At 45.3% G+C, this 143721-nt stretch overlaps 2 protein-coding genes and 2 long non-coding RNA genes across 7 annotated transcripts in view; 2 read left to right on the top strand and 2 right to left on the bottom strand.

Annotated features, from left to right (window-relative positions):
• Positions 1 to 23779, top strand: part of Sec63 (SEC63 protein translocation regulator) — a 67061-nt gene extending 43282 nt beyond the window's left edge. The window contains exons 14-21 of the mRNA XM_034524019.2: positions 3073 to 3155; positions 5621 to 5680; positions 5850 to 6023; positions 8064 to 8222; positions 9620 to 9721; positions 15934 to 16032; positions 19100 to 19204; positions 20198 to 23779. Coding sequence (XP_034379910.1) covers positions 3073 to 3155; positions 5621 to 5680; positions 5850 to 6023; positions 8064 to 8222; positions 9620 to 9721; positions 15934 to 16032; positions 19100 to 19204; positions 20198 to 20341 — 926 coding nt within the window. The 3' untranslated portion in view covers positions 20342 to 23779. The remainder of the gene's footprint in view (positions 1 to 3072; positions 3156 to 5620; positions 5681 to 5849; positions 6024 to 8063; positions 8223 to 9619; positions 9722 to 15933; positions 16033 to 19099; positions 19205 to 20197) is intronic.
• Positions 23780 to 35299: 11520 nt separating this feature from the next.
• Positions 35300 to 45376, bottom strand: LOC143435308 (uncharacterized). Of its 2 annotated transcripts, none has more exons than XR_013105493.1 (6): positions 45233 to 45376; positions 43445 to 43581; positions 42970 to 43146; positions 40227 to 40304; positions 39668 to 39905; positions 35300 to 38996 (listed from the first exon to the last, which is right to left on the bottom strand). It is a non-coding gene; the product is annotated as an uncharacterized LOC143435308 (long non-coding RNA). The 2 variants fall into 2 exon arrangements; XR_013105494.1 differs by having other exon boundaries at positions 43445 to 43578.
• On the top strand, positions 45318 to 139586 carry Scml4 (Scm polycomb group protein like 4). Of its 3 annotated transcripts, XM_076917200.1 has the most exons (8): positions 45322 to 45696; positions 88972 to 89193; positions 100859 to 100988; positions 104194 to 104394; positions 108722 to 108916; positions 123789 to 124079; positions 133519 to 133664; positions 135168 to 139586. In XM_076917200.1, exons 2-8 carry the CDS (start codon positions 89038 to 89040, stop codon positions 135291 to 135293), a joined length of 1245 nt encoding a protein of 414 aa, XP_076773315.1. In that variant the 5' UTR covers positions 45322 to 45696; positions 88972 to 89037; the 3' UTR covers positions 135294 to 139586. The 3 variants fall into 3 exon arrangements, with proteins under 3 accessions (XP_076773316.1, XP_076773315.1, XP_076773317.1); XM_076917201.1 differs by lacking the exon at positions 133519 to 133664 and having other exon boundaries at positions 45318 to 45696; positions 135168 to 135288; XM_076917202.1 differs by lacking the exons at positions 45322 to 45696; positions 88972 to 89193; positions 100859 to 100988; positions 104194 to 104394; positions 108722 to 108916 and adding an exon at positions 117330 to 117593.
• Positions 97336 to 99049, bottom strand: LOC143435216 (uncharacterized). Its single transcript, XR_013105329.1, has 2 exons — positions 98865 to 99049; positions 97336 to 97754 (listed from the first exon to the last, which is right to left on the bottom strand). It is a non-coding gene; the product is annotated as an uncharacterized LOC143435216 (long non-coding RNA).
• Positions 139587 to 143721: the final 4135 nt, after the last annotated feature.

The following is a 143721-nucleotide window of genomic DNA, read 5'->3' as shown; positions in this document are numbered from 1 at the left end:
AGAATACCAGGTACAACCTCTGAAGTGCTTAGGAATAATCTCTGAAGTGTTAAGAATAATTTCTGTCTTTAAAGAGTTCATCATCTAGTTGATTATAGAATTAAAAACAGCATAGTGGATGCTTGGTGTCATGTGATGACAAACATTGTAGGTTATATTCATGTAGAGAACACTGAATGCTGTGCACTTTTGCTAGCATCTGGGGAGCTGTGCCTACAGCACTTTGCCTTACTGAACTTGTATCCTAACATAAATGAGGAGTAAATGATTTCCTAAAATGACAGGGAAGCAAATAGTGTCATCTGGTTTTGGTTTACGTAGTGTATAGGACATTTGCAACATATTTACATATAGTAAATACTTTAGATAAATTTTTCTGGGATTTGGGAGTTTCCTTTTAGGTTAGTGAGTTTTTAGACTTTAAAGTCACTAATGCTGCATTTAGGGACAGGAGAGATACCTTAGATGTTAAATGTGTCAGGTGGTGGTGGCTTACACCTTTAATCGCAGGTCTTGGGAAGCAGGTCTTGGTAGGTGGATCCCTGTAAGTTTCAAGCCAACCTGGTTTACAAAGCAAATTCTAAGACAACCAGGACTACACAGGGAGACCCTGTCTTGAAAAACCAAAAAAAAACCAAAAACAACAACAAAACAAAAACAAAAAAACACCCCCCAAAAACGTACCTATTTCTTTAGCAAAGGTCCTGGGTTCAGCTCACAGCTCTCAGCTAGACACTCATCTATCACTCATGTTGTGTTCATGCATACCCGTGGGTACTCACACACACATAAAACTGCATTTACAGTTTCACTTTTTAAACCAAATCTAGTTGTGGGCTTAAGACATAATCTTTGTTATGATCAATTATTGTAAAACATGACTAGAAAAAATGTTAGAAGAGGTTGTCTTCAAGGAAGTAAGAGTTTATTTTGCCGTGTTATTTGTGTGTGTCATAGGAGTCACAGAGTTTGAAGGATGAATAGAGAATATAGGACCAAATCTTAATATGGTGGTGGAGATAATTGCTTTCCCTTTATCACTAGAGGCCACATAGCATCTCATGGCAGGCTTTCCCCCCACCAGATATATGTACACATTGATACAGCAGATGTCATAAGTACTGCCAAGTGAAAATATAAATGATATGTGGTCCAGGTTTGAGTTCTGATAACAGAGGCTTGTAGGGTGAGCTACACAGTCAGACTTCACAACCAGCGGTGGAGGTAGCATTTACAAGTTGTAGGAGACTGCTGTTTTCCATATGTTGGTGTGTCAGAAAGGCCAGAACAGTGTGCTGAACTAAATTTGTAAGGTAGCACAAAATTAATAAAAACAAAAATTCTTAGTGTAGAAATTTCTTAAAGATAAAATCTTGTAGAAAAATGAATTAATGTAATTTAAGTAGAAGGTAGAAGGTATAAAGAGTAATTGTCTTTCTTATTCCTTTGACAAAAAATAATGCCTTACAAGCCATTTTAAGGTGAAAAATGGGAGAAAGGTGTATATTGGCTCATAGTTTGAGAGGTATAGTTCATCGTGTCAAAGTCTTGGTGTACAGGAGGGGTGTGTATGTGTTTCTGTGTTGCATGCATGTGAATATATATATGGATGTATAAGCATGCAGAGACTAGAGCAAGATGTTTGGTGGCTTTTCCTAGTGTCCTTTTCCTGGTGCAGTTCAGTGAAGGGTCTCTCGGTAAGCCAGAAGCTAGCTCTTTGGCTAGTCTGGATGGCCAGCTAGCTCTCAGATTCCCTCAGTTTCCACCCCAATGCTGGTATTGCACATACGTTCCATGCCTGGCTTTCATGTACGCGTTGACAAGTAACACTGGACCTGATGCTTGTGGAACAAGCTCTTTTACCCCCGAGCCATCTTTCCTGCTCTTTTAGTTGCTTTTCTTTTGCTTTGAAGACACCATGACCAAGGCAACTTAGAACAGAATGCATTTAATCGGGACTTAGCTACAGTTTCAGAGGGTGGGTTTATGACCATCAGGATGGGGACCTGACATCAGGCAGGCAAGTGTGGCATTGGAGGAGTAATTGAGAGCTGATCTGGGAATTGGAAGCAGAGAGAGAGCATGCGGGACTGGGCCTTTGAAACTTCAAAGCTCATTGTCTAAGTTGGGGTTTTACTGCTGTGAAGAGACACCATGACCAAGGCAACTCTTATGAAGGACAATATTTAACTGGGGCTGGTGTACAGGTTAAGAGGTTCAGTTATTATCAAAGCAGGAAGCATGAGTGTTTAGGCAGACATAGTGTTGGAGAAGGAGCTGAGAGTTCTACGTCTTAATCCACCTGCAGCCAGGAGAGGACTGACTCACTCGGGCAGCTAGGAGAAGGGTCACATTGCCTACCCCCACAATGACAGACCTACTCCAATAAGGCCACACCTAATAGTGCCACTCCCTAAGCTAAGCACCGTCAAGCCACCACACTTATCCTCAGTGACACACCTCTTCCAACAAGACCAAACTTCCTAATTCTTCCCAAAATAGTGCTAGTAGCTGGGGACCAAACATTCAAACATGAGCCTATGGGGGCCATCCTCATTCAAACAAGCATGTTTGCTGGACAGTATTCTTTTATAAAAATACGGAATTCTACACAAATTTGCATGTCATTCTTGCACACAAGCAGCGCTATTCTTCCTGCCTCTTCTAGTGGTAGTATGTTTTTCCAAAGCTAGCCCTTCAAACCCTTTTTACTGTAAAAAAAAATATGTTGAAGTTAGATTTTATTATTTTATTCTTTTACTCAGGCACTGGTCAGAGAAGTAAAATACTGTATTCTACAAAGTTGGTATTAAACTTGGCAGTGCCAGTGCAGCTATGAACCTTGCTTTCTTAAAGTGGAATGATAATAAATTGTAATAGTCCTTTAAGGATTAAATGAAGTAGTTGTTGAAGACACCTGGAGGACCTTACAGTTATCAAATTATTTTAATAAGCTTTTAAAAATATGTTCAAAGTACTGAAGTACCAAATTGTTTCAGGCAAGGTGAGTATTGCTGTTTGCATTGACAGAGAACTTGTTTTTCATTTTGTTCCATTCCTTCTGTCTTACAGTATTGGATGATGAAGATAGCAATAACATCACAGTAGGATCCCTAGTTACAGTGTTGGTTAAATTGACGAGGCAGACGATGGCTGTGAGTAGTTACTTGTATTACTCATTTATCTATGCTTATTTATGTATATTTATTATTATGGAGGCTTATTTATGCATCTGTTGGTTTGTGTGAGAGTGCACATATATTTGCACATAGGTGCACATGTATGTGTGTGGAGGCTGCGAGTCAGGATCTGATGTTGCAGTGTTGTTTTGAGATGGTCTCTCACTGGCCTTGTGTTTGTCAGTTTAGTGAGGCTGCCTGGCCAGCGCATTCCAGAGATCTACCTCCCTAGTACTGGAAGCATGTGCTGCATCTATCATGTCTGGCTTTCATTTCTTTTTTAAAGATGTAGTCAATTTTTTTGTGTATGATTGTTCTGCCTGTCTGTATGCATACACACCACATGAGTGCCTGGTGACCACAGAGGTCAGAAGATGGCATAGGATGCCTGGAACTATACTTTAAGGAGGTTATGACCCACCGTATGGGTTCTTAGAATTGAACCCAGGACCTCTGCAAAGAGCAACAAGAGTTCTAACTACTGTAGTACCTGTCTGGGTCTCCAACCCCATACCTTTTAAACATCAATTCTAGAGATGATACGCAGGCCTCCTGTCTGTGTGACCAGCGCTTCACTAACTGAGCTGTCTTCCCGCTCAGTGTTTGGTTTGTGTTTGAGTCAGGGTCTTGCTCTGTAGCCCACATGGCTCTGTTCCTTCTGGCTTAGCCTCCTAGAGGCTGTGACTGTAGACATGCATGTCCCAGTTTATTTGTAATTACATTTTTATACTTTATGAGTTAAAATTTTTATGTATGTTTTCCTTAGTTTAAGTATGTTCTTAAAGCTTGTAACATATCTAAGTTAACAAGTTTTGTTAAATATTTTATAATATTAATTTTTATGATAGAGCTTTCATATGCACTAAAAACCTAGAAATAGATTAATTCTTTATATGTTTATTGTTATTGTCTATGCTGTGTTTGTGTGAGTATAGTTTTTATGCTGTAATGTGCTGCCTATGTAGATTTTATTGCCTTTGTTTTAGTAAATTTTTTACTGTTTGTTTTAGCTTCCTTTATAATATTTAAAAATGACACTCAAATTAATTTATAATAATTTATGATCTCTAGAAAAAAATTTAAACAGCTTAGAAAGTATAGGGAAACATCATGATCACTCTGAAATCTCACTGCTCATTTTTTAAAACATCCTAATAGATATGTGCTGTAGAGTTAAGTATTTTTTTAGATAGCAAAATCTACTTCTTTCATTGTCTATATCTCTTTTCAGTTCTTTTATATCTTCATATTCAGTGAATATCCAAATATACGTATACCATGTACATTGGTACTTCCTCTTTTAAATACAGTTATCTGTATTTCTTCCATTTTGTTTTCCTATTTCTGTTACATATTCTGTTACCTTTCAGGTTCATAAAGTTACCACTCAGGTTTTTTATTTTGTTTGTGTGTGTTTGTGGAAAATCCCTTGGGCTTTCAGGCCAACCAGTCCATCCAGGTCTTTAAGTCAGTGAGAGAACTTGCCTCCAAAAATAATGTGAACGAAAATAAGCCTTTTGACACCAGCCTCTGTCTCCACACGAGCGCCCATGCACACACAGTTGGTAGTGTTAGTTTAGTGGTATATTACTTACCCAGCATGTGTGAGGTGCTAGGCTCTTCATTATTTCAGACAAACAGGAAAAAACAAAGCTTTATAGTGCTAGTGTGGTGGAACATGCCTATAATTCCAGCAATTTGGGCTCAGGAGGCTGAGACAGGGGGATTGTGAATTCAGGGCAGCTGGGTTACATGAGACCCTGTCAAAACCATAACAACAAAATGGTGATGCCATCTTATTGATTTCTTAGTTAGACTAGGCTGTCTCTTGTAGAGCTTAATAATTATGTTTGCTTTAATTTATTGGCTTTACTAATTCTAAGATATTTATTATACACAACTTCTACCACTTGAAATTTTCCAGTATGCATTCTTACTAGGTTCTAATTGAGTTTTAAATTGTAAATGTATACTTTTTGTATTGATTCTAATTAGATTGTATGATTAGTGGATATACTTTTAGGATATGTGGATTTTTCTTGACAATCTAATGATAATAAATTTACAGTAGTCCCTTGAAGGTGAAAATTAGAATAGTGTCATATATTCAAATTTTCATAACAATATTCTTGCTTGATTAGTATTAGAATAAAATGAAATTTTAAATTGAAATATTTTTGACTTTAAAATGAATAAGCATATATTAAGTCTTCAAGTTTGTTAATTTAAGTAGACTCTGCTTTTTGAAGTCTATTTATGATAGTATGAGATACTTGGGAAGGTTACTACCTAGGTATGCACAGACTTAATGACTGCCAAGCTTACTCACCCTCCCAATTGCAACCAGTTAACAAAAACTTTATGGATAAACATTTTGAAAGATTTTATTTTCCATCTGAAAGACAAACATGGGCTGATAGTATTGTTCTTGTCGCCTCTAGGAAGTATTTGAAAAGGAGCAGTCCATCTGCGCTGCTGAGGAACAGCCTGCAGAAGAAGGGGTAACTAACAACCTGAGTTTTCTTAGCTTCTTGATGAAGAAATGTTGTGTTTCCTTCTTTGGTTGACTTATATTACTGTGGGGTATAATACAGTTTATGGAAACACTTATTTTCATCCATCTCCTCTAAGGTTGATTGCTAAGCCTTAATAGTCATATGTGATTTGCAGCAGAGTGATGCCAACAAGATCAAGGCAAAAGGAGGATGGCAGCAGAAGAACAAAGGACCCAAGAAAATGCCCAAATCCAAAAAAAAGAAGCCTTTAAAAAAGAAATCCACAACTGTGCCCTTACCTCAGGCAAAGCAGCAGAAGCAGAAGCAGGCGAATGGAGTTGTTGGGAGTGTAAGTCTGTTCAAATGTGTGTCCTGTTTCTACAACTCACACCCGAATATCTACATTAAACCCAAGTCAAGATTTACCATGCTTTATTTTCTCCCTTTCAAATGCTGGAACTTGGATCCAGTACCTCATGCACATTAGGATTGCTCTTCTGCGGAGTTATACCCAAGTCAACGTTTCAAAGCTCTGGGCTTGAGAGTAGTTAGAGGATCTGTTCTTGCATAGACCTGAATTCTGTTCCTAGCGTCTATATCAGGTGGCTCACAGCTCCCTGTAACTCCATCTCCAGGGCATCTGTCATCTCTAGTGTCTGCTGGCAGCTACACTTATGTGTACATACCACACATAGATACAGGCGTGTACACCCAATGAAAACCTTGTTAGTATTCAGGAGAGCTCCTGATTGTTCCTTCCTAGTCAGTGGCTCTTCATTCAGTATTCGTCTCTCCCACTACTACGACATAGTCACTGTAGTTTTACTTACTAATAAATTCATAGAAGTGAAACCATTTAAGGTTTAGTTTTATTTTATGTGTAAGATTGTTTTTAATCTGTTTGTATAAATGGCGGTGTACTATATGTGTACAGTGCCCTAGATAGCCAGATGCAGCCAGAACAGGGCATTGGGTTCTCTAGAACTGGAATTACAGGTAGATGTTACTGGCACACGGGTACTAGGAGTGAAATCTGGGTTCTCTAGGAAAAAAAAAAAGCCAGTGCCCCTAGCCTGTATGCCATCTCTCCAGTCCTGATACTCTCTCCATCTCCCCATTTCCCTTTTTTCATTTTTTTGAGACAGGATCTTAATATGCAGGCCTAGCTGGCCTGGAACTACTATGTAGACCAAGATACCTCTGCCTCCTCAGGGCTGACATTAAAGATGTGTGGTACAATGCCCACCGTTTTTTATCTTCTTTCTTTTTTTTTTTTTTTGGGTGCTAGCCATGTTGGTGCACATCTTTAAGGAGGCAGGGCAGTTGGATGCTACCTCGGTCTACAGAGCAAGTTCTAGAACTGCCAGAGTTACACAGAGAAAAACTTTCTCAAAAAGCAACCAAAAAACAACAACAAAAAAAAAACACCTTATTTTTATTTATGTGCCTGTATGTTGTGTGTATGTGTGCATGCGTATGTATGTGTATTTATTTGTTCATGAGTGCAAGCTGTGAATTCATTTAAATATTACCTTCAGCTCTGTGATCTACCTTGAATGAATTTTCACTGATAATGTAAATTCTGAGATATTTATCCCAGTATCGATTGAAAATAAAATCCTTTCCTTGCTGAATTACAGTGGCATTTTGTTTAGAACAAGTGGCCATATTGTTTGTAATGTGTCAACTCTGTCACCGTAACCCACTGCATGTGCTTATTCTTATTCTAGCTTAATTCATTAATTGCAGCTCTAAGTCTTTACACAAGATAGTGTAAATTCCATAGCTTGTAATTTTACTTATTTTCTTAACTATTTTACCTCCAACTAAACATTTAGAGTGAGTAATATTCTCTAAAAAATAATTGCTAAATTTAGACTGACAGTAATTGAGTCTCTGGTTTGATACAGGGATTTAACGTAGCCTGTTACTGAGTCTTTGTTCACACTCATTGACTGTCTTCATTAACTTAGAGCTTCCTTACATTTTTCTCAGCAGTAAATGACAGGTGTGGACATTTATACTGTTGTGTACTTAACTTTTATTGGTTATTTTAAATGACATTTACAATTTCCTTCAATGGTTACTACTGCTTTGCAGGCACCTAATAGCTTTCTCTTAAAACATTGACCTTGTATCAAGACGTCTTAATGACTTGACATTGATTTAACCATTTGTAGATGTTCTAATTACTCCGCATGCGCAGTTGCAACTATTGTGAATGAAGACAGTCTTTCTTTTCATCTTTGTGCCCTCCATTTCTGCCTTTGCCTTTTTAATCTTGAGCCAGTTTAGTTATGTTGACAGTGAATTAGTTAGCTTCAGAGACTCAGAGCAATATATACTGACTGAGACATTCAGAACCTTTGTCTTTGCTTTTGCCTTGTAGGAAGCTGCAATAAAGGAGGAAGACGACGACATTTCTGACAAAGGCAGCGATTCTGAAGAGGAAGAAACCAATAGAGACTCTCAGAGTGAGAAAGACGATGGTAGTGACCGAGAGTCTGATAGAGAGCAAGATGAGAAACAGAGCAAAGATGACGAAGCAGTAAGGCCTGGTGTCCCTGTCCCTGTCCCTCCTTACCCCCTTTGCGGAGGGCAGAGCCCAGTGCACACCCCAGACTCCAAATGTGTTAGTTTAAATCCTTTGACACCTGTTTCTGATGATCACTGGAGCTGGGACTTCACTTGTTTGATTGTTTACTTGCCTTAGCGCATTCATTTTAGAATTTTTTTTAAGAATGTATTTGGCCGGGCGGTGGTGGCGCATGCCTTTAATCCCAGCACTTGGGGGCAGAGGCAGGCGGATTTCTGAGTTCAAGGCCAGCCTGGTCTACAGAGTGAGTTACAGGACAGCCAGGACTACCCAGAGAAATCCTGTCTCGAAAAAACCAAAAAAAAAAAAAAAAAAAGAAAGAATGTATTTATTTTGAGGTATTCTAAAGGAAAATTGTTTCAGACAAGGATTGGAAATCACAGTTTTCTTAAATTTGTTGAAATTACAAAGCAGAGCAGGTCCCATGTCTGAGTGACACTAGTTTAGACTCTTAAGGAAAATTGCAGTGATGGAAAGTGTCTCTGGGAATAGGAATCAGGGAAGGCAGTACAGGGCAGGGTGGTCCTCAGAATAGGAATAAGGGAAGGCAGTTACAGGGCAGGGGCGGTCCTCAGAAGGTTCTTCCATGGCTTCCAGGTCATACTTAGAAGTAAACCTGGTGCTAGAGAGTCAGGAAAAGGGAAAGCTTGTATTAGTTGCTGGATCTTGAGAGCTCTTAGACTCTGAGAACTACAGAGATTATTTTTCAGCTCCACTCTAAGAAAGGTTTGTCGTGCTGTTTTCTCTGAGCATCTAGTATTCTCAGATGCAAATCATGGTTTTACAGATGTGTGTCTGTCTTGCTCTCCTTTTCTTTTCACTTTGTATTGTTTCCTTTTCTTTTCTTTGTCTTTGAACATCAGCAGGTTTAAAATAAATGTTGAATTCTGTATAAAAATTAATATGTGTTATGAAGACTGAAGTAATAGCATAAAGGTGTGATCAGCTAAGTTCTGAGGCAGAGGGATATTTTTGGTAGGCTTCTCTCAGGAGTTTATGCATTAGGGTTTTATTATCCTGAAGGAATTAGTAGAAGTTTAAAAGACTGAGGACATGACCAGAAACCCACTTAGGGTTTAGGCTGAGTGAAATAGTTTGGTAACTTCAGAGGAGTGTAGAAAGGGAAGAAAGATGTGTTGCAGGCTCAGGGTCAGTCATGGAGCAGTCAGGTCACATGCTGTAGGGCTTAGCGGCATAGTTACGCTGTAACTACGTAAGGGTGAGATCTGTGGAAATGAACTTCAAATCCCTTGTAGCTGGTTGGCACTGTCAAGAGTAAAAGCTAAAACGTTGTCTAAATGATCTCTGCAAGGTAGCAGTTGTCAGATCTTAATGTTTTCTTTCCCCAGGAGTGGCAAGAGTTACAACAGAGTATACAGAGGAAAGAGAGAGCTCTTCTGGAGACCAAGTCAAAGATCACACACCCCGTGTACAGTCTCTACTTTCCTGAGGTGAGTCTCGCTCCGCCCGGTGCTGCTGCTCTTCTTTCCATAGACTTCTCACTAGATGTGTCCTGCTTCGTGGGACGCGTACTGCTCCAAGGTGTGATAGCTACTTTATCTTTGGTGGATCACCCTCATAGCAAAGGATGTATGGAACATGGATTCCTTTTCCTGAATACGTTGCTTACAGGGGATCAGTTTTTAAGTCTGTATGATTTCCTATGCTTCTGTCGTCTCAGGACCTGTTACTGAGTGCTGTGCTTAATGGCTCTTCCATTTAGTGTTGAGAGGAGGCTTCATAAGATGAATGCAGTATTTTTACTTTGGTTACTTGGCTGTTCTGAGTCTTTAACCCACATGGAGTTTTAAGTAGGATGAAAGAAATTCTTCTTTCTGAGGGTTCTTTAGTAGCTACTTGGTACTGTTGTGCCAGGAAGTGTTCATGAACCCCAAAAGACCACCAAGGAGCTGACTCTGATGTAATCACATTAGAGTCTATTACAAACTTGAGTTTGGGCTTACTCACTGCAGACCCACAGGAAGGCTTGGTGAAATAGCCTCAAACTCTGATCAGGACAAGGTTTTATAGGAAAATGGGAGCAAGTGCGGGGCTGGGGTCCAGCCTGGCAAGCATCTAATTGCCAGGCTATTGTCTATCTAATTGTGTATCGTAAGCTGACAGGTGGGTGCTCTGAAGCAAGACCTTATATGAACGGTCTGAAAGTACATCTGAAACAATCAGACTAATCTCTGATTAACTCTTGCTAAGAAGTAGCTAGAGAGTGACTGGCCAAGGACAAGCTGTGGGGTCCTTCCTGGGGCTTGGGTTTAGCAGCAGGTCACGTTCTCAGGCTTTTTTTCTTTTTCTTTTAAGATGGGAGTCTGGTGCCAAGATGGAGTAGGTTTTGCCTCTCATTTTCCCCTTTCTCTGGTAACTAGAAGGTCCAATCTTGGGACTTCCTGAAGCTCCTAGGCTTTGTTATGGAGGGACTGGTAGTGACTTCTTATTATCATCTCAGCCTATCTTAATGTTTAGTTTTGTGACAACAGGGTGGTTATCTTAGTGCCAGTTTCAGCTATATCTAATCTCATAAACAGCTAGTAACAGGATTGTGTCTTTATTGGACATCTTTGAGGTCATCTAGCAATTGGCAGTCTTCAAACTCAGCAATAACTTCTGGCTGTATGTTAAGATCAATGGGGGTGATATCCCAAACATGGTTAAGGGGGTGAGTCCTAAACTCTGGGATCTCTATATACAAGTTTTTAATCAGTCTCTAGAATATTGTCTAGTCTCTGACTTATCTGGGACATCAACAAGGAAGCAGGTAATTTTTGCTGCTGCTTATTTTAATTTTTTTTTCTTTTTTTTTTTTTTTTTTTTTTTTTTTTTTTCTTTTAAATAGGGTTACCCTGGGCATCTTTTTAAGGCCATGGTTTGAATAGGCTTTTTTTCCTTGGTGTATTTTCTGGACCAGTGGCCCTCTTTTTTATAATAAGTACATTGGTTCTTTCCCAAGTGGGGGATGGGGAGGCTGTTGAACTTTAGGACCCCTCTTATCTCTCTTTTTAGAAGTCATTTGTTTCAGTCATCTCCTATAGTCCTCTGGATTAGCCATGGCTGCCAACAGAATCTTTGTCAGGTCATGAGTCTGTTGTTTTCATTGTTAGACTCTTTTTCTAGTCCCTGAACTCTTTGTCATTTTTTTCTTCATATCTGGTGTTGCCTGATTGATAAAGGCTAGAGCTACCACTGCTTTTGGTTACCTTTGGTTATAAGACCTGACCACAGAGACTGATGACTTAAGAAGCTCTTTTTACCTCTCCATACTGGAGTCCCAGTCTGGGTGGGTTAAGGGAAAGCCAGCACAGTGAGTTCCCCAGCTTGGTGAGTTCCCCTGTGGGACCAGGAACTAGACAGCCTGCAAGAGCTGTCGGTAATTATCTCAAGTGAGCTGAAGAAGACGTCTCTAAGAAATTAATTAAATCTTGAGGTTTGTCTGAAAAGGGGGAGTTCTGAATTCCCCACTAAAAAAGGTCACTGGTTGCAAAGGGCCAATAGTGATGAGGTTGGTTTTCTTGATCACCGACCAGCCCAGCTGCACACAAGGGCAGGACAGACTCAGGCTTAGAACACAGGCAGGGGGAGGGGAAGCACACTCAGCCTTCGGGTAGAGGATGTGGGGGTGGGGGGTGTAATGGGGGTGCAGAGCCTGCAAAAATTTAGTCTGAAGCCCTCTTGGGTTGCCTGCCACCCTAATATAGTGTATTGTCTTGTTTATTCTAGCTCTGGGTAGGTGACTGCTGTAAGGCACATGGAAGGGAGTAGTTTCTAGGTGGGCTGAGTGTTACAGGATGATGTCAGTGGAGACCCTCTCCTTACAACTCAGAGACTATATCTGTTCACACAGGGAGTGGGTACTTCTCCTAGGAGGAAGAGTAGCCACTCACTGAACAAAATGAGTGACCAGGAATCTGTTCTATGTTCCCGTAATGTAGACATCTGCCTACTTAGGGTCTTTCCTGCCCAGTCTGTCCTCTCTTGGAACCCTGCTCTTTCTAGGAACTCATCTCCCATTTGGGGAGATTTTAGTTAGGACCACAGGATGCCCTAGTCTCAGACCTTTCTAGGGGCTGAGTGTGCTTCCCCTCCCCCTGCCTGTGTTCAGCTGAGTTGCCAGCTTACACCTCACCACCACCCCACCAAGCCAAGGGAGAAGCCCTTGACGCCCATGTGTGAACTGTCAGGGGTTAAGCCAGGTTCTATGTGCCCCATGGCTGGTGGGAAGCAGCTGGGAGGGACCTGAAGGCAGCAATGAGAAGGGGCACAGAGCCCTCTCCACATGCCCTGGGATGTACCACAGCTGGGCCTTGTCTCCCTGCAGATTTCTCGGCCTTCCTATTCTGGGATTAAAGGCACATGCCACCACGCCTGCTTTTGTAATTAAGCTATATTGTAAACGAAGTTTATTTGAGCACAGCTTCATTCATTGTTCTCAAGCTGCAACAGCAAATCTGAACACCTGCCAAGGTCTCCATTCATACTGGATATTGAGAATGTTAAGTTTGCATAAACTTTGTATACGGAACAAACACACACATTGCAGGATATCACACTGTAAACAGGGAAAGATTGTGTTATTTACTGATAAAACCTGTTTCTAGTTGAGGTGTGGCTCATCACTTAGCGCACACCTTTAATCCCTCTGGCTGGAATACAGACATGCCCTTAGTACACACTTTTAATTCCAAGAAAGTAGCCATGTTTGAAAGTGATGTCTAATTGAATGGCAAATTAATTGAGTGAAAGATTTGACAGAATAGGTTATATCCAACTCTCAGGAGAAGAGGCTACTTAAGAGAAAGCAGTGCAGGAAAAAAAGTTTTTCTGGGACAGTTGTATAGAGACTGGTTGCAGAGAGAGAACAAGCCAGAGAATGAGGAGCCAGAAGATTTGAACAGCTTGCTAGTTTGAGGCCAAGCAGGGCAATTCTGTCAGAGGCCAAGAAAGAAGGATTTTTAAGGGTGGGGCTGGGAAGAGAGGAGAGAGGGGTTGCTGTGGTAAAGTGAATTAAAAAAAAAACAATTTTTTTTTGGGGGGGGGGGGAATGAAGCCAGATTGAGTCAGCTTGGAGAGGAGTTTTGAACCAGAACAGCTGAGTTGACTAGCTATGGGGCTGTAGCTCATGGGTGGGCGTGGGTGCTGTTGGGCAGAGTTGTGGATCCTGCGTGGTGTCTGCTAGCAGCGCAGGAATTTGAGTCCACTCGTGCAGGGCAGACTCTGGGCTGAGAAGCTGTGGGCCTCCACCCGGGCGTGGGGAGGTGTCAGCCTGAAGTCTCTTATGGGCAGGGCTCCTGAGTGGGCGTCTCTGGGCCAAGGCAGCTGACCAGAAGGCCGGTGGTTTCAGTCCTTGGGCTCCCAGATGCTGCTGGGAGCTGAGGAAAAACTGAGCCATGAGGGCATATGGGCTAGACCAGCCCACAGCCTAGAGAAGCCCCAACAGCACCCTGCGGGTAGAGACTCTTGGTTACCGGGACTCTCTTGGCTGGTTTGGCTAGCTTGCTTGAGTTGGTGGCCTACACAGTGGGAACAGAGAGATGTCAGCGGGAGATTAAGCAGTGGCTCAGTAGTCCAAGGCCCCCTCCATGGTTCTCCAGGCAGGCGCCAAAGACAGGAGGAAGTTCATGGTTTTAAAAGGTTTATAGTCATGGCAGAAAGTGAATGAATCTCCAGGTCGGGCCTTTGGTTAAATACTGTTTGTAAGGAGGAGGGTCTGGGAAGGAATGCTCAATTGACTACACCCTCTGGCCTTCAGGTGTCTCATTAATATGGAAATCTCTTGAGGCTGAGGCCCTCTGCCTGTGCTGGGTGACACAAAACTCTCTTTGGGAGGGGCTGTGGAGGGCTGAAGTTAAGTGAAAGGAACCAGGGGCCCAGGAGCAAAGCCAGACACCTTTCATCCCGATTCGAGGCCTGTGCTCGACCGAACGCCCAGCTGCCTCTCATAGTCCACCGCCCCACAACCAGCAGTGAGAAATCAAACTAGTTAGAGAACTAGAAATGGTGAGCTTATTCAGCAGTAAGTCTCAGAGGCTGAAAACATTCTAGGCCTAGATTAGATTGTGCGGAGGCTAGAAGCTTAAGTCTAGGTTAGCAGAGACAGTAAGCCTCTGAGACGACAATTAATTCTGGCAAATAAAAGATACTTGCATGCACGCACGCACGGAAGCACGCACGCGAGCCATCATTTTGCTGTTCTTATCATTGCATGTGTGTGATTTACTTATTAGCCTTGCCTGTGCTAAGTGCTTTGTGGCATGTTGCACTTAACAGACAGCTCTTTGTTGAGTTAAATAAGCATTGTTAAAAAAGATGCACAAGATAATGGAACAGACGGGCCAGTGCGATGTGTCAGTAGATACAGGAGCCTCCTGCTAGTCTTGCTGACCTGAGTTTCAACATGATAGAAGGAGAGGACTGATTGCACAGGCTGTCCTGACCTCTGCACGTGCGTCATAGTACACTGTCATCAGCATACATAGAAACACACACAAATACATACATACAAACCCCCAAACATTTAAAAATGAAAAAGATAGGTAAAGATGTTTCTAAGCAACCTTTTAAGGGTAAAATAAATGGAAATAAATGGAAAAGGTATTGATATGAGTTTAAATATTTTCCAAAGAAATGATTTCAATAGATTTTTTTCTCTCTTTTTTCTTTTTTAAATCAGGATCTCTTTTAAGTGTTGGAAAATTGAGAGTTTCAGATAGTGCTGTTTTGACTACTGTATATTCAGCACATCCTGGAGTTTATTTTTAGCTTCCAACATTTTTCTTTAAACTACTTAAGCAAGGTATCCTCCCTCCTCAGTCCTTAAAACAGTGATCTAGGCAAATACCTGGTGTTAGCTCACTACTGGAAATGAAGCACGGGGATGGTTGCTGGCACATGGAGGCTTGTGTTTATTAGTAAAGTCACTTTCTGCCCTGTGTTGTATCATTTCTAACTCCCAGCTCTCATTGTGCACTCTAGTGGCAGTTTCCTGATGAGCTGTTTGTTGTTCTGATTTTTCTGAAGTTTAGCTAGAAATGCTGAGCTTTCTGAAGTACTAGTGTACAATTAAAGGCAGATACACACTCTCAGAATCTGAGGTGCTCTCTTTAAAGATGTTGCTGGGCAGTGGTGGTTCATGCTTTTATATCCCAACATTCAGGAGGCAGAGGCAGGGGGATCTCTGAGTTTGAGGCCAGCCTGGTCTACAAGGGAGTTCCAGGACAGCCAGGGCTACACAGAGAAACCCTGTCAAGAAAGAAAAAAAAGAAAAGAGAAAGGAAGTTAGATGTATGTTTAATGTATTGTGCTGCCTAAGTCCCTTCCACTCATCATACATGATGATGTAATCATTTAAGTTGGTTTCCTTTTTTAGAATACCTTTTGTCATTTTAAAGTAAATTGCGGATTTTTAAGATTGAGATCTATTAGTAGTCTTTATGGAGTTGTTGAAACTCCAAAAGTTATTTATACAATTATTTGGGGAGTAATGAATCTATCTTACAGTTGTATACATTTTGTTCAATTGATCCAGGCACTGTATCAATGCTAAGGATGTAACAAGGATATCATCTCCAAAATAAAGACAAATTAAAACTGTTTCTCCAGTTCTTTCTGATAACTCATACTCTTTTTTTTTTTTTTTTTTTTTTTTCCTTTGCAGGAAAAACAAGAATGGTGGTGGCTTTATATTGCAGATAGGAAAGAACAAACATTAATATCCATGCCATATCATGTGTGCACACTGAAGGATACAGAAGAGGTAATTAGCCAACAATATTTGTTTTAATATCTTACCTTTATGATGTTTCATCAAAATTTTTATTATTTGGCTTATTATATTTTGTTCATTGTATTTTCTTTGTTTTCGTTGGGGCCAGCCTGCAACACTAGTTCTAGGGTATGTGATAGCCTCTCCAGATACCTCACTTAATTTGTATATACACACACACACAAACACATACACGCATCTAATTTAGAATGAAAATAGATTTCTTTTTTATTATATTTTAAGGAAGGGAGGATTAATCTCAGAAGGTTCATTCATGTTTGACAATTACTTCTTTACTTTTACTTTGATGGCAAAGTTAAGACACGGAAGTAAACTTGTTCTTAATAGCAGCCAGGAAGCAGAGAGAACAGGGAAAGGGTCAGAGACAAGATAGACCCTTCAGAGGCACACCCCTTCTGTGACCTACTTCCTCTAGCCAGGGTCTGTCCTGTTGCCCATCACTTTTCAATAATGTCATCAAATTATGTTGCCATCAAAGGGTTAATCATAGATTGCATCGTAGCTCCCAAGTGTGTGGTGAAGAGTCGTTTACGCAGTAAGTTGTACGTTTACTCGTGGGAGCTGTATTCTGTTCTACTGTATCTTAGGGTATATGGATGTGGGGGTGTGTGAGTGGTTTGCAGGCTGTGGTCCAGCTAGTACAACAGTGGCTGTCTCTCAATAGTCCACAAAGCTGGATGTCTCAGGTGGTCTTCTGTAAAGGAATCCCTCAGCAGCAAGATAGATGAACTTGCCAATAGAGTGAGGGCTAACAGATAGAGAGCAAAAGCTACTGTCTTCCATGTCCTTTATATAGGCCACCACTAGAAGGTGTGGCCCAGGTTTAGGGTGGATATTCTTTCCTTAATTGGTCTTTAAGGTTGGTCTTTTCTTAATTACTGTTCTTTTGCTGTGAAGAGACATCTTATATAGGAAGGAATTTTGTTAGGGTCAGGAGCTTAGACCATTATAATATCAGGGAGTGTGACAGCAGGCGGGTATGGTGCTGGAGAAGTAGTGGCTGGAAGCTGCATCTTGCTTTGTAGGCTGAGAAAGGGAGACTGGGCCAGGCATGGGCTTTTGAAATTTCAAAGCCCACCCCCAGTAACACACTTCCTCCAAAAGGCCACACCTCCTGATCCTTCTCAAATAGAGCCACTCTCTGATGCCTAAACATTCAATAAATATATGAGGTTATGGCAGCTATTTTTATTCAAACCACCACACTCCACTCCTTGACCCCCGTAGGTTTATAGCCATATCATAATGCAAAACGGATTCAGGACAATTCAAAAGTCCCCATAATCTGACACAGTCTCAACATTGTTTAAAAGTTCACATTTTCTTCTGAGATTCATGGCAGCTTCCTTAACTGTATCCCCCTGTAAAGTCAGAATCAAAAAGCAGATCACATGCTTCCAACATACTGTGGCACAGAATATACACTGTCATTTCAAAAGGAAGGAAGGGAACATAGTGAGAAAATAATGGGCCAGTGCAAGACCCAAAATCAGGAGAGCAAACTTTAACTTCTATATCTCCATCCAAAACCTTCTTTAGATCTGTAACTCCTTTCAGCTTTGTTGACTGCAACACACTTCTCTCTCTCTGGCTGGTTTCACTCCCAGTCCGCAGTTCTCCTTGTCAGACAAGTACTCTGCTCGCTTACACAGTTGTTGTTGGGGCTCACTCACCCCTCCAACAGGGTTTTTCTCTGTTGCCCTGGGTGTTCTGGAACTTGCTCTGTAGACCAGGCTGGTCTTGAACTCACAGACACATCCACCTGCCTCTGCTTCCTGAGAGCTGGGATTAAAAGTGTGTGCCATCGTCGTTACCACCACCCAGTACCTAATTTTTAATGTGGTTTCCTTGTGATATTACATGTAAATAATATACAGGTTATTCGCTCTCCTCAAATTTTACACAAAAGTTGGCAAATACCAAGCTTCACAACTGATCTATTTTTCATCAACCAACCTTGGGCGTGGATCTCCTGAGTCACAGTCTTTTCCCCAGCAGAGTAATGCAGTTGTCAGGAGTGAGCACTGGAGCAGTGCAGTGTCACAGTTCACAGTTAATGTCCCTTCATGCTGCCACAAGCTCTGTTTCCTCTCCCAGGTTCACAAACGAATGGAAGGTAGTGCTTGGTATCTGTTCTCAATCCTTTTTGCTCTGGGTACATACACGCCAGCCAAGCATGGCAACCACTGGAGTCAGAACTTCTAGCTCCTCCTTTTTTGTTTCTTCATACCATCCTTTGCAAGGTTCCACTAAGCTGTTTTGTTAGAATATTACTGTAATTTGTCTCATTGCTTATTCATATTTCTTATTGGTCCTATGTTTCATGTATGACACATTATATTTGTTTGCCCCCCCCCCCCATTTGTAATAAGGTTTTCTTATTTCCAGAGTGTGTGTAAATCTCATTTGTGGTAGTGACTGTTCTCCGTGTTCTCCGAGCATTTTTACCAAGCGTTACATGCAGTGATGGTCTGGGTGTAAACCGCTTTGTACTCTTGTGTGCGTTTGTTGTAAGAATGAAAGTAGACACTGTCGGTGAGGTCACACATATTTAAGTGTATGTTTGTTACCATGTTGATTTTATTTGATCTTTTAAATTGGATGTTTTTTCTGTTAACTGTGAGGAATCAGCCTTTAAAAAATGAGCGTGAGTATTTCTCCCTAGTTTGTTTTGTGCCACAGTTTTCCAAGGTCTGGGATTACAGATTTGCACCACAAATGGCCTGCCTATATTAATTATAATATAATACTTTCCTTCTTCATTGCATTTCTTTTGAGTTTTAAAGTGGCAGCATAGAATTTGGTTACTTTAATCTGCTTTCTTGAACTGTGTACTTAGAAATGAACCCCAGTAGTTCTGCTTAATGTGATTTCCTTTTTGTGCAGTTTATAATACATGAGGTAGAGCTCACACATGTTGTTGTTACGACAGTTGTGTAAATCATCTGCTCAGTCCTCTGAAGTAGGAAATTTAAAGGCGTTCTCTTGTTTCTTTTATGTAATCCAGGTTTTTAAGTATTAATTTTTATCTTCTTAGGTAGAATTGAAGTTTCCTGCACCAGGCAAGCCTGGAAATTATCAGTATACAGTGTTTCTGAGATCAGACTCCTATATGGGCTTGGATCAGATTAAACCACTGAAGGTAAGACTTGTGTAAGACAAGTGAGCACAGTCACTGAAGATGGTGGAGTGGGCTTTGAGCAAGTACCTAAGGAAGTGTGGAGTGACGAAAAGAGCAAGGTCATCTCACCTGCTTTCAGTAGTAGACTTTTAAGGAACTTTGAACTTGGGCTGTAAGTTGCTTTAGTGGTTGTTTAATGCACTGTTACTTGTGGTCCATCTCAGGACTTTAAAAAGGCTGGTTGAGGTCAGGTAGGGACCGGGACTCAAATTTTTCCATGGACTTTATTGGAGTGTTTATTGATTTCTGAAATGAAGTGGTTTTTGTTTTTTTGGGTTTTTTTTGTTGTTTTTTTGGTTTTTGTTTTTGTTTTTTTTTTTTTTTTTTTTTTTTTTGTAGTTTTGGTTTTTAGTCTGCTTTCTCTTTTCTTTTCTTTCTTCTTTGAATTGTCTTAGACCATAAACTTTGTGTGGTTTGAAGCACACTCTTTCAGGATTCATGTCCCTTGAGCTTTTCCTATATTAGTGAGACTGTGCTAAATCATTGTGACACTGTTCAGAATAAAGAAGCCAGTAAAGGTGACTCCGTCTTTCCTCCTGAGAGCTCTGCATTTCTTGTGTTGGCCCTACAGTTTTACTTTTCAGAAATCTTTGAAAGGCATACTTGAATTTTTCTTCCTTCAGCCAAAGACTTCTAATTAGAGACCACTCAGTGTTACTGCATAGGAATCAGGGCTGTTAGTAGTCTGTGCCGTAAAAATGCTTTCTTAACTGGTTGAACTTCTACAGAGTCAAAATGTTGAACTGTATTAGAAATTCAGTTACATTCTGTCTAAGTACACTTAGCATTTTCATTTGCAGAATGAAGAATCTTTGTAATGAATGTGCTGAATTTAGAGTTGCAGCCACAAAATCCATTTCTTTGTGATTGCCATGGTCAAAGAAAACCTTTGGACTAGGTATTTTTTTATTATTCCTCTCCAAATTTCTGACATATATATTTAATTGTTTATAGTTGGAAGTTCACGAGGCCAAGCCTGTGCCAGAAAACCACCCACAGTGGGACACAGCAATAGAAGGGGACGAAGACCAGGAAGACAGTGAGGGATTTGAAGACAGCTTTGAGGAAGAGGAGGAGGAGGAGGAAGGCGGTGACTAACCCTGTGAGCGGACCACAGCGTTTGCACATCCTTGCAAACACCTGCTGCTTTGTGAGTGATAATAAAGCAGAAGCAGTGGAGGACTGATGTGGAGAGAAGTGTTGGCGTCTTCACTAGAAACGGATGCAAAAATAGGCCATCGGTGCCACGGTACAATCTGAAAAGGGTTTTTAAAGCCGTTCAGGTTTGGGGTGGTGCGTTTATCTCATCTGCAAATGATAATAAATCCTTTGATGTTACAACTGTCCAGAAGTGTGGGCTGTGCATTACCTGATCAGATTATGCTCTCAGTAAAAGTCAAGGTACATGAAAAACAATCTATAAATGAGGAACTTTTCTTTGTTCAGCTTTAGTTTTAGTAAACATTAAAATATGATAAACATCACAAATATGTTTTAAGTAACGTCTGCTCAAGTTTTTAATCTGTTAGTAAGCTCTGTTACTCATTTATCAATATTTTACAAATGGTAAGATTGTAACAGTTCCATATGTGAGTTGAAACCATAGTTTTCATCTTTCTTGGCCATAACTTAGCATTCTCACACATTCCACATAATACAGAGGGCTACATTTTAGAATTTTCTGTTCTTAATTGCCCAGAGTTAGCAGACATTATAAAAGTGGCTTTTAATGGCTTACAGCCTCTTAAAGCCTCTGGTGGTGTCAGTGCAGGATCTAATTCATCTGATAAGCTTCAGGGCCAAAGTGATTGTGGGACCACACATTCTCTGATGCTTGGTTTATGTCATTCAGCCTTTTGGAAAAGGTTCACTATAAAAGCTGAACTACATTCGTAGCTTTTACTCTACCTGACTCTGTCAGAAGCCTTTAAAGACAGTAAATACAGCTACAAAGGAGGCAGTTTTGTATTCATTTGGACTCCTGTTAATAAAATAGAAGTTTGGCTCATTTTATGTTTGTAATTGTGTGTCTTTTTACTCCTAGAGAAAGGGCATAAGTAGGGTAATGTTTTATTTTTCAACTCAAAGTTTGATATTGTACCTCACTGTGCAAGTGACTGCTATCTCTGTATACTCTTGGAAAACCCAGGAGGAAGACCTCTTCTCTCATTTAGTACAACCCAAAAGGGCAGTGCTCAACACAGAGTAGAAATGTGTGTGATGAGTCACTGAGTCAGAGGAATATTTTTATTACTAGACATAGAGGACACACATCTACAATACTCTAAGACTGCAATAATCCTATCAAACTCTCCATAGGCCAAAGTACTGTTGCAATACTAACTTAGGACCTTGTTCATTTAAAAGGTTGCTACTCTTCTGCAGAATTATTGCTGGTATTTTGTTACTACAGTAGTTGGAAATAAAATTTGAAAATTACCAAAAATATGAATTTTTTTGTTGTTGTTCTAAATTTAAGATGTAACACTTTACAGTTGTTCTCATTGGAACCTTGCTCCCTGGATGAATGAAACTTCCCTTCCTCTGCAGGCACGGTGTGTGGGTTTGCCTTCGGATCAAGTCTTACTGGGAAGCTCCAGTAGCTGCTAGACATGCAAGTGTGAGGGAGTGAGTCAGCTCATGTCAGATGAGAGCAGAGCGATGAGCAGAAACACAGAGTTGTGGTGTTTGTATTTCCTAGCTTTACTGAAGTAGCCAGACTCAAGAAAGGCAACTCTAGTGGCTCTTTCCCTCTGAAAGGGCATACAGACTGTTGAAACAACTGGCTTCTCTGGTGTGAGATTCTCTGGGGAGGATTTTACACCCTGATAACAACACCATGCCTACAAAACAATATGTCTTCCATGATTGGAAATTCCGACAGTTTGCTTATGTTTGCCTGTTTTGTGATGTGTATCAACATCTCAACCTAAAGAACCAATTAAACAAGGCCGTGGTGAAAGCCTCAGTTAGGGTGCTCATCTCTGCTCAGCCACTAAACTCCACATCCCTTTTTTTCCTCTGGATTAGTAATTTGTCCTACTTTGCATTTAGTTGAAATACAGAGTGAAATTGATTATATATGAAATTAAGTAGTTTACATTGTGTAAAAGTTTTAGTCTCTAAATATGCAGAATGTCTGTCAAAATAATAGCTTTCCACAAGGAGACTTACTGCTAGTCGAAAGTGTGGCAGCTGCGAAAGTGGACATTGGAAGACCTGACTGCGGTCTCAGACCCCAAAGTAGACATTTGCATTCTCTAAAATTTTGTGATTTTTGAAAAGAGTTGAGCACATTGAATTAAGATTTTGTGTGTGGAGCAATCTCGTTCTTTGCTCTGCCTTTCCCAGCATGCCCTGGGGGTGGAGAAGAACAGGCTGTTGTAGTACTGCTTACTGGGAAGCTCAGGCGAGGAGTGGGTATAGGAGTGGAACGCCATTCCCATGTGGAACCAGGGAGTGTACTGAGGCTTTCTTAGTGTGATTTGATTTTTTTGTGTGTGTTTTTGAGACTCACTATATAGCCTAGGCTAGCCTTGAACTCACAATGTAGCCCAGGTTGTGGACCTTGTGATCCTCCTCTAGCCTCAGCCTCTTGGGTAATAGGATTACAGGCAAGAGCCACCACACCTGGTGTTAAACACATTTACTCCATGTATTCAGGTACCTGCTCCAGCTGGCTCCTACTATGCACTGGAGTGTTGTTTAGTAATAATGTGTGTTTCAAATGCACTACATGTTTTTGAGGGATTGTCTATCATGTATTTACTGAGTTTCCATGTCCAGACTCTGTCAGTAGGCACTGCAGCTTTATGGACACTAATGTTAAGGACTTACCTTGGACTTAGTCAACACATGGTGGGAATTTTTTCTTCTTTCTCCCTTGGCACAGTGGCCAGTATTTAGGATGCTTCCCTCTTTCTCTTACTTCCTTGTTCTGTTGTTTGTTTGCTTGATCTTGTCACTAGGCAGAAGAATTGTGTTTTAAGGAGCCAGCTCTTCAGTTAGTTGGCCTTCGCCTGTTCTCTTATCCCCTTTGGATAAAGCAACATGCATCTTTTGTTTTTAAATGCTTCTCTTTTGAAGCATTTTCTCAACTCTATGAATCCCCTGTTTAGTCTGCCTTAAAGTGAAACAACTATCAGTGAACCGTAGCATGACATTTTACCAGCTGTGCAGTGGTTACTTAAGTGTGTCTCGAGATGGTAGCATCATCATACACTTAAACTTGACACTAGGGCTATTTTACAAACCTTAACAAACAAAACAGACACCACCTTGTACATTTTCCTGTAACTGAGCTAAAAATCCAAATTGCAATTATAGGCATGCTTTAGAATTGTGGTTTCAGGCAGGGGTGTACATCCTCGGGGTATGCGGATACTAAGTCCATTGAGAAAATGTTAAAATAATGATTCTTTGTATTTAATCTCATCCTTTTAAATTTCTATTTTTATGTGTTTTATAATGTACATAATATATTGTACAGTTGTACACTTATATAATTTATAAATAAATACATTTATTGGTGCATTATTTTTTTTTTCCTGATTTGGGTGTGTGATGAAAACATTGGGATACTACTATTTTGTGGTATAGCTAGGATGACATTTCAGTGGGTTGGGGCTTTGACACTCTGCTGTTTGAGTTGACAGTGACATACTCTGATACCAGGAGGCAAGGCTACGTTGGTTGTATCCTAGATCTCCTCACAAGAGCAAACATGATGGCCGCCCTTGGAGTGGAGCCTCGAAAGTGGAAGGACTGTTCCTGTCATGAGCTGGGCAGTCATTAGCTGCTGCAAATTAAAGGCTGGTATGGGAAGACCATCCCTCCAGTGCAAAAGGAGCCAAACCCCTGCATAATGATAGCAGTGGCCGCCACTTAGTATAAGCAGATTGTAAACATCACAGTTACCTTGTGTTTTCTAGCCTGGTTCCAGTAGAGGGCGATAGGGCCATAATTGATTTTCTTTATAAAGAATGTTTGGTGAGACTAAACCAATACTCCAAAAATGATTATTTATTTTTGAGATGGGCGATTACGTGTTTCCCAGCCGTGCCTCAAATTCTTGAACTCACTCCTCCTGCATCTCTTGGAGAGCTGGGACTATAGGACAGCACCACTGTGCCCCCACTTCCCAGAATTCCTTCCTTCCCCTTTGAACTGTACCTATCAACCCTTGTCTTCTTACCCATGTAATCCATTACATGTGCATCTGGTTGGAAGGCCATTTGTAGCCAGCTCCAAGAGACAGTGTTGTGTATCCACAGTGTTGTGTGTTCACTGTGCTGGAGCCCCATCACATTGCTTGGGAGAAGTGGCAAGCAGGTAAAATGTTGATGTTCTTAGAACATTTAACTTTTTAATTTGTTGTGTGGTGTCAGCTATCAAGACTCTGACATTGTTCTCTCTGTACAAGCTACTTCGCCACATTTTCTGGGTGCTAGCTCCAGCTCCCAGGTCAGACACACCATGAGTTTTATGTCACCCAAACTTCTGTCCTCGAAGTTACACACTGGCGGTGCCAAGTAGCTCAGGTTGACATTGTACATGTCAACAGAGGATCTTTGAACTTGGGAACCTAGCCCTTTAAAATAGCATGTGGACAAACCTGTTCACTCTTTACTGTTGTAACAGGGGACATGTCCTTTCTTAGGAAGGACATGATGCGTATCTACCATGGCTGTCTGGACACAGATCTGTGAGAAGGGCAGCATGCAACTAAAGTGTGTATGTGTGTATGCGCTGAGGTGTACCTAAAGGTTAGAAGCAAGTGGACAGTGGCCTTTCAGCATGTGGGATACAGTATACATAAATAGCATTAGACCAGGAAAAAAAAAGAAAAAAGTTAAAAATAAATAAATAAATAATAGACATCTCATTTGATAATAATACATTTAAGCCTTTTGCAAATGTTTTGTCTTAATATCAAGGACAGCTTTGCTTCATTTGAAGATGGTTTGCTTACATGCAGCTACTAATCTAGAACTTTCTACATTGAATTCAGTCCATTAACAATGGGAAAGGGGCTGTCTGAAAGTGATCACTGTGTCTGCTGTACGTTGTATCCTTAGAAGTTGTGATTACCGCCATCTACACCTTTCCCTAGTACCCGGCCAATTTACTGTAGGCCTCTGCTTGAAATAACCAGCAGCCTCTGGAAGTCTGTTCTGGGTAAGATCACTAGTCCTCACTGCCCTCTGAGGGCAGATTGCTTATTGCTTTAACTGTCTCTGACATCTCACTTAGAGATACTGCAGAGCATGGAGAGGGTGACCACATCTGCCAGTGAGAATTCTGATTTTCAAAATTCAATGAAGGATTAGGATTGCTGGGCTTTGAAACAGGTTGGAGCATTTCTCAGGAGAATACAGCATCCAGTAAGAGGCCTGGGTAACGGGACCTCCTCATTTACATGCACTGCCACCCTTTATCCCAGTCCTGTTAACTTGTCTGTCTTCACAATCCCATCCAAAGTTTCTCCAGCTTCTTAATTTCTTGATTCTCTGCCACATTCTTGGGACTCTAGTCACTTCCCTTCAAAAGCTTACTGTTCCTCTTGACAACACATTAAACACTTGGGGTGGTGGCAAGGAGAATGGAGGGGGCAAGAGAGATGCCATGTGACAGGCTCCAAGGCACCCCCTTTGGCTCAAAGCTCTGGCTTCAGAACTTGCAGTTAGGTTTTCCCACGATCTCTACAAGCGCCTGCCCCACCTACCCACCCCTACTCACAGGTCTGTGTCTATTATGATGGAAATTATAAGGATTAATGTGATTATCTGAGAAGTGCTTTTGAGAGTGGGCGTGAGACTGGTGTTATGATCTACTGCAGATTTCTTTGCACAAGGCAAGCCCCTGTGTCTTTCAAGTCTGCTGACTTAATGACAGCACCCCACCAAATGTCAGGAGTGACAGGCACCTTGGGAGCAGCGCATTGCACATGAAGTTTAAGTTTGGCGATGCTAAGGTTCGAGTAGAATTCTTATATTTGGTGTATTACACAGAACAGTTTCTCAGAATAGGAAATCTTTAAAAAGCCTTTTACCTCCTGATTTGTGGAATTTTCTATGGTGCTTAGCACCCAATTGATCTAAGTCCCTCCAAAGAAAGGCACATGGAAACACAATCTTTGGGGTTTGGGCCCGAAGCCCCTCCTTGCAGGGATCCCATGGAAGGAGTGTTGAGAGCAACTCTCCAGCTCTGTTCCAGAGACACATGACTCCTGTCCCCTCTGAGAGTCAGACATGATATGAAGAAGGAACATTAAGAACAGAGCCTGAGAAGAGGGGCTTGTTACATCTGGAGAGCTGCGGTAGGGACCCAGGCATCCCTGGGCACATTCCAGACCCCCCAGTCCTTCATCTTCCCAATGCATGCATGGCAATCACATCCTAGTGTGTTCAGCAACTCTACCTCACCAGCCCACCTCTGCCATGAGTGTCCCTTCAGCGGGGCCTGGGGTTACACATGACTAGGCCCCTAGCTCAGAGTTCGCAGGCTGCAATGACACGGGATCCACCTGTGTCCAGTTCTGTGAGATTTCAAGTTGGGTGAACCCATGTTAGCTAAAAGCATGAAGGTATTTTTTTTTAAATCCCTCTCAAGTCAGAGATTCAAGTGTTCATTGTAGATCTGTCTTGAGAGGAGTGGTATGCTCTCCCCTAGTCTTGAATGTGGCCCTAGGAGCCCAAGAGAGGCCCAGAAGCTCAGAACGCCCCTCCCCGCCCATTCGCTGTTTTCTACAGCGTGGGCCCAAGAGCCTTCACTTTTACCACCTTAACCCAAAGCATTAGAAAGATCTGCTCAAGACCCACTTCTTACCAGATCGGATAGTTTGTTGTTTCTTAGAGACTTTTGCCTTCCTGCCCAGAGATAGAATCTAGGGCCCTGGGCATGCTAAGAGGCACTTACACGTACACGTACACATACACTTACACGTACACAGAGCTACATTCCCAGCCCACCTCCCCCATGCACACACACCTTAAACGTTTTTATGGATTTACTCTTTAACCGTTGTACTAAATTGTCTAAGGCTGCATGTTTGATCCTCCTGCTGGAATGACAGGCCTGGCCTGGAGAATTTTTTGATGTTGACATGAAGGCTGAAGACAAGGGTAAAAGCACACGAGCTGGTCCAGGCATGGACACTAGGTTCAAGTTCAAAGGCTCCTAAAAGCTCTTCTCCGTTCTATTTGCTGGTACCCAGTTACTAAAATTCACCCCCGCAATACGCTCACAATAAAATGAGACAGATTTAAGCTTGCCCCGTGTAGGGCACAGTCTGCGGGATTTCCTTACCACTGAGCTGCTGCTTGCCCTGGTATGAGGTTTACAAGTAACGGAGGTCTAGCTCATTACACAGCACTCTCTTGAACTGAGATGTGAGTGGTGTCCTGCTCAGATTTGAGGCTGAGACTATGTTACTTCTCACAACCCTGGGTTAGGGGTAGGGTTATTAGGATTAGGTTGGATGCAGTTAAAAACACACACAGAGAGAGAGAGAGAGAGAGAGAGAGAGAGAGAGAGAGAGAGAGAGAGAGAGAGAGAGAGAGAGATATCCCAGCGCAGGGCTTGTGAGGTTGGGGCAAGGAGCAAGTCAGAAGACAATGGTGTCCACAGTCCTGAGAGCTGTTGAGACTGGAGTTGCTGATGGTCACACTTGCTAGAAGTTGACCATATGCAGACTGGGAATGGATTTTTTCAGCAGAGGAGATGGTGGTGGTGGTCATATGAGCAGCTCCAGCTAACTGCAAGGGAGAGTAAAAGAGGGTAGGATTTAACAAAGCCACATGAATAACCCACAGTGGACTTAGGCTTGATGGGAAAAGACCCTGTGTGCCCCCTGTAAGATCAGAGCAAGGCAAGGATGTCGGGTTTCACCATGTCTATTCAACCTGAAGCTGGGATTTCAGACCTGGGCAATTAGGGAAGGGAGGGAAACAAAAGGCACCAAAATTGGAAAGAAAAAAGTGAGATAACTTCTCTTCACACACGCTATGATTCTGTATGTATGTAGAGAAAGCTGGCAGAACTCACAGATGAATTCCTCCAAAGTTGCAGAATGCAAAAACATGTAAAAGTCAATTGCATTTCTCTCCATTACAGCCTGAGAAGGAAGTGATGGTCCCAGATCAGGTGGGTGACGGCCTGGTAGGGAGGACAGTGGGGACTGGGAGGGAACACAGGGGTGCTGGCTTGTTGCCAGAGTGATGGTTTCTGATCCCACTGGTGGAACTGTTTGAGTATTTTGGAAAAGTCTCATTATGCCATATAGTCCTTTTAACCCCGTTCCCTGTGAATGCTATCACACACGCACACGCACACATATGCATGCACACACGCACACATGCATACACACATGCATTCACACACGCACACGCACACATATGCATGCACACACGCACACATGCATACACACATGCATTCACACACGCACACATATGCATGCACACACGCACACATGCATACACACATGCATTCACACACACACACGCACACATATGCATGCACACACGCACACATGCATACACACATGCATTCACACACGCACACACATGCATTCACACACGCACACATGCATACACACATGCATTCACACACGCACACACATGTGCACACACATGCATACATGCATGCACATGCACACACACATGCACACATATGCACGCACGCACGCACACACATGTGCACACACATGCACACATATGCATGCACACATGCACACATGCATTCACATACACACACATGCATACATGCATGCACATGCACACACACATGCATATACACACGCGCACACATGCATACACACATATGCACACATACACGCACACGCGCGCACGCACGCACACATGCGCACACACGTGTATACACACATGCACACACGCGCACACACATACATACACACATGCACACATACACGAACACATGCGCACACACACACGCACACACACGACAAAATTTACTGACTATATACAGCTGTGTAGATGAGTTTCATTTAAAAATATAAACCAATTAACTCATTAAAAGAAGAGAAATGGGATCGAGGTGTGCTTTCTTCTTTTTTCCTCTCTTTTTTTTTTTCTTTTTAAAGAGAAGCAGTAGTGTGTTCTCCAGAGGAAGAAGTCATCCACTGACAAGACCATAGGAGGTCAGATTGACGGACAGCTTTGGAACTGTTTGAAGAGGTGGATCTGGGCTGAGCCAGACACCTGCAGACCTTAAGTTAGGGTTACTCAGCAGCAGAACCAATTAAATGTGTCTATTCATATCTGCACACATAATAGAATGTGAGTGCATATATAACACACACCTGTATGTATGTGTGGATATACAAGGGTGTTTTACACACATATGAATTCATGTGTCTGTTGTATTACTTTTCATGAGCAGGATGCTTGTTTGTCCCTACAGGGCAACAGCAGACCAAAGAAATTATTCCATCCAAGTTTGGCTTTGTGAACCATTGAGTTTGCGGGGGCAACTTACAAGAACATGGGTGAAGGGTGAGGGAGACTTGGATGGTTGCATTTCCCTAAAAGCCCACCTGGTACAGGTAAGGACGGATGACAGTTGTATCCTTGGAGTGTCCTGCACAACTTACAGGCAGCTGTCCCCCAAGAGCCCCCATTATCTAATGCTTATGTAGGCTCAGGGACACCCTGTGAGCCCCATACATTTCTTGAGTGTCCTGAGCCTCTCCCCCTCTTTCTGGGGGGGGGGGGGTGGTGCTTCAATCCACACAACAATCCCTCCCTCTCTTCCCCCCCATATACATATGTGGGCTAAGGCACTGGCTCACAGCACTGCAGACTCCAGCTAGTCTGGAATATCCTGGATAGCCTGGCAGTCTGGAGGCCCTGGAAAGTGGCTCTTCAGGTTGGAACAAAAGGCATCTAATGGCAGGATTCCTTCCTCAGGAAAGAACAAGTCTCTTCCTTAAGGCAGTCACCTGACTGGATAAGTCTGGGAAGGAGGGTAATCTGCTTTACTTGATCTAGTGGCTTAAATGTCATTCCTTTTTAAAAACAACAACAAAAACCCAGCTTCATGCAACATCCCAGAAGCATTTGGATAAAATCCCGACACCTAATCATAGCGAAATTAACAAAGAAAATCAGTCTTGTGAATCCAGTGCTGGCTGTGTCCGCCCTTTAACAGCCTTGTCAGAGGTGGAAGAGGGCATGGGGCAACTCTGGCTTCGAACTCAGAACACCTCCTACTGGAGGGCTGCTTGCTCTAGAGACTATCTGCAGAATTTATGGAAGGGTCGCAAGGCTGGAGAGCAGAGGGTTTTAAGTCAGCAAGCCGAGCGGGTAAGTACTGTGCACGGAGGCATGAGGAAGACGTTTTCGTTAGACAGTCTTAATTGCATCTGATTTTTTTTTTTCATTTTATGTATATATTTTGCCTGTGAGATATTGAGCCGCATGGTGTAGTGCTCACAGAGGCCAGGAGAGGGTGTTCTGGCCTGGATCTACTTGGAATTGGAGTTACAGACAGTTGTGAGCTGCCTGTGGGTACAGAACCCCGATCCTCTGCAAGAACAATAAATGCTCTTAACTGCTGAGTGGTCTCTGTCTTCCCATCTGCACCTTTCTAGCAAGCTCTGTATCTGAGATGTCAATGATAGGAACCTCACGCGTGCTGAGTATGCTTTACCACTGGCTAGGTCCCCACCACGCCTATTTGAAAAGACGGGAACCTCCTGCTCCGTCTAGGGGGGGTCACGTGGTGGGGTCTGAAGACACTAACTAGGCTGCCTCCAGCTCACTAGAGCAGAGTTCATTTGGCAAAGATGCCCTTAGACAAGGTCGTGACCTCTCCTGGGACATCCAACCAGAGGCTTCATTTTGCAGCTGGAACTGAGGACAGGGCAGATGCTATGGAGCAACTTGCGGTGGTAGTCACTGCAAAGTGACGCTGAAAGTGGGAGACTCTGAAAGTGATGCTTTCAGATCAGTGACCACTGAGGAAGCACTGCTCCCTAGGGGACCCCTCTCCCTTGCTGGATTTTGGGATCCAGGTAGCAGAGCCAGGAACGGGTACGTGCTTGACCAACTGTGGCCACCAGGGGGCGCGAGATAGCTGAGGAGGGTTGCTGGATGCCCTGGGTACCTGGCCCATGCCCTGAGTCCCACAGTGTGAACCTGTTGTCCTGCTGTAGTTCGGGGACTCCTCTCAGCTACGTTCCTGCAGCAGAGCCTCCCGAGTTCAGTGTGTCCTGACTTATCCTCTGTTTTTTATAGGGCTGGTTCTGACTATCTCCCACCCTAGAGCCCAGCTGCTTCTCCAAGGCTCTCTGGGTGCTGATGACAGTCTCTGTTCCTTCTCTTTTTGCCTTAGGCGGATAGCGCCAGCCTCCTAAGGGGAGAGTAGACACCACCTTCATGGATTCCGAAGAGCAGTGCCTCGGGGCCCCGGAGAAGGGCTCAAAGGCCACCTGTCCATGTTGCAAACTCCATCCTTACAGGCATCCTGTCGCACCTATCTACAGCTCTGTCTAGGACTTACTTTGGGGCCAGATTAAGGTTTTATGAAAAGATACTCAATTAAATGTGAGTTTCAGATAAACAACAAATTAGTTTTTGTCATATAAATATGTCCCATGAAGTATCTGAGACATATAATAATATAAAAAGAAATTCCTTATTTTTCTGATAAGAAAATTCAACTTTAAATCCCCTGTTGTTTTTTTTTTTTTTTTTCTTTTCTTTTCTTTTCTGTTTTTCTGAAATCCTAGCTAGGAATGAGTTTAGGTGGAGGCAGGCAGGGGAGGGCTGGGACTGAGGCAAAGTAGGCATGAAGTCCTGTAAGCTTTCTTAGGAGACTTCTCTGCTACAGGAAGCTACGGTACAGCCTTGCCTGTGGTGTTGGCACCTCTCACATCGTCAATTCTTTCACAGATTAAAAGGAAGAAAAAAGAAACTAACCATTTTAATCATTTCATCCAGCAAAAATTGCAGTTCTTGATGCCTGCGGGCTGTTTCCTTCTGAGGACCTTAATAATTTTTATAATAACTTTTTTTGGGGTGCAAATCTGTGTTTTGTTATTTTAGGGCATTTGCTTCTGCACTGGGCTCTGAGCTACACTGGAACTGTCCCGTTGGGCAGAGATGTGTATGTCCTCATTTCACCTCTACCAACCCCTGAGCCAAGAGCCTTCTGGGAACTTCACATCTGGACACCGAGTTCACACCCAGTGAGTGGCATACAAAAATCTGTTTCCATTACATGGACGTTTGGGACCGACTCAGCCCAGTGTAATGGGGCCAGTCAGATCTCTTCAAAGGTTCCCAGTAACACTGGCTGCCCTGTGTGGAGCTCACGTCTCTCACCCGCTGTAGAATCCCATTTGAGATGAGACTGGCTCCATTGTAGATGCTTCCGTGGTCATGACCTCTGTGCAGGCTAGTTTCATGTCAACTTCATATAAGATTAAACTGGAATTTTGGGAGAGAAAACCTCAGCTAAAAAAGTACACCTACCAGACTGGCCTGTGGGGAAGCCTGTGGCTCCCCCCCACCACCCCGTTTTTTTTTTTCTTTTGATAAATGAATGCTGTGAGAGGGCCCAGCCCATTGTGGGTGTTACCACCCTTGGGCTTGGGTCCTGGGTTCTATAAGAAAGCAGGTTGAGCAAGCCACAGGGAGTAAGCCAGTAAGCAGCGCCCTTCCATGCCCTCTGCATCAGCTGTCCCTGCAGGTTCCTGCCCTGAGTTTCCCTCAGTGATGGGCTGTGAGGTGGAAGTACAAGCTGATAGAAACCTCCTCCTCGTGGTGTTGTTTATAGTCATGGTGTTTCATCAGAGCGACAGCAACCCTAACCAAACCCCCTGCCTGGGCCTTGGCCATCCGGAAGCGAGGTATGCTAGTCTGGGAGGCTGCTGTAACAGTCTCTCAATTGGCAGTGCTTAAACAGCGGAGATTTAGAGTCTCTGGAAGCTATGTATCTTAAGGTAAAGCACTTGGAAGCCTGGCTCATTCTAGAGAAGTCCTATGTCAGGTGGCCCTCCTTGGACAGCCACCTTCTGCCTCTTCATGTCATTGGTGTCTGTGTGTCCCTGTGCCCAAATTTCTTCCTTTTATAGGAATGCCTGTCCTATGGGATTAGGGCCCACACCAAAGACATCATTTTAACTCACTTAGGTCTTCATAGAGTACATTCTGAGATTTTAGGGACCAGGATCCTAACACAGCTTGTTTGAGGCTGGTCACAATCCATCTATAACAACCTCACGAGTAATCAGCTATTTGATGGTGCTGAGATCACTCGGGATCCCCTCTGTGCGATAGTAGACAGAGCCTTGGGTATCAGGAGGCTTGGTCAGGAAATGCTCACAACGGTAGCAGCACTGGCATTATAGAGAACTAATGTAGAGAGAATATCTTGTGTGTTGTATGGATGCATCACCTGTCAATTAAAAAAACTTGTGGCCTATAGGAGAGGGTAGAATAGACTCTGGGGCATCTGGTAGGCAGAAAGGATTCTGGGATAGAGTGAGGCATGGGAGGGTTTGGCCCTGGGAACCCTACAGTGGAGCAGATGCATGGGACCTGAGCAGAGTTAACCTGCCACATGGCAGAACTGAGATTAGAATAAATGAGATATTAATTTTTGAGCTAGTCAGAGAATAAGTCAAAACTTATGGTAACAGTGTTTGTAAATATATTTGAGTATCAAGAGTTGTTGTTCCAGGAGCAGGGTCTGGGAGGAAAAGCATGAGCATACAGAAAACACACAACCACAAAGTAGTATTACTGTTGAGTGTTTCTGGTGGTTCATCTCTGTTGACAACTTGACTACTTCTAAAATCAACCAAAACCCAAGCTGACAGACATACCTGTATGTAAGGGTCCATGATTCTCTAAAGAATGATACCCTCGACTCAAATAGCATTCAAAAGCAAAGAGCGTTTTATTCTGCACAAGTCCAATGTGCTGGGTCTACCATCTTCCAAGAAGGAGGCACCCGAGTGAGCTCACAGGCCTGATTTAAAACACATTAGGGGAATTCTGGGGAGGGGGTAGGTGACTGTTTTCTTAATCTGTTGGCTCTACCTCTAGGGATATTGCAGAACCACTGCTGGGACATGGGGACTAGAAACTGTTGCTGTGGGAAGTCTGGAAACTGTTGCTGGAGAAGTCTGGAAACTGTTGCTGTGGGAAGTCTGGAAACTGTTGCTGGAGAAGTCTGGAAACTGTTGCTGTGGGAAGTCTGGAAACTGTTGCTGTGGGAAGTCTGGAAACTGTTGCTGTGGGAAGTCTGGAAACTGTTGCTGTGGGAAGTCTGGAAACTGTTGCTGGAGAAGTCTGGAAACTGTTGCTGTGGGAAGTCTGGAAACTGTTGCTGTGGGAAATCTGGAAACTGTTGTTGTGGGAAGTCTGGAAACTGTTGCTGACCCATTGCACTTGCTTCTGGCCAGACGGCTGGGCAGCTTTTAATGGCAGGGCAGTTTCTGACTGGCTGCCTGAGGCTTGAGGATTTTTCGGTAACTGACTTGCCTGGTTCTTGGAAACAGAGATTTAGGCCTAGTCTTCTGAACTGTCAATTTGAAGCCTCTCATTAACTCAGCCTGTCTCGTGTAGGGAATTTTCTTGATCAAATTGTTTGAGACAGGGGGCCTCACCCTAAGCCTTATCTTGTAAACCATGGGGAAAGGAAGCTTTTGCTTTTCCCTGCTTGCTCTCACTTTACTTATCCTGTGCAGAGACATGCCTTTACTGTATGAAAGCTAACTTCTTTGGGATCCCAGCACAGACTGAAGATCAGCAGCTTCCCAGGAATCCTTTAAGACTTTAGCCCCAGATTAGGACTTTTAAAAGTTGGAATGTTTTATTCTTGGGGACAAGAAGAAAGGGAAGATTATGGCTTAATAGTAATGTGTCCGTGAGTCAGGTTGATAAGGGGCCAATTGTTCTAGTTACGTGGGTCAACTTGACACAAGCTAGAGTTATCTGGGAAGAGAAACTTCAGCTGAGAAGGTGCCTCCATCAGATTGCCTATAGACAAGCCTGTATTGTATTTTCTTGATTAATAGCTGATGTGGGTGGGCCTGGCCAACAGGGGGCGGTGCTACCTCTGGATAGATGGTCCTGAGTTGTGTAAGGAAGCAGATGGAGCTAGCCAGTAAGCAGCACTCCTCTGTGGCCTCTGCTTCAGTTTTGGCCTCCAGGTTTCTGCTGTGGCTTCCTTCAGTAGACTGTGACCCTGGATATGTAAGCCAAACAAACCCTTTCTTCCCCAGGTTGCTTTTGAGATGGGGTTTTATCAAAACAACAAAAGCTAATAGCTACGGCAGTGTCTATCTTAGTTTGTAGAGACTGTTCTGTTATTGCAAGAGATACCATGACCACCACAACTCTTATAAAGGAAAACACACATGACACGGTCATGGCAGGGAGCACACATGACACGGGAGCAGTAGTTGAGAAGGACATCCTGATTGGGGGTGGGGGGGAGGACTGGACCTTTTGAAAGCTCAAAGTCCACCCCTAGTGACACACTTCCCCCAGCAAGGCCACTCCTTCTAATCATTGTAATCCCTTTGAAGAGTTCCACTCCCTGGTGACTAAACACTCAAATCTATGAGCCTATGGGGATCATTCTTATTCAAACCACCAAAGTGCCCGAGCTGGATCTGTATTCTCTAGGAAATTTCTGGGCTGCTGGCAGGAGAGAGGCCTCCTCTTCAACAGGCCTTTGTGTGATGTATTGGCCTCAACCAGAAACCCATTTGCACCTCCCATTGTAAGTGGAGTGCTGTCATTCGTAATTACTTCATCTCAATCAGGGTTCTACTCCACCTTTGATTGTTCAGTTCCTGGATAAAAAACAAAACAAAACAAAACACGCACAACCTTTATATTTATAGTAAGCCTTAATCAGCACTAAAGCTGGGCAGATATCTATCCTCTAAGCTATTAGAATCTATTTTTTTTTTTCATCAAATAACACCAAATTATAATTTGTCATATCTCATCTGAGCTATTCTTAACTTAGGTTGGCCAGCCCACTTGACCATGATTTCATGACTCTTTAACCCACGACATCTTCCTTATTTCCTCCTCTCTCCTCCTCGTGGTTCTCCTCCAACCCCAAGCCCCACCCATGTCTCTTCTGCCCAGGATTGGCTGTTGGCATCTATATTTAGCCTTGGTTTTAAATTAAGGAGCAAGGTCACACTGTGCATGTGGCTTCTCTCTTTCCTGAGAGCAGCTGGGCCTTGGGGACCAGCATTTAGCATTGCAATACATAGCAAAAAGACCAAACCTCAACAGTAGAGACAGAGCTTTGAGCAGAACATTCTCCACAGACCTGCCCAACACACGCCACTTTTGAGTTCAGTGGTGGAGCAAGGAACTGGGTCAGCAAAGAAAATCAAGGGCCGGTCATTTGGAGGCTCCAAGGGGACAGCTTAGCAACTAGTATAGCAAATGATCATAATAATTTGGGTCCATAAGCCACCCCTCCACACACTGTACCCCCTCCTCGCACAATAAACTCTGATGCAGTTGTGCCATGCTCAGAGGAAAGCCCAGGACTTGGAAGGATCCACTTGCTTATTCAAATTCCCCTTGCAGTCTCCGTATGATTTGAATACTGTGAATCAGTACCAGACTTGTGCAAAGAGGTGGGAAAATTCTCCCCTTCCCCCTTGCTTCACGCAGACTGACTGGGGAATCCTATCAGCTATTCCACAGTCCCTGAGAACCCCAACATTTCCAGCAGTTGTGACAGCTGGAGCCAGGGCTGTGGGGGTTCTCAGACTTTTGGACATCTGTCCACTGGTGGGAGTCATGGAAGAGCAGAGAATGGTGTTGGGGGCCCTCAGGCTGGGGACAGTGTCTATCACAGGGCTGGGGCTAAAAAGGGGAGCTCAGGCTTGTCCCAGCAGGTGATTGTCCTTAGCTTGGCTGAGGCAAGTTTGGTGGTAGTTGTGGCTAGGATCTTAGAGAGGCCTTCTACGGGAGCTTAGGCTGTGGCTCTTTTTTTTTTTTTTTTTTTTTTTTTGGTTTTTTGGTTTTTTGAGACAGGGTTTCTCTGTGTAGTCCTTGCTGTCCTGGAACTCACTCTGTAGACCATGCTGGCCTCGAACTCAGAAATCTGCCTGCCTCTGCCTCCCAAGTGCTGGGATTAAAGGCGTGCGCCACCACCGCCCGGTGGCTCTGTAGGTCTTATTCCTGGCTCCCCATGGCAGATCTGGATGAATAGAGGCAGTCCATGGTTCTAAACAGCTTATTGTCATGGAGGAAAATGAATGTGTAAAGCCATATTCCACTTCTTAAGGTGGACTGAGATTAAATACCTTTTGGAGAGGAATGTCTGGGAAGGGAAGCTTATTGGCTGAGCCCTCTGGGCCTCTAGGTACCTCATTAGCATGGAGAACTCTGTTTTGAGCCTATGTGACCATAGGACACGTTTCTTTTATGTGAGAAGCATGGCACTTGATCCAAGTCAGGAGTCTGGAGGTCTGGCAGTCACCTAAGCCTCAGGTGTGTCCTCCTCCTGCCCCCGAGTCTCTGGGTCTCAACCTGCTCTACCTTACCAAACTTCCTGTCATAGTTTTATGTTTCACAATATTACCACATATGCGCGCACACGCGCGTGCGCGCACGCACACACACACACACACACACACACACACACATACACACACCCCACATGTGTGCCACGGCAGTAGGAACCCTGACTAAGCTAGCAGATAGCTAAAATTAGTGACTCCAAGGGATGATGAGGACCCGTGTCTGAAAGCCCGACACTGCTGAGATTGACTTAGGTAGACCTCTTGAACCCCTGGGGTGTTCACTCCTTCGGTAATAATGACTTGTTGATCCCCACCAACACACCAGGAGCTGCACTGCATGCTGGGGAAGGGCTGCATGCTGGGGAAGCACTGCATGCTGGGGAAGGGCTGTGTCTCAGTTAGGTTTGTTGTTTTGTTTTGCTGTGAAGAGACACCATGACCACAGCAACTCTCATAAATGAAGACATTTCATTGGGGCTGGCGTACAGTTCAGAGGTTTAGTCCATTATCATTACAGTGGGAAGCGTGGCAGCATGCAGGCAGGCATGGGGCTGGAGAGGTAGCTGAGAGTGCTATACTAGGATCTGCAGGCACAAGAAGAGAGAGTGACACTAGGCCTGGCTTGAGTTTCTGGACTCTCAAAGCCCTCCCCCACACCAGTGACATACTTCCTCCAACAAAGCCACACCTTCAATAATGCCACTCTTCTGAGTCTATGGGGACCATTTCCATTCAAACTACCATGAGCTTAGAGTAGGACCTGTTCTTTACCACTTTGGAATTTATAGACTCATGACCAAAGTACAGCCCTGAAGTTGGTGTCCCTTACTTTACAACCCTTTGCAGGCCAGATTCTGCCTCAAAAGGAGAGAGTCTGCGCTGGTCAAACCTCAAGGTCAACATTTCTGCTGAGATGATCTCAGCCAAGGTTGGCTCAGAGCCACAGAGAGGAAGCTTATCCGAAGGTTTTGAGGCCAGCAGCGTCTGAGTGAACCAAATCCTTTCCTTAGGTGGGACTTGTTTTCTCTTCATTCAATAAGCAACTTTCTTTGGTACTTAACACCGGGTCTTGCCATTTTAGAATGACCCCCTCTGTATATCGCTTGTGCTCAGGGCCTCGAGCCCTCCCAGCGCTCCAGGGTATGGCTGAAGGGAATCCCAGGGCAGGGGACAACAGAACAATCCTCAGGTTAGCTTAGGCTGTTGTCTGATGTGGTCCACCTTGCAGGAAAAAAAAAATAAAAAGATTTGTTTTTACTTTAAGAGTGATTTATGAGTTCTGGTGGTGCAAATCTTTCATGCAAACACTTGGGAGGAAGAGGCAGACAGATCTCTATGAGTTCCAAGCTATCCTGGTCTAAATCAGTAGTTCCAGGCTGGCCAGGGGTCCACAGTGAGACCCCTGTCTCTAACAAAGCAAAACAAGATTTATGAGAAGTGTAAGTGCATTTCCTAACATGACAAGGAAAGATTCTGTTCCTGAGGATGGATGACTCCACTCAAGTCCCTGTTAGCACAAAACAAGTCGGGCTGCTCTGCAGAAAATATAAAAGAATAAAAGCATGAAAATTACTCACAATTTTACCACCAATAAATCATCGCTACTAACATTTCTTCCACATTTTATAAATCATTCCTTTTCTTCAAAATAGAGTTGTATTCCGTATCTTTCTTTCTCACCTGCAATTTTCTCAGCAAATGTGTATTATGAGTCTCTTTTCCTATTGTTCTATGCTCTATGACATCCATTTTTTTTAAAAAAATAGGATAATATCTTTTATTTATTCTTTGACAATTTCCTATGTGTAAACAATGCATCTTGAGCACTGGGACTCACCCTCCCAACTCTCCCAGAACCCCCCATGCCCCACCATTCCCCAGGAATTTCCTACCGTGTGGCCACACTCTTTCATGTCCTCTTTGTTTCTGTTAATAGCCCACCCGTGCTGCCTGTTGGGATGCTGGCTGAGCTTGTGCAGGTACCCACAGTGGCAGTGCCCGTGACAGGTCCCAATGTCACAGCACTCTTTGCCGGGTCTCTCTCAGCACTCTTTCAGCCCCCTCTTCGGTGGCTGGTCTTCACTGCTTTGTGGGTTCTTCCCTTCCTCACCCCGGTTTCAGCCCCTTACACTAGATAGGAGAAAAACAAGGGTAGAGGGGAGAGAAGAATTAGGAAAATCCTTGAATCTAATTTATTTTGTTTCTTCTTTGATGACAAGGCTACTAACCTCCCTAAAGGAACACTCCCCTCCCTGCCACTCACTCCACTACCTCTCTGGGACCCTAGCATTTATAAATCCTCTGAAAAGTTTCCAGAATTCCAAACATCACACAATCACAGATATCAATCTGCATCTGACCAAAACATCCTTCTGCTAGAGCATGAGGCAAATCATGTCCAGCTGCTGTGGACAGCCCAAAGCAACCCCATATCCCCGTACCCCTCCTCACCCCTCCTTCTTCTTTGTGAGCTGTCTTCTTTAAATCTTCCTCCATGAACATGGTGGTGCACGCCTTTAATCCCAACACCTAGGAGGCAGAAGCAGGTGGCTCTCTGAGTTCAAGGTCAGCTTGGTTGTCGGAATGAGTCTCAGGGCAGCCGGAGTTACGTAGGAAGATCCTGTCTCAAAAGGACAAAACAAAACTTCCTCAAGTTGTCATATGGATATCTCCATTCATTAGGTCTTATGCTACTGGGAAAAAAAAAAAAAAGTGCTTTTCCTTTTGCAGTACTGGGAATCAATCTCCAGACCTGACACATGCCCAGTACACATGCTACCACTGAGCCATACCTCCAGCTGGAAAGAGTGCCTTTTGTCTCTTGTTAATCACAACCACAGCCACTGTAAGCCACAAGCCCTTCAACCTAAAGTGCTGATCTCTCAAGCCTGGTGGAGAGAGAGCGATTCTCAGGGCTGTAGAATGTTAGACTCATATGGGCTCACAAAGACAGCACAGTGCCCGGTCTCGTCTCCAGTCTAAAGCAAGGCAGAGATTTGACCAAGGTCATTGGGTTCCTAGAGGGCTGGAGCGAGAGGCAGCGCCAGGAAGCTGTGTGATAGACCAGTTAACCACTGTGTCTTAGAAGCAAACGCATGGGCAAACTGTCCATCACTTCTGAGCCCTTGGGCCATTTGCCTAACATCCTCAAAGCTCATTTTTTTTCTGGTCTGTGTCGTGGGACCAATACCTATTTTCCAAGATTGCTGGGTGTCTTAGGGCTTTACTGCTGTGAACAGACACCATGACAAAGGCAAGTCTTATAAAGGACAACATTTAACTGGGGTTGGCTTACAGGTTCAGAGGTTTGGTCCATTATCATCAAGGCAGGAACATGGCAGCATCCAGGCAGGTATGGGGCTGAGGAGCTGAGAGTTGTACCTCTTGTTCCAAAGGCAGCTAGGAGAAGACTCTGGCTTCCAGGCAGCTAGGAAGGGCGTCATAAAGCCCACACCCACAGTGACACACTTCCTCCAACAAGGCCACACCTCCAAATAGTGCTACTTCATGGGCCAAGTGTGTTCAAACCACCACACTGGGGTTGGACTATATGGAGCAGTAGTCCTTCAGTAAGTGTCACAAATGTGTGTGTTGATAATGTTGATGCCTTGCCTGCAGCAGAATCCTCTCAGCCTGAAGTTTGTGTCAGGAAACCCCATCTCTCCAGGCAAAGGTTGCTCTCGATATGGGTGATGTCTTCATCAGCAACTAACAGAATGATAGGGGTGACCCCCCAAAATGGAACCTTGCTCTTCGTTACCTCTTACTACCCACCAACCAAGTGATGTTTGTGTGGAATGTGCTGCCTGTGCTCTGAGAGAGAAATGTGACCATAGCTTGGAAAAGAGCAAGAAGGTGATGGTGGAGAGATAGCTCAGTGGTTAAGAGTATATGCACTGTTCTTTCAGAGGTCCTGAGTTCAATTCTCAGCACCCACGTAGCCACTCACAATTATTTGATGCTGTCTTCTGGTATGCAGATATACATGCAGACAAAGTATCCATATATATAAATAAACAAATCTTTTTTAAAAAGAGCAAGGTAGAATACCCTAAGCAGTGTGTGTGTGTGTGTGTGTGTGTGTGTGTGTGTGTGTGTGTGTTTGTTGGCACATATGTGTGAAGGCCAGAGCAGAGGTTGATGCCAGGCATCTTCTTTGATCCCTCTACTTTATTTACAAGGGCAGAGTCTCACAATGAGCCTAGAACTCTCTGACTCCCCTAATCCTGTTATCCAGCTTGTGCCAGGACACCATCTCTGCTTCCTGGTCATGATGGGATTGCAGACAGACCACAGGACACCTGCCTGGTATTTTTGTGAGGGTTTGGGATCTGAACTCTGATACTCGTGCATTGTGCATGCACTTTATCCATGGAGCCATCGTCCCAGCCCAGCCTGAGCATTTTGATGGTCATCCAGAGATGCTCAAGGTTAGAGCTATGATGGAGGAGAAGAGGAGAAGAAGGAAGAAGAAGAGGAGGAGGAAGAAGGGGAGGAAGAGAAACAGGAGGAGGAGGAGGGAGAGGAGGAGGAAGGGGAGGAAGAGGATGAAGAGAAACAGAAGGAGGAGGAAGAGGAAGGGGAGGAAGAAGATGAAGAGAAACAGAAGGAGGAGGAGGAGGAAGAGGAAGAGGAAGGGGAGGAAGAAGATGAAGAGAAACAGAAGGAGGAGGAGGAAGAGGAAGAGGAAGGGGAGGAAGAAGATGAAGAGAAACAGAAGGAGGAGGAGGAGGAAGAGGAGAAGAAGGCAAAGAAGAGGAGGAGGAGGAAAGGGAGGAAGAGGATGAAGAGAAACAGGAGGAGGAGGAAGACAACGACACTGTGCCTTTTTTTGTTGTTGTTTTTTTTTTTGTTTGTTTTTTTCGAGACAGGGTTTCTCTGTGTAGCCCTGGCTGTCCTGTAACTCACTCTGTAGACCAGGCTGGCCTCGAACTCAGAAATCCGCCTGCCTCTGCCTCCCAAGTGCTGGGACTAAAGGCGTGCGCCAACACCGCCCGGCGACACTGTGCCTTTAAGGATCCTCTGGCTGACACTTGCCATTCCACAACATTTTTTTTTCTCTTACATGCTTAACTTAAAATTTTCTTGGAATTTAAAAAAAAAATTCAATATTTTTGTAAAATATTGATAACTTGAGGCCTGTGGTGATGGTTAAGAAGAAAGGAATTTGAGTAACATGCTTGCACGTACATACCGTTAATCTCAGCAATATATATTTAAATATTTCAGGCCAGCTTTAGTTAATTTCAAGGTCATGTGTGACTGCCAAGCTGACCCATCGAGTGGTGAGCCCGGCTGAAGGAGAAGCCACACAGAGCATCTGTATGAAGATGGAGCGTGCAGATCAGAGCCAGGGCCCCTCAGAGTCTTCCTGGGAAAGAAAAACCAAAGGTTTTTGGAGTGAGAGTCTACCAAAGCCTTTTCTCTTATAGGGTTTGATTCCTTAAGAAATGTTTTATTTGTTGAAAGAGTCATATTCAACTTAACACCAGTTACCCAAGTTCATCTAAGGGCCCTTCAGTGGAACACTGTGTGAGTCCGTATGACCACAGCTGTGGCTAGAGCTTGGTGCAGGCCACATTTAACCCATCCATCAGGCCCCAGTGTTCTCCCCCACCCCCTGCCCAAACAGGGCCTTACTCTATAGCTGAGGTTGCCCCGAGACTCACCATGTAGCTCAGGCTGGCCCATGTCCTTCTGTCTCAGGCTTCTGAATGCTGACATCACAGGTGTGCAGCCCACCCCTGGCTGGTTTCTAATTCTCCTTCTTTTCTCCTTCTCATCTTCTCTCTTAGGCCCCTTTCTTCTTTAAATAAAATCAGTTATATGAAATTACAAACACTCCCTCCACCACACAAAACTACCAAGACTGTATTTTTCTGAATAAAACAAAGCATCAAAACTTAACAGGTAAATGAAGTAAGGGTGTGGATTTCTTCTCTTCCTCCTCGTCTTCCTTGTCTTTATTTTTACTTTTCCCCTTCAGTTTTATAATTTTTTTAATAATTTTTATAATTTATTTTCAGTTTTATAATTTATTTTCAAAGGACAAAACCCTTGACAGTTTAAATACAAGTCCAAAAGAGTTGTTGTAGGCCAGCGGTGAACCCATGATGCTTTCCTCAGACGCGCACACCTCCTCTAAGGCCTCTTCCTTCGAGGAGAGAGCACTACAGCTGTTCCTCACCATCCTCCATGACTGCACGAATCTGCACTTTGTGAACTTGTTACTTTTCCATGTCTACATCATGAATTTCAGCCCGAAGTTTGTCTCCCATGATCCTAATAATTTCTACTTGGGCCAAACCGTATCTTTCATAAAATGGAAATTTATTGAGAGCTTTTGAGGGCCAATCTTGTTTCGCTAACTCAGCCTTTGATTCCCTTGGATGGCAAAGGGGACACATAGTACACTGTTGGCACAATTGTGTGACTCTTTATGGCACTTGGTAGAAATGGGGACTGGCACCCAAGCTAGGCCAGGACCAGCTTGGGAGCCATCTTGGGGTACAGGGGACAGGGCCATGGCCAGCAGCTGACATAGGCACAAAGGACACATGCCATCCAGGGAATTCCTTCTTTCTTAGTAAGGATAATGCTTTGACTCCAAACCACCAATTTCCTGTATCTATTTAAACTTCAAATTGTAGGTCCTTTTTAATTTTTCATATTTTCAGTAACTGGCTAAGCTGTGACCCAGACCTTCCAAATTGGCTTAGCTAATGGTCAGTCCTGGCTACAAGCATTCTGCCTGTCCCTACAAGTAAGCCCAGTAGACAGCCTGTGTTTTGTAGTCCAGGCATTTCATCTTGTAGGAGTCGCTCGAGACACACCCCATTTCCCCCAGATGAATGAAGTCAGCACCAGAAAAACCTCGACTCACTTTATAAAGAGAAAGGAGGAGAAAAGCTGCCTTCTCTGGTATAAGCTGGTTTAGTGGACGGGCAGTGGGTGTGAAGGAGAGACAGCAGCCCTTTCCCAGGCAGGTCCCAAGTGTGTTTAGGCATGGAGAAACACTTCCAGATGTGCATACACAGATGTGGAGCCGTGTGGCATTAAATGTAGGATAGGCAGCTTTAGAGCTGACAGGTACAGCCACAGTGTGTCACCAGTAGAGGCACACACCTCTGATTACACACAGGCTTTCTGTTGTTAGTATTCTGGCTATTGTGTCGGAATAGCATTCTTCTTTCTTTTTTCTTTCTTTCTCCCCCCACTCTCCCCCCCCCCGCCCCAAGCCAGACGTTAGTCTTGTCAGATCACAACAGTCTTATAAGCCTGGTGTGGCCCTCACTGCTGCAGGACTGGGACAAAGAGATGATGTTACAGTCTGGTTTCTATGGCAACGGAGGAGGGGTCATGGAAACTGAAATGCAGGGAACACCCATTCTGACTATTGTGACATAATTCAGTCTATTACAAGGAAGTAAGTAACTAAGAAGCAGAAGTGTCATTACCTGGCAGATTCTGTTCACAAAAAGCTGTGCTGTGTATTTCTCTTAGATGGTCTGTATAGAGGGAAAAATCACACACACACACACACACACACACACACACACACACACACGCACACGCAGTCCTCTCCTTCTGCATGTAAAATGTGTGTGTTCTTTAGAAGCCAGTGGTTGGCTGGTTTTCCGGACATGATGTGGTTGCAGCTGTCATCGTAATGGAAATTCACTGCTGTAGCTATGGTAAATCGAGTGAGTGCTCTGCTTGTGCTGAATGCATTAGTCTAATGAGATGCTTGCAGCGGCAAGCAGGGCTGCTGGCGACTAGCTGTGAGCCGTAGCAGCACACGGGTGGAAGATAGCTTGTGCAAGCCACACTCGCAGTGCGTGTGCATGAAGTCACCTGTCTTCTAAGCCAACACTCCCGACCTCAGCAACACTCTCATCAGGGCTCTGTGACCAAGCTGTAGGTAAGGGAGACGCATGCTGGAGGGTGTGCTGTCATACACGGCTCCTTCTCGTTGGGCTGTCAGTACAACAGGTTACCTGCTTTAGTTTATTTGGGAGGGTTTGCATGCCTGCCTCTATGGCAATGCACGAGTGTCTGGTGCTGAAACTACTGAGCCTGGCGGGTAAACTTCAGATCCTAACATGCAAAATGCAATGTTTGATTTCTTAACTGTGTTTCGAAGGAAGATGTAAAACAGAAACATACAGTTTATATACATTTTTGATATGTACCGCTCTTTAAGTCTGCATGTAAATATGGGCAAAGTTTTCATTTTTTTTCAAATATGATCTCAGATAACTGCTTGGGTTTTTTTTTTTTCTAATAATAATTTTGCCTTATTTTGTTCTATTAATTTAAAAATTGTAGTATGTTTTAGGTTACAAATATTTACCTAAAATTTATTATTAAAATTGACGTGATATAAGCACACACCAAAGCATTTGCTTCTAAGTTGGATTTTATTTATTTACGTTGAATGTTGCAGATGGGATATTTCTTGTGTTTTTGTTGGTTGCTAATTTACTAGTCATAGATAAGGATAGTATTGATTGCTTTCGAGTTCCTGCTGTTAGTGTTTTAGGAGGAAAAAAAAAAAATCCCAGGTTAGTATGAAATGTTTGGAGTTTTCCCAAGTTCAAAGACAAGATTACCTCCTTCCCCCACACAGCGCTATGGGACCTGAACTAGCTTCCCCTCATTCTGCCTGCAGCCCCAAGTGTCATCTACAGGTTGCTCTGTTGATGGACAGGACCAGTGGATTCAGGTGTGGAGCGGGCTGCTGAGTAAGCAGATTTCCCTCAGCAGCGATGCGCTTGAGTCTAAGCTCTTGTCATTATTTTCGACAGTCAGCCAGAGGTGGCTTGCTGTGTTGTCTTTCTAGGGTCACGCCATTTCTCAAGATGGCTAAGACCGTCTGCAGCTCTCTGAGAAACGGGGCTTTGTAGCTGGGACACTTGAAGAGTGATCCAGATGTGGTTGTTGTGTGTTTCGTATTTTTAATTCCTTTCTCAATGAAGGAAAGATTTTTGAAGGGCAAGAGACATAGTCGCCTTTTCCCTCCTTAAGACCGTCTTCTCATTAAAAACAAAAACGAAACAGAATGTCTGGAGAACTCGTAGAAGTATAGAGATGACTGTATTTTATGGAATATTTGTGTGTTTGTCGTTTGGTAGAAATGGCTCTGTCTATCTGAGTAACTGGGTGGCAATTACCTAGAAAACTAACAGAGTGGCCGCCAAAATGCAGCTAAAATGTAAACACAGACACCCCATGCAGAGAAGCCGCTTGGTAGCTTTACAATCTACTTTTAAAATTTAGCGGTCAACTAATTTTTAAAACATGAATTTTTTCTCTCACTCTTAACATTGTGTGTGTGTTGGAACCTTCCCCAAGTATCCTCCTGTCTAACTTGTGTCATAAGAGGAAACACAGATCCCACAAAAATCCCAAATTTTAGTTGTTTTACCACATTTCAATTTCTCACCATGTCACCAAGATTACTTTTCTTAAAAGCTGTATCTGAGCAATAATAAGACAGTAAAAAAATGAGCCAGCAAAATACGTGGCTTCCTCCCGCAGTCTCTCTGCCTCTGGTATTCTCTGCAGGTGTTATCAGCAATAGTTTCACTTTCTGGTTCTGGTTGTGGGGCTGAAGGTTGGAGGTCACAGGCTTCCGGGGAAACAAGCCAAACCCAAGTGTCATCACCTCAATTCATCTGCTTTGATCTTGCCAACCCCCCAAAACAAAACAAAACAAAAAAAACCCAAAACAAACAACAAAAACAAAAAACACACAAGGACTTTTAATATATTCAGTACTGCTTGCCTGTGATAAAAATTTGAACAATGCCCTAAAAGACAAAGACAGAAGTTTAATTTTTTTTTTTTTTTTTTTTTTTTTACTAAAATGGTCAGAAAATCATGACTAGATTGCATTCAACCTTTCATAACGTGGTGGTTTTTATTTGTTTCTTCTTAATATTACTGTTGGATCTCAAATGCTTAACTGCAATAAGTTAAGAAAACACAACAAGGATTGCTCACTGAAGAATAGTTTTTCTGTTAGAAAGCTGGGGTGTGGAACACAAGATTCAGGGTGTTTCTTCGGTCTGTCTACTGTTTTGCCAGACCCAAGGGCGTATCACACACACACACACACACACACACACACTCACACACACACACACACACACACACACATACGTGTACACACTCCTTGTGACGTACACTTTCAAACAAGCAGCTACCTCCAACAGCGTCAACATCCCATGACCTCTGGGTATCTGGGCTGTGTGCTCCTTGGAGGTCAGAATTCTAACTTCCTCCTGCTTCATCCTCTTAGATTTCGTTTGAGAACTCATTTGGGATGAAGATGAAGACAGACCCCTTTCCCACAAGGGAAATGTAAAATCATTTTCCTGATTCCGGAGTGATGTCTATGAGAACAGGCTCCTGTCAGGTGTGAGCACATGGACTTCGTTCTATTGATGGGCAAACTGAGTATTTCTGAGAAAACTTTAAAAAAAGTTTCTTTGGATATTTTATGTCTCAATCCCAAAGTCTCCCAAGAGACTTTGAGATTTACACATTTCCCCTCCTTTAATTTTTTTATTATTATTTTTTTATTTTTTATTATGTACACATTTTCTCTCCTTTAAATTTTTTTTTTTTCTTTCAGAGACAGGTGAGGAGAGACAGGGGGATTCAAATGGTCCCTAGGAGGAAGAAAAATCAGATGGTTTGGTACAAATACAAAGTTACAGAAGCCGCCAGGGTGTCTAGTAAATTACTCTAAATTTTAATTAATGAGACACAAAAGCCATACTACAAGCTTTAAAAATTACCCTTTTATCAATAAGGTGATAATTAACTTTCTCTAGAATTAGCGATTCTCCGAGCCCCGGGCAGTATGCCGCCTGCTAAGTTCTTTGGAATGCTGCCAATTTTTAACAATTGGTCTCTTGACAAAGCTAGTGATTTTTAATTCAAATATCTATTGTGGCATTTTCAGTTGTGGCTCAAAGACCTTTAAGATCACTCAAATCCTGGCGAAATCTCTGAGACCCAGAGTTGCTCGGAATATTTGGGTTGCATTAGAATTAATTACTTTCAAAAAAAAAAAAGAATTAGTTATTTTCTCTTTCTTCATTTTCCTGCTTCTACCTTTTTCTCGACAAGCCCCAGTCCTCTGGCTGGAAGCCATGGTGATGAATTATGGTTTGTGGGCGCACGCACAGCCCCCGGTTTCATTCATGTTGGGTTTATCTCGGTTTCAGTTCTGGAGAGCGGGTGTATTTGTGTTTGTGGAAACCAGAGGTTAATATCAGGTGTCTTCCTCAATAGCTGTCTTGCTGTGTGAGACAGTGTCTCTCATGAACCTGGATCTTGCTGATTGTCTAGACGGGCTTGCCAGTGGCCCCCAGGAGTCTCTTGTCTCTGCTTCCCTAGTGCTGGGATTCAGAGCTTGCGTCACCATGCCTGGCTTATTATGTGGGTGTGGCTTATTGTGTGGGTGTGGCTTATTATGTGGGTGTGGCTTATTGTGTGGGTGTGGCTTATTGTGTGGGTGTGGCTTGTTGTGTGGGTGTGGCTTATTGTGTGGGTGCGGGGGAATCCAAACTTGGTTCTCACGCTTGCTCAGCCAGTTCATCGACTGGACTGAGGCATCTCCAGCCCCAGGGCTCATCCTTGGCTTTCCTGAGAAGAGGCCGCCTTCTCAGCCCCATTGCTCCTAGGCTCTGCTCTCTTCCTTGTTGGGAACATGTGTGTTGGCTTAGTGAGAGCAAATGAGGATAAATTCTCCTCAGAAAGGACAGTGAGGAATTAAGTGGGCTGCGATGTGCAGAGAGCATGGCTGCTAGTGACAGTGATGGCACACACGGAAGGTCCTTCCTTTTCTTGTCTTCCCTCTTAGGTGGAAGTCATTTGTTTCAAGTCCAGTAAAGGGTCAAACAACTGGACACGCTGTGAGAGGTGAGTCAGGAAAAGGTATATTCAGAAAGGTCTGCTTAGAGTGTGTGTGTGTGTATGTGTGTACCTGTGTTTATGTGTGTGTGTGTGCATGTGAGAGTGTGTGTGTGTGTGCATGTGTGTGCATGTGTATGCATGTGTGTGCTTGCATGCATGTGTGTGTGCACCTGTGTGTATGTGAGTGTGTGTGCATGTGCATGGGAGTGTTTGTAGGTGTATGTGTATAAGTGTGTGTGTGTGGTGTATCTTGTGTTGTATGCCCTGCATGTTATTGTTAGTGTGGGTGTTGCCAAGTGTGTACGAAGGTACACATGCTCTTGTGTGTGTGTGTGTGTGTGTGTGTGTGTGTGCATGTGTGCTTGAAACACTGGACATCTGAAGAAAGTTAAAAGCAAGAACTTATAATCTGAACCCTTGTCCCCAGGCAAACCCTAGACACCCACATGGTGTGTGGCTGAGGGTCTGCCTCCGAGAGCCGGGCTTGGCTTCTGTGCGGCATCTTTGTGGGGTGCAGACAGCTGAGCCTCTGCCTTCCCTCTCTAGTTGTAAGCAAGGGCATCTTTTCCTCCAGTGCTCCCCCAGCCTCCTTTTCCAGCAACTTCTCTATCTTCCCAGGGTTCACGTTTACCCTCAGAACAGCACTGTGGAGCTGCATAGACGACAGTGCATAGACGACAGATCTGTGGAACTGCATAGACTTGACTTACAAAAGCCAGCTGACTGCTTGCCAGTGTGATCTGGGCCTGCAATGGGGCATCCTTGAAAATTCTGGAACTTCTTTTCCTTCCTGGAGATGGTTTTCTTAGTCACCCCTCACTACCAAGGTGGTTTGGATCAAGCAGAGCATTGAACAGGGCTTAGCAAGTGCTAAGTTATCAGTAACGCGTAAATGTCTGCAGTAACAAGTTGGTATTTGTGTTTGTCAAGACAGTGTAGCACCACAAATACCTTGTCCGTCCACTTAGGATGCCAACCCCTGAGGGGCTGTTTGTATCTGTCACTCAGAAGGGGACACTGAGGCTTCTATTGAATAGCTTGTGAGGACTGTGTGGCTGTGCGCAATCTGCCTTCTCCATTTTGAGCAATGGGCTGGCCATTTCACTCACAAAGGATGAGAAGAAAGCTCTCTCATGACCAGTACCAACTGTTCCTGCTCAGCCAGGCTGGGTTGCTCCAGATCCTGCCCACCTCCAAGAGGAAAGCACTTGCTGCCTTTCCCACTTGGAAAGGCAGTGGGCGGCACAGGGACCTTGTTAAAGGTGTGAGCCCTCTCTCCTTCCTTTTTATTACAAATGCTTTTAACACCTTGGTTACAGGCCTGGAGTGAATGTCCTAGATACTCTAACTCACACCCGCAATCTTAGGAAAGACAGCATGTGGATCCCAGCTGAATCGTAGAGAGGGATGACGGCAGAGAGATTTGTAAAGCTTCCCAGGTAACACAGGCACTGACTCCAGCTCCCAGTGCAGACTGTAACTGCTAACGCCAGCTGCCATTGCTGCTGGCCACGTGACTTTCTGAAACGGTAAATACTTGTAACTTTGGACAAAATTAAGAGCAGCCTGCCTTCAGTCTGGGCACCAATTACATTCCTGGAAAGTAAATGCTCTGGTAGGGTCTGGGTATGGCTTGAGTATGTTCCCCCGCCTCGTCCCCCAGAGGTACCTGCGCTGGGAGCTGGGTCCCCAGGGTGGTGCATTAAGAAGTGGGGCCTAGGACTGGAGAAATGGCTCAGGGGTTAAGACCACTTCAAGAGGACCCGAGTTCAACTCCCAGAACCCACATGGCAGCTCACGACTGTCTGTAACTCTAGTTCCAGGGGGTTCCAAACCCCCAGACAGACACATATGCAGGCAATACACTAATACATTATAAATTAAAAAAATTAAAAAGATAATGTCTCATTAAAAAAAAAAAAAGTAAGGCCTAGGTCCAGTGATTAGGCCACTGGAAGGTTGGCCCTTAGAATGGACTACTGTGGTTCTGGTGGGACCACGGTTAGTTCCTGAGAGAGAAAACTGTAAAAAGAAGCAGCTTGACCAAAGCTCTGGCTTCCCATGTTTGTATGTCCTCTCGCACACGGTCCTATCAGGATATCAGCTGCCACAAGGCAGTGCCACCAAGGGAGCCTTCACCAGAGGGTCTGTCGGATCAGCCTAACCAATCTCATGTCTTCAGACTTCTAACCTGGAAGCCAGATAAGTACTTCTTTTCTTTATAAAGTACTAGCTTCAAGTCCTTTATTGAGGAACAGAAAACTAGATGGATATTGTGTTCATATGTAAGTTGAAGTTATTCATAGGTTCAGAAAAATGAGGGTTTTTAAAAATACAACAGGACAGTGAGTTGTCATGTGGTGCTGCTCCCCACCCCCACCCCCAGCACAGGAGAGCTACTTGTCTCTGCTGTCCTAGTGACAGACATGCTTACTATACCTCCACCCTTGAGCCAAGTGAAGCCACGATCAACCCATTGCTCTCTCACCACTGCTGAGTCCCGAGGGGCCGGGCCACTCTCTGATGTTGTTACTTCCTCTCGCCTCCTTAAACGTCTGACTGAGAGCACTTGCCGACTTGGCTTCGGTTCCCAGTGTCCACACGGGAGCTCGCATCTGGGCATCATTCCAATTTCACCGAATCTGATGTCCTCTTCTGGCCTCCTCAGAAACTGGGCATGCATATAGCACTCGCAGACATACGGGCATGCAAAACCCTATACAAATAAAAGGAAAAGTTTTAACTCTTAAAAAAAAAAAATAAAAATCTCAGTTGATTCAAATGGTGATGTCTGCCAGTGCCCAAGGGGACGACAGGGCTGCTCAGAGGAGCCTGAGAGACCCTCAGAGGCTTTGAGGGGAGAGATGCAGAGAAGATGAGCCTGCAGAACATGCAGTATCCCTGGAATAACTTTTTAAAAGGCAGGTCTTATGGGAAGACACTTTTAAAAAGTGGCTTCATAGAATTGGAAAAAAAAAAAAAAAAGAGGTAAGGAGAGTGTGGGAGCACAGTGTTGTCCAAGGACTTCGATGGTCAAGCCCAGGGAGCCAGAAGGGCAGCAACAGAGCATCCAAAACAAGTCTCAGCTCTAGTTAAGTATTTGTGGTGCTTCGGAAACCTTTAAGCAATGCTTCTACCTGTAGACTGTCACGTAGCCTTAGGTTACGAGTTCAACTTTCTCTCTCCTGATAAGAACCTGTATTCAGCTAGTACTTGAGATTCCTGAAATGCTTCCCATGTTAATAAAGCATTTGAATCCCTAAGCCTTCAGTTAGTGACCTTTGCCCATCCTGGGTGTTCCTATCCTTGGTTCTCCAAATTATATAAGTCTGGAATCACCACAATTAAAGTTGATCTGCCTCTTTGCAGTGGGTCCTGGGGTGTGGTCCTGGGGTGTCTTCTTCATCATATGTACTCACAGGGTTTCGGAACCCGCATCTGTGGACCGATGTTGGCCAATGATCCCCGAGGGTAGGAAGAACCACAGCGAGCCCCCTTGTGGGTGTCTAGAACTGAACCTGGGTCTTCTGCAAGCAAAATGTGCTCTAAATCTTTCCAGGCCACTGGAAATAGTGGCTTTTAAAGTTCTATTGGTTTGGGGCCTCACCTTATGACCTCACTAACCATTACTAACCTCTGTAAGTGACCTGCCCCCAAATACAGCCACATTGCCAGTTAGGGCTTCAGCACATGAAAGGAACACAAATTAGCCAATGGCAGTGCTTACCTAAGTCTGACGGTTTCATCCACATCCCTGTAAATACCATGGTAACCATGCCTCCTAGTGGCCTCTCCACTGAGCAGGTGCCTACATTTCCTGGACATTTAAGCCTGTCTTGTTCTTGCTGTACTCGCTCCAGACACGCACGGGGCCACAGAGGCTCCAGCTCTCCCCCAGCAGAAAAGGTGATCTTCACGTCCCCAAATCTCACCCCAGAGTTCACACTTGCAGAGTCAGGTCCAATGTCCTACCTGTTAGTGGACCATGAGACCCTTTCCTAGAGGTCAGCATCCATCCTAAGATGCTTCAAATGTCAGTTGGAGGGGAATCTTGATGGTGAGAGTTCCAGGCAAGCGGAAATTATGAGTCACACTTTCAGACCAGGTTTTCTCTACTCCAGTTCTGTTTGCTGGCTAGCCTCCCATTGCCTGAGTCTGAGAGCCTTTGAATTAAACATCTCGACGTGGTACCAGTGCCAGGGTCAGAACTGCAGTCCTGCGTTCCTGAATCCTACGCCAAAGCAGCTGTCAACGGTGGCCGGTTAATTTGAGGACATCTTAATTTGATGGTGAACAAGGTGATGTCAAGCATGCACAGCTTTGAACAGGCATCACTCGTAACAGCCGACCCCAGCCCACACCGGGTGATTGCTCAGTTACACGTGGATGCTAAGCCCGAGAGGGAGGCTCACTAGTGTGGCTTGCCTGGGTGTTAGACATAGACCTGGAGACTTTGACTTCCTTTGTCCACATTTCATACCATACACCTCAACTGGAGAGTTCTAGTGCTTCCTGATCCTGGTGTGGCGGGCAGTGTGCAGAAAGCTATGGGAAGAAGACTGAGTGTGGGTAGCCTTGGTTTTCAGTTCTTATGGATGGTGACAACCCCCACACCCCTGACCGAGCCTCCAGGACAGAGGCAGGTACCAGGCAGATGTCTGCCCCCCACCTGAGGAGAAACCCTGGCTAACTTCCCCTTCCACATGGACCTTGTGAGCATTAGAGAGGGGACACTATATTTTCTGGATGAATCGGTAGATCTACAGACATGGGGAGGTCATGAGAAACAGTTATGACCCTGAGGTCCTCTGTGGCTCGCCCCGTCCCTGAGCTGGAATATTAACTGTATTAAAGGACATCCGTGCTTACTTGTGCACAGGAAACCTAACCTTAGCATTCCAACCTCCTTCCCCTACACCTCTTCCTCCTTTGTTCTGTCCTCATGAAAAGTATCATGACTTCTCCCTCCTCAACTGCCTGAGACAGCAGTCCTGAATTCCCAACTTTCCTCACGCCGTGACTTCAAGTCTGAAAACAAGACCTTATGGATGCTACTTCCAAGAGAGCTTTCCTGTTTCCTCTGTCCCCACCTCCTCCCTGCTGCCCTTGCTCAGCTTCATGGCACCCTCAGGACCACAGCTCGGCACCTTTACATCTGGTCCCTTCTTCCTTCAGCCAGTTTTGCACACTGCTCTGACGATACCTTCGTAAGACACAAGAGCTGGTTATCTTAGCCTGATGTTGTACGGTAACAAAATACCTTAGATTGGATAATTTATACATAACGGAAGTTTGTTTCTCTTAGATCTGGAGTTGGGCAGTCTAAGGTCAGAGTGACGTCAGTGGAGGATGCCCTCTGTTTCCAAGATGGCTTCATGTTTCTGGGGCCCTTCAGACAAAACACAGTATCTTCATATAAGAAGGGAGGGAAGAGGCAGGGAGTGGTTCTTAAATCTTGAGTCCTTTTATGGGGCAGCTAATTCTGTTCATGGGTGGAGGGCATTCACGGCTTAATTACTCCCTGGGGGCCACACATTTCAATACGGTGGCAAGGGAGATCTAATTTCAACATGAATTTTGTAAATCTTAGTGTCTTGGTCATTCAAAATGTTTTCCCTCCGTGTGTGTGTGTGTGTGTGTGTGTGTGTGTGTGTGTGTGTGCAGCATGGTGTATGTGTGGAGGTCAGAGGACAACCTTCTGGAGTCAGTTTGTCTTTCCTGTCATGTGGGTCTCAGGAATTGAATTCAGGTCGCAGGTTTAGAGCAAGCTTCTTTACCTGCTAAGCCATGTCACCTGCCAACTCAATTGTTTACAATTCCTCATTCTGTTACTTGGTTTGCCAAATACTTTACTGTGTGGAGCCAACAGAAGGCAGCTATCATCCTTGTAGCCATCTTGAGCCATATACCCTGACAAGAGACTTGTTTACAATAGCCTACAACAGCTGAGCACACTCTGATAACATCTTGTTTTAGATACCCAGCATTTTCCCTTGGGTGTGTGAGACTTAAAGGTATGTGACTTAAGGGCGTGACTTAGAGATCAGATTTAGAGACAAGGCCTAAGGGTATGACTTAAAGGTGTGACTTAAAGGCATGGCTTAGAAGTGAGACATATAAAAGGCGAGAGGCAGACAGAAGAAATTATTATTAGGTATTAGGCACTTGGCACTTGGAGGAAGAACTTGGAACTGGGAAAGAGACTAACAACTGGAACTAGGATTAGGTGCTAGGAACTAGGAGGGACTTGGAGAGAAGAAGAGAGACTAAAGAATAAACGGGATTGAATCACACTCTGTCTGGTCTCCATTCTTTGCATCCGTCCTCACTCTCTCTCTTGCTGAAACCTACCTGTGGACTGGAACAGCTTGGGGCAGTGCAAGCTCTAACAATTTAGCCCCCAAGGCTTTTGGCAGTGCGGGTTCCAACATTGACAGAGTGGTCCGCGCCATTCTGACCCCCAAACATGGGGCAGAGCAGTTCTCAACACATTACTGTGTCCTTAACTATGTCATCATAGTATATGTCTACTGCTTATAATTATTTAATTATAAATGATTCTTAGGTACACATCCCCAGTGCATGTGTAGTGATGGCGTGCTATACACCCTTGTGTTAACACAGTCGTTCATCATGGATATTATAAAGCACATGAGAAGAACAAATGAAAACAGTCCCTGAGACTTTGCCTGTCCCCTTCTCTTCCCCCTCCCCCTCCTTTCTCCTCCCCTCTTTTTCCCTCCCCTCCCTTCTCCCCTTCCCCCTTTTCCCTCTCCACTCTCCCCCAGGACTGTCACCTTCCTTGTTGACTTTCTGTGCCCTGGCATTCTCTTGTGTCATGCCTTCATTTGATGACATTCTGTGTAAGGATGCAGACAGACAGACAGACAGACAGGAGGAGGATGGGGAGTAATGGAGAGTTAATTCCGAATATCATGCAATTATTAGGCTAATAATTGGGATATGACGGGTGAGTAGAGTTGGTGTTTATTTCCCCTCAGACTGTAATTAGTTCTCAGAAGTGCTGTAGGTTGTTGGATTTTAGTAAACAGAAAATACCACTGCTCTCTTAATTCAAGCAGTAGCGAGAACCTGGTCACTTTACAGGAGCAGGAATGAAGGGTAACGGCAGCTGGAGGGAGCTAGTCCCATCACGGGCAGCATTGCCAAGGCCTGTGCCCAGGAGACCTGCCAGCACAGACTGCAAACCAAGTCTGGGAACCACAAAGACACGTTTCTCCTTGCCCACCCCGGGGAGAGAGTGCTTAATTCGCTTTTTAGATATTCTCACCAGTGTCTGGATTGGGCTAATAACTGTGACAATAAGAACAAAATGGGACAGGAAAGGCTGAGGCAGCGTTTCCTTAATCTGTGTGGAGTATTAGCCAAGGCTTCAAGAGCCCTCAGCAATGAAATGGGAGCTTCTGCTGCAGGCATTTTAATTAGAGGCCTTGGGAATATCAGGGGTTGTGGTCGTGGAGGAAGGTCTAGCCCTTCTAAGTGGACCCAAGGCAAGCCTTCAACTAGACCTTGTATGGCTTGCTGGGGGTAGGGTTTGGGGAGGAGAGCCAAGAGTTGCTGAGAGGAGGGGGTGGGGCTCTGTGGGCTTGTGTCCAACAGCAATTAGCCGTTCAGTTGTCAGCAGCCCGGCCCTTGTTTTGACAAACGGTAGTAAAGACGGACAGAAAGGCTTCAGTCCATGATGGACACCAGAACATTTCTGAAAAGATTCTTTTCTTTTCTTTTCTTTTCTTTTCTTTTCTTTTCTTTTCTTTTCTTTCTTTCTTACTTTCTTTCTTTCTTTCTTTCTTTCTTTCTTGTTTCATCCTGTGACTTAAATACCACAGAAAGGATAAAGACATCATGAGTCGAAAGCAGCTAGCATACCTAGCCCCTGAAATTTATGGGCATTAAGCAGAGAATGCTTAGGCGCATCTCACCAGAGTTCTCCAGCTCCCGGAGACTCATTTCAGCGTCCTTTTCCTTGTCCTCGGCATCAACTGCTTCAACACAGGATGATCTGAACCCAAGGTGAGGGGACAGCGCTTCTGTTCCACGGGCTCAAGGGGAGGCCCTGAGCTCTGAGCTCTGCCAGCTACAGATGCCACTTGCACAAAGAGCCAAGCACCAAGAGAAACAGATGGCAGCCTCCTAGAGTTGTGGGACGGTCACCAGCGTTGGGGCTCCTTCTGGCTTGGAGCTGGGACACGGTGCGTGACACAGTGGGATTAAATGGGGGTGAAAAGTCTGTGCCAAGTCAGGATGAGAGTTTAGTACTCAAAGCCAACACTTCTGTGACAGCTCAGGGACACACAAGTACTAGCACTGGACACTGAGTCCTGGAAGACTCAATAACAGTGGGCCCACCCGCTGTGAACACTATCGGGGAGGGGGTTGGGAAGATCGGCCACTTTTGCATTGGCCAGGTGGCATCAGCGGCAAGTGCGGGCCGAGGGGGTGGGAAAGTGTGTCTCAGGAGGCCAGTGGAGAAAGAGAGGTCAACCGGTAGCGTGTGAGACTCATGGACTAGCTTACTCTGGACATTTAGAGAGCAAGTGTCTACTAGAGCAAGAAATGGGTCTTCTAACCCTTAGAGACCCCTTCTTCTGCAAAATGCTGTCTTCTGCCAGTCATGTGTTGTCTCACGGGAATGCTCAGGCCCAGTCAGTTTCCTGTTTCTGTAGGTTGGGGTTTAACTATCTCATGTATGTGATTTTCTCAATGAGGGTACACTCTGAGTGAGGGTGCACTCTGAGTGAGGGTGCACTCTGAGTGAGGGTGCACTCACTGAGAGCAGCTACTTCCTTCCTTCCTATTGCACATGAAGTCCTAGGGTAGGCTGTTGGTGTTTTCTTGTTTTTTTAAATATATATCATATCAATCTATCATCTCTTTATCATATCTATCTATATGTATGTATGTATGTATGTATGTATGTATGTGTGTGTGCCTGTATAAGTTTATGTGTACCATATGTGTGCAGTGCCCAGGGAGGCCAAAATAAAGCATTGGATCTACTGGGGCTGGAGTCACAGGTGGCTGTGAGCCACTGTGGATTCTGGGAACTGAACCTGGGCGTGAGCATCTTAACCACTGAACCATCTCTCTAGTCCCAGCTATTAGTGTCTGGACAGCCCAGGATGGGAATGATAGCCCTGCCAATGTCTAGGTAGACAGGTCACCTCTCCTTGTGTCTGTGAGTCTTGGTAGTGTCCTGGTTAGAGGGGAGATGGCAATGCCCAGATTAGCTATTGTGGCACATGAAGCGGGAAGTTCAGGGTGCATTGGCAGACTGAGCCAGTGCTCAGTATTTCTTAGAGGCTGGGTTCCCTGTTTGACTGTCCTGAGTTGAGAAAAGAATCTATAGCTTGTCTAAACATGTCCTATACACATGCGCATGGGCACACACACACACACACACACACACACACACACACACCAACAGGGCAGACTGGAGGTTTAGAATACTCTCTTGTGTCACCTCCATAATACGCTCTCTGATGCCACTTGTCCCATCTTTCCCCCGGAGAGAAGTCCAACTTCAATGCTGTTGTCCCTGTGGTCACTGGGAAGACACTGCTTCAGAGCCAAGGTGGTTTCTCATCAGCTCAGGTTGCCAGGGTTATAGCTGCCCTGTACTCTTCAGTCCAAGGGCCTATAAAACAGTTCACTACATATGGGGGACTTGACATCATCCTCTGCTGAGCTGAGCTGGAAAATTTACAGCTTAGAACACAGAGTCTAGTTGACAGTGCAGCTTTGGTTGGGTCTGAGCAGACCCAGTTCTAAGCTGTACTTGATGCCTTTGAATCTAACAGAAACATTAGGGCCCACAAGATCAGCCAGGATTCAAGTTCCAGGATGTTGCATTAAGGTCCTTGAAGGGCTCCCCCGGCTTCTATCAAAAAGGCAGCGGCATGCTTTCTTCATCTCCATCTTTCTCAGAGTTCATGAGAACGAGCATGAGGCCCTGACACTGTGCACTCCATTTTCTTGCTAGTTGTCACCCTACAGTTTATCTTAATGGTCACTCCTGCCTCTGGCCCAGTTCCTGCTCTCTGTCTATTCCTGTGGTTGTTCTTCTCAGAGACATGCTATAGTGTGGGAAAGGGAGACCTCAAGGTGTAGAGCATGTACCCAGGTTATCATTTACAGTGTCATGGGTCCTGAGAAACTCACACAGGGCCAAGTCTCTCCTGAGGGAGTTTCAAAAACCCAACAAGGTGAGCAATGCCTGTGCCAGGGCCTGGCATGAGACAAGCTCCATTCAACAATGTGTTGACTTTCTCTTTTGCAAGCTGCTTAGTGTCAGGACTCTGTCTTTGAGACTGAGGTAGATAAGGAGTGTTTATTATTTTGTTAAAAAATACTCTATTTGGTTATCCCCTTCCTCCTTGTCTCTTCTTTGTTAAGATCTGGTAAAAATCTATGTGGCATACCGGACACGTAAAATTGGAAAGCTTATTTACTCATCCACCCATTCAATGTAAGCCTTCCTGCTCTGTGCTTATCCTTATAGATACAAAGGTGGGAAGGACATGACCTCACCCACGACACACTCTTAGTCTAATTATGGTGCCAAGCAGGAAGGCCAGCAAGTCACAGATGAGTCCCATGCTTGGCGAAGCAGGCTATGCAGGGCATCATGCAAGAGGGAGACAAGATCATGCCTAGGACATGCCCCCTGAACCTTTGGAAGAATCCCTTTGCATATGCTAGGGCAGAGAAGAGAGTCTAAAACAGATATGAGGCTGGAGCACTGTGCTGGGGAGTCCTGGAGGGACTAGGCCAGGGGAAGCAAGGGTCAGTCGAGGATCAGGAAGAATTCAGTCAGTTGTGCCCATCAATGGAAAAGGTCCTGCCTTCTAAGAGGAGTCCTTGAGGGTGTGGGTCTTGTACCACTGCAGAAGGAAAGCAGAAAGGAGAGGAGAGGGGAGGAAGAACATAACTCCCAGATCTCCTGCTACTCCCAGACACTCCCACTCAGATCGCCCCACTTGGCTGTCTTGCTCAGCTCCATGGTCAGCTTTTGAACTAAGCCTCACACCAGAGAGAGGCAGATCTTCAACTCACATAGGGCTGTATTCTGTTGGCTCTAATCTGTCTTGGGGGCCCTAGTTTTGAAATACTTTTCTTCTTAAGAGGCTCAAAAAAAGGGATGGCCAGGTAGTATCTTCTGTTAGAAGAAACTGCAAGAGGTAAGTCAATTTAGGAAATAATAAAGGTATGCATATGTGCTCATATATGCACATACATGATTTTAGATAACTTAGAATAAACAAATGGCACACCATGGTTTTTATCTAGCACTTTCTTCTTTACTCCCCTTTGAACACTGCATTGGACAGGCCAGAATTCAAACTGAAAAGCAGAGTTCTGGAGCCTGTCTTGCCCTGGGGTCTAGCCTCAGGTAAATGTGGCCATTCTGTGTAGGAGGAGCTAAGGTGGGAGGAGCAAAGAGAGGAAAAGGAAAAGGAAGAGGAGGAGCCAGAGAGGGCAGAGAGGTAGGAGGATGAAGAGCCACGCAGGTATGGAGAGCAATCATGGGTAACAACTTATATCTAGGTTAGCTAATTGGGAAACACCTCTAATTGTATGGGCGTAGTGTTATTGAGCATTACCAAACATATAAAGCCTTAGATTAATATTTAAGCACTAGAGTCTCATTTCCTACCAGGCCCGCATGGATGGCAGGATGGTCTGGGCACTGCCCAGCTTTGTGGAGACATTGTGGTAGATTGGCAGAGCCATCTCCCATGCTGGTGTCTCATGGGTGGCAGGGCCGGTGTCTCTGGCTGCCTGAGCCCGTGGTCTGAGCCAAGTGGCAGCGAGAATACGCTGCCACTGCTCGTGGCCACAGGCCTTGCCTAGTCGGGAACATGGTGGCCCCGTATCTCAAGACAGATTGGGTGCCGCTGTTTTAAAATATCTAACACAACAATTCTACTTCCGCTTAATGCTAGGATTATATCACCAGACCTCTGTTGTATTGGTTTATGTTATATTTCTTAGCTATCCAAGTTGAACACCTTGGCTTTGTTTATATTTAAATGAAAATGAGTGTATCAGTACAGGCTATAGTTAATCCCAAAGAGGAGAGAAGAATGACCACTGACTCAAATCTTCATGGCTAAATTCTTTGAAAAAAATTAACTAAAGCAGGCAGTTTAATTCATGTACATGAACTGTCTCCCCCTGAAGTGGGTTTCGAGAGGGCAGCATTGGGTGTGGAAAAGACAAGGTTTTTATAGCTCAGGGGTAGTGGGTTTCAAATGGGAGAAAAGAGGTGAGGTTACAGAAACAGAACATAATCATAACAATTTAATCATAATGACCTGCTGGAACAATGACACAGTTGCAAAGTGGGAGTAACAAAGTAGTCATAACAACAGGTAGTCATAGTAACCTTCGCAAACAAAGGTAGTAGTATGAGGTGATTGTAAACAACTTCTTTTAAACAAAACATGGTTGCTGTTTTCTGGACAGTATGAGAACCATTTGTAGTTAACATTACAGGTGGGGTACAGTCCAATCCTTGAGAAACAGAGGTTTAATTAAAAAAAAAAAAAAAAACTAGTTTGTCTTTTCTATAGATGGTTTTTATGCCTAAGATGGAGGCAGGCTGGTTCTTCACTATGTAGCTGTACAGTCAGAGTGAACCTTTTAAAATATGGTAATAGCTGTAGTGTAGCTGTCATAACATTTAGAAAACACACACACATACACACACACACACAGACACACACACACACAGAGTGAGAGAGGGAAGAGAGGGAGAGAGAGAGAGAGAGAGAGAGAGGGAAGAGAGGGAGAGAGAGGGAGAGAGAGAGAGAGAGAGAGAGAGAGAGAAACTCCAGTTGTGTCTCTGCTCAGAAATGCCCAGTAGCTCTTCATCCAGCTCAAAAAAAAAAAAAAAAAATTGTTTTCAGTGACACAGGAATAGCAGTACTGAGGGCCCCACTGTCTCCTCTACCTCATTCCCAACCCTGTTCCTTCATTTTGTACCTGGCTTGTTAGTTTTGACACACCAAGTCCACACCTGCCCCAGGGATTTTACCTGTTGTTTTACTTCTCTTTTTTCTTTTTAAAGATTTATTTATTTTATTTATACGAGTACACTGTAGCTATCTTCAGGCACACGAGAAGAGGGCATCTGCTTCCATTACAGAGGGTTGTGAGCCACCATGTGGTTGCTTGGAATTGAACTCAGGACCTTTGCAAGAGCAGTCAGTGCTCTTGACCACTGAGCCATCTCTCCAGCCCCAATTTTGCTTCTCTAGAATGTCTTCATCACACACTCTTAGGACTTTAAGTGTCTTGGAGTTCGCTTGAGTTTCTTTTAATTAGGGAGACCCTCCCAGACCCTCCCTGCCATTTTTTGGGGGTTTTTCCAGACAGGGTTTCTCTGTGTAGCCCTGGCTGTCCTGGAACTCACTCTGTAGACCAGGCTGGCCTCGAACTCAGAAATCCACCTGCCTCTGAGTCCCAAGTGCTGGGATTAAAGGCGTGCGCCACCACTGCCCAGCCTCCCTGCCATTTCTAAGCTTACCTTTGTGGTATTTCTCAGCATGGCTGGTTCCATGTCTGTGTTTAATGGTTTGCATCTTCCCACTGAAAGATAAGTTCCATAGGACCAGTAACATTGGTTGTCATTCATTCTATATCCTTGGTACCCAGAATACTGCCAGAGAGTGAGAACTAGACAAGCATTTGCTGAAAAAGTGGGTGAATGACTGACTGAATGGACACCACAGAAAGACTCTCGCAATGCACTCCCAGATGCGAATCCCCTCTGTCTTAGGGTTTTACTGCTGTGAACAGACGCCATGACCAAGGCAAGTCTTATAAGGATCAGAGTATTGCCTGTGTACCAGCTGCCTGACCCTACTTGCCTTTGGGGGTTGGAGGTGAGGTGTCTTGGAATCAATAGCACAGACTCGCAGAGCAGGTGAGAAACGTGCAGTAAGCTCCCCTGAGCACTGCTGCAAACTCCTTTAATACCCCCACCTGCGCCCCATTGGTCCCAAGAAAGCATCTCTTCTAGACATCAGTTCCCAATTAGCTGGCATTGTCTGCGGCAGCAATCCTTGGTCTCTCAGGCAGTCTTCAATTAGATCCTTCTGCAGGAGATGCCTTTGAAGCTGCATGACCCAGCAATGCATTTATGCAGAGGTAGCTGCACCATTCTTCCTATCTATATCAGAGGTTCAGTCCATTATCATCCAGGCAGGAGCGTGGTGCAGGAGGAGCTGAAAGCTCTACAATTTTGTTCTGAAGGCAAACAGGAGAAGACTGGCTTCCAAGGAGCTAGCATGAGGGTCTTAAAGCCCACGCCCACAATGATGCACTTCCTCCAACAAGGCCACACCTCCAACTAGTGCCACTCCCTGAGCCAAGTATATTCAAACCACCACACCCATCCATCCTGGTTTCACTCATAGCTCTACAGACAGTATGCTCTTTTAGAAGTGTTCTCTTGTGAGCAAGTGCACCAACAGGCCTCTGCCTCCAGGTAAATGTAGAAGCTTTGGTCCTAGGAAGCAACAGGAAACATCTGGAAAATTGAACATCATATTTGTCAGTGGGAAAAGTGATGAAAACCTTAACAGACTGTGTTCCAGAAAAACCCTACCTCTTGTACTATGTAATGGAGAGCTACACTGGAGTAGTTTTCACCCTGGGACTCAGATAAATATGGGAGGATAGAGGAGGCTTCAGCCAGTTAGAGAGATGCGTGCTGAGCTCCCTGGAAGGATAACTTGAGTGTGCTCAGCCATTTGAGGAGATGAGGAAGGGGCCATGGGAGTTGGGATGAGGGTGTCAGAGAGAGTATGGAAACAAGGCAAGGAGTGAGAAGGGTCTAGAATGAGAGATGGTCTTTCTCTAAATAGAAGATTCCAGAAGGAGATTAACCTGGTTCTCATAAGAGGTTGCAGGGAAGGGCTGGAGTCCGGAAGACCCCGGGGTGCTGCCAGGAGACCAGCCACAGCAGCAATTTGGATAAGAAAAGTTTAATATAAAACACCCTAAGGTAGCAGAGACCCTAAGGTCTGCAGAGAAGGAGATTTTCCTGAGAGTAGAAAGGAAGCAGTGATAAACTCAGAAACTCAGACAAACCAGAAGTACAGACCCTGCAAACCAGAAATACAGCCCCTGCAAACACAACCTCAGCAAGCCAGCCTCTGCAAACCAGAAATACAGCCCCTGCAAACACAGCCTCTGCAAACACAGCCTCTGCAAACCAGAAATACAGACCCCTTTGTTTGGAGAGCATTGTGAATGGTTCCGAGATCTGATGGTGAGCCACGCCCTCTTCAGAACCCATTTGCCACTTTGTGGAAAAACAGTCCAGTGAGGAAGGTCCCTCCTCTCCCAGACCTGCAGTCCTCTCCAGCACCCTCTGTTCCAGGACAGACATCGAAACAGGGCAAAGGGGTGTGCGGTGGCAGACACTTGTAATTTCAGAACTCAGGAGGTTCTGAGCTATAAAGAGAGACTAAATGAATTAGTAAAAATTAGAAAGGTCTGGAGAGACATTGCAGCCAGATGTTTCCATTACAGGCAGGAGGACCAAAGTTCAGCCCCTGCTCCTGAATGACAGAGGCAGAGCCGAGCAGGTCTCTGACACCACTGGCCAGCTGCCCTAAGTTATTTGATGGAGTTACAGACCAAAGAGACCCCGTCTCAGACCAAAGCTGGCTCCTGAGGAGCCACACCTTGAGGTTGTCCTCTGACCTTTACACACATGTATGCATATGTGTATGCATGTACTGTCCCATCATGCAAGCCACACACATGCACAATGCATTAATAAGAGTAAAACAATAAAACTAATCACAGAGAGAAATATGTTTTTTTTTCTTTGAGAAGCAATCAATTTGTAAATATTAAGAATGGACACACAACTGTGTATTCAAAAGCCCTCAAGTTCCAGGGTAGAGCTTGTAGCCCAGTTGTGGGACACTGGTCTAATACTCTCAGGAGCGCTGGGTTTGGGCCAGAGAGATGGCTCAGCGGTTAGGAGCACTGACTGCTCTTCCAAAGGTCCTGAGTTCAATTCCCAGCAACCACATGGTGGCTCACAACCATCTGTAATGGGATCTGATGCCCTCTTCTGGTGTGTCTGAAGACAGCGACAGTGTACTCATATACATAAAATAAATAAATCTTAAAAAAAAAAAAAAAAAGAAAAAAAGAGCCTGGGGTTTGACTCTACCATTGTAAAATAAATAAAAGCCCCAGACAGTTTTTCTTCTTCTTTCATTTCCGAACTTTGTGATACAGCATCACTGAAAAGGGACCAAATACTTAAGACAAACTATACAGTAACAGACATCTTCACAATTTTTGGACTCTGGAATTTTGTGTGAATTAAATTCTAGGATAAATTTTAAAAATAGATGAAACTGGTTGAGAGTTAAGCAGATGACAGGTACACAGAGTTTAAATAAAGCTGCTGCTGTCCAGCCTGGCTCAGCTCAGCTTGCGTAGGAGCCATCTATAATCTCAGTGCTCATACTGGAAGAAGTGGGGTGGAGGCAGGAGAATTCCCTGACACTTGCAGGCCAGTTAGGCTGGTGTAAGCAGTGGAAAAGCAACAGAGAGCATGTCTGAATGATGAGAGGACTGTCATGTGAGGTCCTCCTCAGACCTTTGTGTGTGTGCCAGGGCATGAGGGCACACACATACACACAGACACATACACACCACATATACACACATCACACAACATCACATATACACACACCACACACACCACATACACACACATACCACATACATACACATCACACAACATCACATATACACACACCACACACACACACATACCACATACACACACCACATACATACACACCACACAACACCACATATACACACATCACACAACATCACATATACACACACCACACACACCACATACACACACATACCACATACATACACACACCACATTCATACACACCACACAACACCACATATACACACATCACACAACATCACATATACACACACCACATACACACACACACCACATACACACACACCACACAACACCACATATACACACACCACATACACACACACACCACATACACACACACCACATACACCACACACACACACACCACACAATACCACATACACACACACCACATACACACACCACATACACACACACCACATACACACACACCACATACACACACACCACATACACACACTACACATACCATATACACACACCACATACACACCACATACACACACACCACATACACACACCACACACACCACATACACACATACCACACACACCACACACATACCACATACACACAACTACATACACACACCACATACACACCACACACACACACCACACATACCACATACACACACACCACATACACACACCACATACACACACCACACACAAACACCACATACACACACACCACACACACCACACACACACCACATACAACTACATACACACACCACATACACACACACCACATATACACACCACACACACAGACCACACAGACACACCACATACACACCCCATATACAAACACATACACCACACACAAACACACATACCACACACCACACACACCACATATACACATACCACACACAAACACACCACATATATACACACACACAAACACACAACACATACATACCACACATACACACAACACATACACACCACACATACACCACACATATACCACACACACCACATACATACATACATACATACATACACACACACCCCACACACACCAATAATTAAAAAATTTAAGGTGCCTGTGTAAATATTAATCCTAAGAGAGATGGGATAATTACTCAGTATCTCACAAAGAGGATTTAAGGTCACATAGACTCACTAGAAATAAAAACACTCGTATTGATGAGTGGAGCTCTCCAGGGGACACGAGATCTATGCATCACTGAATTAGGTGCAAAATACATGCATAAAAGGCAGCAGAACCAACGGGACAGGAAGCAAACCTGCAATTTTAGTTGCAGATTTTGACACTGTGCTTTTCATAGTTGCTGGACCAGGTCTGAAAAAAATACGCAAGGAGATTGATGGTCTGAGCAGCCCTGTGGCTCTACGTAACCGAGCACTCCTGTCTGTTTAGTTATCCGACTCAATAATTCAGACAAGTTCTCACCATGCAGCCTCGCTGGCCTCAAACTCATGGTTCCCCCGCCCAGCCTCCCGAGACTCAGACTTACAGGCATGTCTCCCATGCATAATATATTCTTTTAATATACATAGAGTTTTCATCAAGTCCAGCCCTAAAATGACTACAAAACAAATCTCAATACACTTCAATAAACCCCAACACATTTCAAAGCCCTGAATCCTATAAAATATGTAAAAGTCAATAACCAGCAGATCGGGAAAATTTCAGATATGTGAATTTTAAAATATATATATATATATATATTTAAAAATATAGATATAAAAATGAAATAAAAATATATAAATTATATGTAATTTTAAAATTCACATATCTGGAATACACACACACACACACACACACACACACACATATATATGTATATATATAAACCTTTGGGCTAAAGAAGAAATCCCCAGCAAAATTAGAAACTATTCTGGGTTGATGGACCATGAGAACAAACCCAAACAATCTAACATTTGATGTGTTCGGCACAGTGCGTGTGGTAAGCTTCTGCTTGTGAACACGTGTATCAGAAGATAGGCTGTTGTGTGCAGTGGCACACACCTTAACCCCAGCCTTTCACAGGTGGAAGCAAAAGATCTGGAGTTGGAGCTACTCAGTACATTTGAGATCGGCCTTGGCTACATGGGACTCAGTCTTAAAAAACAAACAAACAACCCCAAAAAGCATAAATAGAGGAAGCATGGAAGAGAAACAAAGGAAAGCGACGTCAGTGGGTCTGAACCTGGAGGTCTGAGACAAAGGAATTGCACATAAATTCAAGGCCAGCCTGGATTCTAGAGCAAGACCTGCTTCAAAAAACCTGGAAGAAAGAAAGAAAAAAAAAAAAGAGCTAAATCATTATTCAGGTTTCCCCTGTACAAAACTAGAAAAATTAGACCAAATGAGATTCATACTAATTGGAAGAGAACAATCCATCAAGTTAGGAACAAAAAATCTGTGGAGTAGAATCCCATCAACAGAGACGTATTGATACAGCTGAAGTTGTTTGAACGGATGAATAAAATTATATTCTCCAAATTGATCAAGCAATGAAAAGCATCTATCGAGCAGTGGGGGAGGGGTGTCTCACGCATACTTCAAACAGATAACGAGGAAGTCTGGGAGCCAGAACGGAGGCCATGTTGTGAGGGGAGACCTACAGAAAGCCCACACAGACGCTCTATTTTATTTTATTTATTTATTTATTTATTTATTTATATTTATTTTTTTATTTTTTGGTTTTTTGAGACAGGGTTTCTCTGTGTCCTGGCTGTCCTGGAACTCACTCTGTAGACCAGGCTGGCCTCGAACTCAGAAATCCGCCTGCCTCTGCCTCCCAAGTGCTGGGATTAAAGGCGTGCGCCACCACCACCCGGCCAGACGCTCTATTTTAAAAAAAATTTTTTAAATGTTTGTATTCACTTTGCATCCCAATCACAACCTCCTTTTTCTCCGCCCAGTTCCACCCTTACAAATCTCCACTGCTCCCTCCCCTTCTCCTTAAAGAAGGGAAAGCCCCCCTGGGTACCAGCCCACCCTGGGACATCTAGTCCTAGCAGGACTAGGCACATCTTCTCCCACTGAGGCCCAACCAGGAAGTCCAGGTAGGGAAGGGATCCAGTGGTAGAAAACAGAGACCAAGATGGTGCCTCCTCCACATATTAGGGCACCCACATGATGACCAAGCTGCACATTTGCTACAAATTCATAGGGGATCTAAGTCCAGCTCCTGCAAGCTCCTGATGCTGGCCCAGGCTCTGTGAGCCCCCATGGTCCCAGGTTAGTTGACTCTGTGGGTCTTGTTGTGGTGTCTTTGACCCCTTTGACTTGCTTACTTCTACCCCCTACTCTTCCACAAGTTTACCAGGCTCTGCTGTTCGGCTGTGGGTCTCTGCTTCTGCCTCCATCCACTGCTGGATGCAGCCTCTCAGGAGACAGTTATGCTAGGCTCCTGTCTGCAAGCATAGCAGAGTATCATTAGCAGTGTCAGGGGTTGGCTCTCTCACATGGGCTGGGTCTCAAATTGGGGAAGTCATTGGTTGGCCGTTCCCTCAGTCTTTGCTCCATCTTTATCCCTGCTCAGCTTGTAGGTAAGACAAATTTGGTGTTGAAGGTTTTGTGGGTGGATTGATGTCCCCCTCCCTCAACTGCAAGTCCTGCCTGGCTATAGGAGGTAACCACTTCAGTCTCTATATTCCCCTCTGGTAGGAATCTCAGCTAAGGTCACCCATAGACTCCTTGTATCCTCCATCCTAGACCTGTAGCTAGTTCTGGAGATGCCCCCCAACGACTTCCATTCTCACTCCCAGCCTCTTCCCGCCCCTCCCCCCACTGGATAGCCATCCTGTTCCCTCCTCAGCTCCTCCCCTACTCAGTGTCCTCTCTCCATCCACCTCTGACAACTAGTTAGCTTCCCCTTCAGAGTGACATGTGCATATCCTCCCTAGCGACGTTATTATTACCTCATTTCTACGGATCAGAAAACCTTCATAGCTGACCGGAGGCTGCACAGGAAGCCTGCCCAGATCACGCAGCCCCTGTCCTCCCAGTTCTTTGTCTTTTGCACACAAAAACCATGCCCTGTGTTGGCACACTTCAGATGGCAGGAAGAGTTAGCAAGAAGCAGAACTACAGAAGCCAAAGAGCAAGGTTAATTCATTTAGGACATTTTCCCTGGATCCTGGAACTATGGACCAAGTTTATTGTTGTTGTTTGTTTGTTCGTTTGTCATTTGCTTTTTTATTGATTCTTTGTGAGATTTACATCATTCACCCCAATCCCACTCATCTCCCTATCCCTTCGTATCTGCCCTTGCAACCTCCCTCCACAAAATAATAATAATAATAATAATAATAATAATAATAATAATAATACAGAATTAAAAATAAACAAAACAACACAAAGCATAGAGAACATCCTGTTGTGGAAGCGGAGGCTTTGGCTCTGCGGGACTAGCCCTTTCACGAACTCCAGTAATGTATGGATGAGGTAGATATTGGACTGGACCAACGTAAAGCCCTGGATCTGGGTCGGGGAGGCTGAGTTGGTCAGTCTGCCAACTGTCGTACACCTGCACCACCAAGGCAAGCTCTCCGGCGCTGCTCTGGCGAGCTCACCCAATGCTGCCGCCAGCAAGGAGCAGAGCCGGTTCTCCTGCTCTCATGCCTTTGGATCCAGCTCACTTGAGCCTCTGACACCACAAACAGCTCTGCTGTGCTGCCCAGGGGAAGTACGGGGCCCACTCTTCCAAGCATGGGACTGGGCCAGTTCTGAACAGCCTTTGGACATTTACAAGGTCCCAGACACATCTGTATGGTCTTTAGTGATAGTATGAGCTACAGACATCAACACAGATTCGGATGCTGCATAGCCACGGACCATGGCTCTCAGTGGCAACATGGACTGGGGTTTCACCATGGCTACATATGGGAGCTCGTGCCACTTAGAACAGGCTGTTCCTCTCCTTCCTCGAGTCTCCAGTTCTATCTCTCTTCATAGCGCTCAAACTTCTCTTTCTGTCTACTATATAACTGCACGTTGTAGTGGCTCCCTTTGTGGGTGAGCCACAGGCGTGGCTGTGGGTGTGGGACCAAGTGCTTGATGGATTAGGTCTTTGTTCCTGTTTCAGCAGGTCTTGGGGCCTTTATGCTGGGTTTTAAGGTCAGAATGGTGCCTCTAACGTGAAATTGATAGGACCAAGGTCTGGGGTCCTATTCCGGCAGAAGAGTGGGAAGTTCCAGGACTGTCTGAGCTACATAGTGAGGCTGTGCATACGTGCGTGTGTTCTTGTGTGTGCCTCTGTGTGTGTGTGTGTGTGTGTGTGCTTTATTTTTCCCTCTATACAGACCATCTAAGAGAAATACACAGCACAGTGTATCAGTGGACACCAGGAGAAGCCCCTGGGATTCTCAGTTACCCAGCATCCATCTGTTGGCTCACAACCATGCGTAACTCCAGTTACTGAAGAGTTGTCATTCACTTTTTGACTTTTTGGGACACCAGGCATACACGTACTGTGCATACATATATCCAGGGAACATTGTCATACATGTAAAATAAAATAAATAAGCCTTTAAAAACCGGGTACAGCAAGGCATAGCTGAAACTTTAGCTTTCAGAAGGCAGAGAGGTGAAGCTTTACAGCATATATATATATATATGTGTGTGTGTGTGTGTGTGTGTGTGTATTTGAACAAATGACATGTTTAAGACATATAAAGAATTCTTATAGCTTAACAATAAAAATAGCAAGTAACAAAATATGTGCGAAAATCTAGAACAGGCACTTTAAACAGAAGATATATGAACGACACCCTATACATAAGAAAACACCCAACATCTCTATGCATGAAGGAAAAGAGAGAATCGCTTTTCACAGGCTGGAATGGCTACCACAAGAGCCCGGCAACTCCCCAGCAGAGGCTGTGGAACAATTGATCGCTCGGTTGCTCTGACATGGCTGGGAAGGATCAAAGCTGTGCCCCCGCTGCTCCCACACAAAGTTCAATGGGACCCTAGGCTGTGGTTCAGCAATTCACTCCTATGTCAGCCCAAAGAAGAGCTAAGGACATCTACAAAGGCCCACACAGGCACGCTGCTGGCAGAATTCTAAAAGCAGCTTAACACTACAAACAGCCCCCAATAAACAGCCAGGTGGATGATTGGCAGGTTGTACTTCCATCCTGCCGTGGGGAACTACTCAGTGCAAAGGCTCATGGAATTGAAATGCCTGCTCCATCAGCTGATAAGCCAGATGCAAGAGTGTGAATCACTAAATCCACGCATGTGTAGGTCGAATAGTGGGTAGAATAGTCGTTGCCATGGAAGAGATAGTGACCACTGGGGAAAGGCACAATCAATCTTTCTAAAGAGACAATATAGTTATGTATTTAATGTTTTGGGGTCCCGGTGCATGCCAGGGAAATGCTCTACCACTGGGCTATATTCTCAGTCCAACAGCCGATATTTTGCGTAGGGAGTGGGTTACATTGGTATATGCTTTTGCTGAAACTCAATGTGTCTTTAAAAACCCATGAGCCTGAATGTATGAAAATTATTCCTCAATAATCCAAATATCCGTGTTTGGAAAAAAAAATCTTAAAAGGGGGGAGAAAAGTATTAGCCTAAATTTGTGAAAAATTAGGTGACCTTACATGGTAGCATCAACCTATAGAACTTGGTGTTGAATTAGCTCCTAGTGTGGTGGCCTTCTTATCTTTGTAATCTGAGTGCTGGTGAAGAACTGTTGGGAGGATCAGGGGTTCAAGGCCAGCCTTGGTTACACAAGATCTGTCCGGAAAAAGAAGATGAAATAAGAAAGAATTGCACACTGAGTTAGTTAGTGGAAACCAGACCTGCTAAGTTATAGGTAGTGGTCTTGCATGGGATGGCTGATACAAACTATTATTTAAGGTTGAGCAGTGCCCCTCTCAAAAGTCGTAGCCACACAGACCATCAGACTTCGAACTTACTGGAAATACAGTTTTTGCAAATGTAATTAGCTAGCTAAGATGAGATGACACTGAGATTGGTGGCCACAAATTCAACGGCTAGTGTCCTATTATAACCCCGTGGAGACAGAGGAAGAGAAGCCTGGAGCAATGGAGGAGAAAACTGGACTGGTGTGGCTACCTGTCAGATGGCAAGGACTGGTGGCAACCATGAAAGGCCGGGAAAGGGCAGAGTGGCTGTCAGACCTCGGCCAAGACTCAACCACTACAGCTGCCGCCTTGACCTCAGACTTTGGCCTCTGGTGTGAGGACCCACTTTGGCTGTTGGAAGCTATGGAGTGTGGGGTAATTAACGAGGTCTGTGTTAGGACACTAGTTCACTGATCAATCTGGCTACCAGAGAATACATAAGAATTTAAGCATCTGAGACTCGCAGTTAGACTTGAATCAATACATTGTTGAACTACTCTAAAATTAGACATTATATTTAGGTGTACCGAATACATCTGTGCATCTTCAAATCTATCATCTATCTATCTATCTATCTATCTATCTATCTATCTATCTATCTATCTATCATCTATCTATCATCTATCTATCTATCATCTATCTATCTATCTATCTATCTATCTATCTATCTATCTATCTATCTATCTATCTATCATCTATCTATCATCTATCTATCTATCTATCTATCTATCTATCATCTATCTATCTATCATCTATCTATTCTTCTTTTGTTCAGTTTGAGTAGCATGTAAACAAGCTAACAGCACATAGCCATTGGTTACCTGTACTGTCATTTTCTAATGGATTTATAAATCCTAGAGACACTGCCCCTGTCAGCAACTGGGGAAAGCCTAAATGAGTCCCTGTGGGCTGCTTTGGGACAGGGAGATTATTGTCTCTGGAAATCACTGTGTCCCAGGACATGGGTTTATGGTCGTTTATTTTGTCAGCCTGGTTTGATTAGACTAAGGTTTATTTAATGCCCCATCCTGATTATCCCCATTGAAATCTATTCGGTTCAATCCAATCAAACCAATGCCATCAGCGTCTGTCGGGGCCTTTCTTTGAAAGTCCCTCTGCAGTGACCCCCTCTCTTAGCTCCTGTCTTTATGCACTGACTCTGCACCTTGGGTCTCACCACTAAGGTACTTTTTGGAAATATATTATGAGATGTAACTGGAGACCAGTAACAAGACCTCAGTAAGAGATCAATGGCTGGAATGGGACAGTAGGGTTTTGTATTTTTTTCTACACTGCCCTTCTTATTTTAATAGGCTTTAATATCCTTATGAAATTGAGCTTCTTGGAGTTAGGAATTTGCCTCCAGGTGTCCTTCCTCTCCTGCCAAGAAGTAACAGAATGGTACATTTACTTCTGGTTGCTGTTAAAATACAAATACATTGATTCTCCCTTAGCCACTTATAAATGACTGGGACATAGATAATAAGAATCCAGAGTTATTATCTGTTTAATTAATGCTTTTATTTTAAATATGTTCTGAAAGATTTTACTGTGTAGCCTGGGTTTGCTTTGAACTCTTGATCATCCCGTCTCAGCGACTAGAGTGTTGAGGTTGTAGTTAGGTGGCACAGTGCCCAACTTTGATTTAAATTTGTGTGTGTGTGTGTGTGTGTTGAAATGTCATTGTATTTCTCAGGCCAGAGATGTAAAACAGTTGGTAGTGGTTGTGCCTCAGGCCTGATGTTCTGGGTTCCATTCCTAGCAATCCCATAACCAAGAACAGTGGTGCCTGCCTGTAATCCAGTTCTTGGATTGTGGAAGCAGGAGCATCAGAAGTTCAAGGTCATCTTCTTCTGCATAGCAAGTCTGAGACTAGCCTGGGTTACACGAGACCTGTCTCAAATAGTTTTTTTTTTTTTTTTTTCGTTGTTTTGATTCAAGAGTAAAAATTTATTTGCATAAAGAAATACCTAGTTTTTGGATTGCATGCTTAAATAATTTTAAAAATTAAAATCATCACTAGCAATGCTTTATCTTTGTCTGTCTGTCTGTCTGTGTTTCTTGTTTCTCCATCACTATCTTTGTGTCTCTGTGTTTCTGTCTCTCCATCTCTGTCTTTGTGTCTTTGTATCTCTGTCTCTCTCTCTCTCCCCTTGCCCTTCAGCAGACTGGATTGGTTCTATTTTTGCTTTCTCCTTTCTCTAAGTTCTTAATGCAGTGTGATGGGGCTGGCTCGAGGGACTGTTGGGATACACTGTTGGTAATATTACGGACCCACCCCATGTTGCCAAACAGAATAATTTCTTCCCTGGATAGATGTCCTTATTTTTGACCGTTACATACACCCAAAAAAAGCTCCATATGCCCTGCCCTTCCCTTTTCGTTTGAGTCAATATTTATTTTTTAATTCTGCCTGGGGCACAGGTGTAGACTCCAGCTGTTCTGTGGACAATGACACTATTGTTTCTTTTAGCTGGACTCTGGTCTTAGGCCCAGAGGCTCCTTCATCAAATGGTCTAGGTCATAATCAGAACCAGGTTTTTTTTTTTTTTCAACTAAAATCCCTACATTTTTTTAAAAGATTATTTGTACTTATGTCTCTGGGTATATGGGCTCCATGTATGTCTGTGTACCACATTCGTGCCTGTTATCTACAGAGGCTAGAAGAGGGTATTGGGTGTGCTGGGACTGAAGTTAAGGTTGGCTGTGAACCACCGTGGTTGGACTGGGGATTGACCGGACCTAGGTACTCTTGAAGAACAGCAAATGATCAGAGCCCCTGAGCCATCTCTTCAGTCCCACTGCATCTTCTTTACACTGGAAACCTCTCCTCTCTTGACTCTGCAGTGTATCTTGGAACGATAGGATACCTTTTAGTTTCCTTCAGCTGATTTTTTTTTCTCTATGTCTAAAACATTTTGAAACCCAGCTCTGTAAGCTGCAGCACTGGACACCTCTCCCAAGCTGGGTATTTGGCACGTCTGCCTTCCAAACCTTCATCCATGTTCCCAGAAGATGATGACTAAACTGGAAACCAGAAGCTTGTTGCTAGAGGCAACCTGTGGAGCTGGGCTGTCACCCGCATCGGGAGTGGCTCATTAGTCATGAAGTCTACCCGACTGAGTCTTCCTCCTGCTACTTAATGTCTGCCTCAGAAACTTCCGGGGCAGTTTGTCAAATACTGGGTAACTGTCAACCATCTGGGGTTACTTTGTGCTTCCGACCTCCGTGTAATGACCTCATTCTTTCTCTCAAGAAAACCTTAATAGGTTAACCCTTAAGTTTGATGGGAATTAGTCCTTCTGGAGCCAGTGGCACATTATAGACAAAGGTGTCATCTTCTAGAAGTATTGCTTATGGATCTGTTGGTAGTTCTGAAATGATTCATTGTCACACGCAGGGCCCAGCTTGCTTTGAAGTTGGGAGAAAATGTGCTTTACCCCGGAGCTCATTTTGTCCGAGGCTGGCGAGATCTGACTTTACAAGACCCTGAGTTGTGATGAACGTTTCCACCTGGCCCTAGGACCCTTCATGCTCTCCCACCTCCTTGGCCCCATCTCTGTCTTCTCACCTCTTGTCCCTTCATGTCCAGTCCCCACTCTTGTCCCCTCGTGTCTGGTCCCCACTCTTGTCCCCTCATGTCTGGTCCCCATTCTTGTCCCCTCATGTCTGGTCCCCACTCTTGTCCCCTCGTGTCCGGTCCCCACCTCTTGGTTCCCATCTCGTCCTGTGTCCTGCTGTCTCTTGTTTAAGATTCTTTCCTGTTTCTTACTAGACAGAAACAAAACAGTTCCTGAGTAATTCCAGTGCCCTCTGGTTGGCTAATTTCCCAGGCTACGGAAGGAGCAGCAAAGTCCATCTTTGTTTCCAGCCGCTGGCACCTTTACTCTTCTAGGCTCCTACACTGAGTCTCTTCTTAAACACGTGGGTGAATCTCTCTGTCTGCAGGAATGCTTGTCCCGTTGTCCTTACGCAGCTTCAGAGTGCCACACGAACGCCTAAGTGTCCAATGAATATTCTTATAGATACAGGGTGTCAGAAGGTAAACTGACCACTAATTAAGATCAGACTCAATTGAGGCTTCCCTGAGACCTTTGAGAAAGGAGACCTGCACTCCTCCCAAGTCTTGCTTGCCAACTACACCGTCCCGGGATTATGCAGGACAAAGGGGTCATTGTATTGTCTTTTATTGACCTTTCCTTTGGCAACTAAAAATGGAAGCCTACAGCTGTGTCATGTTCCCCTGCCCCCAGCACACTCCCCCCACCCCCCCATCTGTGTTGGCTACGGACTTGCTCATAGCCAGACCTGGAAAGGTCACTTCATTTTCACCCAGCTTAGACACAGCATGTGAGGTGCTGACAGTTGCATCCTCCAGTTGTTTTAAGCTGAGTTCGAGAGTCCCAAAACAGTAGCCTCTCAGCGCTGCTGTGTACGTCTGACAAGCTTGCTCTGTATACTAGGGGCTTCTCATACCGCTGGCGTCAGAGTCTGGCTGTGAGAACTGACTGCAGAAAGACTAGCATGTGCTCTTCCTCTATCTGTTGACTTGTTGGTTCTGTGTGTGACTGTGCACCAAGGACAGTCCCCACCCACACCGTGAAGTGTCCGGAAGGTCATGGTCAAAGGCTGGGGGAGTAAGATTGTCTTCCAGCAGCAGGGCACTCTGAGAGAAGGAGCCACCCCTGGAGAGTCTTTGTAGCGGGCATGGTCAACACACACACTGTCATTTTGGCTACTGGCCATTGTCCAGTGTGCCCTGAGGGTGTACAGGGTCTGCTTCTCTTCAAGTGACCTGTGGGTTTGATCTAGACTCAGCACCATGGGCAGAAGCTATGTGTTAGTGATAGGGTGGTCAAACCGTGAGCTGTGCTGGGTTTGTACACCCCAACATGTCAGTAGGACTCACTGGACACATAGGGGTTCTCCGCCTTCCTCAGGGGACCCCTGAGGGTGTCTGGGTACATCCTCATCTCCTTAGTGCTCTGTACTGTGGGTAACACACAGACTGCTGGGAGTGTGGTAGGATGGTTCAAAGGATACATAGGCAAAGACGATAGTGTTTCAGGCCAGCACTTCCCCTTTGAGGGCTAAGAGTTTGTCCTTGACCTTGCTTGGTCTTGTGATACCTGTCAGGGTAGTGTTGGGGGACAGTAGGTTGTGTGAGGGTATGGGAACACTGAGCAAGGAGGGAGTGACCCTCCCAACCTGTGTCCCTGGTAGGAGTGAGGGCAATTGCCCCCTGATCAGGATAGCCCAGAAGCCTTTGTGACCCTTGGTGATCAGAAGTGAATTCAGAGCATTTTGCTCTTATTCCTGTAAGATGGGGGACTCTGTGGTGTGTCACTCTGGCCCCCTCGCTTTACATATTCCCTTCTCAGCCCCCACATGCCTGCTGTTTGAAGAGTCTGGGTTCCTGGTGAGGTACCAGAGGACAGTGAAGCAATGAGTACTGGCTACGCACGTCCAGACAAGGCTTATGGCCACGTCTGGCACTCAGCGCCTGCCTTCTTCCCAGCCTCCCTTCCCATGCAAGGGTTTCAGCAGCTTTACTTTGATGGCGCTGGTGCTGTACGGACAAGACACACTGCGGGCAGAGCTGAGTGCCTCCTCTTCTTGGAGAATAAATAAAAGGCTCTTGCCTGCCAGCTGTCTTTGGGGGGGTGCTACAAAGTGATCAGGAAATACACTTCCTTCTTCTCCATTCTTTGCAAAAAGAGAAGAAAATCGTGTTTGGGGAAGAGCAATAATTCATATCTCACGGGCCCTGCTTATTACGCAGGGCTCCCACGGGATCTTAGTGGAATCCTGGCAGCACAGACCCGGGATTCTGGTGTATTTGATTGCCGGCTCAGGACAGTGCTTACCAGCCTCTTTGTTGTTCCACTCACCACCCATGATTGTTGTATGCTCCTTCCTGTCTTCTAGGGAAGATGAGTCTAACTACCAAGCATAGAGAATCAAAATCAACTTCAAAACAACGGTGCACTTGCTGCTGCCTTTGCTGCTAATGTTGCTGTTGTCTGCACTGAGAATGTTGGTTTTCCTGGTTGCCGGGCGTGGGGGTGGGGAGCAGTGGTATTGGTTAAGATCCTACACTGTTCTTGCTGTTTACTGTCGACTGCCATGTGCAGCTCATGCAGGCGGAGGTGGTGGGTCTTCTAGGGCAAACACATCTCATCACTACATCTCATTCTATAGCTCTAAAGAAGCGCCTGAGATACCTCGGTGTTTTCCAAAGAGCATCTTGTGAAGACAACAGAGTTCACATCTCTGGACTTCAGCGTGAACAATTGTATGCCCAAAAATCATTGAAATGTGGTCACTGGGAATATGGGATCTCAGAGAGATTTGTCCTTTCCTAGCTGGCTTTCCTGTTGCTGGGAGAACACCCGGACCAGAAGCAACTTAGAGAGGAAGCAGTTTATTTGGTTTACTTCTATATCGTACGTAGTCCATCACAGGGAAGTCTGGGCAGGGACTGGACCAGAGGCCATGGAGGGATGCTGCTTACTGGATTGCTTCTCCTGACTTGCTCAGCCTGCTCTCTTATACAACCCAGGACCATCTGCCCAGAGATGGTACCACCAACAGTGGACTAGGCCCTCCTTCCTCAATTAGTAATCAAGAAAATGGTCCAGATACATGGCCACAGGCCAATCTGTTGGAGGCAATTCCACCATAATGAATGAGGTTATGCGGTTCCCTCTTCCCCGGTGTGTCCAGTTGAGAACCAGTGTTAGCTACCACTGTCCTTCAGAAATCCACAGACTCTGGAGACTGTCGGATAGGTCCCAGATTTGGGTAGTTATGACTGGTACTATTTGAATTTTCTCGTTTTATCAGGGAAGTCTTCACTATTCTTCCTAGCAAAGTATTTGAAAAGAAACTTGCTCTGTAGTCCCCACTGCCCCTCCAGCACCTTGAAAAGAAAGCTTTCTTTGTAGAGCTTGAAGGAAGAACAACCCACAGCAGCGAAACCACAAGCACTTTCTCTAAGTAAAGATAAAGTATAAACAGAGAACAAAACAGGAAGTGGTGGCTGGCTGAAAACAAGAAATACCACAGCTGCCCTGGAAGGCGCTGTTCCCTGCCCTAGAGAACACGGGTTCAGAGATGCACAGCAAAGAATCTGGAAGGAAGGAAGCTGGGTCCTTAGCAGACAAGTGTCTTCCAGCAACTGCTCTTCAGCAAGCACTAACAACATCTGCACCAGCTCCAGCTACCTCAGGTGCTAAGTCACAGAAGCGTCCCCGTGAATCACTGGGTTGTCTCCCACCCTTTCAGCTTTGAAGTGGTGGAAGAATGTGGCCAGAGGGGTCAGGATTCCTTCTTGTGCCCCACCTGCAATGTTGCCAGACTGGCAAGTTCCATCCAGGGCTGCCCCAGAGGAGAGCTGACAGGGAGTGTGTACAAAGCTCTGGGGTTAGATCTGAGCTCTGCCTACTGATGCTGGTGATCTCATGGTAGCTCTCTGGGCGTCAGATCCTCTCCTCTAAGTCCAAGAGCAGTAATGCTTCTCTCTCTCTCTCTCTCTCTCTCTCTCTCTCTCTCTCTCTCTCTCTCTCTTTTTTTTTTTTTTTTTTTTTTTTGGTTTTTAGAGACAGGGTTTCTCTGTGTAGCCCTGGCTGTCCTGGAACTCACTCTGTAGACCAGGCTGTCCTCGAACTCAGAAATCCGCCTGCCTCTGCCTCCCAAGTGCTGGGATTAAAGGCGTGCGCCACCACCGCTTGTCTCAAAACTAAGTGGAAGCGAACAGACATGAAGCAGGTGAGCTGTGTAGTTTTCTTGTTTGGAAATGGTTATTTTTTTTAAATTGTGCATGAGTGTATATGCACATGAGTGGGTGTGGAGGCCATGAGAATGGGTGTGGAAGTCAGAGGACAACTTTGTGAAGTTGGTTCTCTCCTTCCACTTTTGTGTAGGTTCTGGGGGTAGAACTCAGACTGTCAGGATTGTGTCGTGGGTGTTTTCACATATTAAGTCTTATGTAGCCGGCCCAAGATCATGGTTACTGAAGACTCCTCAGGTGGGGTTCTGAGTGTAGGGTCACTACTAACACTAATAAACAAATGGCAGTCTGGAGTCTGCTGCCTCGGTGCTGGGCATTGGAGGAGTCCTGGGTGAGGAGCAGCTCGCCAGACCACTCATTCAATCATTTGGTGAACATTTGTTAAATCCCTGCGATGTACAGATATTCAGTTCTCTGGTGTTGGAGCCAGATGTGCACAACTGTAATCTCAACGCCCAGAAGGCAGAGGCAGAAGGATCATAGCAAATTCAAAGCCAGCCTGGTCTAGAAGCAAATACTAGGCTGGACGGGACCACATAGCAAGATCCTGTCCAAATCAATCAAAGACACGGAGCTGCAATCACGGGCTTTTTCCACCTGCACCCCAGTTCCTGTAATAACGACTCTGAAACTTAATTATATATGAATAAATGCCCAGGCTATTAGCTTGGGCTTGTTCCCACCAGCTCGTAACTCACTTATCCTGTTTAATCTAGTCTAAGTCTGCCATAAGGCTAGTTATATCTCCTAAGTTTCATGCATCTGTCTCCTTAGAGTTCAGGGTGAATCTCTTCCTGTGCCTGACTCTATCCTAGAATTCCACTCTCCCTACCATAACTGCTGCCTCCTATTTCTTGCCTCCATTCATTGGCCAATCAGCTTCTGATTGACAGGTGATGCTTCCATACAGCACACAAGAGATTGTCTCTACACAGGGCTCAAGTGTATGAAGAGAGATAGGCATGAATGCAAATAAATTGGTGTTACAAGAAGAAGAATTTAGTTACAGCATAGAGAAGGAATTGGGAATAGAAAATTTCTGCTGGACTGGCAACTTCCAGTCAGAGCTATGGGAAAAGAGGTAAACCCCTTACCACTACCACCACCCTGCATCCTTAAAGCAGCTCCCTGAGGTGGCTCCCTTTCATCCAGCCAAGGATAAAGACCCTTGTGTCAGGGGGATACTAGTTGTGGTAATAATTAATTAGGGGTTCTACCCAACCTTTGATCATTTAGTTTCCAGATAAAAGACACAAACCCTTTGTGTGTGTGTGTGTGTGTGTGTGTGTGTGTGTGTGTGTGTGTGTATGGCATTAGAGCCAGGCAGATACCAACCCTGTATGCTATTTTGCCTACTTCCCTGTCGATAACTCCTAGATACGACTTGCTGTGGTCTGCCTGGGCTGCTCTTACTCCAACTGGCCAGCCCTCATGTCCAGTTCCCATGATCCCTTACCCCATGTCATCTTCCTCTTTCTTCACTCTTGCCTCTCTCTCCCCTCATGCTTCAGACCCCAAGCCCTGGAACTGAAGCCCCGCCTACCTCTCTTCTGCACACCTACAGGCTATAGGCATCTTTACTGACCAATCAGGCATAACTTGGGGTTGAGGGGCAAGGCTGCATATCATCACTTAACATACATGAGAATCTCCTTGTCCCTGGGGGCAAGCAGATCTTGGAGGGGGGTCAGTCTTTAGCAGTACAGTACATAGAAACAGACCAAAACTCAACAGTCACCAATGATTCCTGTTGGAGAGTGGGGGACTGACTTCTGTTGTGTAAAGCTAAGTGAAGGTCAATTAATATTCCTTGACAAAACTGTGAGGGGAGCCCAGGTGACAGGCTCTGAGGCCCACTGTGGCTCAGTTCTAACCTTGGGACCTTATTCTGTCTTTGGTTCAGTGGTGAGCAGGTCATGGAGCCTCTGAATGAGGTAAGGGTAGGGTGTGGGAGTCCAGGGGTGCAGACTCGGGGCTTCCAGCTTCCATATGCTGCAGGGTTAAGGCTGTGAGGGACACCCAGGAAGGGCAGGGTGGAGAGGAACAGGTAAAAGAGGAGCGCTGCAGGCTGTGGCTGTCCTGGACTCTTTGGTCCCATCTTTGAGGTCTAGCAGTCTGAGAGACTAGTCAGCTATGTGGTACATGAATATCTCCTTCTCCCTTCTGAGTGTTCACCCTCCGAAGGTAGGCCACAGGCTCCAGCAAGGTACTCCAGTGACCTCGAATGTCTCCACTAGACTAGTAGATGAGGCCTGGCTGCGGCTAACCTCTTGTGAGAAAGCCTTATGATGCTCGCCCAACCCCCTCCCCTCAGCATGAGGCCGGAGGGTTGTGAGGAACGGCTCCAATGCCTTTCCTATGTTCCCCTGGGACTGTCCCTAGACATCTGCTGCATGCAGAGACCTTCTGCCTCAGCCTGTTGTAGGTCACAGGCAAGGCTGCAGCGTAGTTCAGCACCACACATACCACTGCTACTAAGTCATCGTAGCCCCATTTTGTTTTCTCAATCCTGAAAGTTGCCAGAAAAACCAACTCCACCATTTTAAAGGGCCAAATGTGGAGAGGAAAGTCTCTCTCCATCCCTTGGACCCCAGTTTCCCTCCTTAGCCCAGCAAGAGACAGAAACCACCATTGTAAGAACATTTCCAGAGACACTTTATGCATCTGTTAGTCTACACAGTAACCCCTCCACTCTGCCCTATCCACAAGGGACACATTCCAAGACCCCCAGCAAATGCCTGGAGCCTCAGATAGTACTATTTGTACAATGTTTTTTTTTTTTTTTTCTGATATACATACCTATGACAAAGCTGAATTTATAAATTCAGCATGGTAAGAGAGCCACAAAATAATAATAAAACATGACATAGTATATACCGTAATAAAGATTATGCAACTGTGATCTTTCTCTCAAAGTATCTTAGTCCCTTATTGGATTATAATGATATTTTCAGACTCTGGATAACTGATTTCTCTCAAAGCAAAACCATAGCCCTTCATAGGAAGGGAGTCTGCAGGGCTGCATAGCTGTGTCCACACTTACCTGTACACCTTTCCTGCCCACCGTCCGGGAGCACACGACCATGCAACTATACAAATTTCAACATTTAGCCCTCCCTTTTCTTACCCATAAGTCTGGGGAGCATGGATCACCTTCCTATCAGGTCCCCTATCAAGACCCATAGCTTGCTCCTGGGCACATCCCCAGCTGTGGCAAAAGAGGGGGCATAGTCAAGCCTTTGAGCCAGCAGAGACAGAGCATCCCAAAGGAGGCTTCCTTCCAAGGTTGCCCTAGCTGTCATCATTAAGGACCTGCCTAAGGCAGGTACATGGTGTCATTCCACAGATACCCTCAGGGAAATCTCTTTTGTATTTAACACTATGATCATTTAATGGAGGGGGATGGCCATGGGTGATGGGAAAGACAAAATAGAAGGCTGGCTGGGTCTTTAGCTACAGTCCATGCTGCAACCACTGGGTGGTGCAAGAGAGAGGATCTGTCACTCAGCGGAAGTTAGGACCCTGAAGCTAGACAGGAGGAAGTATCTGGTAGAGAGCTAGCAAAGCAGAGAGGGGGCCTCATCTCCTGGCTTCCTCATCCCATACCCACCTTCCAAGCTCAGGCCATCCCCTCCCAGATAGCAAACTCAGACAGCATCCTGGTGTCTCAGGAACCAGGGGATGTGGCGTAGGCAGGCAGCTCCCTTTTGTAAGGAAATGTGGTGGAGAGTATCAGGTCCAGGTGAGTACCCAAGATCTCCAGAGTGTTGTCTTTTGTGAGGATGCTGCTTGAAGTGTAAAACACTGTGGTGTTGATAGTAAAAGAAGTGAGCACCTGACACCAGGAGGAGGCGAGGCTAGCCTGACACCAGGAGGAGGCGAGGCTAGCCTGACACCAGGAGGAGGCAAGGCTAGCTGCTCATGGCCTTACACCCACCTTCTCTTACTTACTTCAGATTCATCTTCTGAGATGCAGGTCTAGACCAATGGACCCTGTGTACAAAGCTGGTTATAAGGGAGTTCCTGGGCTGGCCAAGGGGACTGAAGAACAGTTAGGATACAGCTGAGCACTGCTCAGCCAGCAAATTCTTAGTGCCTGTGTGGCCATCTGTCTCCCCTGTTTCCAGCTCCTCTGATGTTTCAAAATCCTTCAGGGTGTAAGAACCTACCGCAAACATTTGCCCTTCTTGTATTATGCCTTCTTCCCTCCTTCCTCTGATGTAAATGGCCTTTGGCTTGTTTGCTTCTACAGTTCTTCCTCCCCAGCACGTGGCCCAGCACAAGCCCCGGGGGATCTGCCACCTGGCCTCTCTGACATCATTGTGAGGGTGCTATTTCTGTGGGCGAGGAGGCACCAAGGTCCCGAGGTCTTCTGTTTCCTAGGCGTGTCTAGAAGTTCATGTCTTACAGGTTCAAGCACAAGCCTGCACCCTCCAGTTCCTCTAAAGCTGTCGAAAGGTGCATCGTGTTTCACTGTTGAGCCTCTTTCTCCTTGGTTGTGATGAGGGGACCAGCGCCGACCAGTTCCTTCTGTTCTGGGTTCAATTCCTTTTTTTTCCAGGATGAGTTGGCATCTTCACAACATATTAGATTGATCTGCTCTATTTAGACTCTAGAGACAAGTACATACCAGAACTTCATGGAAAAAAAAGCTATAAACAATTCTCTCTCACATTAATGAGGTCAACTAAAATAAATTATATTTTATCTTGTTTATCTTTCAATTAAAGTAATTACAGTTATATCTGGGCTGAACTCCTCTAAGACTTCTGTGCGTTGAAAAGAACGTATTGCTGCACATACAGTGTATCCGGTTGCTATGTTACTCCTGTCACTGTGAGACACACATCATTGCGGCATTCTCCTCATCCTTTAGAGACCCTCCTCGGACCCTTGTTCTACACCAATCAGAGAGTCAAGCTAATCCTGACCCTTCTTTGTTGTGCAAAATATAAAATCAGCTGTCTCAAAGGACTTTTGATTTTATTTATAGGATAAATATTTTATTTATCCTATAAATAAAATATGGAGAATAATATCACAGAGTAAAATTTTAATGCTAGGAATGAATATATGTATTGATTTTTGGCTTCAGTTAGCTAAATTTCGTCAGAACTGGGAAAAGCACGTATTAAAAAGAACTCATTCTCTCAATTTAATAGATTCAATTATTGTCCTTATTTCTTATTTTTAAATTAAGGATTTATTCTATTTTTAATTATGCACATGTATGTGACTGTGTGCATATGAAAACAGTATGGCTTCCGAACTGCTGAGGATATATCTCTCCAGACCTTATTGGGCCTGTTCTTGTCAATATTCGGTTTTGTTTTTGCAGAACTGAATGTGGAATCCAGGGTGTTACATAGTTTATATAACCATTCTTTCACTGAGCTTCATCTTTATCCCAGTGTGTATAGGTTTTGTTGATCTTCAAAGTACTCGTTTATATTGAACACGCTGCTATCCAAATAGATACATTTTGCCCACACTTTAAAAACATAGATACAATGTTGCCATCTCACAGGCGTCAGGTGCACTCTGCAGGTGCAAAACTGAGCCAGGTACTGGAGAGCAGAGTAAGAAGTGGAACATGGACTCTGGCCTCCAGGAATGTACATCACTTACTTACGTGCATGAAACAATGAGGAACTGTGAGAATCATCATTAATCAGTAATGAGAATATTACTAGTCAGACAATGGGGGAGGATGTAGTTGAGAGACTAGTGTAGAGGAGGAAATATCTCTGAAGCTTGAGCTCTTTGGCTATCACTGAGCATGGCTGGATTCAGACAGGTGCCAAAGGGAGCCTTTATCATTAGAAATCAAGTCACGTATAGCCCCAAAGCCTGAGAGCTATTAGGACATTAGGTGTCTGAAGGTTGCATATAAAAGATCACAGTGAATTCAGCATGGAGCCTCAGAGCAAGATGAAATAGGATTACTGTAGACCATTACACTGGCATCAGGAACTCATTCCCTGTAGTTAACAGAAGAGTCCAGGAAGCCTTGAGATCTTGTTCCTGTTTCCTTTGGTACTGTGAGAAACAACAGAAAGTCATGGATCTTTCTCCTTGTCTAATTTATCCACCTTTCCTTCATATAACTTTCAATTATCCCTGCCCAACCTACCAGCCTGGGTACTTCTGCTGCGAAGGTCCTATCTCTGATGTCATGCGCTGATTCTCCTGTTTTCACCCCTCCCAGCTCGGCCAGCAGAACTGAAAGTGTGGCTCACTGGTGAAGTGCTTGCTTAGGACACACAAGGCGATAGGTTCAATCCCCCACTATATATATATATATATATATATATATATATATATATATATATATGAATATATATACATATATACATATATATTCATATATATGACACCTATCCATTAAATATGGTATTTCCAAAACCAAATCTTCCCCTATTGTGTTTTAAGAGAATTTCTAGTTTTTACTTTTTCTTCCCTGAGTAAAGAAAGTGGTATAGCCTCTGCTTCCCTGTCCCTTCCCTCCCCCCCCCCAAGGTGACCAAAGATTCCCTACTAATACTTGTTGCTGTTCCCCCGACCCCCACCAAGGTACCCCCGGGGAGCTTCCCTACTAACACCTGCTGCAGGCTTCTCAGAAGAAGCCTTTCATTTCCATGGGAAGGTTCTGGAAGGTTCCTCTACTCTGTAGAAGTGGATTGCATCACCTAATATCGTCCCTGAGTTAAAGCTCGGCCCCACTGGACACATCCCTGCCTGTGCCGGATATCTGATCTCTGAGCTTCCACTTCCCCTGTTCTCTGGGTCACGGTTTTGCTAGTGGCTTCTTGCTTCCAGATTTATAAAATTCTACCCAAGCAGCTTATGATTAAAATTGTCGGGGCTATGCTAAGGTCATGGTCACATGCAGGGGGGCTGTGTACAAAGGACTGTGGGCTGTGAATGTTGCCCACAGTCTGGCCATCTTTAGTGACCTTTTAGCAAGCCTCCTTCCGTTTATTTTTACCATATAAAATTTGCATAATTGGTATTATTTTTATGCATCATTTGTGTGTGTGTGTGATGCTTTCTTTGCCCGGCATCATGTTATGCAAAATGTGTTGCTAATGGCTTTAACTTCTTTGCCAGTCTTAGTTTGTCGATGTTATTAGCTGTTCCCTTATGCATTGCTATTTGGGCTGTATCTGTTTTATTTCTGCAATTCTAAATAATGGTGAAGCAAACAATTTCTGTATGCAAACTCCTGTCCACACTTGGATTGAAGGATGTCATGGCTTTAATGAAATTGATTTGTATTGTTAAAAAGGGTGATGACAATTTGTAATTCAACCAAAGAAACAAGAGTAAATATTGAAAAATGGATGCATTTGCACAATACAATGGTATTAAATATAATTATATCATATTATTAATATATTAATATGTTAATTATTAATATAATTATAATTGTCATATATTATAGTTGCATATTAATCATTAATATAATATGATAATGTATTATTTGATATGATTGACACGATATATTTATATGTTATTAATATAGTTTATTTAGCATTAAACATTATAAATATAGAAAATCATGCATGGTATTTAGATACTATTGTGATACTATTTTATTAGTCCAAAATTGAATTGAGACATGAAAGCATCCAGTCCACTGGTGATGATCTCAGGTGTGTCTAGATCTAGGAATTTATTGTTTTCTCACACCTAGTGGTACTACAGCCTAGTGGTACACGGCTCACTTACATGTACCCCTGTCTTCCTCCTATAAGTGGTAGGTGTGCACAAATCGCTATCAGATCTATGTGCTCTGAAAACCAAGCAGACATTTCCAATTTTGTTTTTCTTTCTATCTGGACTAGTTTCCAGGACCTCTCTTGCCCGTGTGTGGCTTGCCTCTTCATTCAGTAAGACTGGCACCAGCAGAGATGCAGACACAGAGGGTCCCAGGGAGGAAGCGTGGCCGGCCTCCACTTCACTCCACACGGGTGCAGATGGCAGTTCATAACCTTTATTCTGCTTCATCTGCCTCTGTGCCAGCAGTGACAATCCCAAAGAAGAGAGGACGGAAACCCAGGTACAAGGTATGCCTCCACCATCTCCTTATCCTGGATCCTGTTGGGCTGGAGCACTGGGGGCTTGGGCACAGCTCTGTTGCAAAATGGAAGACAGGAGCCTGGGAAAAAAAACACGGGCTGAGAAAGAAGTCTCTCAATAGAGCATGTGATGGGCAAGGTCTCATTGGGACAACGAGGCACATACAGCACGCAGTTGTGTGCACTTTCTTTTTTAAACAAGTGGAGAAAGCAAAGCACAGCAGATGGGGAAGCTGTAAGTTGAGCAGATTTTGGGGCTGTTGCTAAACACATATTATTAAGCTTGCATCTAAATGAGAGTGTCACAGGCTGAGCTGTCCCCTGACTATTTTCACCAGGGTGGCTCTTGAAGCCATATCCAAAACTTATTCCTCATCTCTGGTGGGTTTTTTTGTTGGTTTTGTTTGTTTGTTTGGTTGGTTGGTTTTTTGTTTTTGTTCTTGGGGTTTTGTTTTTTGTTTTTTTTTTTTGTTGTTGTTGTTTTTTGTTTTGTTTTGATTTGTTTTGGTTTTGGTTTTGGTTCTGGTTTTTGGTTTTTGTGGAAGCAGCTGATATTCCTGAGACAGTGAAAGTAATGCCATTAAGTAGGGCAGTGTCAAAAGATGTAATAAAGCTTCCTGGACAGAGATTTAGCAAGGGACTCCTGGGGTTTGGATTTTAGTTTTCTGCTTATAAAAGATGCTGATGTCAAGTTTGGCTGCAAAGAGGCAGATCCATAACAATCAGAGTCCTGAGAGCACAGTAAGGACTAACCGTATGGAGGGAGAGGCTCGGCGTGGGAAACAGATTTGATGATGTAACTCCAATCCTACAAAGTCGCCCAAACCCAGGGGCCAGCTCCGGCTATGACAGATTATGAAGGGCTGGCTAATTGGGGGAAAACAAGAAGCATGTTCTCTGCCAGCTTTTAGGATTTAGAAGAAGAGCATCAGTAACCCTCTCCCACACAGTTTTCATGAAGTAAAACTGGTGTTTCCGTCTTGAGACCTGAATTCTGCAACCAAAATGCAAATTGGCAATTAACTCTCAAGTATGAGGGAAATGCATGGAAATGAATCCAACCTTTATCCATCTCCTTCTTCACAAGCCTTTCAAATGCAAAGAGAAAAGTTGTAGGGAGAAGCTTGTTGGTTATTCAAAATTACTTTAGTTTTCTTAACTTTTTTTGAGATGTCATTTATTTTTATTTTGTTGTATGAGTGTCTGCTAGACTGTGTGTAGCATATATGTGCAAAGAAGAGACCAGAAGAGGGTGTTGGATCCCCTAGGAGAGAAGTTAACAGATGGTTGTGAACCACTACGTGGGTTCTGAGAATTGATCTTGGGTCTTCTGCGAGAGTGGTCAGTGCTCTTAATGAGCCATCTTCCCAGCCCCTTATTTAATTTTTTAAAAAGTGTGTCTGTCTGTCTGTCTGTCTGTCTGTCTGTCTCTCTCTCTCTCTCTCTCTCTCTCTCTCTGTGTGTGTGTGTGTGTGTGTGTGTGTATGTGCAAGTGCCCACAGAGGCCAGAGGCATTGGTGTCCCCTGAATTTGAGTTACAACTGGTTGTGAGGCATCTCATGTGAGAGCTGGAAACAGAATTTGGGTCCGTTGGGAAGGCAGCGTGTGCTCTGAACTGCTGAGCCTGTCTCTAGTGCACAGTATTTTTTTTTTTAAAGCTCTTCTTCACCAAGTCTTCTACCAGGTTATTTTTCTGACAGGGAAACTTCTGTCAGGAAGACTCATGGCAATTTGGCTTTAGGGTTTTATTGTGTACCTGGTCTCAGAAGCTAGCCTGGGTACTAGCCTACTAGTACCTGCTCAGGCACCTACCTGAGCCTTTGCTGGAGTCTGGGAATTGCATTCAGGGGTGGGGGTGGGGGTGGGGGAAGGGAGATGGAACAGGACAGGCTTTCTGTTTCATAGACCCAGGGAGCAAGTCCAAGTTCCAAGAAAACATAGTAAAACTTCTCTGGCCTTCTTCCTGCCCCCCTGGGGGCTGTGACCCAAGAATGAAAATTACCAACAGACACAGTAATTCTTGGGCCAAGAGAAATGGCAGTTCACCCACACAGAAGAAATCTGATTTACTTTGCAAGTTTCCTGCCTCCTAAAAGGGATTTTTCAGTGTCCCTAACACTCAGGGACACCTCTCAGTGTCCCTAATATCCAGGGACACTTCAGAGAAGTACACAACTTAGGTTTGCTGGCTGACATACAGACCCTGCACAAAGCAAGCAGGTCTGTTTCCACTTCATGATGAATCTTGTTTGTGAGAACAAACGTTCCCACCGTTGGCTTTGAACCTACTTCCCGGTTAGTTGGGAAGATGCTTGGACATTATCTCAGACCACTCCATCGGTCTGAAGCTTAGTGTCCTAGAAGAATAATTCTAAACCAGGTGCCCATCTGCATATGACCCTATGGCCTGTCAACAATGACAAAGGAAAAAATAAAAGCCATGTGAAAGTCTTCATAAAGCTAAAATGATTCCCTCAAAAGATTACCCTTTATTCTAAAATACATGTTGGCAAGGGAAAGTTTTTGAAGCTCTGGTAATTTAAAATGTTCTTGGTTGGCAAAACAAAGCCGCTAACTTGAGTCTCCCCAGTTTTACTTTGGTGACACCCCATTTTACCATTAGTGATGAGACTCTAATTGTAGAAGAGCCAGCAAGGAAACTGTACAGTCTCACTCCACTTACCAGATGGCCACTAATTTGGCAGTTTTAACTATCCGGGACACAGTTGGGGAGCCAGAAGTTGGTTTTGGTTTTTTGTTTGCTTGTTTGTTTCTTTGTTTCTTTCTTTCTTTCTTTCTTTTAAACTGACTAAGCACAGTAAGATCTTACTTGGTCTGGCCTGAATGATCTTGTATTTTATTACTAAGAAAATGCTTCTTGTGTTTGGATATAGTGGTGCAGGTTTGTATTCCTAGCTGTCTGGAGGCAGAAAGATTCTTGGAGTCTACGAGTTTGAGATCAGTTTGGGGTCAACAGTCAGACCCTGTCCCAGATAAACAGACAGACAGACAGACAGACAGACAGACAGACAGATAGACAGATAGACAGATAAAATTTGAGTAGAGAGTGGATGTGTTGGGTGGGGGAAGGGCTCCGTGGGGAGGGTACGAGGAGAGAAGGCAGTTGGGATGAGTAAGATCCAAATGCATTAGACATATATGAAACTGCTTATGAATGAATAAAAATTATTTTTAAAAGAAAGGAAGCTCCTCCATGCCCTTCATCAGAGGCTCTTTATATTCACTGTAAACACTCCGTGCAAGCTCAGGTCTAGTAGTTTCTACTCTTAGATACAAAGAGGAAAGGTATTTGGGGGAAGACACTGAGAGGGTAGCAATAACTTGATACAATCTGCTATGTTAACACAATGAACATACTAACAACATTACAAATTAGCAATATTGCTAATGTCATTGCAATAGTGATCAGCCTGTGAGAGCGAACAGTGTGGCTTTGAGTCTTTTTTGAGCTTTTTTCTTAGAGATTCTAAGGATGTCTCTTCTGTGTCCTGGGCCTGTGGTAGCTAATATCTTCCCCAGTGCCTCTGTCGGTCCCCTCTGTCCCTGCATAGGTAGCAGCTCTCTGAGAACCTCACAGGCACCTCTCTTCTGGCCTTGAGCCTCGTTGACAGTAGGACATTTGAATGCTTCTGAGACTGATGCTAACATCGGTCACTGTAGAAAAGGAAGGATCAAGCTGGAGGGCAGATGTCAGTCCCCTGGAGTTCACAGCTCCTGTCACATCCTGGGCCATCTGGCTGAGTCTCTTGTATATCAAGCCTGCTGCCTTATTACTGGGGCCTGCTAACCACTGAGCCTTGCTGTCCACTGTCACCTTGGGAAAGGACACAGATAATCACTGAACACCATAGTTTCTAGAAAGAGCTGTACTCTGTCATACTCTGTCATGCTGACAGCAGTCTTCGTTTCAAAGTGAGTATTTACTCCTTAGCATCTCGGTCAGGCCCTCAGCTCAGAAACTCTACCAAGGGCAGCAGGCAAACGTCCCTAGTTTCCATGACTAGAAAACACCTTGATCTTTGTAAGGATCCAGGAGGGGTTACATGAGCAACCCCCCCCCCCCCCGTCCTGTAGGTGCGCTGACTTGAAATACCTTCAAGTAGTAGAACTGCTATCCTGTTTGTCAGGGCTGTGAACTAAAAGCCAATTTGAAAACAAACAAACAAATAAACAAACAAATAAACAAAACAACAGAATTGTATTTCTTTGTGTGTCATCCACCACATAACAGCTATAATGTGTGACACGCTTGGAAGTTGAATCGGCATTTCAAAGCCTTTTCTCTTCACGTCCTTAAGTCTGTAAACCAGTACAAGGAACCCAATTGGAACTTGTAACATTTGCAAAGATACAGGCGACACTATTCCCAGCCTGTCCTCTCTGAACCAACAAATGAACCTGAGCATGGGACAGACAAAGCGAACCTATTTGAGAGCTTGTTTTATTTTGAGGACTTGTTACGTTTTAAGTACACGTAATTCAACTGTAAATCTATGTACTGCAAGCTTTAAACACCAGCTATGCTTAACTTCTGTCTTAGTTTTCATCACTATGACAAGACACAATGACCACAGCAACTCTTATAAGGGAAAACATTTAACTGGGGCTGGCTAACAGTTTCAAAGGTTTAGTCCATTATCATCATGGAGGCTGGCATGAAGGCAGACCTGGCGCTGCAGAGTTAGCTCAGAGTTCCACATCTGGATCCACAGGCAGAGGAAGAGAGACTGGGACTGGCTTGAGCTTTTGAAACTTCAAAGCCCACCCCCAGAGACACAGTTCTTCCAACAAGGACACACCTCCTAATAGTGCCACTCCCTACGAGCCTATGGGGCCATTTTTATTCAAATACCACAGCTATCAATGTACAGGCATTTCCCAAGATTGTATAGTCTCTTCTTATGGACTAATATAAGCTGGTTTTTAACGTTCTTCTGTCTGTGGAAGTGGCTAATTTTCCCTATTTTTCTTATGTTGCACAGTTTTGAGGAGTTTTATAGGGTGTCATATAATTGTAATCTGCCTAGTGCTTGCTCCACATACTAGACTGGGTGGAAGGGATCACAGAAGTAAAGTAGCATCCCAGCTGGGCTACATCAGATCCTGTGGCTGAGATGGCTTTTGTCGGGCATCACCACTGTAGAAGTCCCCGTCTCCACACTGCAGCATTAGAAGGAATTCATTATGCACATCCCTAAAGACCAGGGCACCGAGCCTACTTCCTGGAGAAGATGTAGATGTCCTGGTCATGAAAATGTATTTGTTCCCCTTGCTAATTTACGTTGTCAGACATTCACTTGTATCACACAGACTGGCAGACATTTATTACGTATGTACTTAGTGCTATAATAAGTCACTACAACCTCTCGGTTGCTCAGAGTGGTCCAGATCTGGGTGCTGGAAGCTTTCAGCCAGCACCTTGCTCCTTAAGATACGTCAATTGCTGGTTGTTTCTGTTAATATCTTGTTATCTCTTGGCATATTGAGATGCTTCCAGCTTATTCTGTGGTCCCCTGTCTTAGTCTTGGGACCATCCATTTCTGATGAAGTCCCTGATCCTTTTAGTGAAGAATGACATTAGAAGACAATACAGGAGCATTTCCTTTAAATTTCATCCATGAAAACAACCAACTTAGCAAACTATTTTAAACATGCAAACCCAGACTAGCAACAACAAACGGCCTGCAGGAGAAGAGCATGTGCTGGTTGGAATGGATGCCCACATCCATCATACTGCAGACACCGTTGGATGCCCACATCCTATCACAGACAGTGTGCTGCATATATGTATCCCGCTGTTTCTAGACTTTTCTAAACTCACGGTGATGCTCTCTTAAATGTCAGATGTGCACACAGTCTGGCTGTTAAACTCAGTCCTCATTCCTGCAAAGCAAGCACTTTGCTGACTGAGTTCTCTCCGGCAGGCTATTTTTAGTTCTTTATATTAGACAGTGAAACTTACATTTCTAGACATTGAGTAAATTTTGATTATATTTCATTCTTCTAAAAAAAAAAAACCAAATTTAAAAGGGCATAGACTCCCTATATGAGTCTAGTTTTGATTGCTGTAATAAAAGTGGCAGCTGCATAATTCATAAAGGAATGAGCTTTTGGTTTGGGATATAGCTCAGTGGTAGAATGTTTGCCTAGTGGGCATGGTGTCCTGCTTTCCCTTCCTAATGTGTCTGTGCATCACATACACAGAGACAGACAGGGGAGAAAGGGAGGGAGGGAGAGCGGGAGGGAGGGAGAGAGATTGAGAGTGTGTGTGTGTGTGTGAGAGAGAGAGAGAGAGAGAGAGAGAGAGAGAGAGAGAGAGAGAGAGAGAGAGAGAGAGAGAAGAGTCTTGGAAGCACAAGAACTTGGGTGGCTCTGGCTTCCTGTGAGGCCTCCTGGCAGAAGATATCCCAGTAGTCTGTGCACAGGTGATAAGGAACCTCGAGCCACCTGGTGAAACAGAAGCTGGGGTGGGGGCAGCCATGCTGTCTTTCTTTTTGTTTGTTGTTTTGAAACAGGGTCTTTCTATGTAGCCTTACCTGGTGCTGGGTTAGAAAAACACATTTCTATAACTGGCCAGCCACACTACCTTTTAAAACAGCCTGCCCTCACGGAGATTAACTTATTCCATGAGCCAAATTCAACCCCTCCTCAAAGTGATGTTCCCAAAGGCTTAACAACCTCTTGAGGGTTCTTGTATCTCTTGACATATTGAGGACCGGGATTGTAGCACATAAGTCCCTGGGAACATACCCAGAACACAGCGCTACCCAGTTTGTCTAAAAGTCCCAGCAGCTGTAGAAGCTGGTGTCTTAGCCAGTGTGCTATTACTGTGAAGAGACACCACGACCACAGTAACTCTTATAAAGGAAAGCACTTAATTGCTTACAGTTTCAGAGGGTCAGTCCGTTATCATCATGGTGGGAAGTGTGGCAGCCTCCAGGTAGACATGGTGTTGGAGAAGGAGCTAGGAGTTCTATATTCCAACCCACAGGCTGCAGAAAGAGAGAGATTCTGGACTTGGAATTGGCCTTTTAAAGCCTCAAAGCCCACCCCCAGTGACACACTTCCTTTAACGAGGTCTGTCTTAGTTACGGTTTTACTGCTTTGAATAGATACAATGACCAAGAGAACTCTTTTTTTTTTTTTCTGTTTTTTTTTTTTTCTGTGAAAATCTTTATTGGATATTTTATTTACATTTCAGATGCCATCTCGTTTCCCCATTTCTCCTCCCTAGAAAACCCCTGTCCCATCCCCGCTTCTCCTTTTTGCTTTTATACTATTTTTTAAATGTTAATCAAAAGCTTTATAAGTTTGGTAATGCTCAATAACAAGATGCCCATACAATCAGAAGTGTAACCCAATACCCAACCTAGATGTATCAACTATCTTTGACTGGAGGAGCCGCGCGAACATCTGCCTCCATGTTCCCCCCCCCTCTTGTCACCTAGCTCCTCCTCTCCTTCTGCTCCTCCTCTCTTTACTCCACCTCTTCCTCTCCTTACTCCTCCCACCTTAGCTCCTCCTACATATCACCCTTCCTGTTAAAATAAAACTTTTCTCTTAAAATACAATTAGAGCATAACTATACCAATTTGTGTCAGTAAGGTACAAGATAGACCTAATACCCAGTCCATCATTTTGTTGACTAAACAGAGCCTCTGTCATCTCTCCTAACTAAAAGACTTAGTTCTGAACCTGGCTTTTTTCTTGGCTTTAGAATGAATGTCAGCTAAAAACCATCCTCTCAAATCTTTTCTCTCAAAGCAAATAGCTGCGATTGGCTATGAGACTAAAAGTTTTTAACCCTTCAGAAATCCAGAATGACTGAGTTAAGTGAAATTATGGGAAGCACAAAGCATAGCTTCTAAAACTTAGCCAAATTATAGAGACCACTGGACACCTGGACGGTCCCTATACTACAAAACGTTGGAGCATCCAATCTTCAGCCTTCTGGCCCAGGATCATCTGACAGACCTAGTGATGCAGAATTATTAAGGGCTGATTACTCTGTCTTGGCAGATATAATCAGTTGACTATTCTTCAAGTGTGTCCTTTTCTGGACAGTGATTTGTCTGTAGATGAAAAAAGGCAATTCTTGCAAGGCAACTCTTATCAGAACAATATTTAATTGGGGCTGGCTTACAGGTTCAGAGGTTCAGTCCATTATCATCAAGGCAGGAACATGGCAGCATCCAGGCAGGAATGGTGCAGGAGGATCTGAGAGATCTACGTCTTCATCTGAAGGCTGCTCCCCTCTCAAATTTGTATCCACACCTTCCTCAGTCACCTTAGTGCTTCACACTAGCCATGTTCCATCCCATCAGCCCACTCCAGCTCATGAATAAACCATCCCCTCCATTCTCTGTGGTCCAGCGAGGAATTAGAAGTCTCGGTCTAGGAAAGACCCTATGTAAGCTCCCACACTCCTACGCCTGTGCAGAGCCCTTAGGCGATGCTGGGTATCATCCAGCTGATGCTTTTCCTCTCCTGGAACCTCGACATCAGCATTAAAACTTATTTCTCCCATCCTGAAACAGAAAAGAACAAAAGTCACTTAAAACGTTTTAAGAATATTTAATATTGCTGGGTGGTGGTGTTGAAAGCCTTTAATCCTAGCATTTGGGAGGCAGAGGCAGGGGATCTCTGAGTTGGAGACCAGCCTGGTTTACAGAACAAGTTCCAGGAAAGCCAGGGTAACACTGAGAAACCTTGTATTGAAAAAACAACAACAAAAAGTTTTAAATCGTGGTGAAAACCTTTGTATAACATGAAGTTAAGTTGCAAGTGTCTCTAAGCATAAGTTAGAGTCATGTTATGCAACTGAGCTCTAGGGCTGTCAAAAGTGCAGCTCTGGTCTCTAGACAGCTCTTCTCTCCCTCCAGCACAGCCACTGCTATCCCCGTGCCCCACCCCCATGCATTTGATTTCTGATTATTGTAACCAGTGATCCTGCAAAGCTGGGGGCCCAGAAGTTCTTTTCAGAGCGCCTTCAAGTAGGTGATGTACTTCAAGTGGGCTGTATGGTGGTTCTACTTTAGATTTTTCAAGGAACTGTCTCCCTGGTTTCCATGGTGACCACACCATCTTACCTTCCCGGTATACAAGCTTTCCAGTTTCCCCACAAGCTTGCCAACATTTTATCTTTTGTTTCTTTCTTTTGACAGTGTATGCCCAAGTGTGTGAGATGGCACCTAATTGTAGAGTAAATCTTTTCACTTTACAGTTCCCCATTGCTGTGGGTAGTTCTCTGTCCCCTCCAAGACAAAACCAGTAATAGTTGGCTTTATTTTTCTCAGTCACATACTTTCCCCCAACCCTGTCAATTCCTAAGTTTATCCCAATAGGAAAGTTAAAATTTTCAATGCATCTGGGAGTGGTGGGACACACCTATAGTCCCAGCCTTGCTGAACTGACCCTCATAGCCAGTTGGGACTTCTTTCTATCCAGATACATGTCCACCTTCTAGGTGTATCCAGAAACATTCGTCAGTGCTACCCTGTCTCCCCCCCACCACCACATCCCCCCCACATCCCCTCTCCCCCATCTCCAGCTCATCTGCTCTAGGTTAGCGTTCCTCCACCTCCTGCCTTTAAGCCCCTTTTCAGCATGAGGGACCTGAAAGATTAAGTGTTACTTGCCTGTTTAAAGATGCTCAGGGTAATAGCCAGAGGCCTGTATGTCCTCCAAAGCTAAGCCCAGCATTCCTTCTTCACCTTTCCAGTCTCTCTGGACTCCTGTCTCCAGACTCAGGACCTTGGCGCTTGACGCCCTCGCTGCCAGGAATATTCTTCCCCTAGACAACTGCAATACTTGGCCCATGCAATCTTTATGAACTGTGACCCACACCATTCTGTTTTCAAGTTTCACAAAGGACACATCCTCAGCTATTTCCCAGGCTCCTCTGCTCCCCATTGCCAGTGCCAGCTTGTCTCACTTCCTAACATTCTATAACACATGTTTTATACTCATTGCCTCTCCGAGCCCAGTACCACCTTCGTGAGGGTAATTTTTGGTTTGCTTCTGGTTGTATCACAAAACAACTGAAGAAGGTCTGGCTTGGAACAGGATAATACAGATCTGTAGAATGACTAAGTGGATAGATAGAGCATGAAGGGTATAATGATTTGAATGAGAATGGCCCCCACAAGCTCATATATTCCAGTGCTTAGTCACCAGGGAGTGGAACTGTTTGAGAAGGATTAGGAGGCGTGGCTTTGTTGGAGTGGGTGTGGCTTATTGGAGGAGGTATGTCACTGAAAATGGACTTTAAGGTTTCAAAGGCCCAGGCTAGGCCCAGTCTCTTTCTTTGTCTGCTGCCTGCTGATCAGGCTGTAAAGCCCTCAGCTGCTGCTCCAGCACAGTGCAAGCCTGTTTCCTGCCATGATGATAATGGACTAACCCTCTAAAAGTGCCAGCAAGCCCTCAGTGAAATGCTTCCTTTTATAGGAGTTGCCTTGGTCATGTTGTCTTCTCACAGAATAGTAACTAACTCAATTGATCTATGGCACTGGGGCACTCTTTCTCCTTCTCTGTTAGTAGTCTGTTCTAAAAGTCTAGGAGAAACTTAAGATGTGTGTGTGTGTGTGTGTGTGTGTGTGTGTGTGTGTGTGTGTGTAAGTTAACAATAGAACATAATACTTGGCCAGCCTAAGTGTGCTCATGGATCTACAGAGATGTTCTATCTGGGGCTCACTAGAATACAGGAATGCTACCCCACACTCAGAATCAAAATTGGCATTTTTACAAGACCCACAAGAGATTGTTTGAAAATGTTAAAAAGCTTGGGGATTGAGCAATGGCTCTTGAACTGTGTCTACAAACTGAAAATCTTTTGAAACGCCTGCTGCCTGGGGCCCCAATCTTATAAACTGACTTAATTCTTCTGGGGTAGGGTCCCTACATAAGTCACTGGTGAGAAGGAGACGCTAATGACCTAGTCCACTTTCAAATTATATTTGTCATCTGCCCCCACTTACCCTCCACTGATGTCCATCACTCTGACCCAACCTAGTGCCAGGTGCAGAGTGACTTGACCCAATGTCCCTGGCTTGTCTTCACCAGTTGCATTAGTATAAATGCCATCTTCTCAAGTGAAGTTTCAGGGAGACCTTCACAGTGGTGGCTGCTCCTTCCGATCCCCCTCTGCACTGTCTGATGATCGGCTACAGGAAGTCACCACTGAACAGCTAGTCGGCAACCTGGAGAGTACTCATACTGGAGAATGGGAAAAGCACCATGGTCCATCTCCTGGTGGATACAGGGAGACCTTACAGCTGGGGTTCTACCCAGCACAGAATATAGACAGGGCACTACCTTGCGGTCTGCATTCTAGTCTCAGGAGCTCGTGTGTTTTAACTATTCATGCCTTTCTGTGTTCTTACACTCACCGCCTGGTGCTGTCATTTCCTGGGTAGTGCCGATGTAAGCATACAGAGCTATCCTCTAAGGACAATCCAAATATGAATTTAGAACATGATGTTGAATCTGAAGCTCTTTTCCCAAAGTTGAGGAGTTGGATGGTGCAGGAGTGTGAACGTGTAGAGAGAGTTAGCAGGCATCTGGGCTGCTTGGGGGGGGGGGGAGGGTATAGGCCATCTCTAGACACTCACTCATTAAATGGACTCTCCTGCAGATTAGGTCTCCGGTGCCCATGACTCCCTTGGCCCTGTCACCTCCAAGGAGTACCCCAGAACCCGACCTCAGCTCCATCCCTCAGGATGCAGCCACTGTCCCCAGCTTGGTGGTCCCACAGGCTCTCACAGGTATGTGCATAAACTGGACTCCTAGGTGGCAATGGTCCTAGAGTAACAGGGCGCCCTTTCACCTAATAATTACTTTATGAATCTAAGAGTGTCTCTGAGATATTATTTCACTGGGTGTGATGGCACACGCCTTTAATCCCAGGAGACAAAGGCAGGCTGATCTCTGAGTTTGGGGCCAGCCTGATCTACAGAATGAGTTCCAGGACAGCCAGAGCTACAGAGAGAAACCCTGTTTCTGAAAAGAAAAAAAGAATAAAAAAAGAAGAAGAAGAAAAAGAAAATTTCCCTGAGATAGCTCAAAGAAAGATTTGACAGGGTAGCAGATAAGCCACCCCTCATTCTCTGAAAGCACTCATTTGCTTGCCTTGCAGTTTGGTTATTAAAAACTTTGTTTTGGGGCTGGTAAGATGGCTCAGCAAATAAGAACACTGGCTGCTCCTCCAGAGGTCCTGAGTTCGATTCCCAGCACCCTCATGGTGTCTCATGCGGCTCTAAAGGGATACAATGCCCTTTGTCGGGCATGCAGGTGTGCATGCAACAACAACAACAAAACTAAACAAAAAAACCCTTTGTTTTCTGTGACTGTTGTGAATGTTGTGTTCAGCTGGTTGCTTTGGAGTGTACAAGTGAGAGCAGTGGCTGGATCTGAGTGTGCTCCCTTGAGTGTGCACAAGAATGTGTTCTTTCTGCATTGTAATTCCAGTGGCTACCATACGCCCTAACCCAGTCAGTGTAACACTTTCCAATCTCTCCCCGAAACCCCTCTCTCATGATGATGTATCAGCTGACCAGCAACTTCATCTTGTAACAGTAGTTAGATGGCTATAAAGGCACACACATGCACACACACACACACACACACACACACACACACACACACACACGTGTGCGTGCGCACACCGCCCCTCATCACAACTTCAGTCCTTGTTCCCACCCACTACCTCCCTTTAGGGTTTAGCCCCTCCCACTGTAGTATAAAGACTAAACCCCTTAACATGGCTGAGGAAGCAAGCACTCGTGGGTTCCAGCCCCCAACTTCACCCCCACCCCCGCCCCGTGATTCCATCCTCTAGGTGCTGTCCATGGCATCTTAGCTTATTTCCTTCCTCTGTTTGGAATGAGCATCCTGTCTAGTCACCCTATTGCTGTCTCACGCTCAGCTCAGACATCAGAGATGAGGAGAAGAGCAGGCAGCCTTGGAAAAGGAAATGAACCCCTGGTTCAGAGGGAATTGTCTCCACGTTCCATGGTGCAGCTCTGAGGGCAGACCTGGGCCAATCTCCGGGCACTTCAGCCTCTGTTACTTTACGAAGGAAGCCATAATAATGCCCAGCTCAGGCTTGCTTGAGCGTGTGGGAGGTGCCTGCCTGCTGTCACTGTCTAACCATCCCAAAGTCCTGCTAGTCACCCCCTAAAGTCCTTACCACCCCCTGAAACAGTGACCTCTGAGGAGAAATGCCCATATCGTGGAAGGACAAACACCACTGATTTGTGGAAGGTAATATGACCCTGTTACTAACATTCTGTTTTACTTCACTCATATGAAACTTTACTCAAATCTATTTTACACAATCAACAATATGCATGATGTAGAGCCTTACTATGCCACTGGAAGGGGCGGGGGGAAATAACATTTCCACCTTACCTGGCAGATAGTTTTTTTTTTTTCAGGAGGCAAGCTAGGAGAATCTACATTTGCTAAGAATCTAGCATTGGGAGCAGAGAAGAAATCGGGCTTTTCTAAGTAGGTCACGATAACATTATTGTTACCTTTAAATCTTCAAGCAGCTGACCTGACAGTAGAGGACAGGGTGCATTCTGTCAGAACAGTCTGGAGTCAGGCTGGCCTGTTGGGCAATGACTGTCAAATTGCAGGTGGAATAGTTGTGACTGGGCCACAGCTGTGTTCTTAGGACAGAAGTAAGTTGACCTTGTATCTACTGACATCTTGTAGAAAAGGTTCTCAGCCAACTGTTATATTAATATTATTTATAATTATATTTATATAAATGCAATTATTATTTACATAATAACAGTTAATAACCCATCGGGCAGTCTTCTCAGTAGAAATATTTTCTCTAAAAAGAACTTATGGTGATCCATGAGATGGCTTAGTGGGCAAAGGTGCTTGCTGACAAATTAGCTTGGTGATCTAAGTTCAATACCTGGGACCCACAGGGTGGAAGGAGAGAACATATTCCCCCAAGCTGTCCTCTGATGCCCCCATGTGTGCACCACAGCATGCCTGATACAAACACATACATGTGCATGAGTTTGTACACACACACACACACACACACACACACACACCCCAATGTAAAAAAATTATGCCCGAGGTTTTTATTTCCTCTTTTAATTGTAAAATTCATTCAGCTCCCTCCTGTGGTCTCCTGAAAATTTATTAAACATGGAAAATCAGTCTAGAGACATTCTGACACTTTTCCATAGATTTATGCTATATAAAAATGACACTTACTTATAAAATATACATTAACAGTTAAAATGTAAATGAACACAATTTATGCTCAAAATTTCATAATGAGATATATTACTTTATTAACAGTGAGGAATTTGGGACTTGAGAGGTGGCTCAGTGGTTAAGAGCTTGATGCATTTGCAGTGGAGCCAGGTTCGGTTTCCCACATCTGCGTGGTAGCTTACAGCGGTCTGTAATTCCAGTTCCAGAGGATCTGACACCAGATCCCAGGACATTGCATGCACACGGAACAGAGACATACATATAAGCAAACACATGCACACACATACAGTAAAAATAAGTACGTCTTTCAAGTGTGGAATTACTGATGGTCTCAAGCATCATTTTCTGGAATTATAAGTAGCAGTCCCACTGAAACCTTGTACTGCTTCTAGAGCGGTCAGTGTCACAACAGGCTTCTTACTGGCGAATGTTCACAGAGAAGTAGCCAGCTTTGCTTGGAGGAGGAGGAGAGATTTCGTCATGTACCTACCCAAATGAAAGGCACACCCAGTGTATACCTTCATATACACTGTCCATATGGACATAGGAGGTCGCCTCTAGAGCAAGCCTTCTTACACGGGGAGGCTCAGTCTCGTGTCTGCCCTTGGCAGCTTTCCCAAGGCCAGGGCGGAGTGCAGGCCTGAAGAGCCGCCAGCCTACGTAGCCTGCAGAGCTGGTGCATTGGAATGCTAGACACCTCATCTCTGGTATTCTCTGTGCCCACAGTGTGCCTCTACATTAACAAACAGGCCGATGCAGGGCCTTACCTGGAGAGGAGGAAGTTGCAGCAGCTTCCGGAGCGCCTGGGGCCAGAGCGGCCTGCGGCTGTCCTGCAGCAGGCGGTGCAAGCATGTATCGACTGTGCGCACCAGCCGAGGCTGGTCTTCTCCCTTGTCAAGCAGGGATACCGTGGTGAGCTGGTGTCAGGTAAGTCTGGGGGTGTGGGAGGGATGTTAGGGGTCTCTGCAGGCATCCCTGATTGGGGACAGTGGCTGTGTCCAGGGCTTTTCTCTGCTGGGCTCCAGGTCCTCCGTAAACTTATGGGCAGAATGTATCTCTTGGGATGACTTGAGAGACAGCTACCTTAGACAGCAGGATTGACCTCCTGGGTCTTCACCCTTGACTCGTTTGTCCTCTCCTGATTTTCAACACTGTTCCTCTTCAGACATTTCCACAACACAGTAGATTTTGGAATAAAATCATGCTTGTTCTTTTCCCTAAATCCTCCACTGGCTCCTATGTCTAAGTGAGAGCCCATATCGTATCGTTACAGGGCCCGTAGGCCTATGTGAGGTGATTCCAGCTCCCTCTCCAAACTCGGGGTCGCTTCTCTCTTGTTCTGTGTTTAGCTCAGGTTAGATGACTTCTCTGCTAGTCTTCCTGCATCCTTCAACTATTCTCGTACCCCAGGACCTTTGTACTTGCTGTTCATGTCTTCTGGAATACCTTACCCTAGTCGTCCACGACACCTTTTAGTATTTCTCCTCAAATGCTGCCTTATCTGGGTCCTCTCTTCTCCTGACCTTCATCTGACTACCAGATCTCCTTTATTCCTTTGTCACAGCACCACAGAGTAAAATAGCAAAAGAAATCTCAAAATTTCAACCAATGGGGGGGGGGGAGGGTGCCCACCTCTTTAAACAGGGGCTCAGCTCTCTTCTGGTTTCAGCCCTGACCTGCCAGCTTCCAGAGGAACAGATTTGCCTGTAGAGCAGGAGGCTCAGAGGGCAGAGTCCTGACTGACTCTTTCAAATCTTTTGCCTTTCTACCCCCACACTGGTGACTCTTGTCACTGCCCAGATCACCCGGCTTTGCATTATTGAAGATGTAGGCTGGTGTTTTCTCTGGCTCAGCGTTGTGGCTGTAACCTTTCTAACCAGGAATAAGGCAGATTTCCTGGCAGTGGGCTGTAGGGTTAGTTAGCAAGGGGGAGCAGCCATGGGAAAGCATGCCTGGGGTCCCAGAACTACAGAGACAGAGGCAGGAGGATCTTGAGTTTGAGGCCAGTGTGTGCTACACAGAGAGTTCTAAGACATCTGTGTTACATTGTCTCAGAAACAAAAGGGAAGATTAAAAGAGGAGGGGAGGGGGAGGAAACAAATGGAGGTGGGGGAGGAACTTTGGCTAGATCCAAGTTCATGTGTCTGGCTCAGGGGATATATCTAAGGGCTTTAGCAGATAGGAGTACGTGTGAATAAGGGAGGGGAGGAAACGTGAGTCTAGGAGTTGCTCCCCTGCTCCACCTCTGCCTTCCACGGGGAGCCACCCTCAGACCCTGTCCCCTTTCCTTGCTGCATAGCAGAGCTCAAGACAGATCCGAGGCTGAGGAAGGCCCCTTGTCTTTATGTTCATTCTCCATGTTGCTGCCACCTGTCTTAAATACTCTGTAGTCCCTGACCCTTGAGCTGGAAGAACTGGTCCTGAGCCTGGCTTTCCTGCCCCTCCCTCTCTGTGGCCTCAGGGCCTTGGCATTGGAGAGAAGACCAGAATGGATGCCTTTTGGCGTTCTGATTGGCTGACTGGATTCCCGGAAGCCAGAGTGGACCATTTTTCCTGATGTATTGGGAAATAGTATAGCATTGAAAGTGTGGGGTAGCCTCTCAAGTTATAGCTGGAAATGGAGGTTTAACAAAGTTACAGAATAGTATCAGTGTGGCCCAGAGAGAGAGGGGGGACTCAGGAGAAATAGCCAGGTGCCCATTCTGCACTTAGAAGCTGATCTTCAGGGCAGTGCTCCCCAAACACCCCACAACACAGCACCCAGAGGAACCTAACGGCTAGAAGAGGGGGCTGGGATCCTGATACTGTTAAGAGTTGAAGGGAACGACATCACACGGCCCCAGCATCCATCCCAGAACACCTGCGATGTTCTGCCTTAACCACAGCTCCCAAGAGGGGGAACTCATGAACTCAGTAGTTCCGCAACCTCTTGAAAGACATGGGATTTCCAGCATGTATGCAATCCCATGAATATTCATAGAACATGTGCGCCACTTAATGGATAGGCCTGAGGCCCTGAAACCCTCCTACCTTGGAACAAGGTATCACTAAGCCGATGCTAAGAGAGGACTTGCAAAGTTCTGGGATAGCATGACGTGGCTGTGGCTGGCCCCTGGATCAGAGCCACGTGGAGTTTTAAATAAAAGGCGAGCGCCACATGGAAGCCACATGAACTGAAAAACCCAGCCCAGGTCTCTCCCCAGCCTTCCTTCCCTCTGGTCAGGCAGGCGCCTGTGAGAAAATGCGTGCCGAAGGCCTTACCAAACTGAAAAGTGCTACACGGAAGAATGGTTCTGATGTCTGGTTTTAGTAAAAACTAGCTATGGTAGCCCTGCCATCTGCCAGCCTGCGCTGCGGGGGGCATATAATGCAAACCAGGAGGCTGCTTGCTTGCAGTTGCTGTGAGTGGGGGAAGCCCAGGTCAAAGCAAGATGTCATCTCTGAGGTGTCTTTCTGTCCCTTGCACTGGAGCTGGTGTGCAGTTCTGAGGGGGCTGTGAGGGAGAGACAGAATGATCTCCTCTCAGTGCTTCAGGAAAGTGATGCCGCTTTCTGTCCAGAGCTGGAACCCGGCAGTGCTGTAGAGAAGTTGCTGTAAAGACCCTTGTTTCTAGTCTTTGCTACTTTGTGGGCTAACACTAGAGAGGAGAGAGACAAGGATAGAAGGGAGAGAGGAAGTAGGAAAATCCTTGAATCTGATTTCTTTTTGTTTTACTTTTGACCATGGGTACTAACCAACTGCAACCGACATCCCTAAATGACCACCAACTACCAACCCCACCTCTTGTGGCTCTCAAATTTATGTACCCTCTGAAAAGTTGAATTCCAAATGTCACACAATTGCAAAAACTATCTGTGGTTGGCAAAAACCACGCTTCTGCTAGAGCATGAGGCAAATCACAGTCGGCTGCTGCGGACAAAGTGAGGCAGCCCCGTATCCCTACACCTGGGATTAAAACATAAGCACACTTTTATACTTTCCGATTTTAAAAAGAAACCAAAATTCCAGAATTTGCAAAACTATCACTCTAGACCCTTTTAAAGACTCTTCTCTTCAGGGCTTCCCATGAAGTCCCCTGGGGTCCTCTGGTAACAAATGGGATGTAGAACTGGAGACTTCAGGGTGAACTCAGGTGTCTGTATCTGTCTCCTCCTTCAGACATGGATAAAGAGAGACCCAGTATTGCCAAATACTCTCTCTGCCCTTGGGTATGGGATTTCTGGTAGAAAATATCAACAGGTAAGTAATTATGAGGGGAGAGCACACGTATGCACCTGTAACGCTCTGCCCACTTGCAGGGTTCATGCAGTAGCAGTAAACTCATCCCATGCTCTGATGAGCTCTCCCTGCATCACTTATTAATAAAAGGGAAGCCCAGCAGTCGGAGAATGGCTCATTCTAAGACCGAACAGGGAAACAGGGATGACCCTGGAATAATCAAAAAGTGTTGAACAGAAGTGACACAGGAATCAACCCCAACAGAGCTCTCAAAAAATGAAAGCTCGGATAGTCTGGGGAACAAGATAAATAGCATAGTCTTTGATGACCCAGGATGGATAGCGCGTGTCCAGGAATCACACTGAGCGACCCAGGACGAAAAGCGTGTGTCTAGGAATCACACTGAGCATAATAAGTGACTGAATAAAGAATAAATGCAGTGACATGGGACAAAGATGGGGGAAAGGTGACTTCTTCTCATGGAAGAATTGTAAGTGGTGTGTGGAATTTGCCCTGTTCTAGTCAGGAAGTATTGCCAAACACTCCCTCCACCCTTGGGTAGGGGCAAACTTAGTGGCTGGGCCCAGGGACCAGAACATGGAGACCATCCATCAAGCGTGGAAGGCTCACACCCCAGAAGAGCCTGTGGGTAGACCATGGCTCCTGGCTGCTGTACCGTGAAGTCTCCGTAGTCTTTCTTCTCTGACTCCAGTCCTGTGTCTCCAGCCGTGAGAAAGAATATCAGACAAATGCAAATGGAGAAGCAACAGGTCTCGAAATATCTGAGCAGAACAAGTCAGAGCTGCCATGGTCACAAAAAGCGAAAAGCAAGGAAAGGCTGACAGGTTGTCACAGACCAAGGATACAAGGGGACATGACAATTGGGACAGCTTGCTGCCCTGGGTGGTACCTTAGGTGGGAAACAGGGCGTTAGCAAAACTGTAATTCAGTACAGCCCACTTTCAGATAGAAGAGGATGAACTGCCCTTGTTCCCTCCCAGCGTCCGGCTCTCAGCTGCTATTTCTGGTTTTCCAGTCTCTGCTTCCTTTGATGGAAAGCAGCACCTGAGGAGTCTGCCTGTGGTGAACAGTGTGGGCTACGTCCTCCGCTTCCTGACCAAACTGTGCCGCAGCCTCCTGTGTGACAACCTCTTCAGCCACCTGCCTTTTCCCGGGAGCAACGGTGCCTCTGAGAAGGCCCAGGAGAGAGAAGATGGGAGGACTGAGTCAGGTAAGGCAGAGGTGTTTTGTCCTGGTGCAGATGCCCTCTCTAAAGGTGGGCAGGTGAGATAGCTGCTGGGCAGTGCTGCTATCCTAGAGAGGCCCAGGCCTGTCTCTCTGGGCTGCTGGGAGGACTCCCAACTGATTGGGACTTTGTAGTGGATCCTATGCTGTGGAGAACTGTGGTCTCTTCAGCTCCTGAGAACTGACAGTCTATCTTTGTGGCATGTGTGTGTAGAATTTAGACTGTAAGATGTGATCACGTTACATCTTCTCTACCCTTGGGTGGGAGTGATTTTCTTCCCCCTACTGTAAGAAAACTCTGGGTAATTGTTCATCGTTGCAGAGTTGTTGAAGGACTCTGAAATCACGGAATTAAGCAATCCCGAAGAATCTAGGCTGAGGGGCAGTGTAGTCTTTCTGCCTGGAGTCCCCTGTGTCAGTCTGCACAAAGCTACATAACCAAGATCTTACACAGTATGAATCTGATTGGACCATAGATCAAATTTGCCTTCCTTTGAGAGTTGTATTCACCTCTTATCACAGGATGGAACGTGACCAAAGGTTGAGAAAGAACTTTGGGTATAGCAGCCACAGAAGGGCCCAGGTTGAAAACTGGCCAGTGGGCAGAGCAGGAAGGCCTCAGCAGTATCTGCCTCTGCAGACACCAATGGCAGGTGCTCCTTCCTCACAGAGCAAAGCAGAGTTGTGGCTTTGCAGAGTTCAGCAACAATCTCAGAAAAAAGCAGAGACGTCTTAATTTTTTTTTTTTTTTTCTTTACTTGGAAGTAGCGTTGTTGATCTAGGGAAAGCACGTGGGAGACACAGTGGAGCCAGGGCCATGGCATCTGTCTTGGGTTTTTTTTTTTTCCCTGTTGTTATGATCAGCTATGCAGCTGAAGGGGGAACAAGGTGGCTCACAGTTCCAGGGTGGAGTCGGTCCTGGTGGGGAAGTGAAAGGGGTAGGAACTGATCCGGTTGCACCAGAAGTCAGGGAGCAGAGAACAGCAAATGTTGTCAGGGTTCTGTTCTCTTCATGTTATACAGACCATGAACTTAACTTCCTCCCAGAGAATGCTGCCATCTGCTGCTGGGATGGGCCTTCTCACATCAATGCATGTAAGACTGTTGGGGTCTCTCTCTGTCTCTCTCTCTCTCTCTCTCTCTCTCTCTCTCTCTCTCTCTCTCTCTCTCTCTCACACACACACACACACACACACACACAGTTATTTCATATTATTGCTGTAACATGCCTGCCAGTCACTGACACAGAAAAATAACTTGATTCAGAGCAGGGTCATGCTGACTGCATATCATATTCTGTTCTGTCCTGTCCTGTCCTGTCCTGTATGTCCTAAAGTTTGTTAATCTTTTTACATTGGAGCTGATGCAGAGGCCATGAAGGGATGCTGCTTACCTGCTTGCCCCTGTGGCTTGTCCAGCCTGCTTCCTTATAGAACATAGGACTACCATCCCAGGGATGGCATCACCCACAATGGGCTGGGCCCACCACTTCAATTATTCAATTACTATCTGAAATTCTCCAAGAGACTCAGGTAGTAATTGAGTATATAGCCCAAGCTCCAGGGGACAGATACCAAACCATCCCCATGGCCATGTGAAAGCCATTGGGGACAGACTGGGAACTTCTCTGCCTCCCTTTCCCATCCTTGGATACTCAACAGCCATTGGTTGAGCTCCTGTCTTAGGATGGTGAGGCCTCCCTTCTTTTAGGGGCAAGGGTCTCGGTATGCTCTCTTACCTGTCACTGACTATCCGGCTTAGCGAGTAAGTTAGGGGATATACCTCATTAGTCTTGATGACAGAGGTTTTACAATCCCTTACTTCCAGCCTGTAATAATGAACCTGTGTGGGTTTCATTTGAATAGCATCTCATACAAAAGCCTTCAGTTTGTTGAACCACATGGACCCAAAAGACAAGAGACTTAACACCTGAATAGTTAGTATGACAGCAACACTCTTTAAGGGCAACATATAACTCCCTCTATCAGAGGAGTAAAAAGTGTAAGCCTCTTCTATTCTGTTTATAAATGTCTTATATTAGAATCTAAATCTATAGAAATACAAAACTGATCATAGCTTTGATCTAAAGAAAACTAAGGAAATCCCTGTTCCTGCTCTAGTCAATCTCAAACCCAAAAAACAACTATAGTAACTGTGGTAGTGGGTTTTCTCCTGGGTCTAAACAATCTAAATTCCCACTAAATCTAAAACAATCTAGTTCCCCACTAAATCATAAGTCAGGGAATCAAGAGTCCAATAGAGCCACCCTGGAGATATGGGTGGTGATGTCTTCTTCAGCACTGATAACTTCTCAGGTCAGGTTTACTCGTTGATCTGTTCCAGTTTGAAGGCAATTGTGAAGCATCTTCATGTTTCCTTCATGTTTCCTGCAAAGAAAAAATACGCTTCTCAGGGGGTTTCTCCTCCCTGGATTTGTTATTGTTGTCTATTTGTTTAATCAGTCTCTCTGGCAGCCAATGTGCAGCATCTGCAGTTTGGGAATATATGCAAACAGAACCTCTTCCCCAGATAAGCACTGGATCTGGCCCATTCCAGGTTCCAGTTAATGGGTTTTTCCAGAGGACTGTTGCAAAATTCTTTTTGGTATCAGGATGCCAGAATCTATCTGCAGCAGATTTTCCTTCAGAATCCAAATTTAAAAAATTTAAAATGAAGAGTGCATGATGAAGGATATTTCTGGGGGATCCCTTGGTAGGGTACCATTCCCCCTTTTTAATTTTTTCAAATTGACATTTAATGGTTTGATGTGCCCTTTCTACCATACCTTGGCCCTGTGGATTATATGGAATACCCGTTTTATGTAGTATTCCCAATCTTTCACAAAATTGGTGGAAACTGGAGCTTGTATAACCTGGGCCATTGTCAGTTTTTATCTGTTTAGGAACATCCAATACAGCGATTGTAGCAAGCATATGAGCAATCACATGCTTGCTTGCTTCTCCAGTTTGTAATGTTGCATAAATGAAACCACTGTATGTGTCTACACATACATGTACATATTTTTGCTTGCCAAATTCATTATAATGAGTAACATCCATTTGCCAGATACTGTTTGGTATCAGTCCCTTTGGCTTTACACCCAAATGAGGAACTGGTAAAAGTTTAACACATGATTGACATTGTTTGACAATTTGTCTAGCTTGTTCTCTGGTAATTTTAAACATCCCTTTTAAAGTTTTAGAATTAAGGTGATGTAACTCATGAGCCTTTATGGCCTGATCCAAATTAGATTGCTGATCTGATAAAGTCACTTCAGTGGATAAGGCCTGAGGTCCCATTTCTGGGGTTAATACTATGTGGGTGGCAGAACTGAGGTCTAGTCCTGTGCTTCCTGGTGTTGCTCGACTAAGTTCAGAAAGGGATTGGTGTTCGCTGGTGTAAAACTGACTGCTCCATAAGCCTGTTTTGGCTTGTGTCGGTTCAGGGCCTGGAGCTGGCCCCTGTTCCTGTTTCCCTGATTATGGGAAAGGGTGTTACCTTGTGCGTCTCTTTTAGACCTACAATGACTAGCCCAATGCCTTCCACGTTTGCAAATTGGGCAGAGCCCAGGCTGTTTTCTGGGCTGTCTCTGGCTTAACTCATTTTCTACTTTGCAATCTCTTGCAAAGTGTCCAGGCTTACCACATTTAAAACATGCCTTTCTGTCTTTACTTGCCAAAAAAATCTCTTACTGATTTTCCTTGCATGGCAGCCACCATAGCTAAGCCCTGTTGGTAAGAGGGACCTATGTCAGAACAAAGTCTGATATACCCCGTAAGGTCTGTCTTTTTCCTATAAGGTCTAATGGCCACTTGGCAAGCAGGATTAGCATTTTCATATGCAAGTTGTTTCACATAATCTATACCTGCCTCTGCATTACCAAAAATCCTCCCTGCTGTTGTCATTAATCGATGAACAAAGTCAGAAAATCGCTCATCAGGCCCTTGCCTGAGTGTTGTTAAAGATGCACCAGGGTCTCCCTTTACCAGAAGTTTACACCAAGCCTTCATGGCTGTATTTTGAATTTGAGCAAATAAACCTGGGTCATATTGCATCTGGTTATCACTAGAAGCAAATTGCCCTTCTCCTACTAAGGCATCAAAGGACCAACCATTGCCTGCCTGAATATTTCTCCTAGCTGTTTCTTTGCAATTCTCATGATACTCTGATTTCCAAATTAAATAGTCTCCACCAGTAAGAACTGCTCTCGCTAACGTATTCCAATCACTAGGAGTTAGCCACTCCTCTGCGGCAGAGTCTAAAATTGCAAGAGTAAAAGGAGCAGTGGCACCGTATTGAGATACTATATTTTTAAATTCCTTAATAATTTGAAAATTAAAACCTGTGTGATGTCTCCAAGCATCTCCTTGATTGTCTCTAGTCTCAGATACAGGGAAAGCCTCAGCCTTTCCCTCCTCTGGCTGATCTGTGGCTAATCTTAAGCTAGGTGATAGGGATTGCCTTTGGATTCCTGGTTGAGGAATGCAAGGAGCCAGGGGATTTTCACAGTTTACCTCTTGAGACATCTTTCCTGTCTTTAATTTTTGTAGCTGGTTAATTAAGTCCTGATACTCTTTTTCTAGCTCTATTTGTTGTTTAAGAACAGATATTTTTTTCCTGTAACTCCCTTATGGGATCTATAACCACCATCTCCATTGGGGGAGCACTTGGAGGTGGAGACACATAGGGCATTTCAGCATCATAAAATTTGACTTCCTCTTTCTCTTGGTCAGCACAATCTGGCTCTGACAAATTGTCATCAACCTTTGGTTGTATTTTGGATTCTAACTTACGCTTCCTTTTATTTTGAACAAAAAAGACAGCATTCAAGAACAAAAGCAGAAAATTAGCACATGTGAGCAGCAAACAAAACCAACACAGAGAGTTGGATTCAGGCTGACTAATTTCTTGTCCCATTTTCATTACCTTTCTCGAAGCAAACCAAAACAGGGAGTTGGATTCAGGTTGACTAATCTCTTGTCCCATTTCCTTACCTTTCTCAACACGGCAGATTCCTGTGACAATCAACAGATCCTTCTTCCAGTAACGTCCCTCACTGGATCTCTCGTTCTCGAAGCCTCTCGTTGAGCGCCAAAATAACGTTGGGGTCCACACTAGCCCCACATTGGGGCGCCCAAAAAAACGTTGCAGCCCAGGCAAAATGTTGAGGCCCGGGCCTACCCACATTTGGGTGGCCACTGTATCCCGGCCCAAGCTGCCGCTCCGGTCTGTGGGTTGGGGTTCAGCAAGAACGAGGGTGAGGGCAGACTCTACCTAATGTCTGATTCTCTCTCTATAGTCTGCCTTCTAAGCCACGCCTCTAAGTTACACCTTTAATCATGCCCTTAGGTCTTGTCTCTAACTCTGATCTCTATACTTCTAAGTCATACTCTTAAGTCACACACCTTTAATCTCACGCACCTTTAATCTCACACACCTTTAATCTCAAGGTATCTAAACCAAGATTATCGGAGTGTGCTCAGCTGTTGTAGGCTATTGTAATCCAAGTCTCATGTCAGGGTATATGGCTCAAGATGGCTGCAAAGCTGATAGCTGCTTTCTGCTAAAAGTCGGCCCCCAACACCTCTGCATCTGCTCTCCACCCCAACAGCCTCCCCCATCCCAAAAGACAACAAAAAAATAAAAACAAAACAAACTCTTGCCATGGAAGCTATAGTGTGTCCCACAGTACACTCTTTTGTCCACACATTCTCACTTGCAAATGTTCATTGCCATGAGTCATTGGTCTGGTTCGAGGCCTCTGGCTTCTGATGCACTGTAGCCGCCCGTGGCCACAAGTCAACTGGGTTCACCTGAAAGGGGGGCTGGGAATGAAAGGGGACGGAGTGCGAGAAGAGATGAAGCCAAGACAAAGTTCTCTGATCAAGGCTCAAAGCTTTAATGTTCAGCTCTCAATTTAAAGGTGAAGACCCAACCCACAACCCCTCCTGGTTTCAGATGGGTGGGATAATCCATAATCCGTTCCAGGTCATGGCTGGAGATGTCTCAAGGCAAGCCCAGGGGCAGTTCTGCTTTTGTGTTCTGGGCAGCCAAGGTGGGTAACTCCACCTAGATCCTATCACTTGACCTTGTTGTGGTAAACAAGGTCTCTCAGGCCTGCTCATGGTGGGGGGAAGGGTACAATACACTATCAATATCGGGGCCTTAGTGGGACTCCTCTGAAACAGTCTGTTGTTGCCCTGAGACATGGAGATCCTGCAGCTTTGGATCTGAAGGACCCGCTCCTTCACACCCTCCAGCAGTTCACAGATGGGGTGGATGTTGGTGTGGGCCAACTCTGAACCCCGAATCTGGGCTGCTCCTTCACACCCTCCAGCAGTTCACAGATGGGGTAGATGTTGGTGTGGGCCAACTCTGAGCCCTGGATCTGGGCCTCGGTGGTAGCTGAGTTGTTCAGCCTGCCAGCTCTCCTGCACCTGCACCACCAGGTGTGTGACAGTGTGAGTGTGTTTGTGTGTATGAGTGTGTGTGTGTGTGCACATCTATGTGTGTGTTTGTGTAACAGTGTTTGTATGCCTCACTGTCCTGCTAAGCGCACCCGATGCCTTGTTGGCAAGGGGCCAGTTCTCCCACTCTCATGCCCCCAAGGCTGCCCATCCAAGTCTTTGCCACCAGGGCCAGCTCTACTGTGCTGTCCAGGTGAGGTGCAGGCGCTCTCCTGCCTGCCGCTGGCAGAAAGGGTCAATCAGGAAAGGCCATCTTTCCCTCAACCACAACATGCGTAGGGCAGGCAAGGGGCGGGGTCAGCTCTCACACCCTGGGGCAGCTCACCACCACCCCTGCAACCCCCCCCAGCCCCCCACCCCCGTGTGTCTTCTGTCCTCCCTCACCTCCATGGGAGGGCCTGTCCACCTTTTTATTAAGAGAAAAGATGCTGGGCGGTGGTGGCGCATGCCTTTAATCCCAGCACTTGGGAGGCAGAGGCAGGCGGATTTCTGAGTTCGAGGCCAGCCTGGTCTACAGAGTGAGTTCCAGGACAGCCAGGACTACACAGAGAAACCCTGTCTCAAAAAACCAAAAAAAATAAAAAATAAAAGAGAAAAGATTTATTTTCTTTTTAATTATATGTATATGTGTGTGTGCAGGACCCCTAGGAGTCCAGAAAGGGCATCAGATTTCCTGGCGTTCACAGGAGGTTGTGCACTGCCTGCTGTGACTACTGAGAACATGACAGTGGCTCTTCAGAGGATCAGAACTGCTCTTGGCTGCTGAGGCGCTTCTCCAGCCAGGTCGCCTTATTTTCTCCAAGACTCTTCTCAAAGCTCATTAGTTGAATTATTGACAAGCGTGAGAGTGTGTGTGCATGTGTGTGTGTTGCATGTAAGTGTATGTGTGTGAGCATGTGTATTTGTAAGTGTGTGTCTTTGAGTGTGTGTTGGTGTGTGTTAGTGTGAAAGTATGTTTGTATGAGTGTGTATGTAAGTGTGTGTTTATATGAGACAGTGTGAGAGTGTTGTGCATGCATGTGTGTTTAGGTGGGTGTGAGTGGTGTGTTTGTGTGGGTATGTGTCTGTGCACGAGTGTATGTAAGTGTGGTTTGTGTGAGAGTGCATGAGTATGGCAGAGACTATTGTGCATGCATGTGTATTTGTGTGTGAATGTGTTTGTGTGTGAGAGTGTGTTTGTGTGTATAAGTGTGTGTTTGTGTGTGAGTGTGTAACAGTGTTTGTATGTGTGAGCATGTGTGTTTATATGTGTGTGTGCTTGTGTGTTAGTGTAATGTGTGTGCCTTTGTATGTGGAGAGAGTTGTGAGTGTGAAAATAGAAGCTCTAGGATTCTGACTCATGTCCTTACACTTGTTGAGCAAAGCACTTTGCTGACTGAACCCAACTCTCCAGCCCCCAAATTTAGAAAAGGGCCAACCACCTGCGACTGTCCAGGACTTGGAGTCCTCAGGCTGCCCCTCACCACTGCCCTCTCTGCTCACTTGGGTTTCCCACATGCTTTGGGATAGAGGCTCTGCAGAACTGCCAGATCCGGGGAAAAGTGGTCCAGGAGCCTGCGGTCCTCTGGAGGCTCAACGGGGACTCAGTATTCTAAACAGCTGACTTCAGTCAAGACTGTCTTTGGTCCAAGTTTCCAAGAGAGGAAAATCAACCCACAGCTTAGAATAAAGTCTCAGGCAAACCAGAAACATGTGGGAGAAAGAAAGAAATGCAGGTGTCAGGCATTAAAATGATGGCTGATTGCGGGCCTTTCATTAGAGACAGGGAAATGTAAATGCGCTACAATGGACCAGAGAGGAGTCAGGGTTGGTCCTCGGGCTGAGGGATCGAGCTGGGGGCAAACTAAAGGGAGAAAAATCTATACTGGCCAGAGACTAAGTTAATGGAAAATATAATTGAAGCGATTGAAAGGCTCCACCCATAGGTGGTGTGGCCCGGTGCCCTTTGAACCGCGAAGGCAAGGCACGGGCCACTGAGGCCCTAAGGGAGAATTGCTTATCTGTAAGAACAAGGGCGGGACTGAGCCTGGGAACAGAAGAGCTGCGACCAAAGCCTCCTCAAAAGCTGCAGAAGGGTGACTATTTGCAACCTCTGAGTTCCTTAGAGGACACAGGGTCCCACAGCATCTGGCATGTGTTGGGAGCTGCAGCCCCCAGGAGTGTGGGCTAAATCAGGAGCACGGACTCTGCACCCAGGTAGGATGAGAGGCACCTATGTCTGGGCAAGACAAGTGGGATCCCCGGCCCTTCCCTTCCTGCCTCCAGCTTCCCAACTGAGGTTTCTTGCTCTGTGCTCCGGGACTCCAGGCTTTCCTCTCTAGGAGCTGCTCCCTGCCTCGGCCTCCCTGGTATTTCAGAGCTCTCGGAAGCGGTACCTGGTGGGCTTCAGTCCAGCTTTTCCTTCTCTGGTCTTTGAGACTGAAGTGCTGCCAGCTCTTAGCGTAGACAGGCCAAGCTGTTCTCGCTGAACCCTTGGAACCCTGCCCAAGAACTAGGCCGACCTGCAAGGGGCCCGGACCATTCACGAGAAGGGCCGTGGCGTTCAACCCGGGGGAAGCTAGCGTTAATGACTCTGCCAGGGGCTTATTCTGTACAGCTGCTCCCTCAACTGGGAAGTTATGATTGATGTGGGAGAGGAGAGGAGAGAGGGAGAGGAGGGGAGAGAGGGAGGGGAGAGGAGAGAAGAGGAGGGGAGGGGAGGGGAGGGGAGGGGAGAGGAGAGGAGAGGAGGAGGGAGGGGAGAGGAGAGGAGAGGAGAGGAGAGGAGAGGAGAGGAGAGGAGAGGAGAGGAGAGGAGAGGAGAGGAGAGGAGAGGAGAGGAGAGGAGAGGAGAGGAGAGGAGAGGGGAGAGCGAGCTTGCACGTGTGATATGGCTGCATGTGTGGTGTGGTAGGCTGGGGAGTGGAAATGGTGGGATACCATATTAGTTTGGAGTCTGGGCATTACTGGGTAAAGAGGTATTGAGTGAGAAGGGTTTTGCGGATGGTTATCTTGCTGAATCTCAAGCCTTCATTAGAGAATACTAGTAAAGCACCGCTTTGATCCACTGAGTAAAACCGATGGTCCAAACTCCTTGGCTGTTGGCAGGGGAGCCCGGCATTCCGCGCAGGCTAAGGCTTGCTCTGCTGGTCTGTGTTTTGCACACAGGTCTCCCTTGCTTAGGGACTCTCTTTGTCTCTTGGCTCCCTCCTTCTTGTCCCTCTTTCTTCTGCGGCTGCCCCCTTTGGAATTCTCCAGGACAGTGGGACGAGTGGCTTGTCCACAGGGGTCCTGGAAGGCCCCCCTCATTCCCACTGTAACCCCAGACCAGGAGCAGGCAGAGGAAGGGAGGAACTTTTTTTTCTCAAATGGAAAAACTTCAAGACAAGAGGCTCCTTCTGTTCTGGAGATGTCTTTGCTTTCATCTTTGCACAGGCGTTTATATCCAGCAGTGGAGGAAATAGCTTTCCCCAAACAGATCCACAATGGAGAAAAAGAAACACAAAGCGATCCAGAAAGTTCCCCAGTCACCCAAACCCCAAGCCCCCGACCCCATGTGTATGCTTGCACTGCGCATGCGCTTGCTGCTAAGCTGTAGCAAGCTCTTGTGGGTGCACAGAAAGCAGGGTATTGTTCTCTCCAAAGGAGACACGGAAAGATTTACAAGTGGTTTCTCTGGGCCGTAGGATGGGACACAAGGGACTTGCAAGATGTCTGAGGCCTGCCTTTGTGCAGCCGACCCTTTCCACAGCCCAGGCTGGGTTTTCTCCCTGCGGACAGACAGTTTATTTCAGATGAGCGGGAGCTTTGTGAGGATCCAGGAGAGAACAGACACCGGCTATGTTTCCTGCCAGGCCTGTGGTTTTCCAGGTCTGTGTGGAAGGAAGGTGAAGTCTCCGAGGAGACTTGTTCTGGATGATTCCAAGTCTGCTGGCCCCATCTGCTGTTCACACTGTGGTCTGCCGCAAAACTGAAAGTAGTTCTCCCTGCTGGTGAAACGGTCTTCCTTTGTATGTCACGGTGCAGTTAAGTTCGTAGGTTCCAAGTTCTGCACACCTGGAACCCATCTCCCTGTCTGTTTAATGACTTCATGGTTTCTAATAGAAAAAAGAGTATCCACTATGTATTCAGCAGTCATGTTTTATATTAAAGCAAGAGCAATTAAATCTAGATGGAAAAGAGAAGTTTCAATCGATAGATTTTTAGCACAGTAGCCTAGCTTTGGGGGAGACTGTAAGATTCCTTGGTGAAGTTTTTACTTTAGTTCCTTTTTATTTATGTATCTGTTTGCGGCTTTGCAGGTGGGGTTGCAGTACCAACAGCAGCCAGAAGAGGGCATAAGATTCCTCTGAAGCTAACATTGCAGACATTTGTGTAAGCTGTTCTAAACCCATCCAGAGTGGGTGCTGGGAACTGAATTCAGGTCTTCTGCAAGAGCAGTACAGATTCTTAAACCACTGAGCCATCTCTCCGGGGTCCTGGGAACACTTTTCAGTAAGAGGCTCAGTTACTATAGAAGAAAGATAAAGATTGACTCTGGCTTGGCGTGTTCCCAATGCTAACATGCCACCTTGCCAATTTTTACAATGTCTGAATAATACCTATAGACCTGTTGACTCAAGATGTCCCTTTCAACTGACTCACCCCTTTATAGCAAGGCTTTCATCAAGGATATAATTGTTTAATTTGCTAACTGTATTTTACGGGTATATTTTTAAAACAAATGACTATTAAAAATTAAGTCATGTGTGGTCACTTATACCTGTAATCTCAGCACTTATCACAATTGCTCTATGTTCAATGCCAACCTGGGCTACATTGTGAGTGCCAGGCTAGCCTGGGCTACTGAGTGAGATTCTATCTTAAGTACACCACCAACAAAACCCGTTTACTCGTCCTCAACCAAACCGTGTCCTCCCAAACATTGTATGTTTATGTCCTAGCCCTGGGTTCTGTGAACTGGGTCCTTATTTAGAGACGGGATCTTTGCTGAAAGGGTCTGTTAGTAGCTGATGAGATTCCATTGGACTGGGGACGATTTCAAAGTAGAAGGAGACAGGGGTACATTAACACTGGTGCATAAGCTTAGTATAGACAAATGTTCCCTTTGTGTCCACTCCTGGGAGTACAGTTTCCGAGTCACGTGGCAGTTCTCTTATGTGTCTGTTTTCCAAAGTGGCTGAACCATCAGCAATACATGAGAACTCTCATGTATTGCTCTGTTCATGAGAACAGAGAATTTCTCTGCAGCACTAGTTAGCATCTGTTGGTGGAGCTGTCTTTTCACGGCTGAGTTGTTAGATGGAGTCTAGATTCAGGTTCCTGATTAGAGAAGTCTCTCCTGACTTGTGACTTTGGTTTTTGAGTTTTTGTTGCTGTTGCTGTTGTTGTTGTTTGGATATCGTTTTCAAAGAGTACAGGTCTTCAGTTTTGATTAAGTCCTGAATTTGGTTGCTGTGGCTTTTGTGGCTCATGCATCAAATTTGCTTGTTTACTTATTTGGCAGGTTCTCACTGTAGCACTGGCTAGCCTGGGACCTATAAGAACCCACCTGCCTCTGTCTCCTGAGATCCAGGATTGGAGAGGCATACACCACCCCATCAGGCCGAATCGGAAGAATACTTTTCCACCTACAGATGGAAATGTACAAAGGAGTAAATGTTTTTGTCCTCACCTCTTACCTTTCCTCTTAAGGGAATTTTAAAATTCATTTTAATGTTTCCTATAAGGTAAAGAAAGGCCGAATTGCATTGTTTCTTGTGTGGTTGGTTTTCTAAGCCCCAACTGTTGAAAGACTTCATTCCTTCCTCACTCATAGGTCTCAGTTGACAAACCATTGCAGATAAATGGGTTTATTTCTGGGCTCTGAGTTCAGCTTCATTCCTCCAAATGTCCATCCCCCACGGAACTGTGCTGTTATGGTTTGCATTCTGTCTAAACTCCACCCCCACAGTTACCTGGCGACAGCCAGGTAGGCCTGGCCCACTCTAAAAGGGGCTGCTTGCCCCCTCCTCTCTCAATCTCTTGTTCTTGTTCTCTTGATCCCTCTGTCCCCTCCCCCTTCCCCCCTCTCCATGTGCTCATGGCTGGCCTCTCTCTCTCTCTCTCTCCCTCCCTCCCTCCCTCCCTGCACACACCCACAGAACATACTCTCTTTATCTCTTTATCCTTTTATAAACATATCAGTTATGGTTTCTTGGTTGTTATGTTTGATGTTGTGACCCTGTAAAGTCTACTTTTATTTTTATTCCTCTAATCTTTCAGAATTCCACGAGTTTTAGAACAATACAATAGAGAAACTAAGCCACGATTCTGACCGGGATTGTGCTGATTTTGCTGAACAATTTTAGTGTGTTGCCACCTTAATGATTACACCAAAAAACTATAAAAACGGTATTTTTTTTTTTTTTTTACTATTCATTTGTATCTCCTTTCAACAGTGCTGCATATAAATTTCCAGGATATAAATTGAGTTTTTTTTTTTTTCCTGATCAACTTGTTTTTAAGCGTCTCACTGTTTTTAGTCTCATTGTGCGGCATCGCTTTCTTGACTGCATCCCAGGTTGTTTGGTGTGAGTATATACAATTGAAACACTCCTGTGTTGAGTTTGCACCTTGCAATCTTGCTGATAATTTATTGGTTCTAGTAATTTAAAAACTGGGTTCTTTAGGACTTTCTATGTACAGGGGTCATTTCACTTCCTTGTCCAATCTGGAAGATAACACTGGCTTTTTCTTATCAAATCACCAAACTGAGATCTCCAGCACAAAGCCGATGTGGCTGACCACAGGGAGCAGCATCCAGTCTTTTCCCATCAACTGTGATGTCACAGGATCCTTTGTTGAGGAAGTCTTCTTCTGTACAGGCTTATTGGCTGATCTATGTCATTAAAAGGCATAAGGTTTTGTCAGATGTTCTTCTGCATCTAGGGAGATGATCATGTAGTTGTTGGGCCTTTGTGTTCTATCAATATGGTCTATTAACTTATTTTTGGATGCTAAATTACCTCTCAGTTCCTCCTTGGTTGGGCTAACTCTTCCTGGATCCCATCAGGTTCGGGCAAAGGATTTCTGTTTCTGTATGAACAGGGGACAATTACCTCTAATTCTCTCTTTTCCTATGGTATCTGTCTGGATTTGGTATCAAAGTGATACCAGCTTCGCAGAATGAGTTGGAAAGCATTCTCTCTTCTTTATTATTATTTTGGAATAGTTTGTAAAAAAAAAAAAATCTGTATTTTTTTTCTTGAAATTTTTGGTAGAGTTTGCATACAAATCGTTTGTGTCATCTCTTTCTTTGTGGATACTTTTTAAATGGCTAATTCAATCTCTTGTTGCAGGTCTGTACCACACAGATTATCACTGAGTCAGCTCCAGTAATTTGCGAATGGTTGTTAATACAAAAATTTTCATCCTTCACAATATAAAGTTTTTTTTATTTTATCTTATGTATGTATGTTATTTGCCTGCATGTATGCCTGCGCACCACATGCATGCAGAGGTCAGAAGAGGGTGTTAGATCCCTTGGAACTGGAGCTACAGAGGGTTGTGAGCTCACATATGAGTGCTGTGAATTGAACCGAGATGCCCTGGGAGAGCAGCCAGTGCTCTTAATTGCTGGGCCATCTCTCCAGCCCTAAAAACAGAAGATCTTTGCACCTACAAAATTTACCTCCAAGTTTCTGCCTTACATCTTGGTGGTTTTTGTTTCCAGGTAGTCGCCATGAAGTCCCCAGGAGTGGGACTTGCCACTTACCCTAGAAATATCCAATCTTAGTTTTTCAGTGCCTTCCTGCAGGAGGAACCGAGACACGGCGAAGGTGTCAGGGTCTATTGGTCCTAAATATGCTTCTTCATTGCCGATCCTGGACCACTTTTTTTTTTTTTTTTTTAACTGATTGTGGTTTTTTTGGGGATATCAGGATCTGTTTTGATGGTATTTCATATTTGATTAAATTATTGGTGGTTTTGACTGGGTGGGGAGTGAGGAAGACTAATACCCTCTTTATTTTTATCTCTGTTATATCTGGACCTTTACACACACACACACACACACACACACAGACGAACACACACATGCACACACACACATTTGGTCACATATACAGCTCACAAACAGAACTATTGTTTTGGGGGTTGGTTTGGATTGGATTAATTTACTTTCAGTGATTTGGGGCCAAGATGGCCACTAGGCTTTCTCTACATGGTAGAGCCGACTTCTTGGTTCCTCCCTGGTGAGGCAAGATCCCAATCTGCTCCTGGTGCTGTTCAGAACTATTCTTTGTGTTCATGTTCTCTCTTTGCCCATGCTTACTGGAAATATGACCCCGTCAGAGCAGGGTTTGTCAAAACAGGCCTGAGGAGCTCCCTGGACTTCTCTCATGTCCATTCTCTGCATCTCTTACTTTTTAGCCAAGGTAGCCACTGCTGAAGAGTGTCTGGTAAACGCAGTGGGCATGAACCGCTACACCGTAGATGCCTCCTCCGCTGCCTTCAGCCACAGGGGATCCGTGACCCACTCTTCCTCACTGTACTACAAGAGGCCAAGCTCTGGAGACAGCCACCTTGCTGGAGGCCCTGCCACCACCACCAGTGGTTCCCGTACCAACCCTGTGCCCTCTGGAGGTTCATCCACACCTGGACTGAGGCTCCTGGCCTCCAGCCCCAAGGGGAACGGAACAGCCATGGAAGGAAACAGATGTGGTAATGTAATGCACACCCTGGCTTCCTGGTGCCTTAATGGCCTCTATGCTTGCCTGGGAAACACTGTACAAGGGAGAGGTTATAGTGATTTGAACATGACACCACTGGGAAAGTAGAATTTTCCACAACCCCCTTGAGTTTTATTATCCTTATAGGCAGCCAATCTCAACTTCTGATCATAAGTGAAAAAAAGGACATATTAGGTTAGGAATAACTAGTAGACTCCAAAATGTCAACGGCTCAAATGTCACAGACAGAATAGTTCAAGAGTCCAAAGTGGATATTTCACCTCAGTTCAGGAACCCTTGCTCTGTTCTTCTTGTGTCTCTACCATGCCTGTCTGTCTTTACACCCCTGAATCTAGTGGACAGGATGGGGATGGTACTATGATGCCCAGGAAGAGATGGACATAGGTATCAGTCATAATCTGTTGGCAAAGCTGGATCATTAGGTCCCACTTAACTGGGAAGGAGCCCAACTCTGTGCCCAGAAGGAAGCAGCAGCGGAGTAGGGCAAAAGATTGTCTTTTGCGTGGTGGATGATTCATTCATCTGTGACTCGTCCTCTGGGGAGAGCAGAAAAGACACAAAGTGCTTCCATGGTAGTCATTAGGTCCTCTTGTCTCCTGCACAAGAGAAACATGCTATATGAAAGTGTTCAGAGGGACATAGAATTCTAGGACTTGTGGGAGGTCCTTCTGCTGGACGCTTTACAACGGCTGTGTCCAATCTGCAGCCTGTGAGCCATCTGTAACCCAGAGTGGCATGAATTTAGTACAACACATGTCAATCACATCACCATGTTAAAGGATCAGACACCCCTGCTTCACGGCGTCATTGGCAAACTTCTCTTTAATGGACGGGCAGCTGTAGATCAGAGTGAATAACTTTGTGGATGCCGCAGTCTGGAATTCTGGATTGGCTGTCTGCTGGCTGTGGTCCTTGTTAAGTCCTGGTTTCTCTGTGCTTCTGTTTCCTTCCCTGAGAAACTGAAACCCCTTCCTCATAGAAAAAGAGGGAAGGTTAAATACACTTATATTGATATTTAGTAGAAAACCTATGACATAGTAAGTGCTTAATAAATATGAATACCATAGATCTCACGAGCACATCCCTCAGCAGACTATAGCCTCTCTCTACAGCTGGAAATGTTGATGGGGACTCCAGGCCAGAGTCAGGGAATCTTCACTCTGATGCTGCCCACTGGGCTGGTTGTGTGCACTTTGGCAAAGCCATGTCTCTTCTCTAGGTGTGGATGCCTTTGCCAGTGGCTGCCACAAATCACTCCTGGGAGCTGTTTTGTCTAATTCAACACCCCACCCCCCACACTTCCGTCAACACCTTCCCCCATCCCAGAAGGGTCTCCACTTGCCAAGGGTGGAAAGATCAGCAGAGACCCCTGGAAGGAGACATAGCTTCGAAAGGCAGAAAGATGAAATTACTCATTCTTTCTAGTTGCAGGTAGTCTTCAGTGAAGTATTCCATTGGCAGGTTCTCTGCAGGCTGTTGAAAAGGGAAAAATGCAAATTACCTAGACTGAAGCAAGCCGCTCAGACAGAGGGTGTGTCTCTGGTCTCTGAAAGAACTTCCCATTTCTGCTCTACCTCCTTTTCTAGAATTTAGTCACCTGGCCACTAGCTGCAAGGGAAACTAGGAAAGGTGGTTTTAAATTCCAAGTGGAAATCAGGGACCCTGTTATTAAGAAACAGGGAAAGAGATGTTCTACAGGCAACTGATAGCCCGAGCAGCCTTTCCTTGTAAGACTGTTAGTATTCTCCATTCCCCCACCCCACCCCGGCACTTCATTCCCTAAGAATTACTCTGTCCCGCCACGGTAGGGGGACCGTGACATCAGTCTTGCGAGAGCCATTTATCCCCGACAGTCAAGCAAAGGGGGCTTGTGTCATTTAGTGAGCACTAACTATGGACCACTTTCTCCTGTTACTATTTATCATGTTATAATATGTTGCTTGTAAGACATGCTACCATACATATTTCTAGATGATAGTGGGTCAAGAGGCCTGTCTGTTGTTGAGCCAAACTCACTTGGCTGACTGTCCAAACCACTCCCAGACCTCTGGTCTGTGCTTGCAGGGCTTCTTGGGGTTCTTTCTGATGTGTAAGGTGATGGAGAAGAGTGTGAGGAGGACAGGAATCCAGCTCTGCCGTGACTCTTTACCAAGGCCTTCATGCTTGCTTTCCTTGAAACAAGTCTGCCTAGCTACTGGTCCTTAGCAGGCACAGTGGCTCAGCATGCTGAACTGAGTGGTGTAATAGAAGCCTACCCGCCAGCCTGCAGCTTCCCCACCCCCACCCCACCCAGGCCTCTATTGAAACCTTCCCTTTCTCAGAGGACTGCTTGGTGTGCCTCTGAAATTACATCCCGGGTGAAAATCACTGGCACCCAGAAACTTTCTCTTTAGTGTGTTTGACCCATTTCATAAATCCTGGAAGGAACCTAGACATGGATTTTCTTCCTATGTACTAATCACAATGGTTTAAAGCCGCAGAGTCTGGAAAGCTCCACCAGGCTGCAGGCAGGGTGGGAGGCGGTAAAGATGTGCAGAGTCCTCAGCTGCCTTTCCCTCCTCTGTGAATCCTCACCCCACCTCCCCACTGCTCTGACAACAGGAACTGGTTGGTGCCTGGGCTGCCAGCTCTCTGGGCTGCAGCATGGGATGTGGTTCCCTGGGGTTTGCTGATGTTCAGGTGACTATTTGGGAGCGTCTGTTTCTCATCTGAGATACACTCAGCTAGTGCTATAAAAGGCTGTGAAGAGGTTTCTGATAGCAAAGCTTCCTGCACATGCAATAGAATTCCCAACCACAGGCATCTCCAAGAGGTGGAAGCAAAGCAAAGGCAAAATAGATCTGACATTGTCCTTGCAGCTCAAATTTTCCCGTGGGCTGGGGTTGGCTTCGTGGCTGTGGTGTCAGCAAGGGAGACAATTCTGGAGAGAACAGGAGGCTGGGGGCCTCACATGAGGGCCGGGATCTACGGAGGCAAGAAAGAGCTTCCTCGATGTAGGGAGAAGGGAGGGGGGCTGGGATGATGCAGAAAATCACAGTGAATGGTTTTGGGGTCCATGTCAGGCAGGTGGGGCTTTGGTGGTTATAAACCACACATCTCTGAGCAAGGGAGTGAGCCGCCAGCCGTGGTGGGATTTAGGAAGCTAAAACTACTGGATACTTATTGAATGCCATAGAAGAATACTGCCTAGCTTTGGGGCTAACTCTGACCTTTACAACCTTATCCTGTTTGATTTCCGCTGCCCAAGATGGCAGATGTTTTTGCTAGCAGTCAACTAAGAGATTAGGGTGTTCTGGTCTGCAGATGTCCACTGAGCGCCCAGGCAAGCTCTCCTCCTAGGCAGGGGCTCTTCTCAGAACTGAGGATGGTGCCGTGAGCAAGGCAGAAGAATCCTGTTCCAAAGAGAACTCGCACATCATTGTGATTACTGTTGGAGGTAAAAAACTGTGGCCAATGTGACAATGTTGGAAGGACGGGCAGCGGGACAGTGTTGGAAGAGGCGGGGCCACAGGACAGTGTCAGAAAGGGCGGGGCCACGGGACAGTGTCGGAAGAGGCAGGGCTGCGGGACAGTGTCAGAAGGGGCGGGGCTACGAGACCACTTCATCTTGGGAGTCAGGAAACGCTCCAGTGTGATGGAACCCAATGAAATGAGACTTGACATTTGAGCCCTTTGAAGAAAAGGTGTCTAGAGAGGCTCCTGGTGGAGATCATATTACTTCCTGAAAAGGGGATGGGGCTAACAGTGTCAGTTTTGAGAAGGAATGCAGCCCAACCTGGCCTGCTGGTCCCTAGGGACATCATCTGTCCTGTTGGCAGGTCAGCTTGTCTTGAAGGATTAATAAAACAAAACAAACAGACAAAAAAAAAATCTGATTAAGGGGGCTGGAGAGATGGCTCAGTGGTTAAGAGTGGTTAAGTGGCTGCTCTTCCAGAGGTCCTGAGTTCAGTTCCCAGCAACCACATGGTGGCTCACAGCCATCTGTAATGGAGTCTGATGCCCTCTTCTGGCATGCAGGTGTATGTATAGATAGAACACTCATATACATAAAATAAACAAAAATCTTAAAAAATAATCTGATTAAAATCTAAGGAAGGATCAGGGTTTTTCCTCTCTGGTCTCTGTCGCCTTGTAGTATCTTCTTTTGTTTTTTTTTTTTTTTTTTTTTCGAGACAAGCTTTCTCTGTATAGCCCTGGCTGTCCTGGAACTCACTCTGTAGACCAGGCTGGCCTCGAACTCAGAAATCCATCTGTCTCTGCCTCCCAAGTGCTGGGATTAAAGGCGTGTGCCACCACTGCCCAGCTTGTAGTGTCTTAAAAGCTGGAACTAAAAGAATGTAAAACAACAGGGTTTCAAACCACCTGACTCTGCTAGCCTGGGCACCTTATACTCTCTACATAGTCTTGGACACACTCCTGAGGCTTTCAGAAGTATTACTTATTGTCAGCAATCTGCTGTGCACTGGGTCATGTGGTGACTGAGGTTGGAGGGAACACACACACACACGCACATGCACATGCACACACGCATTCAAAAGTGCAGAGCCCTGCACAGCTGTGGGAGGTAGGGATTTCTGACTCCTGGCTCACCACTCCCTTGTTCCACTCTCCCACTCTGTTAGCTAAAGTTTCTCCTGAATTATGAATGAGCAAAAGGCAATTATGTATGTGTTCCTGGGGGTGCGTCAGTTGGGAAGAGATCTGCAGATGTGGTACGAGCACCGTGCTTCAGAAGGCGCCGGCAGGATTGCTTTTCAGCACCAAGTCTGTCAATGGTCTATTTTTCTGCTAACCGTGAATTCAGCTTTCAGGAGCAACAAGATTTAATTATGTACCCATTCACCACCGGGTCTCACTTTTCATGGCTTAACAGCCCACCGGGAGCAACATGACCAAGCACAGCTTGCTCAGTGCCAGAGAATGCCTTGGACAGTGAGTGCTTTGCATGCTCTGTCCACACAGGAGCAAGAGTTATTCAATCCATCCAATCCTGTTGACCTGTCACATCTGCCTCCAGTCTCTTCCTATGCCGGACTGGACCCATCTGTCTTCCTGACACCTTCCCCAGTGGCTGGCTGGCAGGGAGGCAGTGGTGTGTTGATTTTTCTCTGTGAGCACAGACGTGCACCAGCTTTGCAAACCCACTGCCGGAAAATTCCATTTTCCCTCTCTGTGGTGAGTTTATGTGCTTTGGGTGAGGAGTAACTGCCGAGGTGCGGCTTAGCCTACCTGCTGCCCTGCCTTGTATGACTGAAAAGCCCCTCAGAAACACCCTTGAGCCAGCCTGGCTGCTCTTCCATCCTTTTTGAAAAAGGGGAAATGCCCGCAGCTGGCGCCAAGTCACAAGCACAGAGAGCGCTTGCCTCAGGTGTCTCAAGAGTCTGTTCCTTACAGCCATCACAGAGAAAGCTCTCCTCAAAGATGAGCCAGGAGCCCTCTGTTCTGCTGTAGACAGCGTCTGCTGTTCCTGACCTCACTCAAAGGACTGCAGGACCCTGGGCAGGAGCTTATCAGTGGGTCGGACTTGCTCTCCTTCCTGCCAAGTATAGGAAATTAGATTTGACCTCTGCTCTCATCCCTGCAGAATCGTTCTTGGACTAAAGACTTCCTGCCTTTCTAGTCCGGACATCTATTATCACCCTGATTAACAGCCATGCCCCTGTGGGCGGGCCCTGAAGACAGCTGCGATTTCTGTGCTTCTTTGGCCCCACGTTGAGTGCAAATGTCTTCAAATGGAGTAAGAATCACCTTTCACTGCCAGGCACCACTGTTCCAAAAGCTCTAGGGAGCATTAACAGTTTCTCAGCGAGATGCCTGGTGCCGCACCACCTCATGGGACCCTTCCATGTCCAACAAGGAAACTTCAGGGGAAAACAAAATAAAACTCAAACAACATCTACTTCTCAACTAGGACAAATCCAGAAATGAATCTTGCTCCCTCAGTGCAGGGATCTTCTCAGGTGTATCAAAAGCGGGAAGCGGAGCACGAAAGAAAACTGTTTTCAGGCTTGGGGAAGGTTGCTAGACAGTGGCTTCTCAGCTCGGGCAGTCACGTTTTGCTCAGAATCTTGGCCTTTTTTTCTAGCCTGGAAGTAGTGGCAAGGGTCCCTCACACGAAGCTAGCCTCTTTCTACAAAGCGTATCGATCCATCTCACAGTCATCATATCCATGTTTCAAGAGTATTTATTCTCTGCTTAGCTGTGGGGTGGGGGTGGGGGTCAATGTAATATATGACCCTTGTAATGAGAGGACTTGGGTTGTATTGTTCACCAAATGCCTCTCCCAAGACTAAGCCAGCAAAAACGCTTGGTACATGATTGTGAAATGAACATAGGAGGATTTTTTTGAAGGATTATAATCTAAAGTATAGAAACTTACGCAAGTGACTGGACTGGAAAGAAGGATGTGAGAAGCATTCTAGGGGAAGGATAAGTCAAGGTCAAATGGAAAGGCAGTCTGATCGAAGGGGTCTGATGGCCCCTGGGCTGGCATGCTTTTGTGTTCATGTTCTCTCAAGATCTGGATCAAAGGCATGCTGCCTTCCTGCCTCAAGATCGGGATCACAGGTGTGCCCTCCATTCCTGGATGGTAGTTCATTCTACACACAGTCAAGGGAACAACTGAGAATAGCCATCACAAGCAGTATGCCCAGATGGATGCACAGGGAACCTCTTTCACTCTGTAGAGCACCTGTGGTAGGTTGACCAGAAGGCCCAGTGTTTGCCCACTTCAGTACCTATAGCAGTCTCTCTGGCTAGAGAATGTTATCATGCCAGGCGGTGGTGGCACATGCCTTTAATCCCAGCACTTGGGAGGCAGAGGCAGGTGGATTTCTGAGTTCGAGGCCAGCCTGGTCTACAGAGTGAGTTCCAGGACAGCCAGGGCTACACAGAGAAACCCTGTCTCGAACCCCCCCCCCCAAAAAAAAAAAAGAGAATGTTACCATGATTGAAGACACATTGCAGTCAAATGACAAGCAAAGGAAGCTCCAGGATTTGTCTCTAGGTCCCCTGATCCAAAATCCTTTCCTTCCATCCAAGAAGGAAAGGTATGGAATCACAGTACAGGTACAGCTGTTGACTTGGAGGCACAGCACATAGGCAAGGGAGACTCAGAGAGACAGTGAGTGTTAGACAGAGCTTGGTCTCAGGGGTAGCCTGAGGCAGTGGCAGTCATGCTAGGTAGAAAAGAGCCGAAGCAAGGAGACCCACGGGAAAATCATTGCAGGGTATTACTGCAGGTACATTTCGGACTGTCCCCATCTTTATGAATGAATACTTGACAACAAGCAACTGAAGGGGAAGGGACCCATGTCAGCTCACAGTTTGGGGGGTGACCAGCCCTCATGACAAGGTGGTCATGGAAACAGATGTTTCTTGGGTTGGTGCAGTGGAGCTTGATGGGTGCTAGGTGTACCAGAAAAGCAGAGAAAGGAGACTGCGTGCTTACCTGGTTGTCTTGGTTACGGATTCTTTGTGTGATAAAACACCATGACCAAAAGCAGCATAGGGAGGAAAGGACTTAATTCATCTCACAGCTTGTATCCCACCATCCAGAAAAATCATGGCAGGAACTCAAGACATGGCTGGCATGTACCTGCTTGACCATGGATTGCTCTGCTTGCTCTGCTTGATTCCTTCCTTCCTTCCCTCCTTCCCTCCTTCCCTTCCTTCCCTTTCTTCCCTCCCTCCCTTCCTTCCCTCCCTTCCCTCCCTTCCCTCCCTCCCTTCCCTTCCCTCCCTTCCTTCCTCCCTTCCCTTTCTTTCTTTCTTTCTTTCTTTCTTTCTTTCTTTCTTTCTTTCTTTCTTTCTCTCTTTCTCTCTTTCTCTCTTTCTCTCTTTCCTTCTTTTTCTCTTTCTCTTTCTTTCTCTCCTCTTCTTTCTTTTTTTCTTCATTTTCTTTCTTTTTTCTTTCCATTTATCCTCTCACATAATACATCCTGACTGTAGTCCCCCCTCCTTTCTTCCCAGTTCCTCTTCTACACCTCCCCTCTCTCACAAATCCACTGCTCCTCTGTTTCCCTTCAGAAAAGATCAGGCCTCCCAGGAATATCAGCTGAACATGGCATAACAAGCTACAATGTGACAAGGCACAGATCCTCATAGACGAGGCAACCCAGTAGGAAGAAAGGGGTCCCAAAAGCAGGCAAAAGAGACAGCCTTGACTCCCATAACACCAAGCAACCATAACACACATCAGAGAACATCACGGACCCATACAAGCTCCCTAATTGTTGTTTCAGTTTCTGTGAGCCCCTGTGAGCCCTGCTCATTAGATCCTGTGAGCTGTGTTCTTTTTGACAACCCCTCTATCTCCTACAATCCTTCCTTCCCTCCTTCTGAGGGATTCCCTGAGTTCAACCTAACGTTTCAGCCTGCTTTCTTTTAGCCCCCACGACCACCAGCCCAGGGGTTGCACTGCACACAGTGAGCTGGATGGGCTTTCTCACACCAATCATCAGTCAAGACAATGTACCAATGGCTTGTTCACAGGCCCCCCGGGGGGGGGGCTTATTTTCTCAATTGTGGTTCCTTCCTTCAGAAATGATTCCAGCATATACCGGCTTCACATTAAACTTGCCAGCACCCTAACCTTCCCCACCAGTACCTCATTCAGTCTGAGACCTCATCCTCTGGGGTGGTACTGCTCACATTCAGGGTGGGTCATCCCTTCTCTCTGAAAATGCTTCCCAGAGGTGTGCCTCCTGGGTGATTCTAAGTCTAGTCACATTGACAATACAAAGTAGCCATACCATTAGTGGTATGAGTTTACCAAAGATGCAACAAGGATGGAAAGGAGAAAGGCCAGCAGGAAAGGCACCCTCCTAAGGACTCATATGAACCCAGTGCTGGGGACAAGGGACAAATAGTGAAGTAACACTATCTTCTTCTAAGAGCAGGTACAGACAGACCAGACATGGACAGAGCCTCCCTGTGCTGCTCGAGGTATAAACGGTCGATTAACCATTGTGCAAAGTCCAAAAGTGAAGACCCACCTCTGTTCTGCCACACTGCCATCCCCAGAGGACACAGGAAGGGCCCAGTATTGCTTACCACTCAGCTCACCAGCCCCGGGCACCAATAGCTGCCTATAGCAGACCCTGGGCCACAAACACCAAGCTGGGGAGCTTTAGCTAGGATTTTGAACCAGAATTTCAGTTTGTCAAGGATGAGATCTCTCCCACACCTTCCTTCCATGGACAGGACAGCATGGAAAGGCTGCCACCCTTCTGCTCCTCACTGAGCAGCCACTCAGAATCTACCTGTCACAGAGACACTTGGCCCTGCCGTGGACTTCAGATCACTAGGGCTCCTTCTGGGCAAGCTAAGGGTGGGGAAACCCAGTAGGCAGCACCAGATGGGCACTAAATTTTACTGGCTCATGGTCCCCTTCTGCTCACTCCCTCCAGCCCCGAGCCCCTCTCCAGAGGGGCAGGATACCAGACGACCAAGCAGCAGAAACCCTTCTACCTGGACTGTGGAGGACGTGGTCCGGTGGGTGAAGGATGCTGATCCCCAGGCCCTGGGGCCTCATGTGGAGCTCTTCAGAAAGCATGTATGTCTGAAGGGAGGGCCAGGGAAAAAGACGGGTGGGAGGAGAGAGGCTTCATGGTCCTCCAAACACCTGATCTAGGCTAAGCTCTAACAGTGCCCTTAAGTGAGCCAGAGATGAGAGAGACAGAGGCAACCATAGGCATGTCAGAGCAGAGCAGCCACCAGATTTGTGTTTTTAAGGGATATGTTTCTCTTCTGTTCTCTCTCTTGGACTTTGCCTGCTTTTCTGCCAATCTGTCCATCCATCATCCATCCATCTGTCCATTCATCCACCCATTCACCCACCAGTCTGTCTGTCCATCCATCCATCTGTCCAGCTGGCCATCCATCCACCATCCACTCATCCATCTGTCTGACCATCTATCCAACCATCCATCTACCCACCAATCCACCCATTGATCCACCCAATCATCTGTCTGTCTGTCTGTCCATTCATTCCATCTATCCATCCACCTGTTCATCAATCATCCATCTGTCCATCAACCCACCCACCCACCTGTGTATTCAACAGTCATCTATAGCACCCCTGCAATATGCCAGGCAAACTGTGATCTAGTGTTCTTACTTCTTAGACCAGTGGTTCTCAACCTTCCTAATGCTGCAACCCCTTAATACAGTCCCGCATGTTGTGGTGACCCCCCCCCCACAACTGTAAAATTATTTTTGATGCTACTTTATAGCGAATTTTGCTACTTTTATGAATCATAACGTAAACATCTGTGTTTTCCGATTGTGACCCCCGAGGAAGGATCATTCGACCCCACAAAGGGGTCGTGACCCACAAACTGAGAACCACTGGCTTAAAGGGTTAAATGAGAAAATACACATAAATATGATACATGAGGCCTCACTCATATACATAACATCATATAAATGTTATAGTCATTAGGCACTTCTGAAATATACAAAGATAGTAAGTGGGGCAAAGGGAAAGAATTACTGTTACCTTGTCCAGAGTACGATATTAATTCTGGATTGTTAGTATAACACATTGTTACAAATCCAGCACCTTTAGACAATGGATATTGCTAATCTTTATTTCTGTGGGTCCTGAGCCTAACTGGGTCTCAGTGGGCTAAGATCCAGGTGTTGGCAGGGAAACATTCTTGTCTAGGTATTCTAGACTGCCTTTCCCAGCTTCAGGACCCTCTTTAAAGCCAGGAACATCAATCCCGGTCCTCCTCAGGCTGATGTGTCTGTGGCTCTGGCTTCAGTTGGATGACGTATACATGAGATAGTAGAAATTCAGGTGAGGCTTTGTTTGCTTCAATCAGAAGACGGCAGGAATCTGAAAGGTGCAAGGTAGCAGATGATTTTCAGGAGGGGATGGGAAGAGGAGAGCATCAGAGTGGCTTGCTTTAATTGTTCCCAAGAGCTTTCCCAGAACAAGTAGTCTGAGCTCTCCGATCTCCTGGCCTGCCCTTAAAGTGGCTCCTGAGCATACCCAGACCTTAGCCACCATTTGGCTGCTCTGACTGTCCTTTGGCTTTTCCTTTCCCTCCAGGAGATTGACGGCAATGCCCTGTTGTTGCTGAGGAGTGACATGGTCATGAAATACCTGGGACTGAAGCTGGGACCCGCGCTGAAACTCTGCTATCACATTGACAAACTGAAGCAAGCTAAGTTCTAAGGAGTCAGAAACAAAACCCAGGATCTCAGCAGCCGGCCGGCATCATGAGGAGACTGTTCTCTTAAACATTACAGCCACGAAGACTGTGGGTTTTGTTTTTGTATAAAACATGTGCATTCTTGCCTTTTCTAGCATTCCTAGTGGCTCCTTTCAGAGACTCAACTGTGTGCTAGACTTGTCAGAAAAATCACAAGGAGTCTATTACATTTAATGTTCCTGACATGTCGGCCACTCTTTATGGGTGCTATTTGTGTCACGACAGGGGATAACTAAATGCTGTCACCCTAGGAGAGCCCTGGAGTGGGCTCCCAAAGTCACAAGAAGGACCCTGTCCCCTCAGGGGCTGTGGGGATGCCCCCAGTGGCAGTGGCAACCTCTCCCTGTTCTGGGGACGGATCAGTGTGAGCTTCACGGGACTCAGCTCTGGAAGTTGTCTTCTGATGACTGCTTCGCCTTGCACTATCTGAAAAACTTGAATTTTTGTTGCTTTTTTTTTTTTTTTTTTTTTGTACATTTGTTTGTTTTGGTTTTTGTCTCTCAAAGAGAAAGGGGAAAGGATGTTTTCGAGCCCTAGCTGGGGAAGTCCTTCATTGCTCCACCAGAGGGCAGACTGTTAACTGTTAATGAGGTTTCAGAATGCACAGACTACATGGATGGGTTAGGGTTTTTATAAGCAAGATCTATCCTGTACAAGGACAGGGGACAAATTCGGAAGCAACCATCTGCCTGAACAAAGACCTGGTGTCCCTTCCCTCCTGGAGTCTCGCTGAGGCTCTGATACGATGGCATGCTGAGGAATCTTGGTGACATTTAGATATGGCTATTTCTTGAAAAATAAAAAGGTGGGGGTGGGGTGGGAACTGTCTCTGATAGCAGAGTTTGAAATGGGCTGTGCGGATTTCGAGTTACATGACTGCGTTCTGTGGCTGATGTTTCTAGTCTTCAACAAATATGCAGACGTGTTTTTATTGGGTTTAATTCAATTTACAAATAGGTTTTTACTCTTCACTGTGAAGTAATGGGAAAAAATTGATTTTCTACCCCTCGCAGCTGTGTCTAGAGATGGGGGATGGGGCCGTGGTTTCCTAGGCAGAAGGGTGATGCCTTTGCTGCTATTCTCTATGGAATTCTCTTTACTTTATTTTTTATTCATTTATTCCCAAAGAATAAAGAACTCATGGGCACATCCTTTTCCTTAAAGGCACTTCTAGGGAAGGTGAGGGTCACGGGTAACCTATAGTAAGAATGTTAAAAAGGCATCTTCCCTCAGGTTGCAGTCTGAGCAAGGTCTCAGCTGGCAAGTGTAGCCAGACATCCTGGTCCATAACAAGACAGATGTAGTCTCCCAGATGGAGCTATCTATTGTACCAATCAGTTAGAATTTAGGTGACGAGCACCACAAGACATATGTATTCCATGCTGTGCTGTAAGGGCCCACTTTGAGGTTCCCTGTTTGTAGGAGTGTAAGATCTTTGACCCTGTGAGATCTTTGTTACGTATGTACCAGTGGTTGGACTTAAGTTGACAAAGAAGGAGAAAAATATTCCAGCGCTTCCCACTGAATGGAACTTGATCAGGTTGTGGAAGAGCCGGATGTCTGTTATTTTTAGCGGGAGGCAGAAATGACCTTGAATTCGATCTTGGAGAGACAGACTCCACCTTGAAGAAGATTGTGAATGCTGGGTGCTCACTGCTGCTCTGAAGTTAGATCCACGTCTCAAAAAGCATCAGACAATTCCCACATACAGAATTGCTGGTGTGAAAGCATCAAGGTTAGAAAAGCCACTTCACACTAACGTTTGCCCCTCCCTGTAGGCTCATGGTACCTCTTCCAGAGACACGGGGGCTCCTTAGTGACCGGCAGTATTAAGCTTACCAAATGTCCTGCTTAAACTTACCCATGTCTCACTGGTGCCCCAAGTTTTAAAAAAGGCTAAAAAGGCCGGGCGGTGGTGGCGCATGCCTTTAATCCCAGCACTTGGGAGGCAGAGACAGGCGGATTTCTGAGTTCGAGGCCAGCCTGGTCTACAGAGTGAGTTCCAGGACAGCCAGGACTAAACAGAGAAACCCTGTCTCGAAAAAACCAAAAAAAAAAAAAAAAAAAAAAAAAAAAGGCTAAAAAGTCAGGGGAGGCCTCAAGTAGTCTTTGAAGGGGAGTTAGGACCCGGTTCAAGTCTGTGGAGGAACTGGAGCTGTGTCCCCAGACATGACGTCTTATTTCACACGAAGCCTTAAATTAGCTGTAGGATTCCAGACATTTAAGATTTGGCCAAACAAAACAAAACAAAGCACCAAGAAGCAATCTCATTAGTCTTGCAGTGAAGGCTGCCATATCACAAAAGACCCAGCGGAACCAATTCTTCTTGCCTGTTTCTTCATGGAATCTAATTAGTTGACCAAATCATTGTAGCAATACGGCAAGTATAATTAATTTTCATCCCTCTCAAAAATCTTGTCAAACAGCACAGCTAAATAGCTTCTCAAATGTAAAACATGCGAGGCCATTTCCTCTAAACAGACCTTCCAGGGTCAGGCCATTGGGGTTAGCCTGGCCCAAACAAGCAGGATTTGAACTCACATCTGATACTTCACATGCTTGTTAGTCCTGCTGCATGGCTTGCTTCAGGTTATAGTGGATAACGATCGCATTTTGCATAATTCCAAATTAAAGAGTGTGGTGCTCATGTTCCAAACATTTCTAATTACATTTGTCTGTTAAACACTTGGGGGGAAAAATCAAAAGACTGTTGCCTACAGCATTTTAAATGTTTTATGAAACACATTATTTCCCTTTGTGAAGATTTTAGATAAAAGATGTGGCCTGTGTGTTTGAGTCTGTGTGTGTGTTTGTGTATCTGTGTGTCTTTGTGTGCACATGTGCATGTGTGTGCACGTGTGTCTGTGTGTCTCTGTGTGCTCATGTGTATGCCTGTGCGTGCATGTGTGTGTGTGTGTGTCTGTGCCTGTCTGTCTGTCTCTCTGTGTGTGTGTGTGTATTTGTGCCTGTCTGTCTGTCTGTGTGTGTGTGTATGTGTATCTGTGCCTCTCTCTCTCTCTCTCTCTCTGTGTGTGTGTGTGTGTGTATGTGTGTGTATGTGTGTGTATCTCCAGACACTGGAGTTGGAAAATCTAAGGTGTGGTTGGGAGTACAGCAGTGATTGCATGTTCTCAAACATCTTTCCAGCTTTGTAGTGTGGAGGCCTGGCACGGTCTAATCTTCCTACGAGGTTCCTTGCAGCTGCTCCCTCTTACTGTAGCAGGGCCTGTCTTGTGGACAGCTAGATGACCAGAACAGTTCTGGTGCCTGGGCTTGTCCATCTGAATCGGCTGTGTGGAAATGCCAGACCTGAGGACCTGAATGCCCAAGAAAAGGCTATACTGGGGAGTCCTGGCCAGGAACAGCTGCCTAAGGGTTTTGGTTGTGTCTGCCAGGGAGGACTTGGGCCTGTTATTTCTCTTCCACAGGATTGCCAATTTTTTTTCCCCATTTAGAAGAAATAAAAGAGCAGAGAATGCCTCTGGGGGGAAAAAAAAAACTGTTCAGAATTGATAACTTGGGAAAGGATGCTGCTGGGCGGAGAGTTTGAGAAACAAACCAGACCATACAAAAGTGTACATTTCATAGGAAAACAGTGCAATAGCATTTGTGTTCACTGTCCCTGCCCACGGCACAGCCATAACCTAATGATGTCACAGAATACTTCTTTAAAATGGTTTAAATTTTAAAAATCATTTTTGTATATTCTTTTAGGAGGGCTTTGTTGAATCTCTGGAGAAAACTGTAAACGCCCAATGTTCTATTTGAACGTAGTCATCCTCAGAAAGTCTTGAAGGACGTTCTAACCTCTCCCTGAGAACTGTTCTGGAGAGGGAATACCTGGAGAGGTATCCCAATGCATAAGCATTGGGAAAGTAAGAAGTAAGATTACCTTCCTTATTTTCCCCAGTGGAGCCAGGCTCGAATTATTTAAACCACAGATAAAGACCTGGCCCATGAGGAAGTGGGATTTAATCACAGGTCTTGTTAAAAAGAGGGGTGTCAAAAATCCAACTCTGCTTTTTTTTTTTTTTTAATGTTTTTAACATAAACACACTAAGAGTTGAGCCCCTACTTTTTGTGATTTTACTCTGTCCCATGAGAGGACAAGACTGAGAACCCCTGAGGGAAATCCAGCAGATGGTCAGATGTCCAGAGGCACAAACATTCCTGCTTCCGTATTGCCAAGTTAGCCATAGCTGCCCAGGAGCCCCACACTGGGCCCTGCAGCGCTGAGGATGCTGGAGCCTCGGCTCCCCCACCCTCCACCCCCCACCCCACCCCACCCCCGCGCTGAGGATGCTGGAGCCTCTGCCCCCTTGTGTTGTTTCCTCCAAGGCTTAGTTAGCTCCATCCCACATGATTCCTTCACGGACAATTGGAAGCTGGGTTTTTGGAAATCTAGTATTTACTTGAAAGAGGATCATTCTTATTTACTGCCACCAGTTAAAGATTAGGGCAACAAGTCTGCTAACAATTTGCTTTGTGTAATTTTGTTCTAATGCTAATAAGCAACAGCTGGGACACTTCCTGTGGTAACTTCCTCTGTGGTTACAGTGCAGTCAGCACACAAGACTGTACCAAGCGCTGCACTTAAGAGCACACGCCGGCCTGGAGACGCTGTGCTGGGCAGCCAGCTGTATATTTTCCCAAGCCGTGCCCCCGACCAATGTGCTAAACTTCCTACCCCAGACCTGGGGCTTCTTGGCACACTTAGCAAGACACCGTTTCCCAGGCCAACTGACATTGGGACCAGGAGTTGATACTGTGACACAGGATGACAGAACGGGAAGAAGACAAATACCAGGGTGGAGAACTAACTGGCTTGGCGATGACTGATTCGTGCTTCTCCATATTGTGGGGACAGCAGCATCTTTCTGTCTAAATATCTCCGTGAACCACTCAGCCTTGCTCTTTCACCTACTTGACCACATGGCCTGAGCCAGGGCGTTGAGGCAGAAGAGCAGTCAGTCTACCAGCAGGTCCCACTCTGGAACGAACCCGCAACTTGCTTCTTCAAACAGCTCACTGTGAAATGAGACGCTGGTGCTATCAAAGGCCACTTTCCTCAGAAGTGAAGCAGCCTCAAATGCTGTGAGGTCTCTGCCTCCCCACACAGGGCTGGACTGCCTTCCCTATGGTCCTGCAAAGCAGCTCTGCTTGGCTTCTTCCCATCACAGTGCGCTCCCTCCCTGAGAAGCTGGCTTGTCGCTCGCTCTGTAGCACAGCTCCACAGACGCCAGTGAATCAGATGCGAATATTCAAGGTGAAGCCAATTCTGAAATCGTTGTCTGTTTAATAGAGTTTATCCACGCAATAGCCAAATCTATACCACAGACAGACAGTTGATCTCAACAATAGGCTCCCTTTCTTTGTGGTAGAAAACGGACATTATGAACACTGTATAAGAGTTGTGCCCAGAGGCTTCAGTTAGGTTCCCATTGCTATGATAAACACCATGAAAGAACAATGTTTTGGTTTGAATATGTTTGGCCCATGGAAAGTGGCACCATTAGGAGGTGTGGCCTTGTTTGAGTGGGTGTGGCCTTGTTTGAGTGGGTGTGGCCTTGTTGGAGGAAGTTCATCACAATGGGGTTGGGCTTTGTGGTCCTATCCCCAAGCTCCACCCAGTGAGGAGCTGCCTGTGAAAGCTAGTCCTCACCTAGCTGTAGAACTCTCGGCTCCTCCCGCACCATGTCTGTTTGCAGGCCGCCATGCTTCCTGCCGTAGACGGAACCTCTGAGCCTGTAAGCCAGTCCCCAGTTAAATGCTTTCTTTCCCTTATAAAGATTGTCATGAGCATCGTGTCTCTTCACAGCGATAAAACAGTGACTGAGACAGCTAACCAGCAAGGATACCAGACATGTCACAGTCTTTAAATTCATCAGGCCTGTCATGAAAAGAATAATGAAAAACAATTTTGTCCTCTCACCAAAATGCTGCGTTCTCCTAAGCAGATAAGTTGTTCGTGCTTAGGTGGTCACGTGCTACATTAACTATGAAAAAGACACTGAGATGGTGAGGCCCGTGTCTGTGATACAAGGAAGTGAGGATGCTTTATTTTGACTAAAAACACAAACAAATCTGTAACGGTTTCCTTTCCTGCTGTAGGTTTTTGAAGGAGCAGTGCATACTACCAGCAAGGCACCTTGCTAAGTACTAGACCAGTTTTCTTATTTTCTCTCAAGCATGACATTTTGTTTTTAAATTTTAACACAGAAGGCCGGGCGGTGGTGGCGCACGCCTTTAATCCCAGCACTTGGGAGGCAGAGGCAGGCGGATTTCTGAGTTCGAGGCCAGATCAGCCAGGGCTACACAGAGAAACCCTGTCTCAAAAAAAAATTTTTTTTTTAACACAGAAGAGGAAACAGAGACCATTCCTGAGAATGAGAATGGGCTGGCGAGCAGGCCTTGCCTTGTGCTCCAACTCTTAGGCTGTTCTCAAGCCTTGGCTCTCTCTTCTGAAAGCAGAAGTCCCTCCCAGAAGGCAGGTTCACAGAAGGGATGGAAGCCTTCGCTTGTCCTAAGGCTCAACCTGTCCTAACGCCCATCTTTCTTCTTTAAGGCCGCAGATTCTGAAGTTCCTTGGTTTGCAGAGTTACTGTGTTGCTTTTATTATTATTATTATTATTATTATTATTATTATTATTATTATTATTATTATTTTGAGACGGAATCTTGCTGTCTAGCCCAGGCTGGCCTTGGGCTCCCAGTGCTGAGATTATAGGCATACGTCACCGTGTCCGGCTATAGCGTTATTTTGAAAACACTTTTCCCTTTTTATTTCTCAACCCGTGATACCTCTTCAAATGGGACCTTATCCAGGTCCCTTCGGCTGGTTAAGTTCTCCACTGGGCAGACTAGGATTTAGAATGATAAGAGAACAAAGGAGTGGGCAAGCAGCAGGAACTAAATTAAGTCAAGGCAGGCAGCACAGTCGTGACTTGTATAGATAACAGGCATCTTCCTTTACTGGTTAACAGACAAACGTGAAACATATGAAGAAGCAGGGCAGGAGTTGGTTCTGGGCCTGGGAACATGAACTAAGTCTTGTCTCTGCTAGCAAGATAGAACCTGTTCCTGAGATGGCTAGAAAACTGTTTCCTAACACAATTTGTAGTGAGAATTCTGGAATTTTTAAAAAATATTATAAGAATATGTTTTTGTGCCGGGCGTGGTGGCGCACGCCTTTAATCCCAGCACTTGGGAGACAGAGGCAGGTGGATTTCTGAGTTCGAGGCCAGCCTGGTCTACAGAGTGAGTTCCAGGACAGCCAGGACTACACAGAGAAACCCTGTCTCGAAAAACCAAAAAAAAAAAAAAAAAAAGTTTTTGTTTTAATCTCAGATGTGGGGATTGTGATGGTTTCTATATGCTTGGTCTAGGGAGTGGCACTATTAGGAGGTGTGGCCTTGTTGGAGTAGGTGTGTCACTGTGGGCTTTAATACCTAGTCCTAGCTGGCTGGAAGGAGTCTTCTCCTTGTGGCCTTTAGATGAAGACGAAGAATTCTCAGCTCCTCCTGCACCATGCCTGCCTGGATGCTGACATGCTCACATCGATGATACTAGACTGAATCTCTGAACCTGTAAGCCGGCCTCAGTTAAACGTTGTCCTTACAAGAGTTGCCTTGGTCACGGCGTCTGTTCATAGCAGTCAACCCTAAGACAGAGCATGAGACTGCTTTGAAGCAGCTGAGCATAATTTCCCTCGTGCTCTAGCAGAGGGGTGGTTTTGCCAGCTGCAGATAGTTTCTGCGAGTGTGCAATGCTTGGAATTCTGGGAAATTTTCAGAGGGTATATAAATGCTCGAGCCCCGCTAGGTGGGACTGTGGTTGTTGGTTTTTTGTGGGTGAAGGAGGGTGGTTGCAGTTTAGTAGTCATGCTCAAAATGAAACAAAAGGCAACAAATTAGATTCAGGGATCTCTCTCTGGCTCTCCCCTCTGTCCTTCGGCCTGTCTATTGATGGGGGGTGGGGAACGGTGGAGAGAAGAGCCCACACAGCAGCTCTTGAGGTACGAAGAGTCTGTCCAGACGTGAGCAGTGTTAAATGGCTGTGTCTGAGTGGAGGGCAATGGTGACACATTTCCTGGCCATTTCCAGCACAGTCCTCCCCACCCCAGAAATCATGACTAAGGCGATTGCCCTGTCTTCAGTGCTGGCTGGACAAAAGGACTCCCAGAATGCTCTTGGACTCCCAGAATGCTCTTGGACATTAGTGTTCTTCCTGAAGAAGGTAGGAGATGGTCTGCCCGAGAGAAGCAAGTCACCCAGGTCGTCCAGCACTTGACCTTCAAGACTGAGTGGGAAGGGACAGCTAGTTCCATAAGCGCTGTGCTTCTGAGGCCCAGGAGTACAGGTGAGCTGTGGGGTCTTTCCAGGGGTCAAATTT

This window comes from Arvicanthis niloticus, chromosome 20 (genome assembly GCF_011762505.2).
Source record: "Arvicanthis niloticus isolate mArvNil1 chromosome 20, mArvNil1.pat.X, whole genome shotgun sequence".
Lineage (NCBI taxonomy): Eukaryota > Metazoa > Chordata > Mammalia > Rodentia > Muridae > Arvicanthis > Arvicanthis niloticus.
This window is presented reverse-complemented; position numbering and strand designations above follow the sequence as displayed.

What these genes read in the sequence shown, in the direction of transcription:
- Scml4 (XM_076917200.1), top strand. Translation starts at nt 89,038, where the DNA reads ATGCAGACACAGAGGGTCCCAGGGAGGAAGCGTGGCCGGCCTCCACTT. An exon ending in CCGTGGTGAGCTGGTGTCAG is followed by an intron (nt 104,395 to 108,721) that starts GTAAGTCTGGGG and finishes CTGGTTTTCCAG; the next exon opens with TCTCTGCTTCCTTTGATGGA. An exon ending in AGATGGGAGGACTGAGTCAG is followed by an intron (nt 108,917 to 123,788) that starts GTAAGGCAGAGG and finishes CTTACTTTTTAG; the next exon opens with CCAAGGTAGCCACTGCTGAA.